Consider the following 143,074-nt stretch of genomic DNA (forward strand, 5'->3'; position numbering starts at 1 on the left):
TTTGAATATGTATATACAAATTTTTTTTGCAAATATAGATTTTTAGATAATTATTAAGTTATTGAGGAGCATTTAAGTCAAATTAAGAGTTTAAAAGTCAAATTTAATAGTTAACTAATGATTGGATGAATAGAAATGGAATTTCAAATATAAAATGGAGTTTTATGTAACATATACTCTCTCCATTCAAAAATGTAAGACATTTTTAACTAAATTTCACCCTCTAATAAAGTAGTTACCTACTTTCAAATTAACCATATCTTTTTATATTTATCCCTATTAAATACCCTATAATAAATATAAAATCACTATCAATAGGGGCATTTTTTTTAAAAAAAGCAATAATTATATTTCAAAAGATTTAAAAATATCTTATATTTTTAAACATCTAACCCCTCAAAAAATACTTTGCATTTTTTGATAGAGGGAGTATTTAATTTTAAAAGATGTTTACATGAGTTTTCAAAATAGAGAGGAGGTTTGTGTGATTAAAATATAATAAAAGGACGGTCCTTGTATTTTACTAAAAAATTATGATTTTTAATCTGTTTTCTATTATATCTGTTTACACAGTATGCTTTTAGTTTTTATTATTTCTTTTGCTCTAATATGCATATTTGATGTGAATGACGATAATTACACAACCTTACTATACATAGAATAGTAATATGGAGAAACTATTTACTACAAGTTATTGTTTTATAAAAAGTTTTCCTGCAACATTGACACTTCTTTAAAGACATTGGTGTAGATAACTCGTGCATCACACATGTACTTTATTAGTTTTCTTAATATATTGAGACTTGAGAGGGAGCTTAAATCCTTAACCTTTACCCACGCCTCACCCTGACTATATTAAATTTGTTTAAAAAGATATTTATTTTTAATGAAAAGTTTCAACCTTGTAATGTGTAGTAAATTATTTTTAATGGAAATAGGTAATGGAAATATTGGAGGCTCTTGAAACAAACAATAAGAATTACACGAGCGCGGACTTGGTTTCTACCCTCTACGATGGGCATTGCAAACAAAGAAAAGAGAAAGGAAAGGAAAGGAAAGGGGGAAAAAAATAAGAAAGATAGGAAGGGAAAAAGAAAAGAAAAAGAAAGGGTTCCCGCTGTGAGAATAAAAAAATAATAATAAAATTTTTTTGAATTATATAAATAATAACCAATCATTTAAAATGCTATATTTTTACTTAAGTGCCTGGTGACTTTTATGTTAATAAATTTTAAATTAAAAATAGTATTTTACCCTTATCGACAAGTTATGATTTATTATTCAATTATTATAATTTTTTGAATAAAAATTATTATTATTTAAACAAAATTTATAATTAAAATTTATTATTTTGAAAATTTATTTTTTAATAATAAAAATTACACTTGACAAGTTATGATTGTTTGCTTAGCTCTTACAATTCATAGAACAAAAATTATTATTCCTTAAGTAAAAGTTGTGATTATGGCTTGTTTTTTAATAACAAAAATTACACTTGATAAGTTATAATTTTTTGTTCAACTTTTTCTATTTATAGAATAAAAATTATTATTTTTTAAACAAAAATTATAATTGGGGCTTGTTATTTTTAATAAAAGTAAAATAATTTTTTAAATTTAAAATTTGTTGACATAAAAATTCTTAAGAACTTATGTGAAATTATAACATTTTAAAAGATCAGATTATTATTTATATAATTTAAAAAGATTTTATTTTTTTTTGTAAAAAAAAAACATAAGATACTGTTCTTAGAAACCACGATTTGGAGTTTTGAGCCAAGCTGGACAAGGCGACCCAACTTTGCACAATCCAATGCATTTTTTTTTTTTTTAGTAGCAATGGGAATTCATTAAACAAATATGTATAGGTTTACATCAACAGTGCAAAAAATTAAGCCGCATGACCAATGGCATGGACTAGATCTTGCGCTTTGAGAATAGCATCGACTAAATTACAAACAGATAAAATTAAGCTATTGGGGGGGGGGGGGGGAATCAAAGTCATCAAAGAAAATTCTTCGATTTCTATTGGACCAAAGTCTCCAGCAAAGCGTGCCAAAACCAAGCCTCCAATGTGTTCCTTGAAGCTGCGGGTTGAGATTCCATAGCATCCATTCCTCAAAAGGTTTGGAGAAAAAAGCAGAGTATCTTGTTTCTAGCAAGACCATCATCCAGCAAGTGCGTGCTATGGGACAACGGCGAAGAATGTGATCACTATCCTCAGTCTCCGCATAGTAGTCAGTGCAGAGGCGTCCATCGACATGCCTCTTCCTACTCGTTCAGCATTGGTGAGCGGGCGATTTTTTAAAGCTAGCCAAAGGAAAGTTCTGATACGTTGTAGGCCTGGCCATTTCCAAACCCATTTCCAGTAATACTTTGGATCATTCCAAGCACTCTCTTGCAAGGCTTCGTAGGCAGATGCTTCCGAGAATCCAGTGCTTTTTTTTGTTATACACACCAAGCTCTTCTTCCATTTTCATTCTTCAAAAATAAAATACAAATTTAAATTTTTTTTATTACATGCATGTATCTTCTGATTTGGATTCTATTCTATTAAAAGTAAATCAGCTTCGAGATACTGCCTGAACAACTATTCGAATTTTGATTTCCTATCCATTTGTAAATATATATATATTTTTTTCCTTGTTGATTGTTGGTCTAAAATTTTCTGTCTCCCTGCATTTGGGCTAAAATCTGTGTTCCTTTTATTGGTCTTACTTGTCAGGTTTATTCATATGGGCTTTAAGACATCTTGTAGCCCACTAACGTAGATAATAATGGATCTTAATGTTAAATATCTTATTTCCGTCCATTCTCAAACCCAGAGATTCCAAGAAACGCGCAAGGATTCGATCATTTCACTTTCGATAAAGGAAATCGGCAAAGCCACAGGAGAAATAAAGAAGAAGCTACAGTATTAGATAGGTTGATAGAAGAAGGTTGAATTCGAAGTTAGAACAATGCCGTACTTGCTCCACCCATCTCTGGCAACATGTCCTTCTCGGCTTCGCATCTCTTCACCGCTCATCACAACCTCAATCAGCCCATTTCGGGCCCATAGTCTTGTTAGCTTGGCTCGCTGGGGCGACCAGGTGGACAAGACGATTGTTGGGGTGACGACGACTAAAATAAGGTGCATGGCCAATCCAAGAAGAGTTAAAATGGTGGCCAAGCAGATAAGGAGGGAACTTTCTGACATGCTTCTCACTGATAAGGTGTTGCAGTATGCTGTTCTACCTGAAGCTTCCTTAGGAGCTGATCGATACCTCTCCTCCCTCACCACCATCAGCGAAGTTGAAGTCTCCGCCGATTTGCAGGTATGATGTTTGTGAATTTGTCTGTGACGCTGTTTTGGAGTATGGTGTCGGTAAACCTGTGGGTTTATTTATATACGAGTAATATTTCTAGTTTACTTGGTCTTGGCTGTACCCATCGGATATTATAGCAATTGGATACTTCGATGGAAGAAATCGGTTAGCATAATAGCTTCAAGGATTGTTCTCCATCTAAGAAAACACGGTCAGCACGACATGAAAAGAATTTGAGAGTCCTTGTTTAATTTAAAATGTCTAACATGAGTGTCCAAAATGCATTGCACAGTGCACACGGATTAGTTTACTTTTTTCAACTCTCTGTTGTCTGTACTTAATAGTTTTGCATCATGCTTTGGTTGGATTGTGTCTTGATAAATAATTGCCAGGCCATACTGGCTTCTAAGTTGTGTTGCTGACTCTTAGACTTGGATATGTTTATTCTTTGTAACTCGAATATAGCCTTGCTGGGGTATTTTTACCTTCTGGTGTTTTTTTTTCTTTTTTTTTCTTTTATCAGGAACAGCTCTGGCGTGACTTCTAGCCATTATGCTTGTTTGAAACTCAAGATAAATTAGTTTTTACGTTAGTTATGGAGATAGTTACAGTTTCCAGATTAATTAAAGCAACATAATCAAGTTATATATATTGCATCATATATAATATATTTGTCTTGCTAGGAGTGAGGATATGTATCCACCAACCGTCTTGATGCAATATTTTATGATATGTTTGAAAGCCAAATTTTCACTGGTCATAGTGTGATAGAACCCTCTACTTTAATAAGCTTATAACAAACAAAAACAACCAGAAATAAACTACGAACAATGTGGGACTGTTAATACTATTACTGAATAATAATTTTGGATTACAAGAGAAATAATGATTCAAGCCTATTAGCCTATACCATCTACCTCATACACCCATATATTGAAACTAAAATCAAATAACAGTTCACAAAACACACACCAGCAACACAAAACATAAGCCGTTGAATTTTCAAGAGGCCAGTGCTCTCCCAAATACACTTCACTGACCAAAAGACTGAATTCCCCCGTGTCCGAAAGGGAGGATTAAAACAGAAAAAGTTGCAACACACACTGCCTACATTCTAGCTGCTCCTAAAACCTTCTTATTCACCTCTTCTTTACCCTTACGGCCAGGATCCTCAGTGTAATTCTCTTCACTGCTGGTATTTCCCTTTTTCACATCATTTCCCTTCCTTAATCTTCTGCTATAGGTCCTACGAAATGATTTATAAACTTCTGTGAATCTCTAGCTCTATCATATTGTAAAGTCTTACTTTCCCCACAATTGTCACAGTCTCACGGTGGGTATTGTGGTTGTGATTATACATAAGAGTTATGTCATGCTGACTTATCTCAATATTTGTAGGTGGTTAAGGTGTATGTTTCTGTCTTTGGAGATGAAAGAGGGAAGGAAGTTGCCATTGCTGGATTGAAATCAAAGGCTAAATATGTTAGAAGTGAGCTGGGGAGGCGTATGAAGTTGAGGCTGACTCCTGAGATACGGTTCATTGAGGATGAATCCATGGAGAGAGGAAGCAGGGTAACATGAGTATACCACTTCTTTTTAACATGGTTGTTAGGTTGTGTAGTAAGTTGGGTGATTTGACTGCAAATTTTTTGGGATGAATAGGAGTTAAAAGCAAGATAGAGTGCTTGCATCTTAGTACAGATTACGGAGCCCACAATAGAGTGGATATACTGTTGATTAAGTGAATTACATAGTTTTCCTGTTCTTTTCTCTTTTCGTACTGTTCCTTTCAATGTTTAATTTTCTTCATTTTCATAGGCTTAATTTATGGTTGTAATTGAGATTCTGCTCTCTAGGTTGTTTACTAAGGGATTAATAAATAGGATCATGATCCTGGGCAGAGGTTGAAACACTCTTGATTGTCTTACCTTCATTTAGGATGATTGATGCATTTTCTCACGCTGCTACTCCCGTTCACTTGTTTCCCTTTTCTTTGGTTCCTAGCTCTTCTTTTGGCTTTTTATTAGAAAATTGTGGATTCTACAATGTTTGATTCTCTAGCAGGGAACTGTTTTGTTGAGTATCCTATGAGTATATACCAATCTGTGTCATCCACTACTTTAATGTTTCAGGTGCTTGCAATTTTAGACAAAATTAAGGAGGAGGAGAAGGGTGCAGAGAGAAAAGAGCAATCAGATTCTTCAGCAGTACGTGAAGAAGACAGCGAGTGGGATGATGAAGACCCTGACTACGGCATAATTTATGTTGAATAGCTGCTTCCTAGATGATGAACGTGATGCCTGTTTGTATTTGGATAGAGCTTTGCTTGTTGGCCGGTAAGTTCCAAAGAACTAATGCCAAGAAATACCCTGGACAATCCTATTATGCTGGCTGAATTAATTTTTTGTTCTTCGTTGATGAATTTCACATATTTATATGGTCTATTAGTTGGTCCATTCTTAATTTCTCATTGCTTATAAGGTGCCACTTTTTCCCCCGGAAATTAACCTGCAAAATTAAGTTTTTTTCGCAAGTCCAGATATAAGCACAGCCAATTACGTCACTACAGACTGTGTCAAGGCAGGCAAAGCTTGAAAACTACGACAGATACAGACGTCTAACTAAGTATAGATTAAAATTCAAAACTGCCATCCTCTATTGGGATGACCGATGACAGTCAAGTCACGTAGCCTCTGTCAGTGTTTTATTCCATTTTAAGACCCATGCATAAACTCTGTAATTAGTTTGTTCAGGCTAGTAAAATATAATTTCTCCTTTCTTTCAAGGGAAAATTTCAGTCAGCTTCTCTTGACTCAACATAATTTCAGTCCACCCTTCCAAAACTGAAAAATTTCACTACACATTTGGAAGACTGAAATGAAATTAAAGAGATGACTCAAATTACCTTGTTGTCTCTAGTGAAACTAGATGCACGAACAACTCATGTAGGGAAAATAAATGACTAATGTAGGTGGAATTTGTAACATGAATAGCATAACATCACTATAAATTTGCAACTCTCATTCCACATGTATTAGTTGTTCATTTTTCTTACACATGTTTATGCGCACCAGGGATAATAAGTTCATTTGAGTCATCTCTTTAATTTCATTTCAGTCCACCAAATGTGCAGTGAAATTTTAGAGTTTTGGGGGCCTGACTGAAATTATGTTGGGTCAAGGGGGACTGACTGAAATTTTCCCTTCTTTTAATCATATGTTTTGTTTTTGAATTGCTTGCTCATATACAGGAGAAATACTTCACTAGAAATCATGTGGCATGGGACAATTTAGATACAAAGCCTAACTTCGGCAGATTCATTCGAAGCTGGACCAAATTTTGGCTTTATGCTCTCCTAGTGGTATTGCTCGCGAAGTCTTCTGGTAGTGCTAGCTCAAGAATGTAAGAATGTAAGCATCTAATGGTGTACCGTTGTGCTTCCCATAGCGCCTTGGATGTTTCGATCGGAGAGGGTTTTCCGTGTACTGTGTAAATTTGTTTATCGTTGGTCCCCAATTTATTTTTTTAAAAGCACATAATTTACAAGGAAAATTTCCAATAATTACATACCAGAAACAAGTGAAGTACAGTGCGCGTGGATATTATATATTGCTTTTTGCAGTTGACTAGGGCTTAATGTCTTTAACTTTGATGCTCAACTCATGAGAGCTACTCAGGTGCGAGTATTTCCGGTGGATGTTTGTAATATGCACCAGTGGACCGGTGGTTATTGAATACTCATGCAGGGCAAGGAATCACAAAGGAGGGCACATAATGAAAGTTACAAGTTTGACGATCATTTAAAAAAAAATCTTGGATCCTTGTTACAGTATATTAAGTTGCGCTTAATTTTGTAGGATTTTGATCTTTTATGGCAAACTACGGGCTGCTCCTTATTATTGAGCCATACATGCCTTTGGCAAGGAGACATTTCCTCTTTACTTTGCCCGTATATCTAAGGAAAGTGGAAACAATGTATTTATTTATATTACCCAGAAACTAGACATCTCCATTTTTTTATATGATTATCTAATTAGATCAAGTTTAAATATCATCAGGTTTAACTAAAAATAATTCTCCTCTTTCAAAGGCATTTTCTGTTTTCACTTGAACGCAAGACTTGGTATTTAAACGATCATAACATTTTCTATTAGGGTCAGTGACTCTTTGTATAACTAGATTTCTATATACTGAGATGGATGATCATTGAAAAATTCTAAGAAAATTGTTTTTGTTTTTCAAATATTTAAAATGAAATGTGTAAAAGAATGTAAATAAATAAAAAGAATATATATCAAGAAGTGTGCAAACGATGTTTTGTTGATTGCCAATTTTGTTTAAAGATACATAGGCCACAAAATTAAATTAATCAAGAGAAACAAGCTGGAACCTGGGTTGATGCTCACTACTACATAAATCAATCAGGAAAAAAAATTGCTGCACTTTAGAGGAGCTATCAAAAATCCCAAATTGATGTTCAAAATGCACACCTAATGAGCATTTAACACACTATTTTATCTCCCCAAACACAGTCAAAATAACACTAGTTCCCCCTGATCAGATCTCTAATGTCTTCTATTGTATTGGACATCGGATTATTAAATGAGAATTAACCTGGAATAAGTCAAAAGTAACATCGAATGAGTCAAATGTCAATTCTGGTTTTGCATGTTTTCAACCCTAATTCTTAAGACAAGGCAAAATATCCGTGCAGCATTATGGGTAGAAATGTACTGTTCTAACAAAAACGTTTTCCAGAAATTACAAGTACGGCGGTCATTCGTCAAAGCCAAATGCCAACTTAAGGCAACTGTTAAAAGTGCAATGGATGCAGAACTCTCCGTGTTCATCTTTTCCAAATGCATAGGTTGAAGATGCACTATGGCATCATAGAAGCTTGCAACACAAATCCGCAGCTCCAAAACAGACAGGATAATTATAACAACGAAAAAGCATGATCATTGAATTATTCTATCATAGTTACCTAAATTCAACTGCTATAGCATTATCCAAAGCTTAATCCAGAAAGCTTTAAAAAAAAATGGGGCGAAACATGATACAGTTTCTTCTCAAGAATTATTGTTGTATTGTCCTCAGTCCGCGAACAGAGTCACGTCCGTCTCGACCCTGTCAGTGATGAGCCTTTGCTTCAGCCTTCTGATGAGATTTGGCTTTGAACTGGGAGTTGCAAAAACCAAATAGGCAAGGAAACATCAATGGATGAATGCAAACACAATAAAAGAAGTTATACAGAGCACACGATTATCATAAGATGTGGGAGAAAGTTAAGGAACCATCAGATACCGAGGACATCAGCCAAAGGATAAATGCTTAGCAATCATATGAAGATCATTGAGTCATAGATCACAAATCTTCCTCATAATGAACCAACTAAAGGATCTTGATTTAATTCAAGAGTGCAGATCAGCGTGATAGTGGATTCAGTAATGATCTGCAAGCCCAATTTTTGACTCATACCAAAACATTTAAAAATCTGCCAGTTCAACCTCAAACCTTTGCTCAGTCAGTGCACTAAACAGTTAACATTTTGGACGTCGACCCACATCCAAGATGTTTCATGATGGTAATACACCAAAAACACCTGTATAGTAATAACCCAAGCAAGAAAAGCACTACTCAAAGGAGAGGTGACATGTTTACTGTTAAAATTTCTTAAACATCAACACAGAGAACACTGCTATTTGCGGTTGCAAAACAAATCATCAGCTATCAGGTTGGATTAACAGGGAAGCTAATGAAAGTACAATTGTATGTATGGCTTAACTGATTCATGCCTGAAATGATTCCAGGGATAAACAATGTGAAGTGCAATTCGGAACAAAATTGCTTAACAATTCTTTTCGATAGAAAACTAAAATAGATGAATTAGATGGTCAAAGCAATTTAGAGCGAATAAAGATCGGTTCAATGAAAGGGAAAGGAAGATCAATTACACATGAATACGTGAGCCATTGTACCCAAAGATCAGACGCATTAATATAAAAAATTCGCTGGAATACCTTGAGGTACTTGAGCTTGATGCTGCCATAAACGACGCCAAAAGAGAAAGCAGACGCCCGTGCGACCTGCCAATGTACCAGTTTCTTTCAATTGATTCTAAAATATCTTTTATCAAACACAAAAAGGGAAGACGGAAAACTAATCTAGCGCTCCGCGATAGAGGACGGTTACACAAAGCATGCTTTTTCAAGAGAAACATGGGGATTTACCAAAGCTAAGGTGCTTGTTCCAGAATAAGGTCCTGGTGGAGGCGCCATGGATGATTATTCCTTCACAACTGTTTGAGAGCAGAGAGGAAAGAGACGACTACTGACTAGCTCGAGACTCCCACAAATTTCCAATATCCAACCCTAATGTGTTGGAAGAGGGTGACTTGTACTGTGCACCACGAAAACGCATGACACGACATCGTTTCGTAACTGAAATTCAAAATTAAGTATTAATATTGTTAAATTTTTAAGTTTCTTACCATCTTCTTGTTATTATCTTTTTTTTTAATCCTCAGTCTTAAAATTGTACATAACCCAAACTTCGCTATTGTGTTCTAAATATTTTTGAGGAAAATACTTTAAGGTCTCACATAACATAATTAAATATTATAAGGTTAATTAATAATTTAACAAAGGAAAATGATAATTAAATATATTACTAATTTTCTTTGTGAGATCTTATAATATTTAAATGCATTGTGTGGGACTTGTATACTATTGGGTAGGTCATGGCCCCCTCTAACTTTTTACTTTTTTTCTTGATAAAATATAAAAATTATATATTTTCACTCTTTAATTGACATATTATAGGAACTTTGAGACACTAGATAAATTTTTTTTTAATTTTATATGTAATCTTTTATAAATGTATAGATAGTATCATGCAACTGTTTTAGTTGTGTAACATTCCAAAAATTATTCTTCTCACTAATTAAGTTAATGTAGGTTAATTATGTAAATTAAATATAAATGAGTTTGATAATAGTTAGATATGGCTAATAGGTCTATTGAGTTTGGCTTTAGCCATTGAATTAAGTTTGGAAGTAAAATGGGCCACATGGGTTCAAATTGAAGAGAGAAAATTAAAATCTGGCCCATTGTGCATTATATTGCAACACAATACATTTATGCTACAACATAATGTAAAAAATCAGACTCAACAAAGCTTCTACGTGTGTGAAAACAGGAAGGAAAAAAAAGAAAACAAAAGGGGTCATGATTCTCTCTATTAGAGCACAATTTTTGCTAGTGTTTTGAGGAGATTTAGGTGTCCAATTTGTGATCAGGTCATAGTTTGAAAATGAAACTAATGTCATTAGTTAGAGTTTTGAAAGAAATTTTAGTGAACACCTAAATCACTTCAATCAAATGTCGAATGAAGATTTAGGACACGTTGAAAGTTTCACCAAAATGTTTGTCACAATGGTATATTATCATGGGTTTTGCATTTTAATCCGCAGCATAAAATATTATGCCACAGTGTAATGCCAAATTTGTTGAAGTGTGCTTGCTATGCTTTATGCTGCGGCATAGTATGCTAAAAATATATTTTGACTCTTTTGATCCTAAATTAATTTGTTACAATTCTAGTACAATTTTCGTGCTTTCGTATATGTTTTTACTCTATTTTAAATTATTTTATATTTGATTTTAGAGTTCAAGTTATTAAGCTTGAGGTCCCAACTTTGATAGGTTTATATTTATAAATGAAGTTATTGTTGAATTATGAAGCAAGTATTCTAATGCTTGTTTTTAAAACTTTTAACTATAGTAAACTTTGATTTGTTTTTCATTTCTACTATGGTTAGTTTTTTAATAAATGCTTAAAGTTTACAACTATAGTTTGCTAATCGTATGACTTAATCTATAGTCATAATTGAGATTTTAGTTAAGTGCCAAGATAAAAGAAAAAACATTACAAGTAGCTTAAATATATAATTTACTTATTTTTAACAAGATAATGTTACATATGTTCTTAAAGCTTTAATGTTATTTGATTTTGATTTTATTTTATATTTAATAAAAAAATTATGAGAATTATTATTAATAAATTTTATCAAGCATTGCACTAAAAAATATAAATGATTTAAAAATTTTATGACAATTGAACATAATCACCGTATTTATATTTTATATATTTATTTATCATGATTATCGGTTGAAATAACTAAATAATAAATTTAATATGCAAGTAATAAAATTTCTTTCTTAGATTAAAGAGAACTTTAAGACCCAATTATGTATTTAAATCATTCAATGTTCATAGGGGAGATAAATTTTTTCTAATTTAATGATTGTTTATATAGAGAGAAGAGTTGCTAAAAAGTTTATCATAGATATGATAATTAATAATTTTTATGCAATGAAAAATTGATGAGTAAAACTTAAAAAATTAATGTATGTATTTATTTTTATTATATATTCATAAAATTGAATATAAAAATATATGTTAAAAAATTTATGTTATATCAATAATATATATAGATTTCACTTTTTTCGACTACTATATATGCTTTGTCATCTTAGTCTTCTTAAAAAAGTGTTTTAGCTCCGTTCATGCTCAATATGTAAACTCTAGGATAGATAAGTAAGACTAGGGGTGTTCACGAGACGGGACGGGACCGGGACACCCTCATCCCGTGTCTTGTCCTGAAAAAAAGATCGGGACTGAATTTTGATCCCGCGTCTCGTCGCGTCTCGAAAATCGTCCTGTCCCGTTAAAAGTCGGGATAGGACGGGGACAAGATCGGGACGTCTCTTCGACCCGATAAATAAAACAATATCGAAAAAAGATCTAGATAATAACGTTTGTTAAAATTTTAAATCATATAATTTATTAAGTTTAAAATCAAAAAAACACAAGTACATAAATAACAATAATTTAAAATTAATTATTGAATTATATTAATCACAACTACACAATATAATAACAAATACAAGTGATCTTTATGCTATAAGATTAGCAACAACAGGCAAGTCAAATATAATATCAAATCATTGTTCTTCTACTTTAGTGAAGATATGCTAAGCTAATCACTCTTCTAAAAATGAAGCAAGAAATATGTTATAAATAAAAGTTATTAAATAGATAGATATAAGAATAAATTATATTAATATAATTAATATATTATAAAGAAAGATATCGCCATGTTTATGTCATGCCATTAAAATTATCAATATAAAAAAAATTTAGTTTTAAATAAGAATTATAAGTATTAAATTATAATTGATATAATTAATATAAGTATAAATTATATTAATATATTTAATATATTTAAAATAAAAAATATTTTATATAATATTCGGGACGGGACGAGACGGGACGTCCCGATGGTAATCCCGTATCTCATCCCATCCCAAACTCATTTCCTGTCTCATCCCCTAAAGTCCCGTCTCGAATATTTTCGGGCTAAGACAAGACTTGTCCCGATATGATCGGGACGATACCGCGCCAATCGAGACGGGTCCAGACTGAACACCCCTAAGTAAGACTGCCCTTACTAATCCTCTCTAAACTCTCAACATCAAGATAACAACCAAGTTTGTAAAACTATAAATGAACATCCCAAGTTTTTATAATTTAAGAAAAAAAAAAAGTGCTCATACACTATTGTTGTAGAAATTAGAGTTTAAAACATGTGCGAAAGTATGAGAATTTAAAAAAAATCAAAGTATTTGCATAAAAATTTGAACAATGACGACTATGCACAAAACAACACATGTGTTGCGACTTAACACACATGCATCGCAGTATGTTTGTCTCTATGCCATGTGCCGTAGTACATTGCATGAAATTTGACAACATTTTGCTATCAAATGACAGCATTTAGGACGAACTTCCGACACATTCTAAATTTTCATCCAATATTTGATTGAGGTGATTTAGATGTTTACAAAAAATTTTCTTCTAACCCTAACTAATGACACATATTTTACAATTAAATTATTTTTTTATCAAAAGTAGGGCACTCTTTACAAAACTTCTTCCTTTTTCACAAAATGTGCAACTAGAGTGTCCAAATCACAATGCATGGCCAAAAACCTATACAAATTCTTAGATCACATGCAACACACTACAGTTAATTTAACACGCATATATCACAATTTCAACATTCAACCCATTTAATTTGTGAAAACATGAGGAGGAGTCAATTTTTCCTAAATCCATTCAATATTCATAAAAAACGATCAAATATACCTTGCCCTACTTGAATTAGTATTTTGACTCCATTTAAATTTTTTTATATTTATTATATAGAGGCAATATTTAAAATTCTGAACATTTTTATTTGTTATAATTTTTTTTATATTAATATAAATGAAATTAATAGAAATGATTTATTAAAAAAATTGACGAAATAGGAGCCGAATCCAATTTGCTGCTCTGTGTCAGTTCTGTCCATGGTTCTCGCATTATGAAAGCGACCTCTCAATACCAAACAACAAATGGAAAATTGGGGGAAAAGAACATGAGTGAAAAATTTTGGAGGAATTTCCAAAGCATTGAAGGCATTTGAAGATGCATCGCATGTATGTCGTGGAATTTTAAAAATCACCGATGCATATTATTTTGGCATATGAGAAATCTGCTAGAAATTCCCGAAAACAAAAGAATGTGCGAGTCATACCCATTATCTGCTTTTTATCATCGCCATCCACATTCCCTTTACTCGTGTCCGTCCCTTTTTCAGAATCAAAAAATTCTTAATCACCCCTTCTCGTAATTATCAGAGTCTAACGGGTTTTTCTCCCCCCCGCCCCCTTGGGATGAAAACGTTTTTTTTACATTGTTCATCACTTCATCATCCAAAATGGAAAAAGAAAATAATCATGAAAACCAAGTACTTTTTAATATGTGTTTAATTTTCAGTTCATTAAAAATGAGTTTCATAAAAATTCATTTAGCAAAATTTAATTATTGTAATGAAATTTATATTTAAATATATTTTTAAAAAAATTAATTTGACAAACTGAAAGTTTTTTAGATTAATAAAAATTTATACTTTTTAAAATATATTTTTAAATACACAATGACCAAAAGAAACATTAATTTATGATAAGTGATAATTTTTGTTATATAAATATAATATACAAAATTTAAAAAAATAAAAAATAACATAAAATTTAATATGTTAAATAATAAGAATTAAAAATATATAGTTTAATACTGAAAAAAATTAAAACATAATAAGGGTATTATGATTATTTATAAAAATAGGTACAATTTAACTCTCATATGTAATTTCAAATCTACCAAAAAATAAAGTTGGCAAATTTACATTTTAACCCCATCTTAACTCACATTTATAATAAGTGTGTATTTAATTATTTATATATGAAATTTGTTAAAAAGTTACCTGTAAATTTTTTATATAAAAATTAGAGGTAGCATGATTATATCATAAATTAATAGATCATATTTAAAAAACACATTTCAAAAGTTAAAAGAAATTAAGGTGAATAAATTCATATTCAATAATTTTTTCAAAACATATTTATAAAATTATTTTTATCGTATTTTTTTTATGCCCAAGTAACTTTTAGCTTCCGTCAAAGAAGTTACCAAACGGATTTGCTTTTAGCCGGTACCGGTACCAGACCACAAGCGAAGCGGGACCACCACGGCTGTCAATCTTTGACAAAATAAAAATATAATTAAAATTAAATACATTTTAATCTACTCCTATTTAAAAATATAAAATATTTTTTATAGAGTTAAATATTAAAAAATATAAATATTTTTAATTTTTTAAAATTTAATTATTATTTTTTTTAAAAGTGTTTCTATTGATAATAATTTTATATTTATTATAAGGTATTTAATAGAGGTAAATATAAAAAAAATAAAATTAGTTTAAAAGTAAATAATTATTTTATTAGCGGTGAGATTCAATTAAAAATAACTTATATTTTTTTAATAAAAAAAATATAGGTTTAGCCCCGCCCAAACTCCATACTTTCTAAAGGGTGAAGATATTTTTTTTCCTTGAAATAATTTTTAAAAAGCATCCAACATTCTAATATTTTTATTAAAATAATTGTATCTTTAAAATTATTAAAACATAATATTTTTATCTTTTTTTAAGTTTTTTTAAAAATCAAAATTTCATGTCAATGTTAGAAATTTGATGCAAAGGATAAAACTAATTCATTTTAATAATTTTAAGGGTAAAATTATTTCAACAAGAATATTAAAATGTTAGGCGCTCTTCAAAAAATACTTTAAAAGTAAAAATACATCATATCCTTTCTAAAATTATGAAGATAAAATCACAAAGCTTGAAAAAAAAAAATTGTTCCCTAGCAAAAACGTTTTGCAGCTTTTTAGATAAAATAAAACTACTTATCCTTCCTAAAATAAAATTATGACCTAAAACTTCAATCCAAAATCAACAAATTAAACAACAATAGCACCAGATATAAAGCTAAATGGAGTCCTTCTAAATTTGATTGGGTTAGACTCGATATGGACGGCTCTATCAATACTTATAGTGCTGCTTCATGTGGAGGTATTATCAGAGATGACAAGGGTAAATGAATTAAGGAATTCTCCAAAAACCTTGCTTATTATCCCACCACTACAGCCGAGCTATATGTAATTTTAAAAGGTCTCAAACTTTATTGAAACGAGAAACTTACTAAAATTAATATCCACTCCAATTCCTTGAAAGCATTATCACTCATCAACAACGAATGTTGTGACTCTCACCCCCTCTCCAGGATTGTCAAAAATATTAGAGATTTCTTTATGAGAGATTAAACTGTTACTTTTGACCACGTTTATAAAGAAGCAAACAACTGCACTGATCTTCTGGCTCATAAGATTTCTTATGAAAATTTTGATACTTTTATCTTTATCAACTTACCTTCCAATTGTATAAGCCTCATAGCTTCTAATATGACTAAACTTTAGTCTTTTTGCATGATTTTTGTCGTGGCTTTGCATTAACAAAAAAAACTACTTATCCTTCCTTTTGTTGGCCCAAAAAAAAAAAAACTACTTACCCATCATATTAGTCAAAACCAAAACAATATAAAATCAAATATGCATGCATCATCGTATTTGAATATCTTTTTTTTTTTGTTTTATAAATGCATATCTTCTTCTTGTTGTTATTATTATTTTAACTAAATTATGTAGTATATATCACTATACGATTTTTTTCCTAAAGAGATAAAGGTATAAATTGTCTTTTATCATTTAGCAATGTATAAATATTTAACTAGTTTTAAATATTGAAAATTATATTCTTTATTATCACTTTTCAAAATTTAAATATTTTCATACTCCCTCCATTAAAAAATATAAAATATTTTTGACATAAGCTTATCTCCTAATAAAGTAGTTATCTACTTTCAAACTAACCTTATATTTTCATATTTACCCTTATTAAATACCTTATAGTATATATAAAGTTATTATTAATAGGGACACTTAAAAAAAGATAATAATTATACCTCAAAAAACTAAAAATGTCTTATATTTTTGAATATCCACCTCCTTAAAAAATATCTTATATTTTTAAATGGAGGGAGTATATCTTTTCATTATGCATATTATAAAATAAATATCATTTATGTGACATCTATTTTGAGTGACACGCCCTAATATTAATGTAACACTAAAAATATTATAAAAAATAGAAACAGATTAAAATAGAATTTATCTTTATTTCGAAAATCATCAATACAAATAATATAATAATGTAATTTCAATTTTGTATAAAATAATTTCCCAAAATTCCGAGATAAAACAAAAAGCTCACAAGAAGGGGCTCTTTGCTTTCCTGGTCGCTTTGAAAGTTCGAAACTTTGAACTCCCAAAACCTAGAGAGCGAACTGTTTTATATATGCTGCTGCTTCATCCTTTTACTCAATCGTCCCCTCAAGTCTCACCCTTCCTTGCTCACATCGCAAGCCAGACTTCTCTGCTCTCACTCTCCCATGGCTGCGCTTTCAAATTTCTCTACGTTATCATCCTCCCTTTCAAAACCTTCCTCCTTCCCTGTCACCACATCCGCCGCCAACACCGATACTTGTCTCTGCAACAAAAACCCCCCAAAACCCACTCTTTCACTGGCCGCCGCGGACACCCGCCATAAATCTTCTACAGTTTCATGTAAAAACTCAATTGCCGATCTCGTTCGGGAGAATGAGCCGTGCCCAGAAACTGAATCGGAATCCTTTTACTTTGACGATGATGACGAAAAGCCCCGCGAGGAGTGTGGTGTGGTGGGTATATACGGCGATCCAGAGGCGTCTCGTCTCTGCTATTTAGCCCTTCACGCACTCCAGCATCGTGGTCAAGAAGGTGCCGGAATCGTCGCTGTTCACGACAACGTCCTTCAATCGATAACTGGGGTAGGACTCGTTTCTGATGTGTTTAATGAATCTAAGCTCGGTCAATTACCTGGAAATTTGGCCATTGGGCATGTTCGCTATTCCACCGCAGGCCAGTCGATGCTCAAGAATGTTCAGCCCTTCGTTGCAGGGTATCGATTTGGTTCTGTCGGTATCGCGCATAACGGTAATTTGGTGAATTATCGAACCTTAAGGGCCAAACTCGAAAACGATGGGTCGATTTTTAACACAAGTTCTGATACCGAGGTTGTGCTCCATCTCATTGCAACCTCAAAGCATAGGCCTTTCATATTGAGGATTGTTGATGCCTGCGAGCAGATTCAAGGGGCTTATTCTATTGTGTTTGTTACTGAGGATAAGCTTGTTGCAGTGAGGGATCCCCATGGATTTCGTCCTCTGGTTATGGGGCGGAGAAGCAATGGTGCTATAGTGTTTGCCTCTGAAACTTGTGCTCTTGATTTGATTGAAGCAACGTTTGAAAGAGAGGTGAACCCTGGTGAAGTTATAGTGGTGGACAAAAATGGGGTTCAATCTTTCTGCTTGATGTCTCATCCCCGGCCAAAACAATGCATCTTTGAGCATATATACTTCGCTCTCCCAAACTCTGTGGTTTTTGGAAGATCAGTGTATGAATCTAGAAGAAAATTTGGCGAAATCTTGGCGACTGAAAGCCCAGTTGCTTGTGATGTTGTGATAGCAGTTCCTGATTCTGGTGTTGTGGCTGCACTTGGCTATGCTGAAAAAGCCGGTGTTCCTTTCCAACAAGGATTAATCAGGTCTCACTATGTGGGAAGGACTTTCATTGAGCCATCCCAGAAGATCAGAGACTTTGGAGTGAAGCTGAAGCTTGCACCAGTCCGGGCCGTGCTTGAAGGCAAGAGGGTTGTGGTGGTGGATGATTCAATTGTGAGAGGAACCACATCTTCCAAGATAGTGAGGTTACTGAAGGAAGCAGGAGCTAAAGAAGTTCACATGAGGATTGCTAGTCCACCAATCATAGGGTCATGCTATTATGGAGTGGACACACCGAGTTCTGAGGAGTTGATATCTAACAGGATGAGTACAGAGGAAGTTAGGAAGTTCATTGGATCGGATTCGCTTGCTTTTCTTCCTTTTGATAGCTTGAAGAAGTTGTTAGGCCATGATTCTCCAAATTATTGCTATGCTTGCTTCTCGGGGAACTACCCTGTGGAACCCAAAGAGCTGAAAGTGAAGAGGGTTGGTGACTTTGTGGATGATGGCTTAAATGGGAGTTTGGAATCTATTGAGGGAGGATGGATTCAAGCAAATCCAAGCCCCAAAGAGGTCAAGGTCGTCGGTCTCTGACAATCGCAGTATTTGGTGATTCTGCAACACTTGGGGATTTTTTCGGTCTTACGATACTGAAGTCACATAGAATGTGTTTCAACCCATTCTTTTTACTTCTGGATGACCAATGCTGGAAAGTTGACACTTGTTTTGGTCACAGCTTCAGTTTTGGATATGTCATTTAGAGTTTCAGTTCTTTAGAATCTACGACACTAATGTGAGAACTCAGTTTTGGATCTGATTTTATGTCTTGATATATGTACACATGATTGTCTATACTGGCCCTTATCTCCTACTTGGAGTTTATGTTAATTAATGGTCATAACGTGGCTGTTCTCGAGCCTTGCCCATTTTGATGAACGCGTTGTCTGGTGAACATACAATCCCTTGTACTTTTTTTAAGAAAAGGATGTGGTATTAATCAGAATGCCATTGTGTATAGTTGTCAAAACTCAAAATACAGTAACTTCCCCCCCCCCCCTTCTGTATATCAAAGTCAGAGTTGATGGAGAATAATAATTAAAAGAAAAAAGAAGAGAGCTTGTTAGTAAAGGTTCTTAAATGCATGCATGGGCTTCTTCAACCATTTACGTTTTCGTCTGGTTAATTTTTTGTAGAATTAAGAGCGTAGCAAAAATGTCAGAAGTGGGATTTGAACCCACGCCCTCTCACGAGGACCAGAACTTGAGTCTGGCGCCTTAGACCACTCGGCCATCCTGACCTTTGTGTTAGTGATATATAATAGAAATATGTTGGAAGAAACCTGATAGAAAATCAGGCACAATATTCATTTCTTTATCCTTGAAAAGGTGCTCTTTCATCAATTTCAGTCATTTAATTATCTATTTTCAATCAAAAGTTCAAGAGAGAATGGAAGTAAGACGTGATTTGATTTTAAGAATAAAAATGATGCATTAGCATTAAGTGAATTCTTGGTTATATGTCACAACAACGAGTCTGCTAAGGATTAACTATATTGAGTGACCATAACTGAACACAAGAGCAACTGGGTCTTACAAAGGACTTAGTTCATAAAACTAGAAGACTAATCTTATTAGTCCGATGCTCATTTAATTAATTTTTTTTTCTTTATCAGAGGTAATAATCTATTTCAATCTAATAAATTCAATTAATATAATAAAATCACTTATAATCATAATAAATTTAAAATAATTTCCAACAAGAAGAAAAAAATATTTTAGTTACAGTTCAAATGATTTAAATTTATAATCTCAATAAAAACAACACTCAATAAATTTAAACAACACTACATTACAACAATTTAAAAACAAACTCAACAAATTTTAATACAATTATCTCCTTAATGTCAATTATACTTGAAGCATTTATCAAAAATAAATTAATTATAATTATATTAAATAAATTAATAGGATTAGATTGGATCAAGTGGTCCAAATGTCTAGCCTTCTGTCTAGTTCAATCCAAATAAATAATCTGATCTTTTTCAGTTTTGTTAGTACTAAAGTACCAATATTTATAAGGACCATACATAATAGGATCATCTCAAATTAAAGTGGGTTGGATTAAATTGAAAGACTTTTAAACAGCGATATGCGTGAATAATAAAGTGAACTAAAGTTATTGGTCTGGAACAAAACAAAAACATATTCCACGTGAGAGAGAAAACCTCTCTCTTGACAGAGATTCCCACGAGCAGGTGTATCGCCGTTTAGAAGAAAGTGGCGAATATTTTGCTTAAAAAAAAAAAAAAAGAAGTAAGTGGCGAATAAATCCAAAGGCAAAAAGCTAATTTGTCAGATTGAAATTCTTTTTAAATAATAAATCTAATGATAATGTTGGGATCTAAACACTGGACTCCTATGAATATTGAGTTGAGGTGTTGGACAATGGACATCCTCAGTTCCATTGCACCATGCAGTTGTTGACTGTTCTGTTCCTTTCTAAATAATAATCACCACTTTACAAACAGCAGCAACAACAACAACAATAATAAACACTTTTAAAGATTATGAGAGACTTGGGCCCAACTAGCAACTTCGCCATCGTCACTTCGTCACTTGCCTACTCTCATTAGCCATTCCATTGAGAGGAAGTCTTTACCAAACAGGGTGAAAACCCTGTTTCTCAGTTCAGCGATAAAAGATCAGTATTTTACTACCGAAACTCTCATTCCTAAATCCTAGGACATCTAACAATGCAATTAGTCACTGACACACGAGTTTGAATTCAAAGGATGCCCCCCTTCTCCTTTCATGTTATTATTTCTTATGCAATTTTCAGCACAATACCTCCACCCCACTCATGCGAAGATTACAAATAATTATCTTGTGTAAAATGTACAAATTACATACAAGTACCTGGCCAAAATGAAAACAATTCAAAAAAACTTATTTTCAATAAAAAAATTTAAAAAAGAGTGCAAGCAAGAACCGCCAACGGAACCAACTTGACACTTCTATTCATAATCACTATTCCTCAAAACCCAACAATTATATAGGTATTGAGGTGTCAAAGATGATGATATTAATGATGATATCTTTGTGACCTTCAACCAACGGATTGGTCAGCAACATTTGCAAAGTTGTAGACTTTGCTACCTACTTCAGATTTATGGCAACATTTTCAGTACAAGAGGACCAGGACCTCGACATTTTACACCCAGAATCATTCTATTCACAACCGCATTCGATTGCGGAGCACCGTTTAGGCAGGATATTATAACTTCCCCAACTCTCATAAAGATCTTTGAAAGAGGAAACAGGCAAGAAATCCTAGCATTGACTTCTCTCCAATAATTTAGGGACACCCACGTCTCAGTGCCAATGGCCGAACCAACCAAACTTGAATACTCAAGGCAAGGCTGCTTGCTCGTGCCCTCCCATTAGCAGACCAAGTCCATGCAAGAATTAATTTATTTCAAACAATAAAGCCGAACACTGATCAGCAGCGCCATCAGGGAATGATCATTACTTTATAAAAACAGTTTGTACAGTACTTTAACCCATTATACGTCAATATAAAACAAATTATGTCCAAAGAAATGTTTACAATTCAGCATATCTACTTCAATTAAATATAAGCTTTAACTTAAATATAATGCTGGAATTAGGACTCGTATACAGTAGATATTTATATATGACTTCAAACCATGGCCCGAGCTGGACAGGCAAAGCAGATCGAACTTTATGAACATCATAACTTAATTCTTGTAAAATGCAAAAAACTGTGAATGAATGCAATGAAATGATGTTAAATTTTCAGAGCCACCAGAACCATTCAGCTGCAAAACAGTCTTCACAACCTACTGTTTTGAGTCAGTCTTCGAGGCGGCACCACTGTTCTGCTGATGCTGCATCTGAATGTTTGGTTGGCATGCCGGTGGTTGCTGCCTCTGCGACTGGAACATCTGAGGGTTGATAGAATGCTGCGGGATCATACAGCCCGAAGCATGAGATTCGCCATTCAACTCAGCCGTGGCAAGTTTAAGTCGTTGAACCTCAGCAGTTAGAGCTTCATTGAGTGCTGTAAGATCAGATTACAATTGGAATACCGGTCAGTTTAACTAAAAAGCAATCACTCAATCATGATAATAGAGAAAATAGAAACCACATAATCACTATAAAAATGTGAAGAACGCAGAGAACTTTCAGAAATATGGAAATTATGTGACAAGACAGATCAGCAGACAGGCGTTTCAGGAAAAGAACTAGACTATCTGAGGCGATGATTGATCATTTGCAACATTACATTCTACAAGGAATGCTTTTAAGCACTTTACATTAAGAGCCTGTGTGCAAAGGAAATAAAGTGCCCGATAAAATTCAGCAGGACGGGTGTAAGAGCAGGTTAGGGCAAAAATATCATGACAGCTTGACATTACAAGGGGATTGTGCGTCAATACTCTCTATAAAACTACAACAAGTGTAGTCGTAACCTGCATAAAGAAGCTAGATGACGATCACAAATTTATTACTTATTAGCTATCTCTGTCTTTTCTATAACACAACTTCAAGGCACAAGAAGAAAAGCTTTAGCAGGTAGTCCTTAAGACGTCTTCCAGTTTTAAGTTGGCAAGGCACTGAGTGCAAATGGCCTCTTTTATCGCATATGTTCTAATTTTTAAAATTCAACTGACTGAAATATGAAATTCCGTATTAGTTGAACCTTTTTAAGTGTTAAACACCCATAGGAAATATGACACGATAAGGTGAACCATCATTTCTCCCTCCCGGGAAACAAAGAAGTCTCACAACACATCTTTCACAAGGATTATAATAAAAGGTCATATCACCTCACTATTGTTTTTAACCCATGAAACACTCACCAAACCCTGGCAATCCACTATCACAAATAATAACGGTTAATAAAAAGCAGGTTGAATTAAACAACAGCGATTTGCATTTCTAACTTCTGGGTCTGGTGAGATAGCCACTCCGCAAAAATTATAGATCCCTCTATACAATAGATCTGCCAAAGTTTATTATTTAGCCAAAACAAACAAGTTTAAGAACTTCATACATGCATGCATATACAGAAACAAAACATCACAGTCCTTTCTTACCCATAAGCTATTGAGGTGTGGTGAGGGTTCATTATGTACAAGCAAAAGCCATAAGCTATTGACACCATGACCCAGAAACAAAACATCACAGTCCCTTCTTACCCAAATGATCGCGAAACAAAAATAAATATTAAAAGGAACAATTAAAAGGAGAACAGAAGTAATACCATCTCGGAGTTTTGCCTGTTGTTCCATAGCTTGAAGGCGAAACTTCAACTCATTATTCTGGTTTGTGAGCCCCACGGAATCTCTCTGCGTTTAGATGAAGTGGAGGAAGTCATACAACGTCCACAATTACCAAGTCATATAACGATATGAATAATTGGTGCAAAAATATGTTCTCACCTGTAACAAGGTCAGCTGTGCAGACAGTGTGGTAGCTTCTGTCTGCAGAGTCTGAACCTTGTGTTCTAGTTCAGAAATGTATCGCATCTTCCGTTCTTTAGAACGTGCAGCTGATTGTCTATTTGCCAAAATCCTAAAATGAACCAAGCACAATTCATCAGAGACTGGTTGGCTTCAATGCGATTTGTTAGTGATTCGTAGAAATTACCTTTTTGCCCGCTTAGGATCTGTTAAAGCAATCTCGGCAAGTTTTTCATTGGCCATAATTTTCTTCAATTCAGGCCCACTAAATTCTCCATTTCCAAACTCCAAGCTAAAGGCAGATGAATTACCATCAATTGAATTGGTGGGAGAAATTTGTCCAGGACGAGGACCTGGAGAAGGTGGCAGTTTAGGGCAGTCATCAGTAAAATTTAACTTCCCGATGAAACTATCCATTGAGACACTTCTGTAGTGTCTTGTGGTGGGTGCAATATCACCTCCCGCACTCCTTTTCACCCCTTCCTTCATTTCACTCGAAGATTTAGATCCCTGTCTTTGCATGTTGGCCCCAATTTCGTTAACACTGCTTTCTGCTTCGTTATCACTACTATCGCCACCAGTTATCTTTGTTCCACTAGCTCTACTATCCAAATCATCTCGATTTTCATTACCATTTTTGTCATCATTCCCCGAAGAGTTAATTGCATCAATGTTATCCAAGTTCATGTATGCAGAGAAAAGATCATCCACAACTTCCCCTTCAGGGGATTTCTTCTCACCTGATCCCTCTATATTGTGGTCAATAATTCTGTCCCAAGTTGTTTCCTTTTTAACTAATTGTGCAGGCTTCGCTACACTTACGCCTGAATTTTCTCTCCCAGACAATGACCTATCTAGTCCACCTGAGCCCCTTAGTGGAATGAGAGGAGGTGAAGATTGCATTACAGAAGAAAAGCCAAACGGAATATCACTGTTAGACCGCCTATGTGCTTTACGCGGGGGTAAACTTTCTCCAACCCGTGAAAGATTGCCCCTTGTAAAAGGTGAAGGTGGTAATAAAGAATGCGAACTCACATCCCGATCCTCCATAGAAACATCAGCCGAAGCTGGGTCTGACATGGAAGTTGAATTGGAGTCTCGAAAAGGAGAAGGGCTTAAGGGAGGCAGAGAATCGAGCGAGAAAAATGGCGGCTGTGATAATGATCGCGAATGAGTAGGTCCTGGGCTAACAATTTGCTGAGACGTGGGTCGCGACACCGGGATCTGGGAATATGGGGAAATCGGTGGGATCTGGTGGGGATGTGATGGTGGTATGCCTACTCTTTTATTATTATTACCATCCCCGCCAAAATTCTGCTGAAAATGCCGCGCGCGCATTTGTGAGGGGTTGAATTGGGGCACACTGAGTTGGTCCATGCTTAAAGGTTGTTTCAGAATCGAAGATGATGAAGTTCCGAACGAGGATTGAAGATTATGCATCATGTCAGTATGGGCTTCTTCAGTATCGCCCATTTTGCTTTCAAAACTATAATATCGTGTCACAAGCTGATAACCCCGAACCCTAGTTCAACCAACTTCAGCTTCAACCAAATGGAATACAGAATACAGTAAATCAAAAACCTGAAAACAGCAATTGTGCGCGAAATCAGAAACGTACAACCAGCACAGATACGCATTAATTAGCTTTTGACATTTGAAAGGGTGACATGTACCGATACAATTTTACGAAATTATAGCAAGTACTAGAGCTTAAAAGAAGGTACCTAACAAGCAATCTCCATTTCAAACAAGAAGCAAGTCAGCAATGCTCGACAAGCAATTTGAACAATGAACTTCAGATTAAGATTTAAGGCCAGCCATTAATAGTAGCATCCGTCCACAAATCCAGCTCTAGCTTTTAACTTTATCTGGCGGAAATGCCGAAGAAGCAGGCGCTTATCTCTCCAAAACTCACTCGCACACTATCTCTCTCTGTCTCTCTCTTTCTGTCCCTCTCTGGAAGAAGAAGAGGAAGGCCAAGGAAGAAAATAAAAAAGAGCAATCTTTTCTCTCTCCTTTGGTTTCTCTCTCTACAAAGACGACGATGACTACTACTACACGGATATCATGACCCCTACGCGTGAATTTAATATGAATTTCATTTCGCCGAATTTGCATTTGGTTGGCATTTCAATTTCATTCCGACCTCATTTGGCTGTGCATGGTCTCTCGCGCAGTTTATTTAGACACTATTTAGATTTTAGAGGGTATTTTCTCAAATTACAGCATTATTGTGCCTATAGTGGAATCTTTAATTGACACAGATGACATGGTAACTGTGCGGCTTCCACGCGCCTACTAGTCCCGTGTAAGAAAATCGCCAATCATTTTATTTTTCTGTTTTATTTTACGTCTCACCGTCGTATTTCGTCTATTATTTGAAATTTCCTATGGGCAGGGCAGGCCAAATTTTTCATTAAAAAAACAAAAACTTGGTTTGATAGTAATGGAAATAGATGTTTTTCCCCCTTTATTCCATGCCCCACACTTTGGCGTGTAATTCTGTGACTGGAATTTTTTTTTTTTGGGTATACAAATATATTCGCTATAGCAGAAGATTTTCTAACTACAGATAAGGATTTCTTTTCTAAATGTGATCTTACAAGGTAATAATTTAACGTTAAATAGTAATATTTTTCACTAATATATAATTGGAACAAATTATCTTTTCAAAGACAGTTAAGCTATATGATGGTCTCTCTTTCATCTAAATACAGACAGTTAATATAAATGGGTGGTATGTACTTGTTTTAATTTTATTCTTTAATTTACAAACTTAGTAGTATTTGAGTATTTATTAACTTATGAGTTATTATAATTACATTCCACGTAAATAATTATTAATATGAAATATAAAAATTATATTAAGCCTGTTATCAACCCTTGTTCAAGTTTTGTGTAATGCATATAGTCCACATACATTTAGTCTTAGCGTAACTATGCATGCTCTTATACATGAAAGGAATTTAAGAAATGAATGTTGTTTATGGTTTGTGAGTGATACAGGTTGTTACCATGCATTTTATATTACCTGCTATTAACAATAATAAAAATATATTGATTTGAATACTAACATATATATCTCAAAATTTAAAATGAAAATAAAAGCGAGTGAGACAACGAAGCAATTGATGGGTATGGAACCACATAAAATGCAAATAAGTGTGAAATTTATTCCCCATGAGCCAGGTAAGTAATGGTCTAAAAAACGGAGAATTATGTTAAAGGACAAAAATTTGAATTCAACTTGAACAAAGTATAAAAAATGTTCGGATCAAAGTAAGCCACGTTTGAATTTATAAATATAAATTTTAAATTTTAAAATATTATATTTAAAATCTTACAATTGAAATCCACATATTTACTATATTTTATTTAGATAGTTTAAAAAATTTATTAATAGAAAAAACAATAATTGAGATAAGGACGACGAATAAAAAGAGAGGTAACAATAATAGAGATATTAGTAGAAAAAACAAGAGAATTGGAATAGCTAAATTTATTTTTTTCTTTCTTCTTCAGCCAGAGGAGCAGCTAAAATTTTAAACAACGAAGGTATGAAGGAAATTTAAAATCATAAAAAAATTATTATAAAATATATATTTGGATTCGGATCAGGTAAACATCATATACCTTAATGTATGAGGGATTTTATTTAAATATAACTCTATATAATTTTATGTATCCAAGTGGAGGACAAATCCAAATTCATGTGCGTGAATTAGTCTAGATGTTTATTACTCTCATTTAATTAATTTGCAACCATCAAAATAAAAATTTACAAATAAATTTGCTAACTTGTAAAAAAACAAAGAAAGAAAGAAAAAACTCAACAGCCATAACACACTTTTATTTTTAAAAACATGTACATGTGATATATCTAACAAGTGCCCCTTTGTCATGAAGCAGTCCATTGTATGTGTATGTACATGTAGTGAAATTAGCCCATTATATATTTACATTTATAAGGGAAATAATGTTCGGGGGAGTGAGGTGGTGATCTATTAAGGGGTGGTAAAGATTTGAGAATCATGAATTAGATATGAGATTCAACATATGTTGGAAACATTCCCCGAGGCTAACAAGAAATAAAGAGAAGGGCTTGGCATGCGTTGAGAGGAATTTGGCCTGGACATTGTCAAACTTGAATCTGAAGGCATTGGTGGAGTCTGAGGAATAAAATAAATTAAATTAAAAACGGCCTATTGAATGAGTTTCCCCCCATTGCTTCACACATGCTCTATATGTGTAGCCCCACGCGTTAGTTACAATCTTCATCCTTCCCATAAAATATAACTTTCCCCCTCCGTCTTAAACTATCAACTCTTTTTAAAAAAATTTAACATTTCAAAATATAAAATATTTTAATAAAAATAAAAATTTATCAATAATTCTTTTTTAATATTATTCTTTTTCAGAAAAATTAATCTTTTAGTTCTCCAACCTTTAATTCACTTATAACTCAGTTCCTCAATTATGACTAGCTGTGACTCAATTTCTCAACTATGACTTGCCTATAACCCAATCCCTCAACTTTTGAATCACTTACAAATTAATCTCTGAACTTTTGTTAATTTTTTTTTATGTTAGTTTATATTTCACATCAATGAGCAAAATGAGGGTATTTTAAAATAATATGTGAGCATTTTTTATCTCTCTTATTTGATAAAAAATTTTTTAAAAAATTAAAAAATAAAGATCAAATTATAGGTGAATCAACAGTTTGAGGGACTAAGTCGCTGCGAGTTATAGTTGAGGGATTGAGTCGCATTGAATCATAATTAAAGAACTGAATTACAAGTGAATTAAACGTTGAAGGATTAAAAGATTAATTTTTCCTCCTTTTTATATATTCCCTCTTCAATATTTTTTAATTAATAGAGTATTAAATAAAAAATATTTTTAAAAATTTATATTTCTATTTAAGATTGTAAGGTATCTTTAATAAACTTTATTAATATATAAATTTTTATTTAAAAGTCTTTTATAATTTAAAACGGAGGAGCACATCATGTTCCATTTGGCACGCAAGAATTGAGAGAGGCCGGGGAAAGTGAATTAGAAATAGATTTTCGTATGTTCACACTTGGCATGCAAAAAAACGAAACTTCACTGGGAAAAAAAAATTAAAAATTTCAACCCTTTTCTGCCCCTATTAAAATTAATTTTCAACGCATCAAACTGCCCCATGTGAGTGCTTCTTACCAGAGAAGTGCAAGACATGAAGCCTCGTCATCAGGTCGGTGTTGGGTAAGTCAAAAGTCAAAACACCCAAAAATATGTGTGTAACAAACTAAGACACAATACACGAAAGAAGAGAGGGACTGGATAAATAATTAAATAAGTTGGTTTATTCTTGATATTTAATTTATATTTCTTCACATATCAAATATTTTATCACATGATGTATTTTTTTATTAATCAACTCCTCAAATCAAAAGAAATTGTACTGCATTTTGTGTCGTGTTATCAATTGAGAAAATTAAACAAATATATTATCGTGCAAGCAAATATACTTTATTTTTCCGCATCAGAAACACAAACGGAGCGCTGATTTCTGGATGGATTGACATCGATTGAAATTATGTTGCCTTGATAGATGATTTTTTTTTAAAAAAAATGATTACATCTACACCGTTTAAAAAGTCAGCCATATTTCACAAGGACAGCTTCTATTCATAATTTTATCACATATAGAGGGGTGGGGGGCGTATTAGTAACTAGCAAGAGTTAACAACAAATAAAGTAATGTTTTATTCTAATATTGAGGACTCCTATTATTCAACTTATCTACATTTTTTATTACATAAAAAGTCATGTCTCATGCAAAATAAGAATGGTGAAAATAGGGGTCAATTATTTATTTAAGCCTCAGCAATCTGAGGAGGCCTACAAATTCTGCTCACCATAGTTAACCGGATAAAAAATGATCTTTTTTTTTTTTTTACTTTTTCACTCCTCGCTCTTCAAAAATTATATTTAGATCCATCATGCAAAGGCTTGATAGTTGGAAAAGATATTAATATATCCGTTATCAATGTGGGGATTTTAATTAATGAGCTATTTGTAAGTAATTTTGTAAATATTCTTTAAGTTTACATGTTCTGATTTTTAGTGAATTCCTGAGATTCAACTTCCATCATATTTGCATTTATAGAAACAAAAAACAAACTGGGAATGGAACCGCAACCGCGTATGATTATATAAATGCTATTTAGAATGCTGTCCTGGGAATATAATACCTACCAGAATTAAGCTCTAACAAGTAATAACCGGCTCTGACAATTAAATTATTAATTTAGTCAATTTTAAATCTGAGTTATTTGGTTCCCTCTGCCAAAGCTAGTCATGTCAAATTCGACTCGTCAGAAAGAGAAGCTAGTGCTAGAGAGGCACCACACCATCACCAAATAAAAATAATAAAACTAAAATGAAAAAAAATGGAACTTAATACTGTTATGATTGTATTTTGTTTTTTATTTTTATAATTTTATTTGTTGTTCTCAATTTTTTTTTAATTTAATACGTTGGCAATAGGTAGTTCCTGAAATACACATACCATGAGCCGCTGACAGGATTAATTTTATTTTAATTCTCCTGACTCTTTTACTCACATGAAAATAAATTGACTAAGCATAATTAAAACAAGAAAAAATATATCTTTCAATTCCTACATTTTGTTTGTGTTTTATTATAGGTTCTTACACTTTTTTTTCAATATTCTAGATTCCTACAGTTTCATTTTCTAATATTTTAAGTCCTTAAATGATCAAAATGAACAAAGTATATAAACCTTAAAATGAATGTGAAACTCTAAAAATGAAAATGTAAGGGTCTAAAATATAAAAAAAAATATAAGAACTTATAGCAAAACACAAACAAAGTATAGGGATTGAAATTTATATCTTTTCTTAAAACAATAAGTGAGACAGAACTTTCTTTCACATTTAATTCAAACAAAATGTAAGAGATGAAGGCAAAATTAAATAATAAATATACATAAGCGAGTGAGTTAAAATAGTTAGTCACAATTTAGCAACACTAATTCCATTAACACCCTTTCATGGTATGTGCATTTTAAGGAGTGTAAGGACCAGCGTTTTAAAGAGATCAAACCAGGGATGGAACCAGCCTTGATAGTTAGGGGGCAATTTATATAAAAAAATATTATTAATTTATTTTTTTTTAACATTTCTCATGCTGATTTTTTTAAGAAATAATTTTATAATTTTAAAAACATAAGACAACAAGTTAGGTATAGTTATATATACTTTTTAGAAAAATTTTAAAACATTTAAAATAAGATCATACAATATGCTTTTGCGCTTTCAAGTTTCTTATACTACAAGGTGTGTTTCTAAAATAAAAGCCAGTCTAAATTATAAGATTATGCCTAGTCAAAGTATCAAATGATGCTCCATCTTTATCGTTACAATTTTAATAGCTTTCTGTGACCTAAACAAGGCTTGATGGACAGGTTCTATTTTAATTAATAGAGGCACGATTGAAATATTTAATTAAAAAAAACAATCTAATAGTTTTTCTTAATTTGCATGAAAAAAAGTTTGAAAAGTATATATAAAAAAACTAAAGGAAGTTTAATCCCTCTGAGCCACAATATAAAGCTTTTATAAGTTTTATTTATTTTAAAATATACGACACTTAATAGTTTTTATAAATGTTTTTTTAAATATACCCTAACTTTATTTATTATTTTTTAAAAAATTATGCATTAAATTTTAATTGTCATTATTAAAACACTTATATAAAATATTTAATGAGATTATAATTGAAAAGGTGTACAATTTTTTAAGAGATTAAAATTTCATCTAATTTTTTTAAAATTGTAAAATAATTACCAATATTCTATATTATAGTTTAGACAGAGTATACATATAAAATTCATGTGCGTGTGCATATATAATATGGGGAGATTATTTTGATTAAGCCGAGTGGGGGTGGAGTTATTTTTAGAGGAGGGGATCAACAAACTATGCACAAGGTTAGGGTAGAAAATATTTGAGTAAATGTGCTTCATGTTTCAAGGACTTACAAAAATAGATATTTGATATCTTAAATTTAATTAACTACATGTGGACATTTTTTGAAATTCATCCTTCCCGTAATTATAATCATCATTTTGCTCCTTCACGAATTAATAATTTCATTTCAGTGTATGATAAATAAGTAAGATAGAAAAGCCTCTGTATAGTTCCACCGCCTCTCCTCGCAATGAATCATCAACGTGGATGCCATCATCTTCTATTCAAATAAACATCCGTACCATAAATGATCCTTTGCACCCATAAGATCTACACACATGCAAGTAACTACATTGTAAATAAACACACACACACACACAATTTAATAATATATAAGTTCCCTAATTTAATTAATTTTCTATTTTTTCTTCAACAAATTAAACTTGGATAAAGATGCAATTCGTTTAATCTGTTTACAGCGTTAAAAGTTTTAACCTTTAACATTCATTATGTAGGTTGCCCCTTTTCTTACATTTACCATTTGGGCTGATATCTACAAATTATATATTCCCTCCGTTGAAAAATATAAGGTATTTTCAATCGAATTTCATCTCTCAATAAAGCAATTACTTACTTTCAAACTAATCATATCTTTTTATATTTATTTATATTAAATATCATATAATAAATATAAAGTCATTATCAATATAGGCATTTTTGAAAAAAATTTAATGATTATATCTTGAAAGATTAAAAATGTCTTACATTTTTTAATATCTAATTCTTTAAAAAATACCTTATATTTTTAAATAAAGGGAGTATATATATATATATATAATTCACAGTCTCGTATCCATGCATTGTCATGTTAAAAAAACGAAGTTTAGCATCTCTGCATAAATGGCGTGGATCATAAGAAAGTTACTTTAATATTTGTGTGTCTAACTTGTCATTTTAGTAATAATAATAATAATAAAAAGAGTGTTTCAGTTGAATCCTTGCATGTAAACATTGTCAACAAAAGATTGGTTTTTTTTTTTTAGCAATATTTTCATGGTCAATTAAAAAGAAAATTAAATAAAGCACACAATGCTAACTCATGTAAAAAAGAAAGGAAACGTGAATAGCGGTTAAGTTTTAATATTTTTTTATACAACTATCTGATTATGTCATATTGTTTACTTATTGACAATAGCTCTTTCACAAATGTTTTTTTTTAACATTTACATGGACTTAAATTAGAAACTTCATGCTTAATCGGCCATAATCCCTTTCACTAAAACCAAACGTTGGTTATTATCTCAAGACTTTACAGATGCACTTAAAGAAAAAGAGAATTAAATAATAAGATTAGATTTTGGACAAAAACCTTGTGAATTTTAAAGCATGCGTTCATAATTTTTCTTTTAAAATTGACTAAAACACGCTCTCAAATAATAAATGCACGCAAGATTTTTTTTTTGTTTTGCAGATATTTGTTTCTTTTTGAATTTTATGTGATGAATAAAGAACTTCTGACATGCTTTATTTTATGAATGAAATAACAAATTAGCCAATAGTACGAGAATTATTTATTTAGACTGGAATTTCGAGCATATTTTATTGCCAATTTTTCAAAAAAGGGATAAATTCCAGAATTGAAAAGGGTTATATAGGGATAGGGGGGTTTATTCAAAACGACAGACGACAAATGAAGAAGATTGAAAAAGAAAGCAAGAAACAGAGTAATTGGAGCAATCAATGGAGTTATGAGATGAAAAGCGGTTCGTGGCTGGGTTTAGTTTTGGAGCACGGCGCAAGGAACAAAGAGCAACGGACATGAGGGAGCCTACTACATCAGGGTTAACGTTAACGTTAACGTTAACGTTTTTGTTGAAATGAGAAAATAATGGCGGTGAAGAAAGATGTGGGCTAAAAAGAGCGTAAAGAAAAAGAGGAGAACAAATTTGGGGTCCATGCAGGGTTGAAAATAAGAAGCGACAAGTCACATCTCTGACGAAAAAACAAAAAGGGAAGAAAAATATCAGAGGCCAATCTAAATTTGATCAATCTTCTTCTCCATATCCTTATCTTCCAATTTGGAAATGGTCAACCCCATTGTCGGCGACAATTCCTCATATCACCTCCATCTTTAAGGATTACCTAGTCCCTTCTCTACGGCGTCGTTTTGGGTTGCTCCGAGATCTTGACACGATCATAAAGAAAGGGCGACAGAGTTTGGTTGTCCTCTTTGCCTCCGCCTCTCTGAGATATTTAGAAGTAAATGAGGAAACATTATGTGAAATAGTGAATAAAGCCTATGAGCTCTTCAAATAAAATTACATGATTATAATAATAGCCTTATTATTTTCATTTAAGTATTTAACGTGCCATCACACGCGAACAACTTTCAACGATATACTGTCAACTTTTTCGTTAGCCACGATGGTAATAATCAAATTTAAGACCCGAATTTTTATGCAGCTTTCTGATGATTTTTCCCGGCAAAGAATATGTATTTTTTGTTATATTTAACAGTTGAAATACAAAAAAAAAATACAATTCGTTCCAGATTGTGTGAAAAATTAATGGTTTATAAAGAATTATATTAAACTTCTCCTTTTGCCATTGAATACTTGTACATTTAACATGATGTAATGATAAAAATAAGTATTGCCTATAAATATTTTGACGAGGATCATAGACTTAATTAAAACACACCAACATCAATTAGTTTGATAAATCTTGTCCTACGATTTTGCCTTTTCAATCCATAAAAGGGGGTGACGAGATACCGTTAGAACCTAGGACTTCTTATCATATATATTACATTTCATTGATTTATAAAATGCAATTTTAAAAGTTATACAAAATTTATTAAATATGTTTACAATCTTTATTTTTTATAAATTTGCAAAAATATTTTTTTAATAAAAGATGGAAGAAAATTCATCTAAAGAATAAAATAATAAGACATAATATTAAATAATCATTATTAATGAAATTTTATTTACCTTAAAAATGTCCTATAAAATATAACAGAGAATATTTTCTCTAATTCATAGTAAGTCATTTGGTAGGCTAGTAAATAATTTTTTTTTCAAATATCATCTCTATTTTTTATTAATTGAAAAATATTAATCAAAAATTAAAACGACATTAATTTTTGATTAATTTTACCTACCTTTTTTCGATTAATTTTTCCTATATTTAAAGCCCTTATTTATTTTTTTTTAATATTACATCTAGTACAATTTACTAGGGAGAGACTTGAAACCTAACACGTCATTAAAATTATTTATAGAAAAAGTAAATGAGACGAGGACGCAGAGTTAAACAAAAAAGCACCGAATGGGCCCACCGCGAGATTCCAACTTCCTTCATTCACGGCCGAATGAACATTGGGGATTGCAATTGCATTCCCATCAGCTGCACGACGGATATGGGGGTAATTGACATTAACATGCGTAATATAAATAACGTTAGTAATATTTTTTTGCCACCATTAACATTAGTAAAAAAAAACATAAAAAAATATAAATAATTAGAAAATACTAGATTTACTTTGTTCACGGAAACTATTAAGAGTTCGATAACCATAATAATATCAGTTCAAAAAGATAACCATAATAATATCAGTTCAAAAAGATAACCATAATAATAATTTTTGGCCTTTATAAAAAATCAATTTTTGGCCAAAAGAAAATTCAAATTCATTGTTTATCATAAATTTTGTGTTTGTCGTAAAATGGGTCCCACGTGATGAGTGACGTGGTGGAGTTTGACTTAAGTGGTTGGGGGCCTTTATGAGGACCACGTGTTGAAGGAGCGAGACATTGCTTTACACGCACACGTGGCCTTAGATTAGCGTCAAAGGAAGGGGGAGCAACGGAGCTTATCCACTGTTTCCCCAAGCACTTGTCAAGCTATTAAATAAAAGCAGTACTCTCCTGTTGGGCCCACAACTCATGCCCAGGCCCGTTATTGCGAAAGCGAAAGCCCATTTTGTCATGTCCGTCCGTATTCCGCAAATGCGGCGTCGTCAAGTTAAATTCCAATGCATTTCATCATCATCCCATTTGGATGTTGTCAAATCAATTCTTTAATTGGCTCCCTACTTTACCCAACAGTTATTCGATATCTCCATTGACATTTTTTTAATAATAAAAATAAAATTCCTCCCAATCATATACATAATAATTTAATCTATTAAAATATCATAATTTTAATAAAATTTTTATAGGTCTTTTTGTTAATTTTTTTATTAAAAAATTATTTTATTCTTACTAAAAATAATAAGTTTTAATTAAAATTTTTGTTTAAATAATTAAAAATTTTATTTTATAAATTATAAGATTTGAATAAAAAATAATAATTTATCAAGTGTAATGTTTATTATTAAAAAATAAACCCCAATCATAACTTTTATTTTATGAATCATAATAGTTGAATAGGAAATCACAATTTGTCATATGTAATTTCTCTTACTAAAAAATAAGTTTTTGAAATAATAAACCTTATTCACAATTTTTATTTAAAAAATAATAATTTTTTTAAAGAATCACAATAATACAATAATAAATCACAATTTATCAATTACGGTAAAATAATTTTTGTAATTTAAAATTTGCTGCCAAAGAAATCTTTAAAAACTTGAGTAGAATTATATTATTGTGAAAAAATAAATTATCATTTATATAATTTAAAAAAATTTTATTATATTTTTCTTTTTGCGTAAAGAAGCAATAATATTAACTAAAGTAAAAAGTACTACAAAGAGACAGCTAAAGTCCGATTAATAAAATGACAATAAAAAATAGAAGGTGAGAAATAAACACTGCAATCACCAAGATTTATGCTCCAGCTATGAAATGCATTTATAAGTTAATTGTTTAGTAGGTTAGATATTCCTTTTTGACTTGATTATGATGGTCTAGTAATGTGAGTTAATATTCACTGCAGTCAGTATTATAAAAGTGCTTTCAACTATTTTATTAAAGTAAAAAAAATAACAGTTACTCTCTCTGCCTCTGTTAAAAAATATAAAATATTTTTTAAAAAATTAAATGTTAAAAATTATGAAGTATTTTTAATCTTTTAAGAGATAATCATTACCTTTTTTTTTAAGTGTCTTTGTTGATAATAACTTTATATTTATTATAGGATATTTAATAAAGATAAATATAAAAAGATAGAGTTAGTTTGAAAGTAAGTAATAACTTTATTGGGAGTGTGATTCGATTAAAAATGTCTTACATTTTTTAATGGAGGAAGTGACTTATTAAATGTCTTAAAATAATTTTTTTCCCAACTTATATTAAAAATAAAAAGATAGATATACAATATGCAATAAGTCATAAAATTAAATTTACAATAAAGGTAACATTAAAAAAATAGTGACAAATAACCCTCCATATACCTTATATTAAAAATTATTTTCTTAAAAAAAATGTTAAACGGAGTGTATCTGTTGCACAAAATATTTCCTCTAATTCGTTCGCACTTTCCCTCCCTCCGTGAACGTGCCACTTAGTGATGCCAACTTTTTTCTTCTTGGACGACGAGGAAAAGGGACAATACTAAGCAAAGAAAACTATGAGAGTTAACTTGGAGCAGTATAGTCATTACAAGTCTCAATGCTCCAAATCTTATCATGGCGTCCCTTAAACGATGATTCCCAATGTTTACCTGTTTACGAGATTCCATTTTAACTGTCTAGTTACATATTTGAACTTTCATTGAACATTATCACAGATTATATTTGTCTTCCGATTCCTTTTAAGTTTTCTAACCTAGGCCCACCCCAGAAGTTACAAAGTTTCAATGACAACTAGAGAAAGGACCCTAAAAGGATCAAAGACGAGAAAAGTGATAAAATTTACATGACAACATAGTCTAGTCTTCAGGTGGTTTCATGCCAACAGAAGAAATGCACTGATATAGGTAATAGCATGAAAAGTTTAAAACTAAACCAAATTGTAGTGCCAATTAAAGTCTCAATCGTGTCCAACAACAGTGATGGTTTTTGCACATTTTGAGGACTGCATTACATGCTACGAAGAGTAGTTGACACTCTCATCCATCATGCATAAAGATCTATACCCCAAAACCTCCCAGGTTGATTAGTTCTATATTTCCTGTCCAAACCTTTGATGAGTTCCATGTCTTCTTCAGACAGCTCGAAATCAAAGACGTCAAAATTCTCTTTCAATCTCTCCAGCTTCGATGTTTTCGGAATGACCACAGTATTCCTTTGAATGCCCCAGCGAAGAGCAATCTGGGCAGCAGTTTTCTTGTACTTCTCAGCAAGACCCTGCAATACAGGAAATGAACCAATTAAATTACTTTCATAAATTATTCACACCAAAAAAAGAAGAAAGCCTATAGTTGTTTCACTCACTTTCAGAACTTGATCATCCAAACATGAAACTGAACCAAACCACTCTGTGTTAGCCGCAGCACCTCCCAGTGGAGTGTGGGCTGTGACACAAATTCCATGCTTCTGACAAAATTTGACGAGAGAATCACGTTGAAAGTATGGGTGGGCTTCAATCTGATTAACAGCAGGCTTCATCTTGGCATATGCTAAGCAATCTCGGGTCAGAAAGATATCATAGTTGCTGCAAGGAGCTCCTTGTCAGGCAGTGATTTTAATAAATAGATAAAAATATTTCAAGATTAGCTTTCTCAAGTCAACCCTGGCAAAGTATAGACCTCAGATGAACCAATGATGTACATCAAAGTTTCTTGACAGTATAGATGGTCTATCAGATCCATCCATATTTCATTATTTATACATTTCACCAGAAGTCAAACCAACATGGATAACTTGGTTTGAATCAGGTTACATAAACATGAGGCGAAGTAGGTGAGAAAACTTGAATAATTTCAAATTTGACATATACATCGACAAACATAAAGAAGCTTTGAATATTTATCACATGAGAGTGATGCAGGTCAAGTAAAGACGGCTAATATATAATCGGAAATCACTAGAAGATGTTGCAAGCAATATCTACTAAGTGACGATGGCTATTGGGTAGCTACTAGATAACAGCCAAGTAAAGATCGTATTAAAGTAACAAATCTGAATATTCAAAAATAAAACTTATGGTAATCGACAAAAGACAATGGGCAACCTGTTTCCAGTCATTCCTTAAGAATGTAAATTTGATGTAAGAGTTGAAGAGTGCACTTGAAATCGTGTCAATGATGACAATTGCATGAATAACAAACTTGGTTGTATATTCTTTCTTCATGCACTAAAAAAAGTATTCATTTCTTCTATCACACAATGAGTAGATAAATTTTTTTTATCAGAGCGAATCCTGGACAGGATTTACAGAGCATCTACTGGAACATAGTGATAGTTCATAGAGCCAACTGCACCTGATCCCTATGCTACGAACCAAACCCAATGAAACAAGTTCTTCCATAGCATGCCAGGTAGTTTCCAGGGATATGCTGGTGTCTATGTCCAGGACCCCGTCCTCACCCAAAGCACTGTCAGTTGTACCCACTCCTGCATGCATGGAGATTATAACAAAAGTATCTAGTAATGGGTCTGTAAGGGACATTGGGCCTGGTATGCCAGCCCAAGTTTATAATAGGAAGAAAATTACAAATGAGAAGGGTAAGCTGGACAAGGAGGGAGGGAACATTGAAACGAATTCTGACATATAGTGCTGGTGAGTGTGTGAATGGGGGAGAGTGCTGGCCGCTTGAATGCTAGCATTGGGAGAGGCCTGTGAGGTTTCACTGTGTCCTTTGTTCTGTTTTACTGTGTGAGACTTGGCATAGCTGTGTTACTGCCTAACTGGTTAAACATTCGCAATCTCTCACAGAGGTTGGTTGTTCAATCAGAATCTTGCTTCTGTTTTCAATGTAATCACAGCATCAAATAATACAAGGGCTTCATCATCTAGAAACAAAATAAGTGTAATTGAAATCACTTGTTGATCCTAAACATGACCAATTTAATCCGCTAGACACTAATTTAGAAAAATAGGTAAATTAACTATAAACGAAAAGAAAGAAAGTTGAACCACATGAGATATTAAAAAAGCTCATTTCAGGTAGTTCTGAATATTGAAAAGAGGTTTAGTTCTGATCCTATAATTTTGGTGTCAACGTTTATTGTATATCTGTATGCCATATTAAAACCAATTGCTTGATTTGATCATTACTGTTTTGAAGCTTAAAAAAGATTAACACTTAATAGTTCTGTCTATGTATGCAAAAAAATAAAGTAGACATCAAGTCAAACAGAGCAAAGTGGACACACCAGTATGACGTGTGGCTACAGGAAAGTGAACAAGATATAAATCCAGATAACCTAACTTAAGCTTCTTCAAACTATCTTTACAGGCCTCAAAAACGTGCCCATGGTCAGAATTCCAAAGCTGCAAGTTTACAATGCCAAGGAAAGATACAATTATTCTCCAAACGATGACAACTTAAATGACATCAAACAGATAAGACAGTCCAGGATTTGATAGAAAAAGAACCTTGGTAGTGATGAAAAGATCCTCCCTCTTCACTAGCCCAGTTTTGAAAGCCTCTGCAAGAGCGTCTCCGACTTCTGCTTCATTCTGGTAATCAGCTGTAGCACATTCAAAATCTTGTCAACCACCAAATGCTTTATTGACACATAGGAGGGTTAAAAGGTGAATGCTTCAATGCTATGGACTGTGGAGCACATGCACCACTCATAAGAAAGCGAAAAAAGGCAGTGTGAGCTCAACGCATCATAGGTATTAGTATTACACAGAATGCGTTGTTTTAAATTATATAAGATAACTTTTTAGATTTTTAGTGTCCACATGTCAAAGTCAGTATCCAAACTTCCGAGCCTGATGAAATACAAGAGACCAAACAGCTGAAATGCACCCAAATCTTGTCAACCACTATCTGCTTTTGAACACATACAAGGGTAAACAATTAATGATTTAAAGCTAAATGAAGCATGGACATTTCAAAAATTAACCCAGCGCGTGTTCAACAAATAGGTATTAGTATTATACACAATGCTATATGTTAAATTACACAAAATCACTTTTAGATTTAGTATACAAGCTTCCTAGCCTCATAATATACAAGAGACCAAACAGAAAATCTGAATAAATCAAAGAAATTACGCCAGCAAATCAAAACCCACAAGTTTCCAAAGATGAAACAGTGAATACCCTTAAAGAAAAAACGGGAAGGTGTGTACATCGAATTATAGCATTAGCGTGTCTTAAAATCATTTAGACCAATCGGTTAAGAAGCATGAAAAATCAAGGAAGACAAAGAGGTACGATCTCTGCATCTGGGGAAAAAAATGAGCAAAGCAAGTTAGTTTTCACATAATTAAGCAAACAAATGGATCATTTTAAAACTAAAACAACATATAAAGATCCAAGAAAGAAAGAAATGGAAGAAAATAATACATCAGCGGAGTTGAAGAATCCCAAAATCAAGGGGAGTTTGAAGGATACCAGCACAATCGAAGTGGCGATAACCGAGCTTGATGGAGTTGATGATAAGATCTCTGATTTCTTGACTTTGCATGCGCCACACACCCAGGCCGATTATCGGCATCTTGAAGCCATTGTTGAGTGTTACTGCCATTTTTACTCCCCTCTCGTCTGCTCTGCTCGTCCACTTCCGTAGCCAGTTATGCTTTCAGTTTCAGTCTCAGCATTTATCCCTGGGATTCTCTTAATTCGGAAAGCAAAAAAAATAAAAAATAAAAAAAAAATAAAAAATCTCTTTGCACTTTAACGAGTGGAGCCAAACATCTACTCTCTAAAGAAGCGAAGACACATCATTTTCAGTTTTTAATCATCTTAATATTTCATTTTTAGCACATTAATTCGACAAATTTAAGATTTTATTTCAAATTTCAAACATATTAATTTTTTTGATAGAGTTATTAATTTTTTTTAAGTGAAACTAAAATTTATGAATGAAAAATGAAAATGCAGAAGTCCCTAGAAGCAGGAAAACATAAGGCCCAATTTTTTTGTTTTGAAACAAATTATCGGACCGAAGCTCTATGAAATTTCTGGCTAAAGAAAAGCTCCATGAAATTAGGCCAATATTTTGGATCACTTGACCCGGATTGAATTGGGGACCCGAGCGTCTAATTATAAACTAATGGACACATACTTTCCACGTCCCTCTTTTCCTCACCGGTAAGCATAATCGTTCAGAGAAATAGAGAGCCCGAGAAAGGTCGAAACTTTGAAGATCTCTGAGAAGAAATAAGACTTTCCAGATCTATCTGACGTAGTTGTAGATCCGTAACCGATAATGAGTTCGTTCAGCGGCGATGAGACGGCACCGTTTTTTGGTTTCCTCGGAGCCGCGGCTGCGCTTGTTTTCTCCTGTAATTGGATCTCCTTAATCCCCATCTTATGTGTTTTTCAGTCGTTTAATTTTTTTTTGAAGTAGATCTATATGTTTCTTTTCATGATCTATATAGTTTCCTGTTGATTCGGTGATCGGATTTTATCTTTGGTCCTGTGAAAACAATTGGGATTGTTCTGCTGAGTTTGTTCTTCAGGTTGATTTTGGTTTGTATTTCTCTGAGTAAACTGTTGTGAAAAGAATAGACTTGATTTATGGTTTTGTTTGCATGTCATTAGGAAGTAATAGTGGTCGATTAAGCGGGCTTTGATCCGTTTTGAAACCGTCATCGTAGGATTGGAGAAACTGCCGCGAATCGTAGAATCAGTTTGCACCAAAAAAACCCTGTAAATCCATTTGTACGAAAATCAAAATGATTCCAATCAGTATGAAGATTGGATTGAGAATTTTCAGTTTGACGACCTTTGCTTTGCAAATGGTAGAAATCTAATTGCTATCTTTAATCTAGAAAGCTCAGGCGACCGGATATAGCTACAGAAATATCTTCACTTAATTTTGGAAGTGAATGATAGGGCTGTTATGTTTTATTTATTTTTGGGTTTGGCAGTTAAAAACAAAATATTGGAGTTTCTCTATTCCTTTAAGAGAGTTCGGATCCAGACTTACTTAGGTTGATTGTATTGCAGGTATGGGAGCTGCCTATGGCACAGCAAAGAGTGGCGTAGGAGTGGCTTCCATGGGTGTGATGAGACCTGAGTTGGTGATGAAGTCCATAGTTCCTGTTGTCATGGCTGGAGTTTTGGGTATTTATGGCCTTATTATTGCTGTTATAATTAGTACCGGCATAAATCCTAAGGCCAAATCTTATTACCTCTTTGATGGGTATGCACATCTCTCCTCTGGTCTTGCCTGCGGGCTTGCTGGGCTTTCTGCTGGAATGGCTATTGGTATTGTTGGTGATGCTGGTGTAAGGTATGATCCTTGTCTCCTTTGTATGATATATTAGTCTTTTCTTAATCTGGTTTCTTGACAATCTCGATTTCTACTTTTTCTTGCTTTAATGTTAAGTTTTTTCTCCTCAATTACATATTGATATTCAATCCTTATCAATTGACTTGTGAAAGAAAGAAGTTGTGATTATAGCTGTACATTCTGTGATTTGAGTAGATAAATGAGCACATTTCAGATGTCAAATGTCGTATGGTCCTTGATGGAATGCAAATTGGTCTTTGCTAGCCTATTCTTGTGATGAATATGATGCATGTCTTGCTTGTGATTATGCAAACGTATTCCCATTGAGTGATTCTTGAGTAATTAGCTTTCGTCTACAGAGCTAATGCACAGCAGCCAAAACTTTTTGTTGGAATGATTCTCATCCTGATCTTTGCTGAAGCACTTGCTCTCTATGGTCTCATCGTTGGTATTATCCTGTCTTCTCGTGCTGGCCAGTCCAGAGCTGATTAGGAAAGGTGCTGTGCTGCCAAATTATTCTTTCATTGCCTATATGTTTCTACCTTTTTATTTGGGGAACAGGGGGTGAATTATTAGATATTCTGAAGTTATTGATGCTTGGACAGCACTTACTGGCTTTAATAATTATTCATGTGGAAGTACTTGCTCGAGCAGCCAGTGGGTGTTGTTTCGTTTGTTTAAGGTAGGTTTTTCCTTGCCCAATAAAGCTTCTAAAGCTGACTCCTTTTCCTCGACAATGTATTATGCCATATGATCTTAGAACTGATGTAGTTTTTTTCATGTTGCGGGAACTGGTTATGTAATGATTTTATTATCAATGAATCTTCAATGTGGTCATTGGTCTTTTGGCATATTAGACTCGGGAAAATGATAAATAAGGACCACATAAAAATGACAATTACAATTTATGATCTCGGATTATTGTAATTTCAATAAAGATTATGGTTCTTAATTGTGAGGAAAAAGTTCCCTTTGACCAAAAAGTTCCATTTTTGTGATGATTCCCCTACAATTGCTCAAGCAAAATAAAATGCAACACAACAGTCGATTAACTCAAAAACTCGGAAGACAATTCTCAGGTAATTCCAAGTACTTGTAAACGCAAGCTACGAGAAACAAAACAAGACAGCAATGATGCGGGGAAGAAGAACCATAGAAGGGAAGTCTGGGAAGAAGTAGATGTTGTAATGTGGACCAACCTAGCCCCATATGAGTGGGGGGAAATGGGTTTTTCTTGGCAGGTTGGGACTTAATAATAACTTTTTACGTGTAGCATAATTTTTAGGAATTGCTTGTTTCAAGTTCGTACACTTCTTGGGGACGTTATTCGTTGATTTAAGGAGTTAAGGGTTTTTTTTTTTAAAAAAAATGAAAATGTATAGCTAATGATAAAAACAGTATGGTATGTTATTTCTGCAAGATGATAATGATAATTGATGAACTATAATAATTTTTCCGTGGTCAGGGCGTTCTGTTTCAGCTGAATAAGATGTACGCGTGGCGCATGTGGACTTGTGAAGCTGCAGAAAGCGAAGTTTCGTATTTCCGTGACTCACTGGCAGGACAGTAAGCACCAAAGTAGCCGTGTGAAGCACAGCAGCATGATTTGAATTTGGGTGCGTTGGTCGGAGGTTTTTGAAGGGAAGGTGAAGAGAGTTGATCCCTTTCTTTTATTTAGTTGGTATTTAATAAAGAAAAGGGAGGAGAGTCATTTATTTGATTAAAAAATTAAAGGAGCTCTCCTATCAAATTTGGGGTTTTTGGAGAGAGGGAAGAGAGAAAATTATAATTAAATTATTTATTTATTTTTTAAAAAATTCTAAAATTATGTTTTGACATTAAAATGTTATACATTATTTTTTCATCTCTCTCTTATAATTAATAAATTTTATCACTTTACAAAAATTAATATATAATTTTTATTTTCTAAAATTTTAATATTTCTTTATTAAATACATTGATAAAATATAATATTAATAGATTTATTCTTAAAAAATGTTATTAATGTAAGTTCATGTCTAAAGTTATTAAAATATAATATAGAACGAATTTTAAATAAGGACTAAGATGTGACATAATTGTTAATGGATCTCAAAAAATTTCAAATTTTAGTTCAGCATAGGGAGATAAAAGTAAAAATAATTTTAACTGTGAAAAGATTAAAGTATCTTTTACTTATTATATAGAATTATTAGTTATTAATTTTTTTACTTTACTTGTTAATTTATTAATATGAGTTATAAATTATATGAGTTGATATGTCAATAATTATATAAGACTTAATATTAGTTGTTTAATTATAAGCAATAACATTATTTGTTATTTTGTTAATTTTACTTGTTAATTTATAAATATCAGTTGTCAATTACTAATAGTTATTATAATTTATTAATATCAATTATAAATTACTGACAGGTCTTGCAATTTACAATTGATGTTAGTAAATTAACTGGTAAAGTTAGCAAATTAACAATTAATGTTACTGCTTGTCTAACAAACGAATGTAATTTACAAGTGATATTGATATATTAACAAATGAAGTAAGAAAATTAATAATTAGTGATTCTGCATAACAAGTGAAGGATATTTTGATCTTTTTATAGTTAAAATTAGTTTTACTTTTATCCCTTAGACTGAATTGAAATTTCTTAATTTTTTGGGGCCCATCAGTAGTTATGTTACATCTTTGATCCTTATTTAAAATTCTCCCTATAATATAACTATTTTTACTAATAAATCAAAGCAAAAAAATATAAACCAATTTAAAATTGATAAGAATAAAATTATTATTGGTTCTCCTCCCTTCCTTTTCTAAACCAAATTAAAGTTCATTAAAAGCCCTCCCCTCCCCTCCCCTAAAATTTCTCCCCTCTCTTCTAACCAAATACACTGGAATAATTTACAAGATATAATAAATTACAAAATATGAAAATTTTGTGTATTACCAAATGTTTGGCGTGCGTTAGTCACAAACAAAGCACTCCGATTGCAGTCACAAAATTGATCTGTTCATCAACTGTATTAGGCCGACCAGGAAATCGATGAGGAAGCTTGCGCAGTGCTCATGAGATGAAGCTAGCTGCTATCTTCTTTACAACATGATATATGGAATATGAGTCCTCTAATAGACATGAATTACATTTAAAAAATGTGATCTCTCTCCACAATTAAGATAAATAAATGGACGTTCCATGATCATATTAATTATCTTATACATATACACACTGATAAAGAGATGCAGAGCTTGCCTCGTTCCACGGATGCTGCACATGATATTAATTCTAATATTATTAGAGACAAAACAAAAAAATTATTGTGATGTTAGCTGCTTTCAATTAAATAAAAATGTTTATTAGCATAGATATTTAGTTAAAAATATTTTTTGTATAAAGACAAGATTATCTTGTATATATACATGGATTGAAATTGTTGTTAATCACGAGTTTAAGTCGGGCTCAATTTTCACATCATATGCTCATCTTTGAGATGAGATTTGTACTATTCAAATTTTAAGTATAATTTTATATTATATTTATTAAAAAATTTGGATGGTCCATATTTTAAGTGTAATTTTATATTATATTTATTAAAAAAATATAAAAATTATAAAATAATTTTTATAAATTTTTTATTTTTAATTTGATCTAAATTTAATTTAGAGGGTCCAATTTAGATCTAGATCAGATTAAAAATAAAAAATTTATTAAAATTATTTTATAATTTTTTAAAAATTTTATTTTAATAAATATAATTTAAAATTATATAATAATATTTAAAATTTAGATTATTCAAATTAAAACCTGAATGATCTAGATTTCATCAAGAATGAGCATACTGTGCTCGAGTAGGAAAAATTTGTTTTGTTCCTATTCAAATCCCCACCCTTTAGAATTGCCATCGGACGGCACTGTTGTTCTACAGTGCCATCTGAAGCAATTATTTTTTTAATTAATGTTTTTAACTTAAGGTTATCAATGTTAAATTTTTTTAGATATTTAAATTATATTTTAAATAATACTTTTAAATTTTACATATTACAATAATAATAAATAACTTTATCTTATTAGATAGAATTGGCTAGATTTTTAAAATGTATGATATTATATTAACATACTTTATAGTTTTTTTTATAAAGAAAAAAAACTAAATTTAAAACTTATATAACATTAAAAGATGAAAAATATATTTTAGCTCATTTTGATTTGGGTATCAAGCGAATAAATATTTTTTTGATTATTTTATAGTTATATTGTTTTAAAATCAACTATAATTTTTATCTCGACAAGCTTTATTTTCTATTTAGGTAGGTGTTACCAATTTTAAAATAAAAAATATTCTTTATATTTTTAACATACATGGAGTTACAAATTGACTGCCCTTTTTATAAAAAAAAAAATGAATTCATTAAATTTTTTTGCTCCCTTTCATATCTCTTGAATTGGGTGGATTAATGTTCCGGGCTAAAAATCTAGTTAAAGAAGGTAATTTTGTGTAGATTGGCCTGCGAAGTGAGTTTGCCTTGTGATGGAGACGTCTTCTAATGAGATTGAGATTGTTTCTCGATTGTATTGTGAGTATATGGAGGCTTCAATCCCTCGCTTTGAATAATACTCTGATTGGTCCTAGCCCCGGCTCTTACACAAAATAATAATAATAATAAAAAGAAGAAGAAGAAGAAGAGATGCAGAGCCTCCATTTGAGGACGCGGACGCATTATTTTAGAAATCTCAGGCGACAATCGATGTTGCCACCACCGGAAACTTTGTCACCGTCGAGAATTCACGGTGGTCATCCTCTTTGTCTGCCTTCCTTCGTAGATTCAAAACTAGGGTCCTCCGTACTTTTTGTCAATTCCTCTGGAAATATATCGGTCCACCCACATGGTTCTTCGACCTTGCCTCATCAAGGGATTGATTTACTCAACATCGTGAAGAAAGTCGTTGATCCAAAATCTTTTATAAAAATGGGTGCATATTAAATCTTTTAACAAATTTTATTAATAATTTCACAAGTAGTGATTTTTAAAATGATAAATAATTATTAAACTCCTAATAAGTATTGACATAAAAAGTAAAAATAAAATTTAAAATATATACTATAAAAATTTGTATTGTTCATTAATCAAGTTCATAATAATATGTTAAATGTTTATATGGACTTGTTATTTTCATAAATTTACTAATCAAATTATTAAGAGAAATTTTTAAAGTTAGTAATAGGATTTATTATTTCACAAATAGTTACTTATTAAATTAATAATAAGGATTTGTTAAAAAAATTTAATATGGAGTGATTTTTATAAATTTTTATTTATTTTTATTACTAAAAGCTTACATATTAAAAGTTTATATAAACTTGTTATTTTATTAAAATTTACTTAAAAAAATTTTCAAAGTCAATAACAGAACTTGTTATTTCATAAATAATTATTTGTTGAATTATTAATGGGACTTGTTTGTTAAATTATTAAGAAAAATTTTTAAAGCTAGCAATGAGATTTATCATCAACAAAGATTTATTAAAAAAATTTAATATAAAGTGATTTTTATAAATATGTACTCGTTATTTTATTAAAATTTACTTATCAAATTATTAATAAAAATTTTCAAAGCCAATGAAGGGATTTATGAGTTAATAAATAGTTACTTATTAAATCATTAATGGAGACTTGTTTGTTAAATTATTAAGAAAAATTTTTAAAGTTAGTAATGAAACTTATCATTTTACAAATGATTATGATGACTCACATATTTTGCATTTGTGTTTTTTATTTTTTATTTTATTGCATTTTTTATTTTTCATTTTATTTTATTGATTTAAACGTATAGTTTTATCATTGAATTTTATTATTAATTCATTTGCATTGAGTTTTGATATTAGAAACATTTTGGGTATTTTATATATTTTATTAAAATTAATTTTTTAATCTAAATTTTTAATTTATTAATATATTTTATTACTTGAATAATTTTTGTTCTTATTTTTAAGACTTTAATTGATTCAAGCGCATTAAATTAATTTAGATTCAGTTACTTTGTGTTTTTAAACATTTTAGGCCTTTAGGGGCCAACTGATAATTTTTTGCATTTGATTTTTTAAATCAGCTTTTGACTTTTCAAAGAGGAGGGAAAACGCAGAACGGAAAAAAAAGGAAAAAAGAGAAGCACGCACGGGTTATCGTCTTGGTGAGTTCGGCCATTGACGAGAGGCAGCTGAGACTCGGTTATGGGTTCAGACGAGAGGGTGGATCACACAGTCATCTCACGCCGAACCACCGCACACGGATTTATCACACAGAGTTCGTCGCACATGCTCGTCTCCCTCTCTCGGTTTCAGTTCGAAGGCATGGGGTCGCAGATTTGTCACACCGATCGCTGACTTCTCTCGTGTTTCAGTGTCTCATACATCATCCACTGTTTTCTTCAAGCATTGAACGTCCATGGCAACTCTCACAGACATCTTTCTTCAATCAGTCATGAGGAGATTGAAATGAGTGGCTGAATTTTCTTTGGAGTTTTTCAAGGGAGATGGAATTTTTATTTGAGTTTTCTTAGTCTCATGCTTTATGATTCTGCTGTCATTCATATCTAGTCTCTTTGATTTCCTTTTTGTTATTGACTTGGCAATGTAAATTTGGTTAGATTGAATTCTCTAATTAATTTCATTCTTTTAAGAGACTTAAATGTTATGATTTGATTTTAAAATTGAATGATGTACACTATATGTTTGAATTTATATTTCAATGGTTATTGTTGTGTAAATGCTAATATATTAAATTCTTATGGTGATGTTTGAATCATTTAGGTTTTGTTTAGCTCTTAAATTGAAGTTAATTGTTTAATTTTTTATTAGTTCTGTAGAATTTGAGGAGAGACCAATAAGGTCACTCTTACTAATCCTCCCTGGTCTTCAAATCTCAATGTGCTAAACAAATTTTAACAAATTATAAATAAGATTTCAAATTTTCAATATTTAAAATACTCCCATACATTTTCTATATTTCCAAATCAAAGTTTAAAACATTTGCAGAAGCCTGAAAAATGAAGAAAGAATCAAAACATTTGCATTAAAACTTAAAACAATGAACTGTATAAAAAGCAACACATGCACTGTGACTTGTTGCAAATGCTCCATGTCGTGCATGTGTTTATGCCATGCGTCACAATGCATTACACATTTTTATAGCATTTTGCTATCAAATGACAATACTAAGGGAGAATTTTCGACGCGTCCCATTTTTTCGTTTGATATTCGATTGGGGTGATCTAAGTATGTATAGAGAGCTTTCTTCTAATTCTAACTAATGGCATAAATGTTATAAGCAAATTATTTTTCTATCAAAAGTTGGACACTCCTTTTAAAACTCACTTCTTTTCACAAAAGCTCACAACTATGGTGCCTAAACTCTCACCCATATGTCAAAAGCCTACACTAACATTTAGACAACACTTAATGAACTATTTAGAACTCGAGTAATACACCACAACCATTCTAATATACATATATTATAAATTCAACCCTTAATCTCTCAATTCATAAAAACACAAAGGGGAGGTAACTTGCATAAATTCATTCATATTTAACCATGGGCAACCAAAATACACTTTACTCTATTTGCACTAGTATTTCGACTCTATACAAACTTTACAATCACATACCAATAACTCAAGGCACGAAATACGCACAGTATTTTTCATTTATAATGCAAGTAGCTCAAAATAATGGTATAAATCCTAGGTGGGAAATTAACCATCAAAATACACATAAATAAAACTAAAAGGCCTACAAACAGGATTTACTCAAAATCATATGCGTCTAGTCATTTTCCTCGATCTTGATCTGATGAGAGACGTTGAAAATATTGAAGAATGAGGAGTGAGTATAACCACTTAATAACCAAAGTCAATATAGCCTATACAGTTGCATATCAATTAAAAATGGATGCAAATGGTAATAAATTCGAATATCATACATATATAGCAAATATAGCCTTGGCCATAATAATAACAGTCATGTGACCGAGCATGCAGCACATATCATTTAGTTTCTCACAAATCAATACATCTTGGGATTGCAAAAATAACAATCATGCATCCTTAAAACATTCCAAACTATACTAATAACAACCATGTAACCAAAACTAAATGTTTGATCATTGCCTGCCTTATACCCTTCTTTTACTTTCGATATGAAACTTGTCGCTATCAGTGGCTATGTCGGTAATCTAACCTTCTACTTGTGAGGAGCTAGTAGGCTAGGGTTAACTCACCCACTCATGTACCACGATTTTATCTAATACTAACAATTATGTGGTGTCGTATCCCTAATCTAGCCTTCTTATGAATCGGTAGAAACCGGTTAGGTTTGAGTCCTTTAAAGAACAAGTAGGACAGTCTTGAATTAACCATAGCATAGTAGCTACCTGTTGATTTTAATGATCAATGCCAAGGTAAGCTTCTGATTTTGATTATAAGCTACTAGTATCACATGAATTTACTAATCTACTCCTCTTTTTACGCTAAACTTCCGCCAATGATCTACACACCTATGGACACTTATGTTAACACCATTACTAATATCATATCATATTCATACTATTTACTTTATCAATTATTCTCCTCATGCCAAATGGCACAGGTTCCTAATTCTCCACATATCAAATATCACAATTTTTTCATCAATTACATGAATAGAAATATGCATAATATTTTCTACAAGTTAAAACCATTTTACACATTGCCAAATTTACATCAAAACGTTCACGAGCATTTAGATAATTTTTGAATAATTTAAATCACTAACATATAATTAACATTCAACTATACAAATAAGATTTCCCTCGGTTACCTCAAATTTTTAAGAGTCAAAAGTTTATCCCTCAAAACAATCACTTCTAAAGCTTCTGAATTGGCTTAAACGGTGCCAAAACTAATAGTTTATAACAAAATCACAAGAATATTCATTAGTATCCCATATTTGAGCAATTTCCAACATTCTAACTTCACATTCTCTCTTGATCAAAATTATAAACTCACTCTCAATCATACTCAATGAGTTTACTAGGTCTCAATAATTCACATTGTCATTAATGAATCTTTAAACCACCATTAATGGCTACCAAACACTCTCAACTCCTTAATAAATGCAAATTTTTGGCCATTCTCAACAACTAATAACTCATAAAACCATTAATGTGAGGTTTAAATATTTTAAACAACTCCTATTATATCTATTTTAGCCAATAATTTTAGACCTATAGTTCATATGAACTGAAAATCACTCTTCCAACTCAAACTCTAGCTTTAACTTTCATGAAAATGGAAGAAAAGAGGAAGAGGAAGACATAATATACTTACCTCGTGAGTTAGAAAGCTTTAAAATGTCTCCAATGGTCCCCAAGTCTATGCTCTAGCAGAGTAATGAGTGTACTCTACGCTCCTCCCTTTCTTCTCTTGAACAGACACGAATTAGTTTAAGCAGGATTTTGGCCGTGCACTATGCAGAGAGGCCCACCCTTTGTTGGTTGCCTTTGTGAGCCACGAATGACATTCCTCACCTCATGGCATATGGCAAAGAGGACCTTTCTTCAATTCTTTCTTTTCTGTTGATGCCTGGATGGCGTAACTTCAATTCAGACTTGCATTTAGGGATGAAAATCATAATTGTAACATCCTATTTTTTTAGATAAAAAAATATGGAATTTAAGTTAATAATAGAAATTTATATTATTTGAGATTATTTAGAAATAATAATATGGTTAGAAATTTAATTGTGAATTTAAAACTCAGGTTTAAAAATTATATAAGAAATATTTTATTAAGATATAATTTTAAGATTTAGAATAAAAAAAATATATGTGTGTGTGTGAGTTAAAAAAAAAGTAAAAAAAAAAAGAAAGGGGGGGAACTGTAGAAGTCCCACATCGATTAGATGTGGGAAGAGAGAAACGCTCCTCGTGTATAAAGGAGCAACGCGGAGGCATAGGCAGAAGCAAAAGGAAAAAAGAAACTTTTACAATTTGTGAAAATTGTAACTAATGGCTCAAGATGCAATTTGTAAAAATTACAAGTAATGGCCCAAAGATTTAAATAATTAAATTTAGACTTATAATTTTTTTAATATAATTTTAGGATCCACAATCCCATTTTTATATTATTTTTCTCTCTTCCTTTCACGTTGCTCAGTGTTTTCTCGCAAGGGGAGATTATTTTCTTTTTCTTCAGGTATGTTCTAACTTTCCTGTTTAGATTAGCATTTAAAAATTTATTTAATTATAAAATTAATTTTATAGTTATTTTCTAAATAATATTAGCTTTCTAGTGATATGATTATTTTGTATGATAGAGTAAATATTCTTATTAGGATTTTTCCATAGGATAGTTAATCTGATGATATAATGGATTAAAAATATAGGTTAAAGCTCTTAGGGATATAATAAATATTATAAAATTTTTTTTTGAGGTTGAAACTCACGTTTAAGAATTTTTTGAGTTAAACTCTAGATCTATATGGTTGAATTTATGTTGAATTTGAGATGTAGGGATGAACCTCTGATTATTAAATATTTATTTAAGTATGAATAGGTATTTTTGAGGTTATAGAAAAGTGATTTGAGGCTTTAGGATAATTCTAAAATTTTTAATTTATTTTTGGACGAATTTTTAGAATATAGAAGGATGAAATTGTGATACTAGAAGTGATTTGAGGCTTAAAAATAGTTTATTAGGGTACAAAAATTTTAAAAAAGAATTTAAAAAGTTAAATGAGGCATAAATCTTAAATTAGTGTTAATATGGATTATAAATCTAAGACTTTCTAACTCTTTAAATTAGAGTTATTTATTAATTTTAATGTAAAATTAATATATAGTATTGTAAAATAATTATGTAGATTATATTGACAAAGATAGTGGTGAAAAAGGAATTGTAAAAGGGAACTTGTTATTCAAAACACAAGGTAACCATTATTAATGTGTTGTGATGGGTGTGTTTGTGAATGGTTATGTGTTGTTTTATTGTTTGAAAAAATTATGAATTATTGAAAATAAATATTGTATATATTTGTTTGAAATTATTGCCAAGTGGGTTAAAAAATTTATTTTTGTTTATCATGATAACATATTATTGTTCGGATATATTTCTGTTTGGATATTTGAATGATGCATGACTTGTCAGGGTATTTTAATGTATGGTGTTAATGGGAATTTCTGTTCGGTTAATTATTACCACGTGGTAAGCCCTCATTGGACCCAATGAGTGGCGTGTTGCTTGGTCCAACTCACCTTTGGCTGGGTGATTTGGCGTTCGAGCATGACGAAAGGAGGATATAAGGTGCAGTCATGCAAATTAAATCCTTGTTCGGTTTGTTTGAAAATATTGTTCGGTTAAATGTTTTGTATGCCCACTTAGCAATCGCATGATTAGTTACAACCGCATGCATCATTACATATTAATTTTTGGTTACTGGGACTTTTAAGTCTCATTTTCCCTGGTTAATATTTTTACAGGAGCGAATCCGGCTGAGAAAGCACCAGAGGTATAACTATGGTGTATGAGACACCATCTTTTACGTTGCCGCTTATTTTAAATTATACAATGTATCTTGTGCCAACTTAAGACATATATTCTTTGTGAAGCATGTAAACTCTAATCCTTTTTATTAAAAGTATTTATATGATCAAGAGGATTATGTTTGTCCCTCTTGATTTATGATCTGATTTGAATATCATGCCATGAGGATTATGTCTGTTCCTTATGATTTTAATTGCCTTTTTGGATATTTTAAGACTTGTGTTATATCTTGGATGTATCATGGTAAGAAAATTTTCTACCATGATAATGATTTTAATAATTTGTGAAAAATCGGTTTGTAAATTTGAGGGTGTTACAATAATCATTTACACAATTTAGACCCCTCTGGCTACACACTAAATTAATAAACTTAATTACTTTCATTAATCTTAATTAATTGGGTTTAAATTTTTAGAATTTTATAAGTTGTAAGTGTTAGAACATGGTTAAGAAAGGCAAGGTCTAATTCTAGAGTCAAGTCATAGTTTGACATAATTTTTAAAGGGATTGTGTGTTGATTTAAGTCATAATCACTTAATCCTAATGGTAATTAGGCATTTGTTTAATATCAAATGACTTGTGAGAATCAAATGAATTGAACTTAGAATTCATGGTAAAAGTGGATTCAAGTCTTGAAAAATTCACTTATTTGCTTGGTTAAATCAATTCCACTTCATTCCTTCTTTTCATAAAAAATTTAGAAAAACCAAAAAAAATAATTTTTTTTATTTTTGTCAAACTAATATTGACTTTAAGTTGTAAATTACTTTATGAATTAAGCTTGGTTGCTTAAGCTTTCTCTCTTGGGATTTTAATGACTTAGGATGTACTCAACTATATTCTAATTCCTTTGAAAAGCTTAATAGGACTTTGGGCTTTTTAGGTTACTTATTAAATTATCAATGAAAACTTGTTATTCTTGATTATAAAAATAAGTAAACATTTTGTAAAAACCAGTGCAAATTAAATTTTTTAACATGTTTCGTTGGTAATTTAACAATTAGCCATTTATAAAATGACTATTGATCATTAAGTTCTTGATAATTATTAACATGAAAAGTGAACATAAAGTTAAACATATATAAAAATTTAACCTAGTGACTAACTATTTTTTTGGTAGGCAAAGGAGGTGGGTTCAACTCTCCCTTAGTCACCTCAACAAAAAAAATTAATTTATCTCCCTCATCAATTTGGCCATTGGAGCTGGAGCTCTAGCGGGGTGGTTCGACCATTAGTATCAGAACTTCAATGGTTGCTGATAGTCAAGAGATTTTTTTTTTGAAAAATATGAGATGTAGTTTTATCTTTTCACATTAAAATTTAATTACACTGTGCTTTTTAGATCTTGCTGGGTAAATTCAGAATTATTTAATCCTTTTTGATAAATAAAATTATGGAGAGGTCCTTTACTGTGATTTTTCTTTTTAGAATTGTTTGGTCCTTGATCATGAATAAATTGCTTGGGAGGTTTTTAGATGCGACTTTCCTTTAATTTTTCGGTGGGGCAATTGTAACTTTAAAAGTGGCAAGTGGAATTTCAAGTTGAATTTGCTGAGTTCAATGGAGCAATTGCCCCTTTTTATTGTGAACGCGGTGCGTCCCTGACAGTTGGAGTTGAATTTGCTTAGTTCAGTGAGAGGAATTTGAATTGGGCAAAAAAGTTGGTGGTGATCGGTGTTGCCAGCTGTAAAATTAGTGGGTTAAGAATTTATCCAAAGGTCAAACACATGCTCCCCCTTTTAAAAAATATAAAATATTTTAAATTAAATTTTATTCTAATAAAATAATTATTTATTTTTAAAATAATTTTATTTTTTAATATTTATTTTTATTTAATAAAATATTTCATTTTAAAAAAATGTCAAGTAATTTATTTAATAATAATATTTAAAAAAATATTACATTTTAAAAAAATTTAAAATGTCTTATATTTTTTAAATATTTAATTTATTAAAAAATATTTTATATTTTTTTAATGGAGGAGGGAGTATAAATTTTAGCATAAATAATGAGAATAAAGTATGAGGGACAGAACAGATGACGCTGGAGATATAATTTCAGCTTCAAAGGAGGAAAATTTGAGTCAAAAAGCAGAAGGGAAATAACCATGGGACAATGTGATAAACTCATTGACAAGGTATCAAAATTCAAATAGGTAGATAGGAGATGATCAGGAAACATTGGGTCGGCTTGATTACCTATTTTCAAAATATTTTTTTATTCTAAAAAATCAAAAAAATCTGTTTAAAAATGTGTTTTCTCACTTTTTGTTATCTATTATAAAAAAAATGTTAAAAGTTATTCTGAAAAACTAAAAGACTAGAACATCTCCTAATTAAAAAAAGACCATATCATCTTTTAGATATTTTGTTACATTTTGTTTTGCAAAATTAGAAAAAATTATAAAAAATATCATGCTTTCATTAATGATAATTATATTTATAAAATAAATTATGTTTTACCCTTCATTTCACCAAGTTAGATATGTTTTTTAAAATAATGATTTAAATATTTTTTATTTTTTGTTTCCAAAATTTGCTTTGAAAACTATTCCATAAAATTGTTTTACAGAATATAAAAACAAAAAACAGAATGAAACAAGCCCCTTATATCTTGATCTTTTGTTCTTTTCAATTTTCTGCATAGGAAAGAGTGAAAACTACTAAATAAATTTTTCCTTCAAAATGATTGAAAGAAAAAAAGTTAAATATTTACTATAATTTTCTCTTAACTATAACCATTAATAAATTATAATAATTTTTTATTGTTATTAGTATATATTTATTTAATTTAATTCTTTTTATAATATAAAAATTAAACAAATTAATTTAATTAAAATCAGTTCAACTTTAGTTTGACCACGGTTTAATCAATGAAACGTGTATCGATGTATTTATTAATCCAATAACCTATTTAGTTTTTAAAACACTGGTTGGACATTGTATGACCAAAATCGTGGTTACTAATATTTTTGCTTGTTTGCCCTAGCTGTCATGGTTTATTCATTTTTCTTCACAACTCATTATAAATTTAACAAGTCATTATAAGAAGTAACAGATCACCATTAGCCACTGTAAACAAAAACTAAAACGACCTGGCATAATAAAAAACTATAAATTTATAAATTAAAGACTATTTCTAGACCACGCTAAAAATTTGATTGAATTAGCTTTTAGGTTCAAAATGAAGGCAGGTGTGTAAATAACTTTGCATTGTTTTTATTTTAACCTCAATTTACAAATTTTAATCCAAACGCACTAGCACATACTTTCGGCCAAAAAACAAAATTAAACTAGGATATACTCCCCCTGCTTTCCACGGGAGCCAATACTTTGTGATTAATGCCAATATTTTCCTAACGCTCCTCATCCGCTTCCACATTCCACTTACGACGTCTTCTTTAATTTGAAGCCTGTCGTACTACCACGTCCCCTGCACTCTCACTCTCTCCTCGTTCAAAAATTTTGCATTGAGAGATGCAGACCTTGCCTCGTTCAGTCAATGTTTCAGTAGCTCCACTGGCCTTCCCTAACTCCAATCTTGAAGCTCATACTTTTTGCCAAACCCTGAACTTTATAAGGTTCATAACTGGGGGCCTCCATGCTTCTCTGTCAATTCCTCTGGAACTATATCTGTCCACCCACACGACTCCTCCACCCTGCCTCGTCAAGATATTGGTTTACTCAATATCGTCAACAAAGTCGCTGATCCAAAATCTTCTGGGGGTCTCGCCTTGCAACTTCCTCTCATTCTTCGACTTCCGGATGTACTCAAGCACCGGCTTGAGTCCCTTAATTAACTCTGCCTTCCAACACGCAATCCAATTTCAGGGTTTTCCAGGTTAAGAGCAATCACGACCGGTTCATTGTGGAGGACATTGTGAGATTCGGTTTCTCTTTCCGTTTCGGGTTAGAGGCAGGTCCAAGGCTGAGCTCCTCCTTGCTATGAGCTGTTTGTGGAAGGTAATCCGGAAGCCTTTTTGATTTACAACGGGTATAAAAATTCTGAGCATATATCTCTAGCCTTGATCGCGAGGAAGCTTGCCTTGAATACCATTATCGTTCTCGAGCAAGAGGAGGAAGTTGATATCATTATTGAGCTGCGTAAGAAGCTCTGCGTTCGGCGTGTGATTGGTGTTCGAGCTAAACTGAGGACAAAACATTATGGACATTATGGATCGACTTCAGGCGAGAAAGGCAAGTTTGGGCTGACCACGACTCAGATTTAGCAGGTCGTGAGAAAGCTTGAACAAGTGGGCATGCTTGAATGTCTGCAATTTCTGCATTTTCATGTAGGTTCTCAAATTCCTTCAACGGCATGCGTCACTGATGGCGTGAGAGAAGCCACGCAAATCTATTGTGAATTAGTTCTACTAGGTGCTCGTATGCAAGTCATCGATATCGGAGGTGGTTTGGGTATTGATTACGATGGCTCCAAGTCGACGCATTCTGATGTTTCAGTTGGATACACTCTTGAAGAATATGCTGCAACTGTTGTTCAAGCAATCCAACATGCCTGTGATCAGAACTCCATCAAACACCCTGTAATTTGCAGTGAAAGTGGCAGACCTATCGTGTCTCATCATTCCATTTTGATCTTTGAGGTTATTTCTACAAGCATATAAAAAGCACCGACTTTCTCTGCGTCTGGATTGCAGTAATGGGTTGGCGGACTGTCCCAGGATGCTTGTGCTGATTATCATGAACTTTGTTATGCGGCCATTAGAGGAGAGCACAACACCTGTTAGCTTTACGCGGAACAACTGAAGCAGCGACGTGTTGAACAATTTAGGCAAGGGTCTTTGAGGATTGAACAACTTACCGCTGCGGACGGTTTGTTTGAGTTGGTCCGTAAAGCAAATGGGGAAAATGATCCAGTTCGATCATACCATGTTAATCTCTCCGTGTTTGCTTCCATTCCTGAATTCATTGGAATAAGACAGCTATTTCCTATAGTTCCCATTCATCGTCTGGATTAGCGACCAACAGCAAGAGGGATCTTGTCAGATTTAACATGTGACAGTAATGGGAAGGTGGACAAGTTCATAGGCGACGAACCAAGCTTGCCCCTCCATGAACTCAAAGACGACGATGAAGCTGGAAAATACTACGTGGGAATGTTTCTGGGTGGAGCTTTCGATGAGGCAATAGGTGGAGTTCACAACCTTTTTGGAGGGCCCACCGTTATTCGTGTGATACAGACCGACGACGACCCACATAGGTTTACGGTGAAACATGCAATGTCAGGGTCGTCGTGTGGTGATGTCCTTTATGTTATGCAATACAAGCCCCAGGACACGCTCGAAACATTAAAGCATCGTCTGCGAAAGCTTGTCGTGGAAGAGAATGGCGATGAAAGTATGGTGACTGCTTCAGCATTGTCTAGTCAGCTAGCTTGCCCCTTCAACATGCTGACTTATTTGGTGTCATCGACTTCTTGCTGCGATACTCTCTACGTTGAAGAATAATGCATGTCTTTCGCTATTGCAGTATATAGTGCAATTTATCGCTTCCAGGGAGAGTTGAATTAATACTGTGTCTTATTATTAATACTCTGTCTGTCAGGTTGAATTAATGACGTCCTTTTATTGTCAGAAGAGGGTTTATTGAGAATATAAAAGTGTCTTTTAATAGTTAAGAGTTGTTTTAAAATAAAGTAGTCGCATGTCACCGTTGATTTGTATGTTCGGAATTAAATGCTACCCTAAAATTGAGATTAATAATTTATATAATTCTTTTTATATTTTTCTCATTTTATTATTTTTTATAAAATATAAAATTTTATATCTTTTTCTTAAAAAACATAAATTTTACCAAAGTCATGCTCATGGATTCTCAATTTTAGAAAGTTCATTTCCTGTATTTTTAATTTGTTTAAGGGCAAGTCAATCCATATTGAGATGAAAAATTTCACAAATTTTTAGCAGTTTAACTCCATTACTGTCTGCACGAACGACACATCTAAAGACTAAAATGATCATACGACGTTATTACTTATTCTAACCTCTGCATACATATCAAACAAGTCTTTTTTTATTTTTTAATTTAACATTGAATAAAAATTTCAAATTTATTCAAAAGAAACAAAATTTCCTGTAGATGAATTAATTATAGTACTTAATAATGAATTGTGTGGAGGTGGGGCAAGTGGGCACAAGGATGGGTGGGCTTTCTGGGCTTCAAGCTTTTATTGTTCATATCTCAAAGTAATTTGCTCTGCGGGTTGTTTGAGAGCATCAGTGTGCGCCCGAATATATCCCGCGCGGACGAGAAAACGACGTCGCGTGAACACCACGCGGTATGCTGGTTTGCTTCTCTCGCAAGCTATTTGGTATCTCCTTCCAAGTTCCAACGCTAAAGTTCCAGACGTCTTGGATTTATTCTCAGATCAAGCTACTCACTGTCTCAACCAGATTTTTCTTCTTTGCTGGTATTGTATTCTTTGCTATTCATTATTATTATCATTGCTTCACCCATATTACTGCTCTTCAAACATTTCTTTTATGTTTTGTCAGTAACAAACATAATCCTTTTTGCTAACTAAACGGGTTTACTAGTTTTCTTTATTTACTTGGAGGGGTTGATCATCTGGTGTCACTGACTCACTGTACAAAATTCACAGACAGGGAAGATAGAAATGGTAAGCTTTGCATTTGCAGATTTTATTCACCACAAAATAAAATGAACCCCCCCCCCCGGCGGTTTCAAGCCATGCTGCATTGGTACTTTCATCTGTTCTGACTCCTCCGATGATTATATATGTATATATGTATATATGCAATCTTATGATGAATTACATGGCGTTTAAATAAAAGTAGAATAATTTGGGCCCTATCTGTTGGTCACTCGGTTGTGTTTGTGCGAGCAGTTTTCCGACGAATATGGGAATCGTGGGACGTCATTCGAGCACTCATATCGATGTTACCCTGCTGCTTTTATTGACAAGGTCTGCATTCTTTTGCAGGTTTAGCTTCACACGCGTGTTAATTAGTATTTATTATCACTACGCATGATTTAGAAGTTTTGTTCACCAAGTTAAAGCTGTAATTGTCTGCGGCTTTTGTGACTGTTCATTACTGACAAGATAAATATTGAGCTTTATTCACCACGTATTTGTGTTTGTTGTGATGAGCATATGCATGGAGGCTGGAGCTGGTTTTCATAGTTTTTTTTTTTTTTGCCGAAAAAAATTTATTTATTTTTTTAAGATTGGTTGGGCTTGCAGTCAAGTTAATAAATGGGTAATGTATATTTGACCAATTATATTGCATTCAGTGTAATATAAAAGTCGTACTTTATTAACAAGTACTGGTGCTGCCGCACAAGTGGAATAAAAAGGAGTTCATACTGCACAAAACGTTCTGTAATGTACACGCATGACTTATAGGCCCAGTCTCCAGAAATGCAAAGATATAAATGTCAGCTCTGCTGATGCAGAACTATTACACTTCTTGGAGAAAGATCAATATAATTCTTTTCTTCATCATGCAATTAAGTACTAGAAAGTCTCACAGCAAATAACGTGGAGGTGAACTGGAAAACTGCAAGGTTAAATTAAAAGTGAAAAACCAAAGCTGCACCACCAGCATTAAAGTTCGTTCTTTATTTTTTCCCCTTCAACAAGTATTCTAACCATCGTAATTTTTTATATGCTCATTAATCCTGCAGCCCCAACTTGAAACTGGTGATAAAAGTAAGTTTCCTCATCCAAGCAGGATTAGGTTTTTTCAAGCTTCTCCAAATTAATTGTCTAATACTGATCTGAGTTCTTCTTGTTTCAGTTATAATGCCTCCTTCGGCCATTGACCGTCTAGGTCAGGTTTTTCAATTTCACCCTCTTATGTCTATATTATATATCTTTTCAAGAATATAACGCTTCCTAAATAAGTAGATGAAGCTAGTCATCATAGACATATTAACGTATCATTTTATGATTGATTTGATTCATCTTTCTTGACCTTGTATGCTTAGAAACTTTTCAAGTTTAACAAGGTTAGAAAGCTGATATTAAATATAACCCTCCTGCAGCATCTCTACATATTAATTATCCAATGTTGTTTGAACTCCGGAATGATGCTGCTGATCGGGTTTCTCATTGTGGGGTGCTGGAGTTCATTGCAGAGGAAGGCACAATATATATGCCTTATTGGGTAGGCATTTTCTACGCGCGCGCGCACGCACAAGAAAACACGAAAACATATTACTTTTTGGAAGCTGCCTTTTTTTATTGTTCTTATGCAGATGATGCAGAACATGATTTTACAAGAGGGAGACATTGTAAGAGTGAAAAATACAACACTTCCCAGGGGAACATATGTTAAATTACAACCTCACACCCAGGACTTCTTGGATATTTCTAATCCAAAAGCTATGTGAGTTTGATGACCATCATGTTTATTAATGCAAATAATGAAGTCTGCTTCTTCTAAAATCAATATATGCATAGGGAATGTCCCTTCATATTATGCTTCCAAAACACATGCATGCTGTTTGCTGTCGTGCCTATTCATTTATGTGATTATCATAGACATGATTGTTCTTTAGCACAACTATATGCATCTTTCTACTTCATAGTTATTTGGTTATGGTGTTAAAACCAATGGAGCAAGGATTGAGTTTTTTATGCATGATACACAGGGAAGCATGGATACTGATATAGCCGTAGCAAGACAACAAATCTTGAAATGCTCATGATATAAATGTTTGACACGTTCTATATATGTGTCTAGGGTTTGTTATGATTGTTCAATGATATTTTGTTCTCTCTGTCTTATGTAAAGGAAAAATATGCTTCCTGCATTTGTATGCAGAATTCCTTTCAGACATTTGACTTCTGTTTTTTTTTTTTTTAAATGCAGGTTAGAGACCACTCTGAGAAATTTTACCTGCTTAACCACCGGAGATAGCATCATGGTGGCATACAACAACAAAAAGTATTACATTGATATTATAGAAACCAAGCCTGCTAATGCAATAACCATCGTTGACACTGATTGTGAGGTGGACTTGGCTCCTCCCTTGGACTACATGAAATCTGCACTGAAGAAAGGTGCATTTTCTCCATATTGCGCCTTGTGTTTTATACATCAGAGTAATCTCACACTAAAGAAGATCATTTCTGGGATCTTCATTTCAAGAAGTGTGAAATTAAGGGGAGTATTTAAACATAATGACATTTTAATCCTGATATCTTGGATGTTTAATGTCATCTGAGATAGCATGACAGCATAGGATGATGTCATCATAGTAGCCTTTATAAAAATATTGGCTTTGTGAGTATATATATTATGAAAATTTCAATTTGTTTAATTAAATTCAACCCTTTATTCTTAAATATGATTTTTGACTAACTTCATGCTACTCTTTACAGCCAAGGAGGCTCAAGCTAATAAAGAACATAAGTTCAACCCTTTTTCTGGTAGCGGAAAACGTTTGGATGGAAAGCCGTTGAAGTATCAATCTCCTTCATTATATTCTCCGACTCCAAATGGGAATTCGCTATCTTCTGCAGCACCTGGTTCTCAACGAAGGAGTCCTCAATCTCAAGGAAACGTTGTTTTTGGATCTGATGTATACCGTACTACAGAAATAAGAAAGGTAACTCTGCTGCTGCTTTAAAACATTTAGATCTGTAAAAAATTGACAATGTCATGCTTAAAGAAGAAAGAATACACAATATGTAAAATTAATAGACCTCACAATAGAATGGACATAACACAATATGTCTTATTTCCTACGAAACCAACTGCAAATTTCTGAAAATTTAAGAGGACGTAAATCCCTTACAATTTCGAAACTTATTCTTTATGTATCTCTCACACTTGGCAGGGGAAGGAATTAAATCGACAGCCTCCTCAACAAGAACAACCAAAATTTCGGGCTTTCATGGGCAAGAAGTACTCTCTAAGGGGTTGATTAAATATTAAATCAAGTGCTTTGAACTTTTACTGTACTTTACTAATCTTGTCTTCATATGATGAGAAGATGACACAGTATGATGCAATAAGAAGCCTACGGCTCGTGTAACTGCCTTACAGTAATAAGAGAACACACCCATCTGTTTGTCCAGCTATTTAAAGTCACTAATTTGGCGACAGAAGGAAGGCATTAAGAGACATTCTAGGCATAATTCTTTAGCTCCTGATAATAGGTTGAGTTTCAAACTTCGTATTATGTAGACATCACTTGAGGACTAAATTCGAGCTCTTTAAACATTGGCAATAAGTAATCAGAAGGGTACATAACTGAAGCTGAAGTAGCCCCACAGTTATTTACATCCCGACAATTAACCATATTTTTACTAATTCTATATTTTAGCTCAGCTATAAGGAAAATCTACTTAGTGGTTTTGATTTCACGTCTTGTTGGAATTGGGAAACTTCCTTGGTGATGCCTTTGATATCTGGAAATGCCAATGCCCTGAATCAAAAGAATAAAGAATATAGAAGTTGGTAATGTCAAAACTGTGTGTTTATGAAAGAATTGCTCTGAGGGCATCTTTCACATAACGATATTTGAAAGGGAAACCCAACTCCTTGGCTTTTGTTGGCAGAACCTTTTGCCCTTCCAAAACCTGCAAACAACTTTAAGGATTTAATGCAAAGAGTACAATATGGGCAGTAAAGAGAGATTCATAGATAAATCCAGGGTATATAAGATAGGGAAACAAAACCAATAATAAATAAATCTACAGACCTCACCCAAGTTTTGGATTTATGTGCTTAGCTCCTTTCTAGTTCTTTCTTGTTGTATTTCTCAATATTTTTTGGTGTATATGGTTATTCGTTGAATGAAATCTCCCCTTTCCACTCAAAATAAAAATCTACAGACAAACCGGATATTATTTTTTTAGAGGAACCTAAACCTACCTCGCGTTTTTTTTTTTTTTTTATGAACTACCTTGCTACATGTTCATTCATAATTAGTTCGGTCATCTATTCTATGATATACTTGTCTACCTAAGAATTCTGACACTATAAGGACTGAGCAAATAATAACCGGAGATGATAAGGGAATTTTACCACGGAGGCACCTTCTCCAAGGACAGCTTTGAGGGCAAAATCAGGCACAGGCAGCCACGATGGGCGACCAACGACACTTCCCAGTTGTTCACACAATTCTGCCAATCTGACTGGGTTTGGTGCAGTTCCATTGATAACTCCTAACATATAGCATAAGCTCCAATAAGAAGCAACTCTTGGTCAAGGTTCAAAATAATTCATTAATGAACAGGATCAAGATTCCACATTAATGATAATACTGTTCAATTATTAACAAGAAACGTGTTCAACTGAATAACGTAATAGCATTGGTGAAGAATGGCTATGATGACAGCTATTTCAAAGGTATACATGTACAAACATTTGATACCGTTCATCTTGGGAGCATAGGAGTGTGTTTACCTTTATAACATGGATTTGATAATGCTTCGTATACTAAATTGACAATGTCATCCAAATGAATCCAAGAGAACCTGTACAAACAAGAGAATAGTCAAATTTGCATCTTCCTGAAAATTATACCAAAACCAGGAACCGATGCATCAAAATTCTGCATTGTTACTATAGCACACTGGTAGCTAAAGTAGAAAACTTAGGTGATTGTCGGTCAGGGGGTGAAGCAGGATTTGTTTCCAAATTTCTTCGTGCATTGTGTCGTGATAACAGACAATACCACAAAGTAACCTCTTAAGAGGACAAGGTATAGAGTGCAATACCACTGTCTTCCGGAGCCCAGAGGACCACCAGCAAACATCATAAAAAGTGGGACCATTTTAGCTGCACAGGTTCAAAGATGTATCATTTTCACCAATAAAGTGTCATGAATTCAAGAATCATCTACATCTTTTGAAGTCTGAAATTTTCAAATATGTTTTGGATGTCAGAGTCAGAAGGTTGACTCCTATATTAGCCATCTCCTTCATAATCCAATTCATAAGCACAAGATACCTTTAACCATAGCTAGACATACAGGGAATTATCACTTACAGTGCAGTAATATTGCACATTTCCAAAAGTCATTGCGAGAAGCACATTAGTTAATTTGTACATACCTAGTGCTCCACCATTTTTGCCAAGGACAACACCAATACGAATTAGAGTTAATCTTACATCTCCATTTACTTTAAGAGCCGTTGATTCCCATTCCCTACAAACCTGAAAGAGTTGCACAGCTTCTGTCAAAGCAATGTAGTTGCTCAAGTGTACACTACGACACACTGCGTCTGTTATAATTTAGTGTTATAACTTCAAATTCCACAGTTTTTCAAGCCAAGAAGGAGCCAATACAAGTCCTTGCAATATGACAGAATGCTTAATAACAATCCTCGTGGTGATATAACTTGAATCAAAATCTGAGTGATCGCGTCTTTCCCAAATCTGGAGGAATAAAGGAGTGTTTATCTAAAACAAGATGCGCCATGTGGAAGTTCAAAAACAGCAATCCTCAATTCTAAGTCATCAGCATCAGGACTCGTTCAACTTCTATATCATTGAAGGAGACACTTTTAAGTTTTAACTTTCAAGGCAAACAATTTCATATCATCTCTGCATTTGCAACTCACGAGTTCAGGAACCATCAGTAACCTTTCCATCAGGAAACATCAAATCCTATGGTGATATTATTTTTCTGGGTCAGCCTCTTAAAAGAAAGACAAACATAAGGCTAAGTACATAAAACATCAAGTTCTTTCCACAGTGCATGGAACTCAACCTATGGATGGATATATTTTCTTATCAAACTATTACTTAAGAAAGATCAATATTTATTTGACTATATAAGCAGTACTCTCAAGACTTTCAGTGGGCTAACTTGGCCTTATTATCGCTGTTGTGATGGGAGATTTTCAAAGCATACATTGATATGAACAACACAAATTTTATTTACCTCAGCCAAGTAATCCTTTCCTGAGGGACTTTGTTCATCAAACACTTTGGCCTCACTGGTGCCTGCCACGGCATAAGAAGAATAAAACATCAAAAAGAGATAAAGAATATGCAAGACCTGCAGCCTCAACTAAAAGAGTCAGGTGAGTATAGAACACGCTCTACATTTGCTAACCAAAACATGTAATAACCACTAATATTACGTGTCAAAAAGCATGAAGAGTATTTACTAACATAGAAATAACTTCGGATACAAGCATACCATAATAACCAACAGCTGTTGCACTGACTAAAACTTTCGGCCGAATATCATCTGGTGCACTGTTTATGCATTCTACAACCTTTGCTTTGAGATGAAAATGTTAGACGAAGAAATTCTTTTGACATGCACATTTTTTAAAGTAAAATGTTTGTTTTCATTATTTTCGTAAGAGAATTGAATGCTAACCTTGGATGTAACTCTGATTCTGCTCTCCTTGATCTCTTTTTTAATCTACAGCATTGAGATAAATATACCAGTTTAGTGTTAGGCATGTGCTCATATTATCAGCAGTATAAAGCAGGCGCAGAGAACAGAGGTAAGGACAAAGTGTACCGTTTTGTATTGTCTAATCTTCAAGTCTCACAAGTATTATCTTGCAGACTTACATTTTTTTAACAATTGATCAAGACACCACAGATTGTCAAATATAATTAACATAGGTCAATATAAGTTTTACACTTGCATTTTGACAAGGTAAGGATGTAAAAGTTTCCAGCACAATAAGAAAGGCAAGACATATGCTGATAATTGGGAATTTAAGGGCCTGTTTGGTTTCTGTTCTCATTTTTGTTTTTAAAAGTTGTTTTGTAATACAATTTTTAAAATTATTTTTAAAACAAAAAATAAAAACCTGTTTGGTTATGTCAATTGAAAAACAGTTTTAGAATTAAAAACTTGACTGATAGCGATGGTTACAAACAGTTAATAATGTTGATTAATAATAGAAATTGGTCAAGTTAATTCTAATTTCTAATAATCAAATGCAGTGTATTTTAAAAATAAGAAAAATAAAACTAAAACAACTTAAAATTGTTTCTATTTTTTTTGTTTTTGAAAAACAAAAAAAAATGAAAACAGTTTTAAAAACAACTAAATGAAAAATGCTTATTCAAACAAATTTTTAAATTTTTCTATTTAAAAATAAAAAACAGTTTTTAAAAACAGAAAACAAACAGACTCTGATACTTCGTATACAGAGAGCCAAAGCACAAATATTAAAAGAAAGATATTTATCATCCCTCAGTGACGACCTTAGCGTGAGAGTGGATCGAATAAGAATATGATTATACCTCAGAAGACCATCTCGTACTTATGGGCATGCCAGCCAAATTCACAACACCAGTTGAGCCATGAATGCAGTCTTTCCATTCTGACTCATCTGCTATCTTGACGCCGGGAAAGTCTTTTGCTGGGAAACCCAAGGGCAATGTAAACAGCTAATTAGTCAAAACCAGAGTGCTATATGCATCAAGATGCATCTTGGAGTACAGAAAGAAATTACTGTTTCTACCATTACTAGGAAAATAAAAAAATTTCTCTAGTGAGGAACCCAAAATGATTCATAAATATTAAGTGACAACAACAAATTATGGTACATTAGAATTAGAAATGAATGTAAAATATTTTGCCATTTGTAAGTGAAATGGAAGTGTGATCGTCATCTCGCGTCTTAAACTAGGAGAGTTCGCAGCTGCTAAATAGTTTAACAGGCATATATTTTGCACTCTGTGTGTGCATGTGCACGCAAATTATTACATTTAATTATTACCTTCTTACCCGGAAAAATTTGTTCTGCCTTGGATTTAGAGCGCGTCAATACACGAACTCTATGATTGTCTGGAAAATATCATAAGTTTGGGGAAGAGAATATTAGCTTAGTTATTCAATTATTTACCAGCAAGGGCACAGAATTCAAATAAGATGCATAGACAGGCAAGGGTAACAAAATCCAGGGAATCTATTTGCCTTTGCAGGATAGCAAATCTATGACTGCTACGTGAGCATACAGAGGCAGGCAAGACAGCTGTCTCACAGGCCACAACTAATGATAAAGTTTGGCCAGTGAATGGCTTGAATTTTATATTCCAATATCTGATGAAATATTAACAGAATAGTATCCCCACAATGCTTTCATGGAAAAGGATTTTGAAGCAGGTACAATTAAAAGTTGACATCAAATGCACGTGAGAGCATACTTAACTGAGATAACAGCGGATATTGACTATGTATTAAAAATGATATATACTTTTCAACATATTAAAGCTCAAAAGACTTGGCTAGCGGGAGAGTTGGATAGAGAATAACCTGCATGCAGCCTTTGCACCAATCTTTTACCTATAAAGCCCGTTGCTCCAGTTACTGATATGATCATTTGATTTTCCTGAAATCACTCGGTGGTCAATGATTTGAAAGAAGCAAAAGTAAACCAAAATTATCCCAAACATTATATTATGGACCTTAAAAAGCATTCAGCATAAAAATGGCAACCTTTCCTAACAAGCCTATTACTGATCTTTATAAACCACGAGATATATTAAATGAAAATGAGCAGATCATCCCTCTGCAAATTTTGGAATTTGGCAATCTTATAGATTGATGCATACTTATCAAGCTCGGGGAAGTAATAAACGGAACCGTAGCCCCAGAAATATGTGAATGTACCATTTAAACCCATCAATCCTTTTTTTGGGACAAAAAATTGTTTTTTTTTTCTTTTTTTTTGGGGGGGGGGGGGGCATCAATCCCAACCCTGTGTCAGGTTCGCCAAAACAAGGTCCAGATAACCCTAACTTGAATGGCCAGAAAAGCATGCTCTAATGAAAACAGAAGTTAATCAACTTCACTATCGACCTTTGGATATCATCCTGAAACATTAGATAGCATTTGTGCTCAAAATAATTATCCCTTCAATGTCAAAGAAAAATAAGTACAGAATCTTCGGCTTACATGCTTCAAAACTGGATAAAAGGCCATGTAGACAAAAGGCATAAACTTTTAACATATACCTTCTGGGTTTTATCAGAGCCACACCACACCTTGAATCTCCTAGCTTCGGTGGTCTAATAAAAGGAATAATAAATATATGGAAAGCAATGAGTGCGTGATAAGGAAGCAGAAGCGAGCGGAAATGAAGAATTGAATATAACAGAAATGCATACTGAGAAGCGTGGAGCCGAACGGAGGGAGGAAGAGACGTTGTAAGACCACGTGAGAACTGTGGCTCCAGAAATTCCCATCGGTATGCCTTTGCAGCTAAGTCAGCGTGGGTGTGGCAGTACAGAAGAGTACAGTTTGAAGGGAGGAGACCGTACAGTGCTAGTGTAAATAAAGGGTTCGTGTTTGATTTCGAGCCACACCAAAATCTCCTCCATTATCATATCCATCACTCATTTCTTTCTCTCTTCTTAGAATTGGACGACCCCATTATTTCACACGAGCGGGATTTCATACCTCCACATTTCAATCACAGTTTTTTCTGTTGCCTATTCCCAAACTACTGTGTTTTTAGACCAGCCACAGCGATTGTTTTGATGAATTTAATTAATTGTATATGTTGATAAATTTATGTGTATTGATTTTCTTTTAATAAATTTAAATATAGCCCTTAATAACCAATCAATCATCAATAGTGCTTAAAATAAAACTTGTGTATGAGCTCGAAATGAGTCTAACCATCAAACTATTCACAGTTAATAGTTAATACAGCTAGATCACTTTTGATATGCTAGATATTTAAAATTATTTTTATTTTATTATTTTAAAAATTAATATTTTATAAAACATGTTTTGAAATAAAATGATAAAAATACGCATTTTTTGTATTATCTTTTATTTTTCAAGATAACAATCTTGCCAAAACATTTAAAAAATGTTTTCATTTTTTTACTCTATATAATAAATTTTTTTTCAAAACACTTTATCAAACTTTTTTTTATGATAAGAAAACTATTTTTAAAATAAATTTTCAAACAAGTCTCTAATTTTTTTTTCTTTTTACCTTTTGTCAAACTATTCTCTAAATACATAAAAATATTTGAAAGAGCTCGATTCAATCAAATAATTATATAAAAAAGATTAAAATATATAAAATATTCTTAAATTTTAAAACAATTACATAGAACCTCATTCATTGGCCAAAAAAAAATAAACATAGAACCTCGTCCATTTTTAAAAGTTTAAAATTAACCTCTCATAATTTTTTATTTTTTCCATCACAAACTCCCCTACTAATTTTTGTGTATTACTAATAAAAGTTATCATGTTATATTAAAAAAAGACATGTAAAAACTTATATGGCATTTAATATAAGCTAATAATAGTTTTATAAAAATTTATTCATATTTTTTTATTATTAACTTATATGAATAATAATATTAAAAAATATGGATAAAATTTTATAAAACTATTATTAACTTGCGTTAGATATTACATAAGTCATAAGCTGTTATGTGTTTTGTTTAATATGAAATGACAAATTTTGTTCATAAGATAACCAAAAAAATAATAGCTGAAAAGTCTATAATAAAAAATAAAAGTTTAAGAAAATTAAATTTAAATTTTTAAAGATGAGAGATTATGTGCGATGTCTTAAGATTTAACCCCTTATTTAGTTGGAGGGGAGGGAGGGATTTTGCTCCCCTCTTCTTGTTTGGATATTGAAAATGAAGGGGAGGGGAGGAAAATCTTAACATTTTTCCTCCTCTCCAAACCTTTCCCTCTAAAATGGGGGGCTATAGAGGAAAGAGATATAATTTTATTTCATTCTAACTAATTTGCCCATCTTATATTTTGATAATTCAAAAATGTCCTTTTTAGATAAAGCCCATTTTCCTTTGTTCATTTTGACCATTTTGGAGGCTTGGACCGCATTGTTCGTTCCTCTCACTAGTGCCAATTGCGACTTGCAATCATCGCCGTAACAACTGTAGTTGTTGCCTCCGTCATCGCCGCGCCATCTTAGTCGCTCTTTTCCTTCAGGTTTCATCATCCCCCCTATGTTCTATTTTGTTGCCTCCTTTTATTCTATTTGTGGCTGGATGAAAATTTGCTCTGTGCTTCCTTTATTCTGTCGCCCCCTTCTATCTTGTCCCAATCGTGACCTGTTTGTGAATGGTTGACTGAAATGGTAGAGAAGCCAGACCTAACACCTTTAAATGCTCTGGTTGCTTTCATTATGTGATTCGTTTGATCATGAAGTTTGTGCTCAAATTCAACAAAAAACCATTGTCGAGTACTACTTTGTTCCCTTTTATTTTTTTTCTCAATGCTGGGGAATAAGAGATATTATTTGTATTGACAGTGCCTACTACATTATTCATGGATTAGGCTCACAAATAAGTTTGCCATTGATTTTGTGAGTAAATCTCTAGAAATAACACGGTAGCCACTCCCTAACTAAGAAAAATCTGAAAAAATAATGTGAGTTTAAGATAAATCTAATAAGATATTATACTTATCGGGACATCAAAATTAATAAAGAAATCCTTGGAAAGGCAGAAGAGGTTGTAGAAAAGGGCAGAAAGAAAATAGGCAAGTGATGTAAGCAATAGAAATCCTTGAAAAGAACCAATAATATCAACAACAAAAAAATCAGTTTCAACTATGCCAATTATAGCAGCCAATGTTCCAGTAGTGAGTGCCATTCCTAGAAAAAGATCAAAAAACCCTCGCTTATAGCATATTATTTTAGATTGCAAGGACAATTTTGAATTGAACTCCTCCAGGATCACAAAGTTTAGGCTACAAACCATTTTAAAGGTATATGCTGATTTAAAAAATCATGAAATGTTATCTTATAGGATAATGACAAAATCTTACCGTGTAGAACATATTTTTATGGTATATGATAATGACAAAATCATGAAATGTTATCTTATAGGATAATGACAAACCATTTTAAAAGTATATGTTGATTAAAAAAAATCACGACGTAGATTTTTATGGTCTATTCTGGACATGAGATGGTGTTTAGAAGTAAAATCCATATTTATTTTTGTTATCCAATTTGGTGTTGAAATCTATTTCAATTACAAGTATTTTCCTTTGTTAGATGGAATCTGATGACTTTTTGATTGAATGGCTGGATATGCGCCGAAGGCTTGTAGCTCATTTCATTTGTCTTGTTGCAAGTTATTGTATACTCCTAATGTCTAATAATAGGAGAAAAGTGAGTTATAGTATGAGTTCAAAGAAAGAAAGAGTACGTGAAGAAATAATGAGTCACATAACTAGTAGTGATAATGGGTAACATCTTATTATAATGGGTACTCAAGCCTTCTTAAAACTTTATAGTATGTTAGAAAAAGATTGTGGCTTACAACCAACATGATGGGCAAGTGTAGAAGAACAAGTTGCCAAAACCCTTTTCATAATAACCCATAAAGCAAAAAATCATGTAGTAAACTTCTTTTTTTGTCATTCAGGTGAAACAATTAGCTGTCATCTCCAAAGAGTGTTGAGAGCATACTTAAATTAGAAGATAAGTTAATTGTCCAACCTGATGGTTCTATGATCCCTCCCAAAATACATAGTAAAGTTGGTAAATTCTATCCATATTTTAAAGATTGTATTGGTGCCATAGATGGGACACATATATGTGCCAAGGTATCTCCTAAAGATGCTCCAAGATATCAAGGTAGGAAAAACTTTCCAACACAAAATGTGTTAGCAGCACACACATTTGATTTGAAGTTCACTTATGTGCTTGCTGGATGGAAAGGCGCTGCATTTGACTCAAGAATTTGAAAATTGCATTAAGATGAGAAGATAGGCTTGTAATTCCTGAAGGTTAGTCTCTCACGAACTAGTAGTTCCTTCAAAGTAAATCCGTAACAAAAAATATTTTGAAATTAACATAATGACTATTTTATTTTATTGTAGGTAAATATTATCTTGTGGATGCTGGCTTCATGGTAACGAGCGGCCTTATTACACCTTATTGAGGAGTTCACTATCATTTGAAAGAATATTCAAGCAATCCACCTCGAAATCATAAGGAATTGTTCAATCTTCAACATGCTTCATTGGAGTGTTGAAAAAAAGATTCCCAATTTTATCTAGCTCATCTAAACCTACTTATAGTGTCAAATCCCAAACGTTGATTATTGGTGCATGTTGCATCCTTCATAATTATTTGATGAGTGTAGATCCTGATAAAACTCTTTTACATCAAGTAGATGACAAACTTGTTGCTCAAAATGCACAAGCTAGTAATGACCGTGCTTCAAGGAGGGAGAGTGATGAGGCTGCGAGGGGTAAACTTATAAGAGATACAATTGCTAACCAAATGTGGATAGATTATCAAAATCAACTTAGGAATAGACATTGATGTATTTCTTCGAGTTAAGACTTTGTTGATGTATTTCACTTGTATTCCAAAATGATGTGATTTTGTTGATATTTTGTTGTATGCTCTATGATTGAACACCACCTTTCTTGCTATGATGAATGGATTTTGTTAATTATATAATTATGATTATAATTATATATTTTTGAAGGAGATTATAGTTATATATATATTGTAATTACAATTTAGCTTATATTATACTTTTATTAGTATTTTTTAATATAAGGGTATAAGTGTTCATCATCTAATTATTTTCCCTTCCCTCCTATTCTGAACTAAACAAGGTAATTTTTATATATTTTATGAACGTCTAAATAAAAGAACCATACCTTGGGTCATCCGCTGCTGGCCGAAAGGGGGGTGGGGTGGGGGACTGGGATCTTCCATGGCCATGACTTGGGCCGGTCCATCTTAGCCCATAAAGGATCTTCCTCGTCTTGTTATCTCTGGTGAAGCTTGAACGGAGACGAAAGTATCGATCGGTGGTGGTCGCATGATGCAGTGGTTTGGTGCTGTGGCGAGGCGGGTGATGATGCCGGGAAGACCGGCGGCGGCGTTGTCACATGACGGAGCGGCGCCGATATTGTGTGGGCGTGGGGACAAGAAGACAAAGAGAGGGAAGAGATTCAAGGGATCGTATGGCAACTCAAGGCCCAAGAAAGAAAAAAAAATTGAGCGCATTAAGGATAAGGTCGAAGTTCCTAGGTCTACTCCTTGGCCTCTTCCATTCAAGCTTATCTGATCCTAAGCTGATGCACAAACTGCCTTCCTTCGTAGTCTTTAGTTTAGTAGTTTAAGCTCCCGAACTTGAAGGAGTGAAGGGTTTAACTTTCATACGCTGTAAGTTGTGACTAATTGTATTCTTATTACCCTTTATTTGAATTTGGATTGGCTTTGCGACTCTCTTGCTTCTATATTGATTTCTGTTCTCTGTTTCAATTTCGTTGATGTATACACCAAAAAAAAAGTCCAGCAGCAAACTCTATTCCTGGCTTTTCAGACGTCAACGGATTGTCTTCTGTAACTATATGCTACTCATTAAAAACCGGCCCTTTTTGAGCATTCTTTTGAGACATCCAGAGGTTTGAAAGTTTATTGATTGTCCATAAATATATTGTTTCGATAATTGTAGTAAAGAAAGGTTTAGGATTCATGGGCTGTGATCAAACCCCCAAGAAGTTTCTTTATTATCAAGTTGGATTCTGGCGACTTCATTCGAAACTACAAGTTGACAGTGTATGCTGCCACTGGTTCTGTTCATTTGCTTGTTCTGGTGGATAGAACTCAAAAGAGCGATAATTCTGCTCATTTATAGACTCAATATGCGTATTTACTTGAAAGTTTGACATTGAGCAATATTTCCTCACAGCTTTGGCAATTATTTTGAAGAGTTGAGTGAGTTAATCGGAACAGATAATATGTTATTAGTATAACCAGTATTTAACTTAAGTGAGCATATGATTGTTTACATGACTTATTTGTTACCTGGTAATAGATTTAAATCAGTTGAAATCACAGCTTTTGTGGTGTGCACAATAATTATCTGGCAGAGTCGTCGTCTTATTGTTTTCTAAATGACTGTTGTAGTGGTTTCTGTTCGTTTACACATGCTCTCTGGCATATGGTGACATAGTTTGTCATACCTGCTAGTGTAATTTTAGTCCTCTTGAAAAATACAAGCTTTCTCATCTATCTTTTGATATGAAAATAACATAAGCCAGGCAATTCCAAGTTCTAACGCAACATTCAAAAGCTGAAGAAAGATAGACCACAAGGCTATTTCTGCAAGCATCGAAACCGGATCTACTGCCTCGATGCAACTAAAGACAGCAGAAAGGATCTGATGGAGATAATGCCCTGTTTGCCTACCTGTAGTTTGTACCAAACAGTAAACAATCATACAGAAATATGAGCTTTTGGGTTGTCACTTTGTTGAATGTCAGATTCTTCTGGGTATTGTAGCTCCTCTGACAATCTAAGAAACAGGTCAGCAATCATGGGAAACCCCACAGCCATAAGTAAGAAACCAAAGAGCATGATCAGAGCCCCAATCCGCGAGATCCATTGGCTATATAAAGTTGGTCTTCTTGATGCAGTTGCAGCTTCATATCCATAGCGGATTGTCCATAGCAGCAAGGCCATGGCTACCAAAGAGCTGAAAATTCGCAACAATATTGCCTTGGTAATGGGGTTGGTGTCAAGGATGATCTTCCTAATCTTGGTTCTGCTTAACTGGTAGTGATAGCCCATCATGTTGGTAACAAGCTTATTGAGAGTTTTTGAGATTAAATCATACAGTCTGCATCTGAATTCTCTGCTTGGAGCATGTTTTTTTGATTCCAATGAAACGACATTTTGAAAGCGGTGTGCACTAACCCTTTCAGAGCTAGGGTATTTATGGTGATGGTGATGGAGGGGGGGCAATATTTGGCTGGGTGGGATATTAATTATTAATTAGTATTATTGTTATGAAACAGAGACTGAAGGAGAATCCATTGGTGGGGTTTAAATAAATAAATCATGTTAAAATACCTCTCAAGTACGGAGGGTTAAGAAAACAAGGAGCAGCAAGTTTTATATGTTAGTTGAGTTCTTGCTCATTCTGTTCTTGAGAGATAATTGTTTGGATTGATTGGAGAGGACGGAAATTTCCTACAGGGAATTGCAACATAGAAGGTCATTGGAAAAGACGATGGAGGTGCATCCAATGGAAGTTAACAAGAAGAGCTGTGTGGAGCGGATAGTCCCAAGATGTTGAATGCGCAAATGACATTGTTTGTACATAGGATAACTTCGTTGGTCTTTTGTTAAACGTGGCTGGCATGTACAACCTAACTATATGAATCTATGATCATCATTCTCTAACCCATGGCGTTGCGATTTAGATGAATGCTTAGCAGCAACTCGGTAATTTGAAAATAAGGTCAAATCACACAAAAAACTCTCGTTAAATTTCATAATTAACCATTTGAATATTTAGTATTGGGAAAATAATAATAAAATCTTTTTGAATTACATAAATGATTTTTTGGTCTCTTGAAAAGTCATAGTTCTCTTAAAGTCCTTAAAGGATTTTTTATCATCAAAGAATTAATATAAATAATCAAATTGTTCTTAATTCAAACTTACAAATTGAAGTTGAATTCTTGCAATTAAAAAAAAGTTGTAAATTTTAAAACAAAACTTGTAAATGATGATTGACGTTTGTAATAATTGAAGATATCAGAATTTTAAATACAAAATTGTGAATTATTATTAAATTCTTGTGATTTTCAAAAGCAAAGTTGTGAATTTTAAAACAAAACTCATAAATAGCAATTGATATTTGAATTAAGGATAATTTGATCATTTATATTAATTCTTTAATTACATAAAAATCTCTAAAGACTTTTGGAGAATTATGACATTTTGAGAGACCAAAATACATTTATATAATTTAAAGGAATTTTGTTATCATTCTTTCTCTAGTATTTGACACTAATTTTTATTTATCCATGCTATTATGTTTGCAAAAGTTTTACTTGCATCCAATATTATTAAAACCATATATTTTCTTCAACAAAAATATATCAAACTACACAAATTTGAACCAACGTTTTTCAGGGGGCTTTCTGTGAACAGTTTTGCAATTGAACTTAATTGTCGGTTTCACTAGCGCTTAATTGAACTTTTCCACGAAAAGAAATGGAAAGAAATCAAGTTTGAAATTGCATGGCAACCAAATTCTCTACTGCGTTGCTTTGTCTAGATTTAATATGTACATTCCATGTATGTTTTGCTTAACATAACTGAGAATGGGTTTCTAAAACTAGACAAATATTTGTCCACCGGGAAAAATAAAAAACTACAGAAATATTCAAGATAGCCGTATGAATTATGGTCGAAATCCCTGGCCAGAAGTTCTATTCTCTATTTAACATGAGAATTTTTTATTTTTTTTTTCAAGAGATCTTTGTGATTTTGAAGAGCGATTAAAATCGATTTTTTTTTTTTAAAGACTTTCTCTTACCAATAAAAGGAGTTAAAGAATCTCTGGTTTTGGAATAGATTTTACAGGACAAGAAGAAATTAAGGCTACGAAATATATATATATATATATATATATATTTTAGTATTAGTACACAATGAAATTAGTAAGTCAACAAACCCTAGAAATTTGAAGATACTAGACAATTACATTACACGTGAAGTGGCACAACATAATTAGAGGCCACCATGCCCAAATGAAGATACCAGGCTGAAAAACCAAGAATGACTCCCTCAAATACTAAATTTAGTCCACAGTTTCACTCCCATAAACAACAGAAAACATCTCAAATACTAAATTTAGGCCATAGTTTCATTCCCATTAACAAAAGAATGAGTAAGATACCAATATCAAGGCCTACAAAAGCGAGGCACTGCTATTTTTCCAAGGATATGATCTTCTCCTTGTCTGATAGAGTGTGGAGAAGCTAAGCCCAAACATCTCCTTAAAAGCCTTCCCCTGTTCTGAGAATCTCACCAGCTTTGCAATCACAGAAGCACTTTCTATGATGTGGTTCATATCAGTGTTGCTCCATAAACGGTTGGCCAGCTGCATCCTCCTTCGCTTTGAATCCAATCCAATACCCCACTTCTTGAACAGACTTCTCTTCTCTTCCTCTGAAAGCCTTCTCTGCATAAACTTGATCAGCATCTCTCTCTCCCTGCGAAGAGCCTTCTCACTGTGTTCCCCAACCGAAAATATGTTCATATAAGAAAATGACAAATAATCTACATTCCATAGAGCAATGTTCAATTTCTAACCAGAACCTAATATTTAGTCGCAGAATATCAAGAAAATGTAAACATCACTTGGTTCTCCATTTCTAGTTACCAAACCACACCTACTCCTCAACATCACACGTTTCTATTGAATCATCAATCAATAAAAAATAAGATGTTCTTCTCAACATAATCTTTAAATGGATTAAACTTTGTTCTTAAGATATTTGTCATCAGGTTCAATAAAAACAACAGATGGAGTGAAAGCCCTAATCACGAGGTGCTGAGTTCTAAACAAAATTAACTTTTCATGTTTATATTCAAAAATATAAAAGCAACAAAACCATATATATGAATGCTGAAGTAAATGCACAAATAGAGAGGGAACCTGGAAGAAAGTGTGACTATCTGCCCATCCTTCACGTTCTTATTTTCATGAGAAAATGTTTCTTTGAGAAAAGACAATCTTCTAAGCTCTACCTCAACATAAATGGAATCTGTTGGATCACCCCTGAACAGAAGAAAGAAGTAAGTCCTATGAATCAGCGATACGCTACAAGCTTGCCACAATTCGAGTATCTCCTTTTGCTGTCTCTTGAATTGTAGAGGCCAATCTAAAGGCGTTCCAGGTGCCTCTAACATTGGGTTTATGCCTACATCTTTCACATTCTTCTGAATCTACAGTCAAGAAAGCAGAACTTTGTCAAGAGCATAAATTCTCAGAACTAATGCTGAGCACCCAAATGCAATGACATGAAGAGAAGCAAAAACAAGACACATTGTACAGATGCAATCATGTCAATTCATGAAACGTCTTTCTACAGAATAAGTTCGTGATTCTCCAGGTTCACTAGCTCATGAAGCCATAATTGTGAAGAACAGCTAAATGCAACGTTATGACATAATGCAAAAGCAACCCAAAATTGCACTATTAATCCATAAAAGGATCGGGAAGTAGTATAATAACAGGCAGTTACTTTTTTTTTTTTTTTTTGGGGGGGTGGAATTAACAGATCTTTACCTCCAAATTTAAGACCAACAACGGCAATTAAAATAACTTATTCTCACCTGACCATTAACAAGCTGCTTCCCATACTCAAGTTTGACCATTTCCTTCATCCCAGCAACAAAAGTTTGGACACTAGTAATATCCTCATCAGCAGATATTCTCATGCTGTTTACCCTTAACTCATCCCTGGAGGGTGTTCCAATAGAAGACTGGGAATCATTCCTTGACAACCTTGTGGCATCGCCATAAATTAATGGAGGAAACTTTCCCCGCAAACGTTCTGGCCTTCCAAGGAAGCCCCTTGCAAACCCATTAGCCGGTGTGCTCTCTGTTTCCCCAGACCTCTCAGGAGATCCACTCATGAGATGTTCTGTACAACTCCAGCTCCTTGTTAATGTAACATTCCTAGAATTAGATGAACCAATGGTCATTTGTACATTATTTGACCTCTGCTCCTGAGCACCATCTGCTGAATTGTTTTGGATTTGGCTAGTTTCACTTTCTTCGTGAAGAGGACTCATCATTTCCTGACCAGTATTACCCTCTCCAAACATTGGCAGTGCCAAGATCCCATTATCACTTCTTGAGGAATCAATACATTGAACTTCTTTGCAATATTCATCAGGGTATTCTGTACAAGCAAAAGGTAGCAAATGTATAGTGAATGGATCTGATGCAGTTAGAATCTTGAATACCATCTTTTTTATCATACTTTTTCCTACTGGAAGTTTTTTAAAAAAATACCATCAGAGTGGTGATTGGAACCTTCAGGTTTACTTCCATTGTATCCATCATTAAAGTGAGGATTGTTGAACTCTCTATGGCGTAAATCCTGACGAGGACCATAAATGCTTGATGACTCTGACACTGAGCAATCATCCTCCCAGGCATCATCCGCTTCCTGTGAAATAGGATGATCATTAATGCTAGCCTTAAATTTGAAGGGGAAGAGTAAATACCATAATCACCTATGTCCAAAATTTTTTTTCTGGTAATTCAGAAAAAAAAAATTACTTTTGTAGATTTATGGTCATTTCCAACCATCTGTAGCAAATCCTCAACACGAGACTGTGCGAGATCACGTTGCTTAGTTAGCTCCCTAATCTCTTTTTCCATCTGAAAAATTTAAATACATGTTACCAATATCTAAAGAGAAAGGAGAAGGCACCAAGCTAATGATTGAAAAACGTGTCATCAATATTCAGCAATCCAGCTGTAGCTACAGCATGATATATTATTTGACTGAAATATAAGTGTCCTTCAAGTTCAACATTGATCAGTAGGTGACTTAACTCGTGTAATTTCAATTTCGGCAATCATACCCTTAAATTTTTGGCATGTGAATATAGCTCCTTCTATCAAACAATCATGAAATAAAATAAAAATAACAAGAAGCCTTAACCTACTAAATAAAGTCAGCTGTATGGGTCGCATGCTACCATTAGACTCCATCAACAACTACCTCTTTAACTGTATTATTCACCATGAGATCCTATTTAATAACTTCCTTGAGTGTCCTTGTTGGTTTCCCTTTACGTATTTTTATAGGGCTCAAGATCATAAAGTAAAGTAAATGAAGGAAAAACGATCATTTGAAGGAGGGCTTTGAAGGAATAAATTTACAAGTGTACTACTAGGTGAAGTTTTCTCAATTTGACAACTCTAGACAAATTACATTTTTAGCTAGAGTTCATAAACACTTGAACATTTTGAGTGAAATGAGCTATTTGCCTTGGATTGAAAGTTTCAGCAACTCAATTGGCAAAACTAAAAAGGGAGGGAGCCATTTGCCAAAAGGTGAAACTTAATTAGGTGACTTAAAATTTAGCTTAATTAACTTCACAAATAGGGAAATGAAATTAATCTATATAAAGTTGAGCATGCACAAGTATTGCAAAATAAAATTAAACAAGCAACTCTAATCACAAAATTGGTATTCCACCCTCCCACACGAAAACAAAACAACACTGTCATGCAACTAAAACAACAGAATGCTTTTAAAGATCTACTACAACATGGTGCGAACTTTTTAGGTATTAAGTTATATAAATTCACTAAGCAACAGAACAGCACAAGTTCAAAAAGTAAATTATGACCTTTTCAATCTGGAGGTCTTTCTTTCTCAGCAGTGCTGCATAATCACAGTTGGAGGCAGCATGTGCAGGAGTTCTCAGCTCGCTCTCCAATCTTGCCACCTCCTTTTGTAAATGCTTAACCAAGGCCTTATCAGACATCACTACATTAACCTGTGCTTTAATGGTCACTTCCTTTGCACAACAAGCGAAAAGAAGTGTGTTTCTAGTTTGCTCAACATGGCTACGAGCAGCACTCAAAGTGCAAATGATGGCTGTTCTTGCATTGCCACCCAAGCAAGGCTGCAGTATGCGAGTCAACTTGGAATCTCTGTAGTTGATGTGACCCTGTCTCCCATTACTGCATTAGATCAAATTGTCAATGGAAATTGAATTTTTTTCTTTTTAAACAAGGAAGAATAAGGAAACTGCTAACTTTTACATATAAAAAGCTTTATAATAGGAGTATCTTTTATGATGAAGTTTTCTGATGGCAAATCCCAGTGAGACACTAGGGAAAAAAATAATAACATTAAGCTCAAATTTTCATCTGAGTGACACTCGCATTATACAAACTAGTCTCCATCCTATCATATCTCCAGAAAGGCCTCAATTGCTAGTGGATTTTAACAAAAACTATCCAACTGACAGATGTTATACAATTGTGTAAAACCTATTGTGTGAACAGCTAAAATAGTAAAATACTGCTAATCAGTTTCGCATACCCAAATTCACAGAAAACTCAAGGCAAACTTCTTGCCAGCAAGGTCACAAATGATAAATTAGATAACTAAGAGATTAAACAGCAACGATTGAGAGGCAGGCAGACATCAAAGTTCTGAATATTTATTTTTTCCCAAACATCCATGGTTAAATTGCTAACTACAATAAGAAAAATTAAGAATCAAAGGATGATATCATTATCAAAGGAAGAAGTATAACACCTAAGCTTCCGAATGACAGTTCCAAGAGTAAGTAAACTTCGGTTTATATGACATCCTTCTTTCAATCTTGCTCCAGCTGATAATGCCTGAGATGCACGCTCACTCCCTGCCAAATCAACAAAATTCTGCATGGAAACAGGTTTAGTTGATATAAAATCAGAGCAACATTTTATTTAGGGGGAAGTTATAAATTTATACATACCACACTGGCTGCTAAAGTGGTTGAGTTGCCTTTGCCCAAGAATTCTCGGGCAGAACTTTCAACAGTCTGCAAGGTTGCTAACCATGAGTAGAGTTCTACAAGTAAAAACACTAAAGCATAACGTTTTAAGCAAGGAAGGAGAAGGCACATACCAGTCTGATAATTTGGTGAGATCTAGAACTCTTTTCATTCAGGTATGTCTCTCCAACCTGTCTTTGGGCTGCAAGAATATAGCAGGCAACATGACTATACAAATCACCTTATAACAAAAAGATTACAAAAAATCCTTTACCTTCACAAAAAGACAGGAGCTCTTTCAAATGTGCCCAGTCCCGTAGAGTCTCTTCTGCGAGTTTCTCTACAATGGTTCCTCGCTGATTAAAAAGAGAGATCATGAGAACAAGTTTTCATTAGTACAAGTTATCATTGAATAAACTTTAACTCAATAGATTAAAGGCATTTACCTCAGGATCATCCCGAAGCCTTAGTGCAGTGTTGTCCGTGCTAAGAAGGTCTCTGACAACTTCATTATAAATTTCAATTGCTGAGAACTTCAATACAAATGCTCTTTCTTCATGCTAACAGTACAGAAAAGGATCAATAAAAATTGGAAGTTAAGAGTGCTGGCAAAAAAATGGTATTGAGCGGTTTAGGAAAAAGGTCAAAGAATTAGTAGTTTTACTCTATTTATATAGTCAAAAATATCTGCTACAGAATACTCAGTTATTCCATTCATTGTGTATGTCTTTCCACTGCTTGTCTGTCCATAAGCAAATATGCTAGCTGAAAGAATATAAAGATGCATATAGTCAAAGCATTTGGGGCATAAGTGGAAAGTAAATTGAAACTAGCAAACAGCATATACTTACAGTTAATGCCACTAACAACTGAAAGAGCAATTTCTTTAGCTCCTTCCTCATATACCTGCTTTGTGGAGCAATCACCTTGAAACACTCTGTCTAGCTCCAAATTAATAACCAAAATTAATAAATAAATAAAAGAAAAAACACTCTATATGATGAATGGACCTCCAATACAAATATGTCTCTAGAAAAAATTTCAAACACTATCCTGCGATAGAACTTGATATTATATATTTTTAAGTACGATAAATAGGGTAGAAAGAAAAATGAAGAGAAAACAAACAAGAAAGATAGAATATATTGGCACTTTAGCAACTGATGTACACGGATTCAAATAAGCAAGTCTTAAAGAATTAATAAATGATTTGCATCTCCAAGAATCCATTTTCAACAGCTGAACCAAGGATTATAAGGTAAAGAAAGCATCTCCTCACCAAAGCACGTCAAACAAATGGTCTTGAGAGCAATCAAGGGCCTGTTTGAAAACCTATTTTGAGAATAATTTTCTATTCTCTAGAACAAAAGAACAAAAAAATATGTTTGGTAACATTTTTTCAAAAAGTGTTTTGAAAAATAAAAAAACAAAATATTGTTCTGGAGAACAAAAAAATGGAAACAACTTTTAGGTGTTTTGTGATTATTGTTCTGAAGAACAAGGGAGAATGAAAAAATAACACCTATTTTTATTATTTTTTTTGTTCTTAGAACATGTTCTACAAAACATCAGTTCTCAAAACAATAAAATAAAAACAGTTTCAAACAGCCCCCAATTAACTAAACCTTTTTTCTCTGGGTAAGACAAAGCAATCATTTACTGCTTTTACACACATATCTTAATATGAGTGCGTTTGTATGCAAGTGTCACGAAGTTGCTTAATTCCTGAATCAAATGCTTATTCCCCAGATCCCAGTTATTAGCAAAAGAAAAAACAAACAAATCACGTTAATTTAGATTTAATGACAATACAAATTTGCCAGAATTCAGGCAACTTCATGGACAGATATTTACTTACCAAATGTGTAGGCACTTGGAAATGTGGAACCCTCCCGCAGCGTATTCCGGTACAATATGGTAGTATCATTGATGCATTCCCAATCTGCTACTTCATTCACAGCAATTTCCTTATCACTCAAAGGCCTCAACCTTACTAGCACAAGAATCTTCTCTTCACAACCGCTCACACCATGCATCTTCTCCCATTTGACCATCTGTTCTCCATCAATGGCCCCCATTTCTCTCTTCAAGTCTAGCGTGATGTTCTTCCCAGCCCAATTCACAAGTTATTCAGAACAGGTCCATGGCCTGAAAACCCTAATAGAGGAAAACAGGTGGAGCTTCTCTATTAAACTTATTCTTACTTTTCTAAAGTCTAAGACAAAGGAAATAGTTGGCAGCTCAAAATAATACGCCCCGAATTTGAGCATTATTGGCAAGAAGCTAATCATGGATAATAAACGCCAAACTCAGAAGATAACGACCCATTAATTTCAGTTGATAAATCAATAACAGTGACAACAAGCTAACTTTAGATTGCATCCAACTGCCAGAAGGAAAGACCAAGACAAAATATAATGCTAACTAATTACGTTTCTATCATCAAAAAACTATCAGTCGTTAGCACTATGTAAGAACCCATAACATTTTTTTCTTCCAAAGAACAAAAAGGAAGACAGAGAAGACCTGTCACGGGTTATTCTGCTAATTTTTTGCTGTCAAGTTCACTTGGAGAGAGGGGGAAAAGAGAAAGAAAGAGAGAAAAATGAGAGGAACCCCAAAAAAAGGAAAGGTTTTAGGAGGGGGGAAAAAAACGAGCCAGGACCAAAACATAGAAAGTGAGATTCCGAGTATTATTCATTCCTTCAACAATGACCAATTGTAATGTAAGAATAGAAAACTTCCGATAGGAGCGACCCGCAATGCTTGAGAATGAAGTAAGCGAGTTTTAACGTAAATTTTGCATTTGACAGTGACTTAAAACCGTTCCAAAGCGCTGGTCCCAAACTGACAAGTCCATCCTTTTCACCCTCTCTACCTTTCTGCTTCTCATATAGAGAGAAGCTAACTTATTCTCCTACGATCTACTTTTAAAATCATGATATTAGTTTTTGACTGGTAGCAGAGACTCAAGAAGTTTACCTCAATCTGCCTGTCATTTCCACAATGCTCTAAGCGAAAACAATCACAACCAAGTTCACAGAGCAACGCCGTTTGATTAACTTCTGAAGACTACAATACTATCTGCTTCTACCATGATCTGCAAATCAGAATTGGATAAGAACATGCTCTTCTGTACGGACAAACTATACCACCGTGTAATCTAACCCAGGAAACAACGTCTCCGCCTAGTCAACTCGAAATAATCAACCTCAGCAACTCAATGGTCCAAGAGTAAAATCCACGCATTAATCTCGATGGTCCTCCTCAAAATTCACTACGCGCCCTCCGAAAGTCACTCACTTACCTCTTCAAAACTACCCAAAAAACTGCTTAAAGCTTTGAGTCACTCAACATCCAAGAACCGCCATATTATCTGAATCCTCTCTGTAAGCTTCGACGAATTTTCTCCAGAATCCATCGGCAGCCAGTGTGACGTAGCTTCCAAGTTCAGAACTTCAGATTTAGTTTAACAAAAAAAGAAATGACAAGATAAAGATGCTGAAGCTTTTATCAATGGGAATAAAGTGACAAAGAACAGAGGAGAAAAAGAAAAGGTGAAGTACAAGTACCAGAAGGGATAGAACAGTAGAAATAGTCCAAATTTGCAAGACCCACGATCTGGAAGAAAGAAAACTATCAGAGGCACGACGCTAATGAGAGAGAGTCATCGGTTCCTTCCTCTTTCTCTCTCTCTCTCTCACGCAATGGGAAGGAAAGGAATGGAGACCCTGGGAACTGGGATGTCTGACGGGGCTATCGACGTCGTTGAAGTTTTTATGTATTTTCATTTACTATGTTCTTTTTGTTTTTATATTCTACACGGATTAAATCGAATTTGTTAACTTAAGAAGTATAACCAATACTCAGGCCAAAAAATTTAATTAACATTAGTAAATACTTAAATCTACTTTTCTCTGGCACATAAATCTATTAATATTAATTGGATACTGCCAAAAAAAATTGACCAAAGAATACTGCAAAAGTTTGAAACTAGTATTTTTTTTTGTTATAAAAAATGAAAAAAGAAAAATCCTCAGGCGGGGACAACCTGACCCATAATGTCTCAATGACCAATTTGCCCTTGCTTCAGCCTCTGCCTGCAGACATGTCACGTGATAAGAAGGACAAGTGGGGAAGTACAATTGGTCCACGTGGACATAAGGATGGTTTCAGCTTTAAAAAATGGCCCGTTTTGTTAAACCGGGAACCGTATCGAAGTACGGTTAGGAAGAGAAGAGAAGAGAATCGAGCCGTATGGAATATTTTATTCTGCCAAGCTTCTAAGTTCTAACGGTCATCTCCTGGACGCTCTAATTTTTTTTTTTTAAATGCCACCTCATTATTTTTAGAAGTTTTTTTTATCTAAATAAAAAAAATGTAATCGTTGCAAATTTACCCAAAAAAACTTATAATATACTCCTCTGATCTTCTTTATAAATCATTTCTATCAACCTCATAATATCAATATAAAAAAATAAAAAAATAAAAGTGTATAAAATTTCAAATATGACTTTATAACAAATTTAAATATATTTTTTGTGTCAATTTATAATGAACAAAAAAAAATAGATTCATAGTAAACACAAGAATGCAAGTTAATAATAATAATGGATAAAATGGGAATAAGATTTTTTTATAAATATTAAGTTATTTATATTTTAAATTAAAATTAGTTCGAAAAAAAAAAAAGCTCATATATGGACAGAAGAGAGTGTGTGAAGCAATTTAAATTAAGTCCTAGAGTTTATTTGGCCATGAGTTCAAAATGTGATATGGTATGGAAGGGTGTATTCAGTAGATTTAATAAGATTTCATGTTCACGTGGCAAGGGGGGGGAGGATTTCATGTTTCAAAATATTATTTGAATTACTTCATAATTAATTATGGATTAAAGAGCATTTTTGTTTTTTAACTATTCACTCAAGAATATATGATATTTTAAACTTTCATGTGATGCAATTTTTCTCTTTAAAATTTGAAAATAATATATAAGCACCTTGCCATTAAAAAGTTAATTTTGATCATTAATTAACTTTGAAATTACAAAAAATAACCTCAAAAATTACAATAAAAAATTCATAAAAATACACATAGGTATGCTATAAGAAAATAAATATAAATTAAGTCTCTAATTTACATATAAGTGATAGAATATAGATGTTATTCTTTACCCATATAAAAGACCAAAATACAATTTTGATTGATCATTACTTTAGGGATTTAATCTATATTATTTTTTTATAGGGCACTTATTTACAATTTTATGAGTTTTTCTGTAATTTTTTATTTTTTTATTAACTAATAGTTAAACTTAACTTTTTTTAGATAGAGTGTGTAATGTCCAAGACATTAACTCACAACAAACCATGATGCTTGAGACCAATTATAAAGATTAAAAAAGATACAAAAGAGGATTGATCAACCTTGACTATTTAAAAATTTCAAAAATCAAATCTAAGAGTACCAACTAAATGGGATCCAAGAATAAGAATTAACTTGAAGATAAATAATTAAGGTCATAAACTAAGACAAATCAAAGTAAGAACAATTTAGAAAGCATGGAAAGTGTTTGAGCATTAAAAACAAGTTAAATAAGGTCATGAGAGTCAGTTTTGCAAAGTTGAACCAATTCAACTAGGCTAAAGAGCATGTCTGTCGTAGCTTGTGGCACAAAGGCTACTCACTGTAGCTAAATATACCATCCATCTTGACCAACTTGTGAATAGGCATTTGCCATAGCCAACCATGATAGCAATAGACATAACAACATTCAATTCCTAACTTTCCAAGTGTCCAACTTTCAGCTCAGACCTCTAATTAAGATGATTCAAGCTTCCACATGTAGATAATCACACAACCTCACCACTATTTGATGGTATATAGGGATTTTGGATGCCTAAGACCAAAAGTGTTTCCATTTCCTCACTAAATGCCTAACCTCAACTTAAGCCATTAGCAACCAGCAACTAAACAAACATACTATTCAACTTGCATTCTAAATATGGATAAATCTTCAATACATCAAGATGAGTTAAATATTAAGTATACACACCACACACTTGCATGGTTGAACTCAAAACATAAAAGGCCAATAACCAAAATGCCCAAGTCAACACTAAGGGCAACATGCCAATGACTACAGTTAAACATATACAAATTAATCATGATGTTGGCAAAATTAGTATTCAAATTGCAGAAAAGATAAACCAGAGGCTTTGCAAAATGAAACTCTAATCTATAGTTGTTGCTACCTCCCCCTTGCTTTTACCCTTATCGTCTTCTAAAAATGTATTAATAAATAAGAGTGAGATTATACAGTCTCAGCAATTAATATATTCATTATTTACATACAATTTATTTAGGTATTTTTGGGCCTTTGGAATTAATTAGAATTCACTGATAATCTAAGGATATTTTGGTCATTTTGACAATTTCTAGGCAATTTTGGGACATTAGCTTATTTTGTGTCTTTTATCTTCCTGAAATCGATAAAGCAAGTTTAAAATTCAAACTCATTTTAGGTTGCAAAGAGACATCAAAAGACATGAGACATAATTTTCAAGACAAAGATATTAATACTATGTTATCATATTTTATAACTTAGAAGGTTAGGAATGATATTTTATCTTATAATTAGCTTGGAGTTTTAATTTGAAATTATCCATACTTGCTTTAATCACTCTTATATATATAATTGTAGGTGCAAAAAAGGATTTGGTTGAAGATTGAATGGCAAAGAGATGGGATTACAAGACAAACTATAAAGCAAGAAGATCCCAGAGTGACATGTGCAAGAGTTGCTTCAAAGAGCTCTTAATGACTCCAAGCATTGAGGATTTTGAACAAGAAGCCCTTGATCACCTTTTGATCTTCTTTTTAAAAGGGTTTAGTAAGTTTTAATTTAGTGCGGAGCATCTTACAAGAGCTACATGTGTATCCAAGTTAACATAGCTTAAGTGGTGGCTATATTCATTCTTGAACTTCTTAATTAAGTTTATTAAGTAGTTTCAGATATTTTATGACTTTGATCACCTAAAACCTATCCTATTCTACTCATTTTACACCATCACAAGCTAAATATAGGATTTTGGGTCCTGCATACACTCATTCACTCATTTTACGCATCACAATTCACACATATATTCTCTCTCACTTTTTTGAAATTTCCAGCACCATTTTATCCGAATTTCCTCACATTTTCCTCTACTTTCCCACACTTCTTAGCCTCAATCTTTCATATCAAATAAGTATTGAAGTCATGAAAGTTATCTCAAGGAGGATTCAAACTTAGATTCAAGAAGAATTTACCATGAGAGACTAAATTCTTAAAGCTTTCCAAGTAAGATGAAGCCACATCTTGAGTTTTCCTAAACCTTTTTTCTTGCTTTCAATTGCTTTGAATTCTTCTCTTATCCTTCTTTAATTATGTAATTCATGCTCTTGATAATTGATTCTAGTTCTTAGATTAATCATTATGGCTGAAATTCATGTTCTAAAAAAGAGAGAATATATATTTAATCTTTAAACTAATTGTGCATTCTAAGTGTTTGTGTTTATGCCTCAAGATTTTAATGAATGAATACATGATTTCTTTTCAATCTCTTGCTGTTTAGATTTGTATAAGCTATTGTTTAGGTCTTAAAAAACTTTAGTTAATATCATAATCTTGATTAGTTTAAGGTATTAAACATGATCAAGGCAAAAGCTAAAATTAGTTTCAAGGATTAAATCACATATTGGTGTATTTATTTGCATGGTTTATGCATTGGATTCTAAGTTGTTGCTAGGTTCTAATCACTATCACCTTGTCTTGATAGCCATTAAGACACTTTCGCACACAAATTGAATAGGGTAATTGAATCTAAAACAAGGTGAGGAATAATGAGGATGGAAGTGGTGGATTCTAATCTTAGAAAGCCACTTTGATACTTGGTTGATCCCTACACATTTTCTTCACATTAAAATCAAATATAAACATCTAAATTCTCTTTTTAACTCTTTAATTCAATTCTGAAAATTTAATTTGCCATGGTTATTGGCTTAATTTAGTTGTAATATGCTTTCTTCTTATGGATAAAATGACTTAGGGTGCTCATAATACTGCACCTTAGTTTCTTTGATAAGTTTGACATAACTTAGGGCTTTTTAGTAATGAAGCAGTTTAATCAAAGTATATCAAAGTGTGGAAATCTACAATAAGTAAAGCATACTACATTTGGCATTTCATGTAACAATAATAATGCATTAATAAAAATAACTTGCATGATCAAATGCAACCTTTTTATTCCTCTTCTTATATTTTTTGACCTAATCCATGGGCTAGTAACTCATATAAGAATAACCCATGTAATTAAACTAGCCCTACTCTCCCTTCTTAAATTATGGGATGTCATAATTGCTTGACCCAGCCTTTCCCTCGTAGGAACTGACAATACTAAGCATTATGTCCAGCTGATATCATGCTCATAAGTTAATGACAGTATTAAGGAAATGTAATTGATAATATATACCAACTACTGTGTGCAACTCTCAATGGAGATCATACATGTGGATTTCCAATATTGTTATTTACTCTTTCTTGGGTAAACTCCCATCTACTTATTGTAATGCAAATTCAATATATAACAATGGCATAACTCCAATCATATCTAATTTCAACTTAACAAAATTATGAACTTGCATAAACCAATGATCACATGCTCAAATCCCAACTCATGCTTACAATCCATGCACAATCGCATGTACAACACATATATTACTAAACATATCCTTATTACAACATATTCAAGAATCACATCTCAATGCCAATGATTCATCCACATAAGTGATCATACTCATTACATTGTCACATGTATTGTGCCCAAAATACACCAACTTGTAGATTTTCAATCATGGTTATATACAAAATTATACTCACGTTTACTTTAAATTTTGGATTTATTACCCCTAAGAGTACAATTTAGATTTCTTAAAGGAGCTTCCTACCAATGCAACTCCAAAAACAATTACTTTACAATCAATGATCAACAACCAAAATTAATGACTAATTATTATTAATTAACCTTAATCACAGTTAAGACTTTAATTTCTTATTAAGTGTGATTAAGCAAAACCAATCTTATGCCGTAGTTTCATTAACTTATTTAACCTCTAATAATTTAAATTAATATTGTTAATTATTCTCATTAGTTTAATCTAGCTTACTTAACATTAGGGTTAATTTTAAACCTATCATTAACACCTTTAATTGCTGCCATTAACTTAAACCCAATATTAGAAGTGTAAATGACCATCATCATACTCCATAGAAGTCATATGAATGGCTGGAACTTAGAAATAATTTCGGACATAAGCTCCATGTCCTAAAAAACCAAAGGAAAACACAAAGAAGAAGATAGAGAAGAGAGGAGAAGAGGAAGCTTACCTAAGAGGTTGGCACCTTTAAACAACCCTAAAACACCACAAATGATTAACCCTGATAGAGTTGTAAATGCCTCCTTTGAATTCTCTCTCAAACTCCCTCTCTATTTGCCTGCTCAAAATGTGTCCCTGGAGTGTTAAAAATGACACATCTACCTCAACATATAGCAACATCCGACACGACTGATGACTCAAAATGAGAACCCTTACTCAAACCCATTGAGCCCAATGCGGTCCAATAGCTCTTAAGGCCTTATTCTAAGCCTCATATAGGGTCTAATGGACCTAAAAGGCCCTTCAAACTTCTTAATTAGTTTCCAATCACTTCAATTAACTAAGTAAACTTTTCAATTAGTTTTATTAGCCCTTAGATTAAATTTTTGGAATGTTACAAGGTACCTAATATACCATTTTCAAATGGTTAAGGAAAAAGTTGCACCAAATATAAGTTTAAGATATAAAATGCTCTTAAAATTATTTAGGTCTGAAAAAAGATGTCAACATGTCTTCAAAATTAAAAGATAGCTTCTTCAATCCTTTCCAATAAGAGCTCTTAACATGCTAGTCTGACAAGTGATAAACTTTCAATGGAGAACTAAACTTGTCACATGAACCTAGGCAATAAGCTTATGAAAATATACCTCGTCAATAAAACAAATAATTGAAAACATATCATACATGCTTTAACTAAAATAAAAGTAAGCAATTTTTTTCAAATATATATAATTCAAATCAAAATAATTTATTTACTTACAGTCAATCATGTTTATATATTCAACAACAAAGTGAAAAAAAAGTCTAATCTCAGAGAGTTTAACTATATAGATTACATGATATTATTACTTTTTATTAACAATATTTTTGAATATATAGTTAATCAAAAAGTCATTTTCAATGATTTCATTTAGCATCTTATCTAGTCTTCTTTTATCTCTCCTCAAAAAATAAAAAAAAGCATATACTTTTTTTCATTGGTGTCTTTAATTTCATTTTTTGTACAAACCCAAACTATTTTAAAATAATTTTTTATGATTTTCTTTTCAAAAGATGCTGTGTCAATTTGATTTTATTCATATATGTTCATTGTAAATCTTATATTTTCTTGTATGGTTGCTCATACATTCATCCCAACAACATTATCTATATTATCCCAACCTTGTATATAGCTTGTCCCTTTAAAAGCTCAATATTTCGTACCAAGTGATGTTGATTTTTTTATAACAATTCAGTAAAACTTTCTTTAAACTTATCAAAAACTTTTTTTAATCACAAGTAATTATGTAGTCTTTCTTCTTCTGAACTATCCAGCTTGTATTTTATATACAATTTATGTTCCCATCAATTTTCACTGTCATCTTGCATATTTTATCCAACATATCTAAACCTTGTCACTCGTCTCTCCTTTTCAATCATGTTTATACATTTATACCAAAAATATGCTCAAGTATAAAAACATTAAACATAATCAAATGCCAAATTTTTAATTTAAAAAATAAGTTAAGAGTATTTGTGTCACGCAACTATTTGTTCAAAGTGTCTAGTATCATAAATTTACACGTAGTGTAATGTTTTCCTCCAATATTAAAAATAATACACTAGGCACCTACCTAATAAAAAAATTAACTTTAGCCATTAATTGATTTAAAATTATAAAAAATAATTTTAAAAATTACAGAATATGACCCTAGAGTCATGAACATAAGCGTTACTGTTTTGAGAGGTTCGCAACCTCAAATGGCTTTGCCACAAATGTTAAGTCACTCTACTTATTTCTCATGTTCCAAATGTTTCTCTTTATTTTATATGAATTTAAACAAAATTAACAAAAAAAAAACTATTAGAATTATGATCTTTAATTAAGACGAAGATGAGGATATAGTAAAAAAAATTATTTCAAACCAAAAGAGCTACCACATGGACTTAAAATATAATTGTAATTCTTTTAGCTTCTGAGCATATATTTCTATGAGAATTCCACCATTCTACTGGGACATTTTGCATGAAATCCAATTTAATGAAAATTTATGTAAACATTCTAAAGTTAAAGAAGCTTATTTATTATTGTTCGTGTGTGAATAATAAATAACTGAGCGTGTCAAAAATTGCTCGTGTATGAATAATAAATAACTAGGCGTGTTAGAGATGCTGAGTTTTAATTAATAATAAAAAAAGTCCTAAACTCCCTTACCACAATTCACTCGAATGTAAAAAATATGCAAGACTTGATAAAACAAATATTTTTTATTTTTATTGAAATATGAAAGATTACAAGTTTATATTGAATGTAAAAACTAACTATTAAAGCTAAAAAATTATGAGTACATGATGCTAGTCTTTGTTAAGTGTTGACTATTTTTCTTCTTTGTTTTCGTATCCTATTTATAGTGTTAGAGTGATGGTAGTCTCTCCTTTGAGATTTAGAATGTTTTGCCAAAGAATCAGGGATCCCGTGAAGCTTATGGCATGATATTTACTTAGTGTTTTTCATTTTTAACAACCAGCCCATCTCATTGAGATACTTGGACATGATGTCACTACTTCCGTGGATTTTGGAATCATTTGAGATCGTGTCTTTATGTACCAACAGTCTAATGTTTAGAATCAGTGAGACTTTGGCATAATCATCCTATCGTGACTTTCTATTGAGCTCAGGGCCGGCATTTTTGTTCAAATTGGACCTGACTCTTCAATCATTTAGCCCAAATAATTTTATGATATATCGAGTGATATTTCATATTTTAGTTCAAACAATTATTAATGTTTGAGATTTCTTACCTCAAAAATTTAAGTTGATTGCATTTATAATTGTGAAGAAGAAATAAATAATAACTTGGCTTTTTAACAAAATTAATTGTAGTTTTTAAACGAAAAAGACGTCCATGATCACGATCAATTATCTAAGGAAATTTTATAACAATCCATTAATTTCTAATTTTTATCAAATTGACTAATTGGATAAATTTTTCTGTAAATAAACAGAAAATTGAAGGGCTGGCTAGCTTCTTTTTACCTGATACTCCGTACGTTTCTATATAAAAAAAACTGTATTACATAATTTTAAAAAATAATCATAATAATTATATCTAAAAATAAAAAAATAAACTAAAATTACTATGATAATCAGTATAAACATACAATAATTATTTTTTATTAATATAAATAAAGAAAGGTGATTCAAAAAATATATATGATAAACACTTATTGAAATGAATAATTTTATTTATATAAAAAAGTAAAAAATAAAAGTATTTTTAATAATAAAAAACGGAGGGAGTATACTATTAATTAACTATACCAACAAACTTTACGATGACATTAAATTGAACATTGACAGTACAACAACGTTGCCATCTTTCAGTGCAAAAGTCATTGATAATTTATTACGCCACCGCACAATTAATTCCGTCTGCACTCTCAGGTATCTTTCATTTTAGAACCTGAATTTCAGAATTTGTTTCTTTTTAAAATCGTTTGCCGTTCCAGAAAAACAAGTTAAATTGTTAAAACATGAATTATCCATGTTTTGACTTTTGATTAGGCTTTCAAAGTTACTATATGAGGAGATATATTTCTAATCTTTTACCTTAGATCAAACCACGTACAGCACATATTTATCAATTTAAATCTGATTTATAAATTTTTGTGAAGTTTACTTTTTTAAGTATTTTTTCTAATTTTATTATTTTTTTGTAAAATATGAAATCTTATTTTTTTTCTTAAAAGGGCAAACTTCATGAAAATTTATGGATCTCAATTTTAGAGGATTTAAATCCCTAATTTATATATAGTGATCATGGAGACTAAGAATTTGTAATAAACAGGGTGCGAAAGGAATCTCTCCTGTCTAACTGAGAAATTCTTAAATGCGCGAAAGAACCACATCACTTATAGAAATGTAATATCACGTAAAGTAACTCATAAATTTGCAAACTTTTTTTTTTTATGTTTGTGAGTTGCAAAATTATTTATTGATATTTTGTAATACAATAATTTTAATATTTTACTTTTAGTAAAAAATAGATTTAATTCATTTAATTTATATGGTAATATAGTTTATCTTTGATATAATTCAGACAATTTTAAAAGTAAAAACTTATTTTAATAGCCATTTTGTAAATAAATAAATTTATTTTTTCAATAATTTGTCTTTAATTTCTGTATTATTATATGCTTTACAAAATGAAATCCAATACTACAATTTAAACGAGGCCTATTCATGGGAGGCCTAGGCAATGGCTTTAATGGCTTAAGAGAGATGTGACAAAGTCAAAAAATTCATGAAGTTAAAATTTTCTAAAAGTTTTTGAAATAATTTAGAGAAGATTAAACAGATTCAGAACAATTAAAAAGGCATTGAGGACTTTTGAAATACAGCGATATCCCAAATATTTCTATAATAGTATGGAGAGTATTTGAAATATTTATATTATTTTAAAAATATCCTTCTCTTGTACATTCTAAAATTTTCTTCATAAATATAAAGATATTTCTTGTAGATATTTTTATAAAATATCCTAAAGATAGAATGTATATTGTTGGATTGAATTAATCCCAACTATCAATTAAGGAAGTGGAAACTTTTTAGAAGAAGTGGAGCTTATAAATATCCCTTCACCCCCTCATTTGTAACCACTTAAGCAAAAATAAAGCTTTCAAGTTCATCCACCCAAACTCTCTACTATTTACTTGTGTGCTAAGCTCTCTTTAAGTTTTTTTGCCTACATTATATGGTTTTAGCTGATTTAGTCAAGATCAAAAAATTGATCAAGCTATGGCCAACACAGTTTAAGGATAGGAAAGTTTTAAGATTGTGACACATAGCCCTAGTTATTGAGAACCAACTAGAAAAATGATAGAAAATAAGGTAGTGTTCAGTAGTCTTTTTTTTTTTAATAGACGAAATGCAATGGAATGAAGTATGATCACTAAAAATTGTATATTATTGTTTGGAATATTTTTTTAGAAGAGGTGAAATAGTTTGGGGTGATCTTTCAAACCATCCTTAGCTCTTTCAAACCGATTTTTTCAATTCCCTTATTTTTTCAACTTTTTCATTCCCTCTCATTTTAAAATTAAAAAACATAATTATGTCCAATTCAAATATATTAATTTTATAAATATTCTTAGATAATGATTAAATAAAATCATTTATTCTTTTAATAAAACTCTCAAGCAATGAAATATTTCATTACATTCAACTCCACTACATTCCATTTCATTGATAGTTCCTTCCATTTTATCATATACTCTCAAATACATATTAAAAGTTTAAAATTATGGATATAATGAGAGGAGGAAACATGAAATCTCTGGTGATGATAACAGAGAAGAGAAAAAGAAAGAGAAAGGAAAGTTTTAAAAAACAGAAAAAAAAGAAAAAGCATCAAAATAGAATAATAAAGAAGAAAAAGAAATGTGAACTAGAGAGATCAGAGATCAATATCATGGAACAATTTTATTAAATATAATACTAAAAAATATTTTTCATTAAAGAAGTGCCATGTAGGCTGGCATGTAGGCTTTCATTTATTGAATTGGTATGTTTTTATTGGTTAATCCATAAGTGATGTGGTGTCACGGTGCATTTAAGAATTTCTCATGTCTAACAAGCCCAATCTCACATAATCAGCATCACTGGAAAAATAAAAAATAATTAATTTAATTTTAGACTCAAGTACGAATGCAATAATATGTTAATTAGCCTCTAAAATTTATTTTTTATTTAGAATTAATTATTTTTCATTTTCACAAAAACATATTTGTTTTAGAGGACTTATCGATCTGGTTGACACTGCCCCAACAAAAGGTAAAACATGATTTTGCAGTGACCTAATTTGTGGTTTGGCTCCATCGCTTTTCGGCCGGAGAAAACAGGAAAACAAAAAGGAGGATTATGACTAATTACAGTCTACGGACCGACAAGAAGTCAATGGCAACCATGATTATCATGCCTGAAAATTCTTGCTTGAAAAAAGGCAGTTACAGGTATATGTAATGACAAGTGCATACTGTTAATCAGATGAAAACAATCCATTATTTTCCTGAAGTAGACATACAATTTAATTTTGAAAAAATTTCATATGGAAAGCCTTGATCAAACATATTAAAAAAAAATTTTAAAATTTTTGAAATTCCATGGTAAGGACTTGGGACGAAATTGAAATTAAATTTGTAGTTAAAATGATTAAATTGCTCTTATTTAAATAAATAATATATCGTAGATAAGATGATTTATTCATTCTCATATCATATGTTGTTCATTTACTTATAAAATATTGTTAATTACCTAACATTATTTGTTTATAGCTCTAGCCTCACTTAATTTTATTTTAAGTATTGATTTCATAATAAGATGATTTTTTCATTTTTATATTATATATTATTAATTTAAGTAAGGATAATATTATCATTTCTGTCACACATTTAATTTTAATTCAGTATCTTAAGCCTACGGTAAAATATAAAAAATTCGAGAGTTCTTTTTTTCATTCTACCGAATATCAAAGCGGGCGAGAACATTGATGACAGCACTTTCATCGTTGGTCTTGTGTAATATTAATATATTATGGATGCTTTCTTTGTCAGTTTTGTCAATCACAATCAACTAATCAACCTTCCTTTCTCTCTTTCTCTTCTTTTTGATGGGCAATCATCAACAACTTGATCGATAAGGAAACGGTAAAGAGTTTTTAATTCACAGTTACATATTTATAATTATTGTTGCGGTTGTTCTACCTGCAGCCATCGGAAATGATTGTCACGCTCTTCCAAAGCAATAAATCACAAACACACACATGTATGGATGTGTATGTATGGATGAATTAAAAAAAAAAAAAGGGCAAGTGCATGGGGCATGAAAGACTGACCGGGAGGGGGGAATAAATCACATACACGCTTTCATTGTGTGTGTATTTTATTCTATTTTTTATATTAAAAATATCCAGATTTTATTTTTTTATCAGAGTTAGAGTAAATTTGATGTCAATAAAATATGCATTCCATTTTTTTGAGTGGTTTGTCTCAAGCTATTATCTATTATTCACAAAGTTAAATAATAATAATAACAACAGTAATAGTAATAGTAATAATTCTCTTGGCAACTACTACCTATGAGAATTGAGAAGGGCATTAGCACGGTAAGACAAATGTGCGTGTATTTGTGTGTATGTTTGTGCCTAAGTCAGCCCAAAATCGCAGAGGGAGAAGAAAACCGAAATGACAGGTGTAAATAATGATAAGACTCAGTTTGGTGCTAGAAAGAGTTGTGTTATGCACGTTCTCAACATTACACGAATATTGCAGGCATGTTGAGTGATCATGGATATTTCACAAATGAGTTCCAGATTTTTCAGCTACAATGGTCTTAGCCGAAAGATTATAAAAAGGGCATCGTAATCCTCACAAAAATCACCATAAGAAACAACTATAGCTTACACAAGATTATCTTTCATTTGATATTTATATTTAGATTTATTTTCAATTCATAAGTTATAACCACTGCAACCTAATACCTTATTTTTCATTAATTTAAAATGTCTTTTTAACATCAACCTTTTTGTATCTTCACATTTAGGTGATCTAAGGTAAAGAAGCTCAAGGATTCTATAGCTATCCTTGAGACACTGCATTTCTAACATGTTTTGTTTTTATTGTTTAAATACAATATCTAACTTTTGAAGAACATTATGTACATATAATAATTAAAGCCAATTTCTCTATTTGGCAACTATATATTTATGGTTATACGTATAGAATCGATGGAGCTTGTTTGGTTAGTTGCGGGTGGCCTAATTTCAAGCTATGATAACTCCGCAAATCATGTTGAAACCTGATTTTATTACATTTCCCCTCGAGGACAGTGAGGCAACAACTACATGTGTGTGTGGGTAACGCTGTTTTTTCCTCTTGGCACGAAACAATTATATCACAATTATTTGTAAATTACGACTGCTAACCAGACATTAATTATTATATAGCATCTCAGGTCAAAAGCAAATGCAACTTTTATATGTTTGGTTGTTTCGCCCCATGTGCTTTTGTTTGTAGGTTTGGATTAGGTTAAATGTAAAGCAAAAACGTAATAATATATATGAAATAAAAACCACCCCACCCCACACTTGGTTCTGCCTAGATGATTTTTCATCGGGCTTGTAAATCATAATTTTTTATTAGAATATGAATAAAATTATTTGAGAGTACGATAAACAACTTCCACGCTCACCAAGAAAAAAAACCCGCCATTATGTTTATGTTTATGTGTTATTATGCAAAGGCAGTGTAAATGCTGACAAAAGAAGAAAAATGGGTCCAAGAACAGTTAAGCAAGAATTTCTTAAATATAAGTGATTTATGAAGATGAATTTGCTGTATATAATTAAGAAAAAATTGGAGAGAGATATATATATATATATATATATATAAATGTATATAATATGTTTGGGATTTGAATCCTCTGAAATTGAGATTTGTGAATTTATGTAAAGTTTGCCTCTTAAAGTAAATTAATAAGGAAGATAATATTTTATAAAAATAATGAAATGATAAAAAATACTGAAAAAGAAAATCATACAGAAATTTACATATATCACCTTCAAAGGATTTAAGTCATACATATATATATATATATATATATGCACGCACATACACGGAAAACTTTTTTCAGTAAAAACAATGGAGTTAAATAAATAAATAATAAAATTAGATTAACCTGCACGCATGACATGCACCGTCTTTTTGAATGACTTCGCGTGAAGAATTGGTACGAGTTCTATAATATTTAGGATGTGAAAATAACATATTAAGAGAGATTTAATAAGTGAACATTAATTTAAATTAGGATTACATAAAGGACTGGCTTGATAAAACTTCAGCCTAATCTAAAATCTGATTATTTTCATTAAAAGAATTGAGTTAAGCAATCCGTAGTCTAATTTAATTATAATAAAATCCAAAGCTGAATAGGATCAGACTGGTCCAGTAAGACTAGGAGACTAGTCGTAGTTTTGTTTAATATCTCACTTTATTTTTTGTTCTTTTTCATCTATGAGAGGTAGCAATTTATTTTAACATATATAATATCTTAATTAATATAATAAAATTATTTATAGTCATATAAAATTTATTACAACAACAACAATTATAAGTATACAACAATCTCCAACAATAATAAAAAGTATTTTAGTTACGATACAAATGATTCAAATTAAATAACTTTCACCAACATTAAGTAACCTTTAACATGTTTAAAATCCATTACACCAAGTTAGCAATAAATTTTACTAATAAAAGGATAAGATTGAGGTTAGTCAATGCTAAAATTTTGCTTAACATTTTTGACTTTCACCAGTATAAAACACAAAAAAATTACTAATTATTATTATAAATTAACTTATTGTATTAATAATTAATAAATTAATTATAATTGTATTAAATAAATTTACAGGACCAGATCAAATTAAATAGTCTAAATGCTCGGTCTCTTATCTAGCCTAATTTAAAAAAATTAATTTTTTTGATCTTGAAAAGACTCATTTCTATGTAAATCAAATAAGACTGGATTTATCTAGAATTGAATTGAATTAAAAAAATTTTGCACATCCCTAATTTAAACAATTTGTAGTTAGAGGAACTAAATTATAAAAATATAATTAAGTCACATCATTGGCACATCGGAAGAGACATTATTTATTATTAACGAAGCCTACTCTTTATAATTGCCAAAAAAAAAAAGTAGCATCAACCGAATTAAACCAATAACTTAACTTTTTAGAATAAGTTACGCACTTTTAATAATTTATATGTTGGCGTCAAACCGTCAAAGGCAACAGTTTCACGCGCAGCTATGATTTTGATGGGCCCATATTACCAACTAGGTTTTTTAGCATGAAAGCATGCAAGTGCAAATGAAGCACGAGTGTTATAATAAAAGAAGGATCTTCGTACAATTTATGATTAGATTCAATTAAGTGATTATATAATTGAGCGCTAAGTCGGTTGGCTTGAAAGTGAAAAATCTTCGACACAGTAACATAGGAGCTTGTGGGTTTAAATCAGCGATTTTGGGTTGAAAGTGAAACTATTATGTGTGTGTGTGTGTGTGTTTTAACAAAAAAGAGGCTTTTTATTAATAATAAAAAAAATTGCTTTCACTAATATTCAAAGCAATAAAGGAAAACAATAAATCTAAAGTACAACCTATCATAAAAAGCAATAAACACCTAAGATATAACCTGCCAAAACAAAATACCCCTTCATCCTTATATGGGCGGTATTTTTAATCAAATCTCACATATTAATAAATATTTATTATTTAGTTGAACTTATATAAAAACACAATAATTTTTTAGATTTACTCTTAATAATATCATAATTAATATCATCAAGAAAAACTTGCAATTAATAATGTATTTTATTTTTCAAGACAAAGGTAAAATTATCTAATTACTCAAAAATATTATTACCACCTTCTATATTTAGGGATAAAATAAACTTTTAAAAAATACTTTATATATAGGGATGGAGGGAGTGAACTATTAAGTATGTGTTTAGACTAGAGTTTAGCAACTTAAGTTTCAATCAATTTCATCTTGCCAAACATTGCTTTAGCTAGGAATTAGGTGTAGAAACTTGCATGAAATTCTTGCAAACCAAACATGCTCTAAGGCTTGGTTTGGATGGAAGAAAAAATGAGAAGAAAATAGATAGAAGAAAAAGCTAAGAAAAATTGTCTGAATTTACTATCTTTAAAAGTTCTCTCCTAGTTTCATTCTTCTTTAATTTGTTTTTCTCCCATCCAAATGAAGGGGTAAAAGTGAGATCAAGGCTATAAAAAAATTAATGTGTTTTCTGACTTCATAAAAACTATGATCAACATCTCAAAATTTTAGAGAAGAAATCACTCAACTTTTGATGTAATTAATGAAATGAGAAGACTTCTTATATATCATTAAAAAGTAACAGTTGATCACCTGTTTAGAGAAGTTTTTGATATAGTTATTTAACTAGATTAGATTTAAGTATTGCTATACTCAATTAGAAGTAACTCTCCTTGAGAATTTTTTTACATACACACAAATTTGGACACAAAACTTGGTGTTTAAATCATCATAGTGATCTCTTCTGCTACAGCGAGTGCCTATCAGTTGTGTTGATGCACGTCGAGACATGTATTGACTGGCTTGCTGATCAAGCCCATAATCATGCCACAACCCTCAGCTAAATGTATAGGGTCTATTGTTCTGAGCTCTTGGTTTTAGGAGGGTCTTGCCTTTTTATTGTATTAAAAACAAAACATGCTGTGAGATTGCAAGGACTAGGAGAAAGGACCACAACACGTAATAAACACAATATATAGTAAGAGTGAGTAAATGGATGACAGGTGTTGGAGAAAGAAATCCATAACGAAGAAAGAGTGTTGATGGGAGCACATGCAAGAAAAAGGGAAAGTGCTGGACTCAGCCTTTAATTTCATCAAGTGTCGGAGTTTCCACGTCTCTTTATTTTACTTTTGCTCTCTCACCCTTCTCTTTCCTTGGGCCTGCAGCCTTTTATTTTCTCTCCTCTTCCTCCCCGTTTCAACACTTCAACTTCTGCATACATACTATGCAGATATAACTTTATTCAGTCCAGCTAAACAAACAGAACAGGAAACCAATCGGAATTTTCTGCCATCATTGTTGTCATCTACATATAATGTAGTCGAAAGAAATATTTCAAAAAAAAAAAAAGAGCTAGAGTATCGGTCTAATGAAAGAGAATTTGTAGATTTTGAGATACACTTCTATATTTAGGCTCTATTATCATATTCTCTCCAGAATTTGGTTTCCATAACGCGTCTTTGGTTTCGCCAGAAGATTTCTCATGACACGTCTCTCCTCTCTCCAGCCATGGCTCATTTGACTTCTGTATGTTCATTCACTGTGAGGGAACAAATCAGTTAATTAAATTTCACTTGAAGCATCTGCATATGCTGTGACTTGGTCTTATATCTATCCTTTTACACCTCGGGCTCCTTTTTAATTCTCTAATCCCAAATTAACGCTTTGGAGTAAAACATGAGGAAAGCTTTTAACTTTGGGGATTTCAATAATGATTATTTACTAACAATGATCACAAGGACCTTTACATGCCATTTCAGTCAAATTAATAATTAATTGACACCCATTTCATAGGGTTACCAACCACAAAAGTAACTTGTCATAACCAGAAAAGAAAAACTCTCTTGTATTTTATTCAGTCGCCTTTCACTGTCAGCAAAGGGCTTTAGTTTAACCATATTAGACTCTGTTTGGTTAATTACCGTAAAGATGATTTGAAGAAAAGGAAAGTAAATGCATGAACATGGAACAAAACAAAAATTATCATCCTCACTTTTGTTTGGTATTATATGAGAAAAAATGAGAATGTTTTTATCTTTAATTTATAGATGGAAATAAAAATAGATATTCTAAAGTGAGAAATTTCCCCAACCACCATAAGCCCTTCTCCATCCCATCTCATGAACTTGGTGCGTGTAATTGTTGACTTCTGCAATCAACCCAGCAAGAGGCAACTCAACAAAATCCAAACCGGAGAAAGAACGAAAAAGGAAGACGAGTGGTGAGTGAGGGTGACTTTTTTATTTATTCCATTTGTTGTTAAAATGTGATTTAGAGCAAGACATTGCGATTTTAAAAAAAAAATACAGTAAAATAAAACAAATTTCTAAAAGATTTTTTTGCCTCTTTAAAAGAAAATTAATGAACAGAAATATCATAGATAAATTCAAAATATTTGCAACTAAACTGAACAAAACTATAAATATATAATTTATTTAGTTGTATAAATATTATTTATATGCATAGATTTAATTTTATATGATAATATACATTGTCATTTATTTTTTTAAAATGAATTTTTCGTCTCTACTAGCTCAGGTTCCGAAGTCGGCCACTGTTATATCAGGCCACGAGGTCATGGTGACATGGTGTGGTAGAAAACAAACAAAAATAATAAATAACGACCTCATAAAGATATTAATGTTGAATTAGAATTTTTTAACAATTAAAATTTTCAAATTCAATACCTTTTTTTATATTTCAGTCCTAAAATATTTTAAAAATTTTGATTTGATATTAATGTTTTTAAGAAATTCTTACTTGTCACGCGGCCTAGAAACATTTGTGTAACTTCACATTTGATTCTCAAATGAGAATGAGAGTCATCTGGCCATTTTTGCTGGAAGAAATCTTTTCAAGGCATTGGATATCTTGAAACCAAGGATGGTCAAGCTGGCGCCTGGCCCAGTTTCGCCCAGTTTTTTTCATTTCAAGCCCACTCGTACCGGGTCAATACTTTTTTTTTGGAGGGATCCTAGGTTCTTCCAAACATCGGACAAGTGTCATTTCGGATGGTATATTTATTATATATTTTAAATTTCGTTTATGTTTTATTTTTTTTATTATTCATCGTTCTCATGATTCTCATAGTAAAAATTTTAAATTAGTTTCTTGGTTCATATAAAAAGCGTGACATCTAGTTTTCGTTCATACAATTTCATAGCTTTTATCATATAATTAAGGGAGTCCTTTCTAACAAAACTAAAATAGAAGGAGAGAGAAATAGTCACAATTGAACGCTGAAAAAAAAAATGCAAAATGTTGGGTTGATGGTAGGATTGAAAGAGAGTAATAATGGACTAGTTGGAAGTCCTATAATTAAGACTGTGTAAAAGTTAAATTGTTTTGTCTAACTCAAATAAGTTTAGTTTGGCTCCGTCCAATAAAAAAATTAGCTCAAGAAATTAAAGAAACAAAAAAGATTAAACTAACTTTTTGAATTGAATAGGGTAGGAGACCAAGCTTTTAAAACACTTGATTCAGTCCTATTCTATAAAATATATTTTTAATTTTTTGATATATTTGAATAGTTTGAAGTTTGAATTCAACATTCTCTTCATTCACATTTCACCCTTCTATTTAATATAATATTGATTTAGTTTTTTATTAAATTATTGTTGTAATGTATATTGAACATATTGTTTAAGTTTGTTAAATGTTATTGTTATTATTGTTAAAATTATGAATTTAAATTATTTAGATTACAACTGAAATATTTTTTATTGTTGTTTTTAGAGATTGTTATAAATTTGTTATCATTATAAATATTTTTATTATTTTAATTGAGTTTATCAAGATAAAATAAAATGTACAGTCCGATGACAAAGGGTATGATAATAGATGAAAATCATGACAAATGGAGCTTATTTAGCGGCAGTGTTGATTGGGTTAGAAACAAAGTGAAAGAAGCAAGGCCCAGAAGGTGTTAATATGGGGGATGGGCCTAGTTTTGCAAAAGGAAAGTGAAAATGCCAAGATGGGGCTGAGAATCTGTCGTCCGTAAAACAAGGCTGAAACGTGTGGACAACACTCTCTCACGGGTTGCTTTCCCCTCTCTCCCCTCTCTTGCTTCCATCAATTGCCTCTCCCACTCTTCTCGTCACTTTTTCAGTCTCTCATTTGATAGGCAATCCAATTACCAGACTCTCCGCGGCTTTTCCTTCCCATTCCCCTACTTGCTCGTGCCAGATGTCAATTCTCATATGCTCCCTCCTCCAAAATATATGCTGCTTTGTTCCTAGCTAATCCTTTCTAAAATATTAATTTGTAGAAATTGTTTTTTCATTTTACCCATTATATATTTATCAACCTTTAATCTTGTATTTGTGAATTAATGACTTTTTTCTTGTTTGTTATAAATTAAGATTAAAGATTAAAAGAAAAAATAATACATATAGGATTTTATTGATATAGAGATTATTATTAAAAATTGCTTATATTTCAGACTGGAGGAGGAGTACACGTGCGAGAACTCAAATGAGTTGCTAGTAATATTGATCATTAATCCTCTTTTTATGTTTCCATGATATTTGGATAAAGCCAATGACTTTTGATTGACGGTAAGATTTGATACACTCACTTAAATCAGGGTATATAATTTATATATTTCTATTGGTTGTTTCAACATTTAGTTTATTCATAGTTGTAATTTGTCATGTCAATAATGGATCTCACACTCATAGATGGTTTAATTGATTTGCATCACGCTTATAGGATTACATAATAAATTAAAATTAAAAGATAAGACAGTTATCACACAATACACAAGTTGATGGTCTAAGATAGGCCTGTGCAGGGAAGGAGGGAGCACTACAGTTGAAGTGAAAATATGAAATTAGTTAAGGATCGAATATGTGGGTGAGGTTGAGAGAAGAGTAGCCATCAAAGCACACTCAATACAGCGCCACAAAACCTCCCTCTTTTTACCTCATCATCATCATCATCTTCTTCTTCTTCTTCGCCTTCCTACTTTTCTGCATTCCTCACATGCACTCCTTTTCTCTTCCACACCAGACATTACCACATCACTTTCTTCCTCCAACTTGTTCTTTTACTCATTTCATTTGCTGCTTCACGTTTCTTCAATTATTATATGTGTGTGTGTGTGTCCCACCCCTTCACTCCTGCTCATCATCTCTCTTCAACTATATTTAAATTTATGGTCATGGATATTTCAACAAAAGATCATCAAATATATATGAACAAGTTCTCTATATGCATGACTGAGACAGCCAAGGAAATGTTTTAGCGCCGCTACCGTGATTTGAAGAATCAAACCGTACGTTAATTAATGTTGAGAGATGGGCGTAATGAAATGTGAATTCAGGTGAAAGGACCAGATGGGCATATCAAAATTCAAAATTATATATATATATATAATTATAAACGGGGTGGGAAAAGGCAGCGCCTATATGCATCCTCTCTATATGGGTTTTTTTTTATGTTTTTTTAGGCACACTTTTACCACTCCTATCATGACATGGGGATTTTTGGCGCTTCTTCAATTTAGGACCTGGAACTTCGTCCCTCATTGATTTCTTGTTAAGGTCGGGAATAAGAGTTGAGTTTGACGAATTGCCCGTTTAAGTCCGTTTTAATAAGGATTCAGGTTTAACAATTTAGTATTTTTTGTGGTAATCGGGCTTCGAAGCCCGGCCCTTTTAAGCCCTAAAAAAAGAGCTTGGGCTCGAGTGGCCCGTAAAACCCGTTTTACTTTTTTTTTTGATATTGTAGGTGATGATGATGAAGAAGCCCGTGAAGCCTTAAAATTTGGTATTGTAGGTGATGATGATGATGAAGTTGCAGAGATGTTAATATTGAGCCTCTGCCTCCATCTTTCACGAGTAGACCTACATCCAAGGGTTTCAATATTTTATTTGTGGATGATGATGATGGGAATCTTGATTAAGATTGATGATAATGTTTGCCTTTATCTTATTTGAACTTTTAAATTTTTTGTTTATTTTTTAAATTATGTGAGACTTTGGTTGGATGTATGTTGAATTTTAAAATATTCTAAGTAAATTTTAATGTTAAATTTTATTTTATTCTTATTAGGGCTTATGGACCCGGCCCTAAACCCTTTGAATAAGGGCCGGGCTTCATTTTTAAGATAAAATTAAGGTAATCGGGCTTTAGGGCGTAGATCCATAAGAGCTGAGCCCATATGGGCTAGGCCTGCCTGTTTACCAACTCTAATTCTTGTTGCTTGACATTTGTGCTTGTTTCTTCTTTTTTTTTCCTTATTCATTAATTTGTAATAAATTTGCCTTAACAAGACAAAAGAAAAGAGAAATGTATTAATGGGTTTAACCTTTTTTTTTTTAAAACGAACCTTATTATTATAATCTGTTATTTATTATATAACTTTCAAAACAATAATCCAAATCACAACCCAAGAAAAAGTCAAATTTATTTACTATAACTAACAACTTTAATGATTGCATTTTAATTTTTAATTTTTCTAAAGATTAGTACATTTCAATATAAAATATCAAATCTATATAGAGTTATGCCTTATTTGTTATGAAGAAAGATTTTTTGATGGAATGAAAATCGGAGTTAGAATCAAAATCAGAGTTAGAATTAGAATTGAGATATAATTGGATTATAAACATATGTTCAGTATAAAAATAAAATCTTAATATAATTTTATTTAAAAAACATGTTTATATTAACAAAAGTCTAAAATAGCCTTGATGTTTTAAAAAAATCACCATTGTCTACCTATCATCTCCTTCAAACAAAAATAGAACTAGAGGTAGCTGCAGATATGAAATTGAACTACAAACCATGATCATATCCTAACCTATTCAATCAACTAGACCTAGAAATCACAAATACTTGTTTTACAAATCTAAAAGCAAACCACAAAACTATATCACATTCAATCAGCTACTAAATCAATCAAGCAAATCAAGGAATTGGTGGAGAGCATCTCAATGACAAAGAAATTCAAGATCTATTGAATCTATGATGGTGGTGAGTAGCTTGACAAGTCGTTAGAGATCTTTAGTCCTCCTTGGTTGCTTATAGTAGGGGTTGGTCTAGATTTCAGGTGAATCATCATTGTTGATGGAGACTAAAGGTGGAGATCAAAGAAGCTTGTCATCGTTTTTCCATGGCAACCCGCAATTGTAGTGGTGGAGATCAATGGTCGTGGATTTTGATAGTGCTTCCTTCCTTTATCATTGCTAACGACAAAGCAAGGCAGTAAATTGACAACAATGAACCGACGGTGGTTGTGAAGTTCGATGATAATGGATGAAGAGTTGAAAGGTAGAAGAGAGAAAATGCTGAATTTCAGGATATCTAACCTAATTTTGTGGAGACAAAAATGAAATCTAACTTTGCCAAAAGAAGAATTTCTTGAATCAAGATTTTTGAAAATCTTGATTAATGTGTATCAAATATAAGTGCACATGGATTCTTACCTCAACTCCTTTTCCATGTTAATGATTCCACACGGCCCCTTAATGAATTGATTTTTTGCCAATAGCCTAACTATCTAGGTACCGTGATATCACAACATGATTTTACTCGTTTTTATCTTAAATTAGCATCATTTGGCTAAAATTTAAATTATAAATATTTCCATTAAAAAAATTATAGCTATTTGATTCTAAAATGTTTGAATGATAAAAATTAATGTTGGCAAAAAATAAAAAAAAGAATGATAAGAACTAACACATAAAATAAATAATTTAATTTTGATCTTGGTATGATTTATTGGAAAAAGGCATACAAATTTACGTCTTTGCCGTGATGTTGTGTTGGAGCCCGAAGCGAGTGGTCGATAATACTATACGGAGCAGCGAACAGGCCTGCTGCGACCACCAGCGAGATACTCCTTACTTCCCACAATTTCTTCACAGAGTCGAATCCTTTTCTTCTTCTTCCCGCAACTCGCGCCCTTTCTTCTCTTCTTCTATCCGCAATTCATGATAAAATTTGTTAAATTCTTGATTTCCTTTGCATGTTATCTGTAAAAAAAAAAAAGCACTAAAAGTGGAGAAGAACCGATGAGAACCGACACATTGAAGGACAAATGTCGACAGAAGGCAGTTAAAACTTGAAAGAACTCAAAGTTGATAGCAGCGGATGCGATAATGCGAACACTTTGTGATGTTTGTGAGAGCGCTGCAGCGATCATCTTCTGTGCTGCAGACGAGGCTGCTTTATGCCGTGCGTGCGACGAAAAGGTTCTGCTATCGATTTTAGCTTCTTATCATTCTGGCTTCGAGTCTAATTGATTTTTTTTTTCATCGTTCCGCTAGTTTATTGATTTGACGCTTTGTTATACGTGGTCGAATTTCTATGTTCACAGAGAGAGAGAGAGAGAGAGAGAGAGAGAGAGAGAGAGAGAGAGCGATTCCTTAAATGAAATGAAGTTGCCCTAAAATTGTGTTTCAAGGAGAAACTGCAGCACGAAGTTGTGAAATACTCATTTGCACTTCGAACTTTCTGTTGGATCTCGCTGAAATTTTCATTTAAAAAGCAAGATATATGAGGCTATCTGGATTGATTTCATCATTTATTGTCACGTTGCCTGGATTGAAGCCGCTACTCTTTGATTCTCTCATAAATTTTTAACTATTTACTCATTCTTTTCTCGGATCAACGAGTTCCTGTCGGCTTGCATTGACCTTCTTTTTATATGTTGTGAACTGTTCTTGCAATTACTGGCTTTCAATACGTTGGTGATAATTTCCTTTTACCTTAATCCTAAGATTACCAATATAAAATATCCATCTTTTCCCCCCTTCTTTATCCCCCTTATGCATTGGGGCTGTGCTTCTGAACCATTATGCCAAATGCCCCTTGGCCAGTCCGAAGATTCTAAGTTTGGAGATTGATGACACATTTATAGTGTTTGGAGTTGAGGCTCTCTTGAAATGAGTACGAGACTATGTGCTCAGTGATTTTTAAAGTCTGAACCAGCCGTTTGAGCATACTTTCTTCAATTTTCACTGAACTTTATCATGTTAAGCAACAAATCTTGCATGTGAATTTCATATTCTGGGCAGGATGTTGTCGTAGTTACAAGAGGCCCACTTTCTTGTGCTGATTCTGAAGTTCCCTTTGGCACCATAATTCATATCAAATTTAATGAAAGCACTGCATGGTACAGTTTTTCTCTGATGTCATCTTTTGTGATTCACATTCGAGTTTCAGGTCCATACATGCAACAAGCTTGCTAGTAAACATGTGCGGGTTGGGCTGGCTGACCCCACTGATGTTCCCCGCTGTGACATATGTGAAAATGCACCTGGTATGAAAGGCCCTTTTCATTGAAAATAAAAAAAATCCTTTGCAAGATTATTGGCTCTGATGAAATGTGAGAGAGTTCAAATTTTCACCATTGTGATTGAAATTTGCATGTAGCTTTCTTTTACTGTGAGATAGATGGTAGTTCGTTGTGTCTGCAATGTGACATGATAGTACATGTTGGTGGTAAAAGAACCCATGAAAGATATCTTCTATTGAGGCAAAGAGTTGAGGTCTGTGCCACACTATAAGTAAGCTTATGACTTTCTAGCTCATAAGTAGATTTTCTGAAGTTTGTTTAATGTTCTTTGGGCATTTCTCTTTAGTTTCCAGGTGACAGACCTGGTCGATTGGAAGAACTAGGGTTGCAACCCCTTGATCAAAATGAATTAAAGAAGGACCAAAGTCAGCCCCTTAAGCTAATAACAAGAGATGGCCAGCAGAACCATCGGGTTTCACCTGCTCCAATTCTAGAAAATAATGTTGTTGATCATGGAAAGGTGGATAAAAAACTAATTGATCTTAATACTAGACCACAACGGTTAAATGGACCAACATCAAACAATCAGGTGATTATTTTCAATGCTCATATCAATTTTAGTTCTTTAATTTGGTTCTATTTTGTATTTTCCATCCTCTGTATTACTTGGTTTCCTTAGTTTCTGTAACTAGTTTTGATACTTGGAAGTATAATATATTCTGTTTTTGTTTTAGGAACCAGAACAAGAACCGGCTATGGATATTTCAAGTGGCAACAACAATGAATCTGTGGTACCTGTAGAATCCTTCAAATGTTAGGCTGAGAAGAAATAAAGGTTCATCATATATAACATTCCTTTGTTTCTCTGAATTCTTTTACATAGCTTACTTTTTTATTTATGTCAAAATCATTTTTTTACTTTGAATTTCAACTATTTATGCTCGAAGTTAATGCAGAAATATAAGTTAGAGTCAAGTGCATCTAAAAGATTGCAATTTAGTTTTTATCATGTTATCACAGGTCAACGCATATCCAATTGTAACTTCTAACTAGAAATACTTTCAACATTTCGGTTTTGCTTCTTCTAAACTGATTGCAGTTGGAAAATGTCAAATCTTTACGTAAATTTATCAAGACGCTTTTTATATATGCATACACACACACACACACACACACACACACACACATATATATGATTATACTTTGGTGTGGTTTCTTTGGCCAACATTGATGTTGGCAAAATCTACTCACTTCAGTTTCATGTTAGTCTATTGACATAATTGGAAAGTGATAGAAGGCTACAGAATTGGTTGATGTATTGACATTCTTTTGGGGTATGAAGGTCGTGGTATTGTACTAATAACTTGTGAACGATGCACGTGCCACTGCCACTCCAGGTTAAGAATGTGTGATGAATGAGATTTCTTCAAGGAAAATGTAAATACTGTAAAAAGAAAACTGAGGATGATAGGAGAGTAGAATGATTTAAGAAGTGAAGAGTCTAATGAATATTTAACTGAAGAATCTAATGAATATTTAACTGAAGCGAATTGACATTTTCTTTATATTGTTCCACTCTATGCTTGGACCTCCTTCAATTTATTTATTTATTTATTTTATTTTTATGAAAGTATGGTGTTCTTCCCTCTCAATAAACCAAGCAATTGTCTGCTGCTGATATACACTTTTAAGTAGCTTTTAGCTAATATTTAAAGGCAGTACCGGGTGAAGACTAAAATTTTTCTTTTTTTCTGTCACATGCAAATAATTACCCATCACATATGTTTCATTTATTGTATTCACTACTTTCTTCTCATATACGAAATGCAATTTTTCTTTCACTTTGTTTTGTAGGTATTCTTGGACAGCTGATTTTCACATCCTGCGTATTGTCGAGATTAAGAATTCACAACCTTTCATATCCATTTATCTCTGCCATTTATTTAGTTAAATTAAACCCCATGGGAATTTCGCTTGATGAAGAGAAATTTTAGAGGCGTACCAAAACGATCTCTCAAGACCGTAAATGGGTCTGGGCTGTTAAACTCTGGTGAAGTTATTGCTATCTGTCATCTCGTGCATCCAGCATCCATACATGCTATTTAAAAAAAAAGTGCAACTTTTTTGTCTGAATCATTAACGAGACAATAACTAAGGATTGGGATAGGACTATTTAAGATAATTATTTATAAGCAACGATTAATAACAAGTCTCATTTTAGAAAAAAAAAAATATCTTCATTTTAATAATAATTCATTTGTCTGTGAATATTTTTTTTAAATGATCCCTGAATACAATTTTTCCCTCAGGATTTCCCCCAATAAAGCTTAGTTTCCATTTTTGAAAAGAACCATCAACAAAACAAGAAAGGGATCGTAAAATCATCAATGTCTCATATAAAAATGAAACTGTTTAATGCCGTTGTTTTACTATTTAATCACTGTTTCTTTTTCTTTTTTGAATAGTATTCTATTTATAAAAAAACTTTTTGATGATTTTTGAATAATGGTATAATGCACGTGATACTATTTCAGGGTTAATAGAGATGAGAAATAGGCCACTCTAATTGGGCGAAACCTTCTCAATTTCATGGCTAACTGATGCATCTGTTTTGAGAATTTCTTTTCTGGTTCCTGCCTTTGCGTGAAATAATGAACCAATAAATAATCCTGAAAAAATGGGCAGATTTCTTGACATATTTATTTTTGCGAGCCCTTATTAATAGTTATGTTATCATATCATACATTCTACATATTTAATTTTTTTTTTTGGCTTACGAGAAATTTGAAGGTTTCTTCCACTCTAACTCAGGTGGTTAAATACATTATAATTATAATTATGATTAAAAGAAGTGATAGTTGAACAAACTGGCTTAATTCTCTCAAAGCATTAATATATGAATGCGTGCCAATTATTTCCCCGTTGCCAAAAGTCAGTGGACACCGATGGAATGGAGTTGATCTGTAATAGAGTTTAATGAATGTCTAATATGGTTATTGATTAAACAGATAAAACAAACAAAAACGAAGACACGAGAATGGCCTTTGCAAGGTGTTTATCAAGACTTGCTCATAAAATGAGAAGGATAATATTGGTTTAGGACTAAACGAATATTCCGCTTAACCAACAAAAGGTTGATATATACAATGTCATGAGTTTTCTTGATGTTAAAAGTTTCATACCTATCTCATATATATAATCACTCGAACATGCGTCGTGTTTGAGGAGGAATGGCATGAGCTTGATAGGAAATAAAGACAAACTCATTTTAAATTTAAGAAACAATCTTTTAGGAAAAACATTTAGATCCTTTGCATTTACGTTTTGACTTTGGTTTTTAGAAATGCTTGAAGTTTGTGGGCTATCTCATTATCCCTTTGCTCCGTGTCCAGATTCACCAGACTGGGAGTAATTACCCTCAGAATAGAAATAGAAACTGCACAGCATTTCATACCTTCTAATTTTCTGTTTCAAACCCATGCCTTGAATTTGTTTCAGTAATATATCCCAAGGGGATACCTGAAATTCATTATTTTGAATTGTTAAAACCAGAACAATGCATTTTATGGTTTCTTCATGATGAAATTGTCTAACATGGCTTACAAATACAATCTCCCATTATTGACTGCACAGCCTACAATCTTTTAGGTGACTGCAGAGATTCCACATCCATCTTACTGCTTGTTCTCTTTAATTTGTTTTCTGTAGGAGCTTCCTACCTTACTGGCATGTTTTTCTTTTTGGTGATACCTCCTTGTTGTACCTTAGCTGGTTAAATATTTCAAGCCCATGTTGTACCGTTTCTGTGTTTAGAGAGTATTTTAGATGCTTCCAAGTCTGTCTGTTTGGTCTCCATCAGAGCAGATGAGATCTTGAATCTTGGGGGTATCATCACCTTTATTCCTCTCAAGTACATATAAATGATGACGGTACTGAATACGCAAGATGGAGTTTTAAACAGCAGAAATTAAAGCGAGTTTTAGTATTAAGATGATGCATATTCAAGTACTTGATTCCTAACTCATTAACAACAAAGTTTTAAAGGTACATGTAATGATGAACAAAAATATTCTCCAAGATCATTACACACATTCTAAACAAATTAGCCTTTCATCCTCCATCACCATCTTCATCTTCTATTACTTCTGCTGGATTTGATGCTTCAAAAGTATGACTCACACAAATACAAAAGCAGCTTAGTAGACGTATCCCTTGACGAACATTCCCTTCTTGGCCTCCTCAGATTCACCTTCACCAGTGTACTTGCCAAGCTGAGCAAGGGAGTTGGCCTTGGCACGGATAAGAAGAGCCTCTTGTGCTGCCTTCACATTCTCCGGGCGGCCTCCCCATGTCTTCAAGCATGTGTTTTGCAGGGCTCTTGCATATGAGAATGCCACGTGCCATGGGTTTGGAGATTGGTTCATTGCATTCAAGTTCAAGGTTGCCTCAACCTCAGATTGCCCTCCAGACAAAAACTGCATGGGCATCAAACGGCTTTGATAAGCACATGACCAGGAACCAATTTAGAGTACACCTTTTTTTTTGGATCAACTAGAGTACACCTTTTTAATCCATGAAATATGCAAGCTCCGTCAGAAGATAATTATCAGCATTTAAAACCCATAAATATGAGTTTTCAAAAAAAATTTGGAGCCAAATGATGAATTTACTCAAGGCTATTTGGTAATTACCATGATTCCAGGGACAGCAGGGGGAATTCTCCTGTGGAGGAGCTTGAGGGTGTATGCAGCAACTTGCTCAGGAGTGGCCTTCTCCTTGCACTCAGCTCCAGGGGTAACCATGCTAGGCTTGAGCAGAATACCCTCAAACATGACATTGTTCTCAGCAAGGTAGAAGAAAACCTCAGCCCAAACCTTCTGAGCTACTTCAAAAGTCCTTTCAATGCCATGCTCACCATCAAGCAAGATCTCGGGCTCCACAATTGGGACCAAACCATTGTCCTGAACAATTAAATGAATTCTCATTAGGAATGGGAGAACACAAGTATCTGATAAGTACCTTTCGGTAGCCAAAAATAGCATCATCAAGAAAGAAGAGGGTCATTGAATAGCAAGATAGAAATCCCTCAAATTGAAATTCCAAAAAATAGAGAAGAGCAGTAATCATAATGACTTCAAGCAGACCAATTTCTTTGCAAGTCCAAGATAACTACCCCTTTAAAAGAAGAAAAACCATCAGTAAAAACCAAACATGTATGGAGAATCTATTTCCATATAGAAGAATCCCCTTCAATTGTTGGTTGTTTCTTTATAATTTAAATGGTTTCTCACCTGAGAAATGGCAGCATAGCGAGCCAGACCCCAGGCTGCTTCCTTCACTGCCAGAGAAGAGGGACCGTTGGGGATGCTAACAACAGTACGCCTATAAACATTAATTGAATAGCAGCTGTTATGATTTGAAGTGATGTAAAAATGAGCATAGCATTCAACTTTTTTCTGCTAAACATTAGGATTCAGGCTTAGGCTCTCACCATTTGGCGAAACGGGCACCTTGCTGGTAGTAAGCAGCTGAGCGAGAGGCAAGACCATCCAGACCTTGGCACCATGACTCGTCATTGGAACCAGCCAAGGGAACCAAACCCTATTGTTCTCATTGCACAAACAATTTATTAATATATTTATATTGAACGTCCCAAAGATTTTGCATTGAGAGAAGCTACAGAGGCTGTATATGTTTGTACACAAGATTCCAAACAATCAATTATGCTTGCAAACTTTTTTGCGTCCTTTGAGTTTTTCTTCACTCATCAACTAATAATATGCTCAAGTGAAAAAAGAACATGACAATATGTTATTTTCAATACTTAGCATATAACTTCTGTTTATGTGAGGCATGAAATAGCTTCAGATCATTTGCATAGAATGCTCTTATATTAGAGGTTGCCTAACATAAATCGAACTATAATACAATTAAATTAAAACATCTATATCTAATCTAAACACATATCATATTGGTTAAGGTACTGTACAATGTGAAATAGCATGAAGCTACTTGAAGTAATAGAGGAAACGTATATTCATCTATCTCAAAGGCTTAAAATAGTTGATCAAAGAGTGCAGCTTAACGCCTAAGGGCGTGGGCTGTGAAGAATTACCAGATATTCTCAAGCTGAAACATATGCTGTCATGTACCAAAAAAATGTTTCATTTTTAGAGGAAGGGGTAGTTCATTTTTCCAAACGGCATACCTTGTCGACCTTGATACCAGGGACAATGTTTTGCTCAGTAAGAACATCAATTATCTTCTTGCCATCAACAGTGGATTGGTAGAGAGTTTCCTCAAAAAGAATGGCACCAGAGATGTACTGACCAAGCCCGGGAGCTGACACGAGCAAGGTACGGTATGCTTGGCGGTTAGCCTCAGTGTTCTCAAGCCCAATGGAGGCCAAACGCTTCCCACAGGTAGCATTTGATTCATCCATGGCCAAAATACCACGCCCTGGAGAGGCAATTGTTTTCTGTATCCACACAAGCAAACAAAATACAGAAAAAGGAGGGGGGCTGGAATCAGTGAAACATTACATTGACAATGTGAAGTCCATTACTTAATGGGTAAATGAGGATGATTGGAACTAAACCTCAGCCATAAAATACACTGAAAGGAGACAAATTTCAGTGAAACGTAACATCAACCATGTGAAAACCCAGAAAAGGAGAGGAAAGTTTTTCTGATATTCAATATGGGCAATTTTGGAATTCATTGCTGAGTGGGTGAATTAGGATAACTGGAACTGTGTTCCATCAAATAAGCACAGAGAAAGGACAACACGTTCTGTGAAACCTTCCATCGACCATGTAAAATCCATTGCTTAGGGGGTAAACAAAGATAATTAAGTTTCGTCAGAAAACAAAGAGAAAGAAACCCAAAAAAAAAAAAAATCAACGAAGAATTTTGTCAACCATGGGATATCAATTGCGTAGTGGATGCATATGTATAACAGGAACCGAACCTCATCAAGAAAACACAGAGAAGAGGACACAAACATGTGAAGTAAACTTATTAGTCGATATACAACAATAGTTTGATTGAACTTCATCAAGTGAAAAACAACATCGACATGGGAAAATCCATGCTTAGCGGGCATTTAACGATAGTTAAAAAGAATTCAGTAGAGCATTTCATCAACCATGTGATGTGAAGTCCATTGCTTCTCGAGTATACAAGGATGGTTAGAACAGAATTTCAATAAAAGGCTAAAATTTTGGAGAAATTTTTTGCTTGGTGAGTAAATTTCAACAAAACATAACATCTGCAATGTGAAAGGCATAATTGAACCTGAACTTCATCAATATAGTATGTCTAAAATGAATAAAACTGAATTCCAAGAAGTAAACCAAGTAGGTGTTTTATAAAACAACGTACCGCGGTTTTGACAAGCTCATCTTGATAGGCACCGGCTCTGACAGTGACCGGCATGGAGGTGGTGGGGTTGCATCTTACAAGAGACACGGAAGATTGGCGAAGGGATTGTCCCTTAACCCACTCAGACTTGTCAAGAACAGGGGATGACTTGAGCAGAGAAGCAGAGGCCATTGTTCTTCTCTTTTCTCTTCACTGTAATCTTATCTCTACCCCTCCACTGCTATGCGCTTCCTTGCCACATGCACTCGCCACTCTCTTGTATTTATACTTCACAAGTGATGTCTCATTTGAGGCTGCTGTGAGCTAACCTATCCTCCCTTGACATGTGGATGATAATTTTCCTGCTGACTTGGCATTGTGCACCTTGCATACGTGGTTGAAATGGATGGTTTTATCCTCACCTCGTAAAACAGGCCTGAGAAAATTTTCAAAAATTGAGGGAAAAAATGGGATATTTTGCTTCCTTATTGTGTTACTGGTGCAGACAAATGTTTGACATGCACAAGAAAGAGTCCAAATTAGTGTCTTTTATTCGGAAAGTAAGTATGAGGTCATGAAATGCCTAACCCTGTTCTTGTCCGCTCCTCAGTGATTAATGGTTGTGGTTTAATTGCAGGATTTGGTGGAATTGAGCTCTCTCCTTCTCTACGGTTAATAGCATGCCATCTCACGCCCTACTTGCCTCCCCTGCCATGTACTCCTGAGGGCTCTCAAGTGTTTTAAAAAAATTAATCTAATTCAGTGCCTTGTGCCAGGCTTTTATAGTTGTTCCTTCTATGTTGGAAAAATCAATTATATGTATGAGCTGAGTTATAAGAAGACATGTATATCATATTTTATATATGTAGTCTGTTTAAATTAATCCGATTACGTTGAATGAATTGAATGTAACTAAAGATCTTTGATGAATATTAGTGGCCTACACAAACAAGCTCGCTCAACACAGAAATAGAATGAAAGGTCCCCCTCACATGATAAATACAGGACAAGAAGGTGCCAATTTGGACTTACTAGCCCCGAGTTGCAAGCAGCAAGACTAGTTCATGAGCAAGTTTCTACTGAGTGTAATGAATGAAGGACCAGTGGTTAAGTTTCAAGTGGGTAAGTGAGACACCATATCTACCCTTCCATGCACTAGCCTAACCTAACCGCTCAGAACCCTCTGGCTCCTCTGCCTCTATTCAATGGACACTTGATAGATTATGAATATTCTATTTAACTGATGTGGTGTCATTTTACGACTCGGCTCGGGGAATGCAAGATCTGGAAGCGTTAATCTGATGATTCTATGAGCTAATCTCGTTTGAAAACGGCGTGACAACACAACCACACAAAGTACCATCACTCGAAACTTCTAGTTGAACGAATCAGAAGGATTCGGATTGTGCTTTCAGAGAGGTGAACTGTGTGGTCATATTCTTGATGACCCGCCTCTAGAATGTTTACTTTACTTGCATGATGATGATGATGATGCTGGGGAACACCTAAATGGTAACGTAGGCTAAGAGGCTTGTAGGCAACCCGTGTGCTGAACATTGGATCGCATTGAATATGAGTGTGTGTATTACTATATCATAATTAGAATGTATTGATTTGAGCCTGCATTGGATTTCGTTATGCCAAAGTTTTATCTTTAGTTTGTTATTAAAATATTCTTGATTTGAGCATGCATTGAAATTACAAGGGTATGATAATTGTATAGACTTGGGATGCCATAGTTTTATGAATTGATTTTGGGTGTGTGATTGTCCTACGACTTATTGTCAATTAGTCATTTGGCATCTAAATTTGATCCATAGAATGCAAATTCAAGATCCCTCAAAATCCATACAAGAGAAGGAAATTAGTGCAAGGATGGTTTGGTATTTTTTTTTTTTTTGACTAAATTTGCTTGGTTTGGTAGTTTTCAGTTTTGGGTTTGGACGTGTTGTTAAATTAAAGAAGATTGATTTGTTTGTTTTGTCAGGGTTTGAGTTACTTCTAATAAAAAAAAAAGTCCTCCAGTGGCCCATATATGCACTTCCAAATCATAAAGGGAAGCCCAACTTCAGAGCCCTCCCTGCCTCTCATCCTTCAGGTATTGTTTACCTCCCCCAGAGCAACGAGCCTTCGTGTATTTAAAAAAAAAAACATGGATATGGGCCCTTCGTTCTTTTTAGGCTCCATTGTTTTCTCTGACATACGTGACACAGCGAGACGTGGTCCACTTTGTGCATTACATGAACGAGCACAGCTACACTGGTTATCATTTGAATAACGATTTTTGTTATGTCATCTCTGTACTGTACAATTACTCATAACTCATAAGGTAGTTATAACTTTACCTGCTTGGCATGTGAAATTTCCCAAATGCACTAGTGAAAAAAATTTCATCATGAGTAATATTCATTCTACTTTTATGAAAAAATCAGTATGCTTTATGGCATAACTTTTATTTAATGATAGGAAGTTCACCCATATTTATATACTCAAATCGTGTAACTTGTTATAGAGACATGACGGAGCTCGGCTCCTTTGGAAAACTAGAATTATTCACCAAAATGAAGACATGGGGTCAGCCAGAGTGGAGCAACGAAGGCTCCGTTGAATTGAATGAATGCGAGGGAGAAGTCTCTACTTCCTGCCTGAATCACACTGTCATAAATTTGGGTAGGGTACCCTAAACAGTGTTAGAGGCCACCCAAAAGCTCGTGTGAGCAATTACTCCCAACTCAAGAGACAAACACATGCACTCTCGTGTTCTGTTTCTATCGGTTATTTTTAACAAGGGACGGTAGGTATGCTAAACACATGACAGACAATGTGGTTTAGTTTACTACATTATTTAATGCCAAACAATGTGGTTGTTGCTAAACAGACAGACGCAGCTACTCCTCTCATTGTTCTTCATGTCTCGGTGGTTTCCAGTTCAGCTATGACAATAAATAGTCTTCTATCTCCAACCAATTTATGCCTTTCTTCTCTTTTGCTCTTCAATTTCATATTTGATTATTTTGTCCTTTTTTTTTTTTGGTTTAATTTGTTAGCTAGTGTCATGTGCTTGCACTGATTAAGCACCCAAAGGGGGTTGGGATAATAAAATAAACAAGCCGGACAAATTAATATTCCTTTTGTTAGGTTATGTCAGTTGTTTTGGAGGGTGCGCCTCTGCATGTGGAGGCTTTTTGAGACAAAATCCCCGTGGCTGTACAAATTGAGGAAAAAAAACTTAAAAGAAAGCAAAAATTGTAAAGCCGGTCACGGACTGCGCCGACTTTCTTGTTGCTACTATATTTGGTCCAAGATTCGCGTCCCATTGATGCCATCACATCGTTCCACATTTCCATAGCTATCCTTCATTATGATTACATTACTTATTTAAATGTGTAGTTTCATCAGTTGTTTTGATTTAACTGTTATTTCCATGCCAGGCACAAAAAATTGAGTATAAATCGTGAAAAAGTTCATGACATTTACATATCCATGGTTTATATATAGTTGCCCTTTTTATTTATTTATTTTGACAAAGTAAGAATACTTCAGATTTAAAATTCACATCAATGAAGTTTGGAAGTATTCCTAAATGGTAAGCTCTACAATGGGCTAGTCATGAATATTTAATAGAGTGAATAAACATGGGTCTTTGTAATTTATTTACTATAGTATTAAACTGATACATTCATGAGATGGTATTTGTCTTTTTTTTAAATAAAATAATTCTATGGAACGGAAAGGAATATCTAGGAATTTGAGTTGCTGCTTTTCTTTTCGTTCTTGCATAGGTTTTACCATCGGCAATCAATATAACTGTATAAGGTGACTTCAAAAAAAGAAAAAAAAAAGATTATCCAAATTGTAAGATGCTTAGTCAAAACATCAAGTGATATTTTAATTTCATCTCTGAAATTTTAGTAGCTTTCTTATAATTTGAGTAAGGCATTATGAGGTTGCACCAAGTATATAAAGATGAAGTAATAAAGGATATAATTAAAATGATAATCTAACATTTTATCAAAAAAAATGATAATCTAACAACTTTTTTTAATCCAAATAAAAAAATGTATCAAACAATCTATGTAGAAGATGAGGTTATGGAAAGGTGAATCAAACCCCATGAAGTGGAGTTTTCTTTCGAAACTTTTCTGGTCAAGGTTAAAATTACATAACCAGCTGAAACTTTTACAAGCGATGCTTGTGAGACTTCAAATTCAAATATGCAAACAATACATTAATTCAAGAAATCAAACACAATCAAGCCTCTTCCCTCTTGCATTCTTCTCAAGACGAGAGACATCTAATTTTGCCCGGCTATATATATCGTTTTACTTTACAAGAAAATCTTGACCTGTGCAATTATAATATATTAACCGAGGTCAATATTTTAATTAACTAGGGTTGGCGACAAAGTAAGCTAACACCCCAACAAACGGTGCATTTATGTACGTGGTAGGTTCGGACCTTTTAAAATCAGACCGATCATCCACGTAAATATCATCTTCCCCAGGTCCTCCAACAATGGCTCCCACAAGAACATTAGGGTTAGGGTTGGAAGAATTATAAAAAGCAGAACCTTCATTACAGGCAATGAACTGAGGATGGTCCCTAATGGAAGGTAAAGAAGAGCCCCGATGGTGAATACGTTGAGGGTAAGCGTTGCTATATCCAACCATGTAAGATAATCCCATAGGGTTATTTCCCAGAATGTAATCGACTTGTTTTTTGGCTTCAAGGCGAAGGGTTTGAGGGGAAATATTGAGATTTCCACAGTTAAGGGATTGGGAAGTGCGAGAGAGGTAATTGGAGTAGACAAGTTGGAGGAAAGAGATGGAAGTAGAATGTTGTAGATTGCTGCCACCTGGACGGTATATGAGGCCCCCAGGAGTGTATTCGATGTGGGAGCTTGACGTTTCTGGGATTAGTGTGCACAAGAAACTCTCCGCTGAGGCCTTGTAGGATTCTAAAGAGTACATATTTCCTTCTATCACTTCCTAAAAACAAACATTAGTTCTGTTGGTATCAAAAACAGATAATGAATCTAGCCATCACTTCGCTAGTAAAAAAGAAAAAAAATTAATGAGGATATATTTTTTGTATTCTGATCCAAGTACAAATAATTTCAAAAAGATTCATATGAAGATAATATTCCCTCCATTCCTACATATTCGACCCTTTCCCACCTTTACCCTTTGGTACCGGTACGATACAATATTTATTTGCCATTGTCAAATATAACTTCATTCAATTCACGGAAAAGTGGGCGAGAAAACAGAGTATTCACATTATCCCACATCTTTTAATAAAATTAAATGAGGGTATGATTAAAAAAAGAGTACGGGCCGGTTTTTAAAAGATTAAAGCTGTCAACTACTTTCCACCAGCTTCTTTAGTTCACCAGATTCAATTAAAAGAATCCAGGATCCTATAGTTAGGACGGGAGGTATTTTGAAGCGACTGTAACAAGTGTATTAATTAGTGTTTATATTTCTTAAATCTAAGTATGTGTGAGTTGTATTGGCTCATTAATTGCTCTGATTCAAAATTTGTATGTGAAGAATTGATAGCGTGCAAACAATTTGGTCAGAGAATCAATTTTTTGTGTGATTGAAAGGGTGTGGTTTGATATTATTGGAGCACAGGGTAGAGAAGAAAGAAGATCTTGGGTAAGTACCTTGGAGACAAGAACATTAAGGCCAGCATGCTTGTTGTCCCAACCAAACTCATTGATGTTGTCATCGGCACCGAGTGTTTTCCCATTACTTTGTATGTAATTCAGAAAACTATCCTCCTGTGTGGCCCTCCTTAGCCATGCCGCTCCCCATAACAACTCATCCTTTTCATGTTTTAAATCAATAATCAGTAATCGATAATCAAGTAAAATTTATGTGTATGCCATATGAATTGACCCATCAATTCTAAGTTCATTTTTCCAACTATATATATATATATATATATATAGAAGTTGCCGGATTTAATTGTTTGCAAACACTAGGAACCTGTCTCTTCTTTTTAATCAATTTGAAGGTGATTGATCAATCATATGTCTATTTGGTAGTATCCCAAGATTCTTAGGATCTACATGCTCCATCTAATTTTTATTGTAAGACACTTTCAATTATTTTACATATTTTAATAAAATTTAGTTTTTTTTTCTTGATATTATAAAAAAATGATATAAAGTTTTATTTTTACCTTTAACTTTAAATCATAATACAATTATATTAAATACCTTTATATTAATCAATAAAAGATAAAATTAAAAAAAGTAATTTAATTATTGCAAGATATCCTACATTTTAAACCAAAAATAATTTTCAAAGATGTCCTACGACAGGATCAGAGGGAGCATGTCTCAATCTATTGCTTAAGTCACATATAATAGGACGAATCAATAAACTGATCGGTGCAATGCATGAATTAGAATATAGTAATCCAAATCATGGGTTGAATTTCTAAATATTCCATCTCATCCCCGGGTTTTATCATCGCCCAACATATATATGTATGTGCATGATCACAACCACAAATGTCAACTATTTAAAAAGGCATCTTGCAGGTTCAAATAAAAACCAAATTCCTATTTGTGTGGTTTATTCACATGTAAGTCATATTGGCACTTGTGAATTCAAATAATATTCAATTTTGTTTGCGGTATAAAAATAGTTTCTTTAGCTTTTGTTTGATTTTTTTTTTTTATCATAGTCTTAAGTGTACCTTCTCTTATATGGGTCTAGTATGTTTAATTTTCGATTTTAAATTACTTTTGCAAATAATTAAACAGAGATCAATGAAAGAAATCTCTTTTCAAGCTAAATCATGCATGTGTGGGTGCAATGACATCTTTTTTTTGCTCCCTTGACCTAAAGCGTTAATTATCCTCAAGACTACAATTTTCTGGTGCACGAAAGGGGAAAGCAATTAATAATTGAGAGAGTCAAAGTCAGACTACCTGATAGCCATCGAAGTCACAATAATAAGGGCAGGCACCACCCTTAATATTAGCATTGTCACTGTAGGCACCTCTGTAGTTATCTGCAAATTGGAAGGCAATCGCCGCATTTCTGAGCAAGGTTTCAGAATATCCTGGGTCCGATGACCGGAACGCTATGGAGGAAGCCGCCAGTGCCGCCGCAGTTTCGCCAGCTACATCAGAGGCAGGGTTTGGTGCATCAACGGCAAAAACAGTTCTGGCAGTGTCCATGTCTTCAGGTCTCTCCCAACAACTGTGATCACTGCTTGGATCACCCACCTATTTTTCATCAATAACAAGAACCCATTATTAATCATTGATTCAAGGAGAGTGATCGGACCACCAACCACGGCGCTTAAGTGAGGAATCACTTTCAATTCAATAGTTCGATTATTTATTTATTCTACTAAGACTAGAATAGAAATTTTCAAATCAATGTACTTATCTAACAAGAAATTGATATTGAATCATATCGTTCACAAATTACAAATAGGACGAATTTAAAAAAAATCAAGAAAAGAAGTTGGTAATGATGCTAATAAATTAAATAACCCAACTAATTAAACGAACAAGTTGATTATTGGGATTCTGTTAGGTGCATCTTTTGGCAAGGACGATAGTCACGATATGATACCTAAAAGTGCGAAGTTCACGAACTTCGAGGACAAAGCGGGTATAATGATCATTGATGAATAAATTGGGGACAAAAGCATGAATTTGGCATGGGCCATCTTCTCAAACTAAGAGCTGCTTTTATTCGACTAGTTGATCGGGGAGCAAAAGAGTTTGCGTAGTTGATAAGAAACGAATAATAATTTTTATCAATGTAATAAAAAAAAGTATATTTCGGGAATAATAATCTGGATAATGTGATAGACATGAATTAGTATTTTGTAAAATCATCTAATAATAGAATTCACTTGCATAAAATTTTTAAAAAAATGCTAATGAAAAATCAGTAAGGTTAAATTTATAATAAACCATCGAAACTATCGGATTTGCTTTCAAACTGTTTGTTATGGAGAGAAGCAATGTGCATGACCTGTGGGGGCGCCGTAGTGGATCACATAGTATATTGCAATATCCGAGTAACACGATCAATGAGCGGACTAAAGCGTGCTTCCCGCATAACACGAGATGAAATTTTTTGAAGTTGTGAGAATTTTATAATTTTTTTAAATTTTTAAATTTTATTATGTTTTATAAAATAGAAAATATTTGTTTCAAAAATAAAACTTCACGACGTTCATAAATTTTTAGCTTTAAATAATTCATTCTCACGTAATACAACCACATTTCCCCTGTTTATTTTTTAGGATGAGCTCAGCCAACAACCCAACAAGAATCTAATCTCCACTCTCCAAACACTCCTCACCCACGTTTTAAATTAGTTTTGTAAATTGAAATATTCATTTAATATTACTTCTTATTATAATGAAACAATTTTAGGGGAAAATATACGAAATTTAAAAAAAGGTTAAATTGTTTAAATATTTTTGGACAATAAATCGTTTAAATATTATTTAAAAAATTTGTGCTTATAATAACTCTATATATATACTTCCTTCCTTAAAAAAATATAAAATATTTTAAAAGAATTACTTATTTTTAAACTAACAGAGTGTGTATATTAATATAATTTTAAAAATTTTGAAAATAAAATAAGACTATCAACAAAGTAAATCTTATGAATAACTACATTCTTTTAAGTATTTTACTAAAAACAGATAAATAATTATTATACAAGATATATCAAAGACCTTAAAAAGGATAAGATTTAAATTTAAAAATGGATTATGATCTACGGACTTGAAAATCATTTTCTGTATCTTCTTAACCTTTGGCCAGCCGTTTCTATAATTTAAACGCCCCTGTCCAAGCCACCAGCCTCCCACACTGACCCTCGTCACTGTTAGGTAGAAAACTATAATCCAAGTGTAGTAACAGTGAAAATGAGAGTAAAATAGAAGAGATCAATGCATAAATTAGAGAAAGAAGCTAATCTAAGCACGGAGTGTCAGTATCATCACCGAAGAAATCCAATCTAAATTTTACTAAAACGGATTAACCTACCTCTAAACGAGTGGATTTTAATTACCTGAACAAAAATGCGATTCGGCTGCGAAACAGTCTTGAGCAAATAATCGGTGGCCCAACGAATGGCAGCCAAGGCGTTTCTGAGCTCACTGGGAGGCATGTTATCCCCAAATTCGATCACGCTCCACGCCAGCATCGTGGTGGTGAAGGCCATCGGAAAGCCGAACTTGATGTTGTCTCCGGCGTCGTAGTAGCCGCCTGTGAGGTCAAAATTGTAGGTCCACCCGTCACTGAGACCCGAGTTGCCCCGCCAGCTCATCCTCTGGTCCTGTGGCAGCACCCCCGAACGCTGGCCCTCGAAGAAGAGGATCGCCTTGGATAATGCGTCTTGGTAATCGTGCGCGGCTCTCAAATCGAAGAAACCGGCAATGAACAGGAGAAACAGAGGAAGAAGATGAGGACGCCTACGGGGAATTGAGAGGCTCATTCTGTGTTTGGGGAGTGATCCTGATTATTCTGCAGCGGCTTAAGTGCTATTTTTATAGCGTTAAGTTTGAGGGTGTTCACGGGCTTAGAATTGAAAGCGAAGTAGAGAGGGAGGGAGGGACTGGCATGTGATTTTGGAGGGAACGGACCCAAAAAAGGGCCAAAAAAAAAAAAAAACAGAGGGAAAGGCCGAAGCCGAATAGATCCCTCGGATCATGCTGTGCCCTTTTTTTTACCTCAATGTGATTGTGTGCAGTTAAAACAGAAAGAAAGGAGTAAGCACCGAGTCTCCGGGGTTTCATAATCTTTGTTGGTACTCCGGTTTCAGTGCTCATGCTGCTCATCACCGGATGAGCAATGAAAATCTGAACGTTTAGATTTTTTAATTTTTATTTTATATCTATTAAAAAATAAAACATAAAATTTTAATAAATTTATCTTATCATTAATCTGAATAGTATAAATTTAATATAAATAATTCAATTTAATATTAATTATTTTACAAATTTTTATAAATTAACTATTTAAATGTACTCAAGATCTATTCTGTTTAGAATATATTTAAATAATTAATGTGTAATTTTATTTAAAAAATTAATATTAAATTAGATTATCTAGATCAAATTTACATTGTTCAGATTATTGATAAAGTAGATTTATTAAAATTTAATAATTTTTATAATAAAAATAAAAAAACAAATAATAAATTTAGACTATTCATATTTTTCATCTAAACGATCTAAATGCTCATCAAGTGACGAGTATCAAAACCGGACTCCTAAAAATTAAATCAACCCAACTAATTACCTTATTTTTATTTAAATAATTTAAAATATAATAATATTTTCACATAAAAGGTGATGCATTGGATTTTTTTTTTAAAAAAAAAGGAGTGAATCAACCAGTAGATGAAATTTATTTCTCTCGAATCGCATGTATTTCTTTCATGCTATTCATAAATTATTTTTAATATGTTGTATTAAAATAAAAAAATTAAATTTTGTTAACTTTATATAAAAATTTAACAAGTGTTTAAATTTATTTTTCTTAAATATACATATTTTAAAAATAAATTATTCTAGTATTTGATGACTTTATTGATAGGCAATCTATAAATATTTTTGTAAGTGTTTTTGAGTTTGAAAATATGTTTTAACCCTAGTAAATTCTTGAAATTCAATTTACCTAAACTTTTTTTATATAAAAAAAAAGGTCAAATAGTGAATTTGGCCTAAATCAAAATAAATCCTTAATTTTAAAAAATGAAACATCCAGTAGTTTGCAAATGACATATAGCACTCCATGAGCACTCCACATTAACATGTGTAAAAGTACAAATATAGCTATGAATTATTTTTTAGGGAGCATTGGGTAGTCTCTACCATAAAAAATGAACCTTCCAACACCTTCTCATCAATTTTGATTAAACACTATTTATTTTCATACTTATGAGATTCACAACTTGTCAATCTCTTTAATTTTCTTGCATTTGTTATCAATCTTAGCTTGAGAAGAAGATATTAAAATAGTTCTTATTTGAAAACATTCATGAAGACAATACCAATAAAATAAAAGTTTGATTTTAATACGTGTGGGAGAAGCGTGATTCTAGATTAATTTATCAAGAATTTTTTTTTTACTTTGTTAGTGTCGTCTTTGTGAATGTCTTAAATAAGAATTCTTTGAATCTTTTTTTTTTCTCAAGCTGAGACTGAGAACGAAAGCAAGAAGTTTGGAGAAATTGACGTATAATGAGTCTTACAAATATAAAAATAAATGATATTTAGTCAAAATTGATGGGAAGGTGTCAAATGATCCATTTTTTATAATAAAAGCTACTTAGTGTTCTTTAAAAAATAATTTATAACTAAATTTACATCACCACGTATCATTTATAAGCTCCACATAACATTTATTTTTTAAAGTTGAGGATTTATTTTATTAAATTTGTACCTTTACTCAATAGAAAAGAAATTTTCAAATCATTGAATTGTTATAGATATAAGAATGAAATAAATACTCACTCTATCCTGACTGAATGAGTGCACACATACTTCCTCATATCAAATATAATCGCCAAATTTCTCATGGGATCTAAATTCATTTCTTTTCCCATCAATACACAAGATAACGATTAACAGAAGGGAACAAGATCTAATATGCATGCAAAGAAATGACTCGGAGGGAAAATGTGACCCTTTTAGGTCATTATAATCCATCAATCCACGTGTTGTTGGAGAGAACGATTTGAACTTTTTATAATTATAAAAATAAAAATTTTGTTTAATTGGAATGCATGTGGGAATGAGTAAATGGTCCAATTGAGGAAGAGGGATGGGAGCGAGGAGTAAACACGCCGACAGGTGAAGTTGAAGGGTGTCAGTGAGGCCACATGCTGAACGCAAAGGCATCGCGTGGGAGAGAGGTGGGGGAACGATGGGATGGGCTTCGATGCTCACCGCTGTGCTCATTACTGTATTATATTTTATAAAAATTAAATTTATAAAAATTATGAAATAATTTTAATAAATTATTTAATTTTTATGTGATTTATGTTTAATTTGAATGGTTCAATTTAATATTAAAAGTTTTATAATTGATGTATATTAATTATTCAATGTACTCTATGTTGTATGTGTGTCAAAAGTGTGTGTGTGTCAAAGTCCCACATTGACTAAAGGAAGAAATCTCCTAGTGTATATATACTAAGGAATGAAGTAGGCTAATAAAATGGGCTTGGAGGAGAAGTGGCCTCGCGCACATGAGACAGGCCAACTTAGGACAATCGCAATTGAAATCAGTACCGGGTTATTTTTACAAAAAATGGTTAAATAAATAATTATTTTTGCTTATCCGAAAAACCTCTGATTTAGCTGTTTTCAAGTTGAACTTGAGTGCGTTGGCAGTTTTCTGGAAATTGAATTCTGTGCGTTAATATTTTGCCTGCCAAACGTCTCCAGATTGAATGCTGAACGTTTTTGGATTAATGGACGTGCACGTTTTTGCTGTTTAAGGCGTGTAACTGAAGCATTAATCCATGAACGTTTGTTGTTTAATATGTGTATAACCGAAGCATTAACCGGTAATTATAACCCAACGTTTGTGTCTCATTCCTCAGCCTATAAATAGACATTAGTGCGGACAGAACAGAGAGCAAGCGTTCTCGTCCTCTCCTCTGATCTTCTGTTCGTCTGTTTTCGTTTGTAGTCTCCACTGTTCTGTTTCCTTGCTCCGCCGCAGGAAGTGCTCATTTAATCCTGGGGGACTGCCGGTCTTAAGGACAGTGTTCATCTGGACACGACTCGAGCAATTAGTGGCTCGCTGTTCGCCTCTGCATTTGGTGTTTACAACACTCTATACAGTCTAAATTAATAATAGATTACATCTGGACTATAAGGAGTACATCTAGATAGTCAATATATATAAATTATAAAAATATTAATATTAAATTGGGCCCTTCAAATTAAATCTAGATCAGATTAAAAATAAAAAATTATTTTATAATTTTTATTTTAATAAATTTAAAATAAAAATATATAATAGTACTTGAATTTGGATTATACAAATTAAAATCTGAATGATCTAAATTTTATTATAATGATAAATATCATGGTGCTGATTATTGTTATACGCACTGAAACCAATTTCAGGAAGGAAGGGAGCGCTATCAGGTGGGACCCTCTCAAACATCTTTATAACATTAATTAATCAATTATTATCAGTGTGTGACTCAGTATTAGTACTATGTACTTTAGTTGTTAGAAAATGGATGGGAATAAAATGATGGACATGAATGCTAATTATCATGAACCTTTCTTATACATGGTTAATCAGATATATAGGAGGAACATAGGATTGAGATGAAGTACTCAAGGAGGAAGTACTGAATTGATGAAGGTCACAGGTAATCTAGTTCAAATGAGAATTATTTAAATTTGATGAGTTCACAATTCCAGAAAATATGGTAATGAGCTTTTCTACAAAAATGATGACACCAAAATCAATGTACACCCAAATATTACACGGCATTGTAGAATGGAGACATGGTTCTCATTTTTAGACTAGGATTCTAGCAACCAATCGAGTCTTGTGTTTGTTTTTAATCTTTTTGGGCCACATCATTTGTGTTAGTATTTGTATATACTCGAAGCGGGAATATTGTGTTTCGTATTAAATCCATTACAGTTATGGCACCGTTTGTGTTCATTCATCAATAAACGACATGGAATCTCTCACATAATACAAACCTTAACCTGAAACAATCATGGTTAGGTTACAGTACAATCACGTTCACTCTTTTTTCTATTTATTTTCTAGGCGCGCATTTGCTTCATTTCTAAACTCCTACACGAGAAGGATAAGCATCTGGGACGCGTGATCAAATTAAATTATTGGTAAGAGAACATCAAAAAATGTTTTTGACCAACATTAAAAAATAAATTTAATTGTTAATGTGTATACATAAATATATAACATTTTTTACGGTTTATATCCAAACTTCATAATGTATTTTCTTATATAACACCATAATTTTTTAATAGTCAGAAGTGTCCAAGTAGGTTTCAGATGAAAATTAAAAAACACTCTAAAAATATAAGTTAATTAAAGGGGCAGTTGCCTTTTGAGCTGAACATTCGCTTAATGATAAGATGGCCCCATGTCGTTTCACTGACTAACATTCAAGCGGGCGCAGAGCTTTTAAATTATAATATAAATCATTTTTAAAAAACTTCACTTAATTTAAAATACAAATATTAAATAATATTTATATTTTTTTTAACTATACCTCTACTTCATTTATTATTTTTTTAAAAAATAATACATTAAAATTTTAATTATTATAATTAAAATTTTTATATAAATTATTTAATGATGATATAAATCAAAAGATATAGGTATTTTTAAAAATTTAAAATTTTAATTAATATTAATATTTTATAAATTATAAAATAATTAATTATAACTTATATCATAATATGAAGGGAGTATATTCTTCAACCAACGTGTATATTTCTTCAATTTTGGAGCTCTTTGTTGCTTTGCCAATCATTTTCACCAGCACGAAGCTTTTAAAGACCTAGAGATTATACTCTTTTTTTATTTTTTTAATAATAAAAATTTTAATCTTCCACATATCAGTTATCAATTTAATTCTTTAAATTTAATTTTTAGAAATTTATTTTTTTTAATTTACTGTGGTTATTAATTTGGTCTTTGTTATTTAAAAAAATGTTACCCTAATAAAACTTACTGACATGAAAAACAAAATACATTAATGACAACCATTTAAATTGATTAAAAAAAGTATAATTATTTATGTGAGAAGGAATAGACTCTAATTAAAAAAAAACGAGAGAACAAAATATATTGTAAACAATCATTTTGATAAAAATTAAATTAATTTGAATGTTGATTTGTTTTTATTTAATTACATATACATGCCAAGTCATTAATATATGTGTATATTTTACACATTAAAATATTTTAAGAGTCAATTTGTATTTTAAAATTTAAAGGACTCACAAAATAATTTAATAAAATATAAAAAACTAAATCGATAAAAATTAAATTTCAAAAACCAATTTGTTAGGTTGTCCAAGTGTGAGTGAACTTAAGACGATGTGAAAAGTTTCACATTAGATAAAATTGGACTTAATAACTAATATATAATAAAGAGGAATAATTCATAAACTTAAGACGATGTGTAAAGTCCTATATCAGATAAAATTGGGCTTAATAACTAATATTCTTTCCGTCCTAAATTATAGGACATTTTTAAAGGAGTTTCTTTATCTTAAAATATAAGACACTTTAAATAAATTAATATTTTATCAAATGCACAAACTCCAATATTACCCTTTCTCTCTTTATAATTAATTTTCGTACATTCTCTTTTTAATGTATTAAATGATGGGTATTTTTAAAAGTTTATATTTTTGTTTTGAAAAGATAAGGTTGTTAAGTGTATTTAATGAGGTTTATTGGTATACTAAATTTTGTCTAAAAATATTTTATAATTTAAGACAGAAGAAGTATATAATAAAGCGGAAAGACATCACATCTTAACTTAAAATCTCAAAACTCAAGTTTATAAGTTCCTTCTCTTTATTATATATTAGTTATTAAGAGCAATTTTATCCAATGTGAGACTTCCCACATTATCTTATGTCCACTTACATTTGGACAGTCTAACAATATATCTTTATCCGATGTGGGGTTTCCCACATCGTCTTAAATTCACTCATACTTGAACCACCTAATAATCTCTCCCTCAAGTATGAATCCACAAGCTCCCTATATTAAAGACACCACAAACACCAAATCCCTGTCTTTTTTAAGGCTAACTCAATTTTCGGGTTTCAAATGGCATAGCACACACAAGTCTCAATTGAAGCAAGGCCAGTTCTATTTTTGTTGCACTTGAAATGTGTGAATAATAATAGGCTTATAGGTCTTGAGCGAAGTTTAACTCTGATACTTATGAACACTGTATTTTATTCGAGTATTTTTTAATAAAAATAATAATAAACTCAATCAAACAAATCATAAAATTTTAATTTTTAATTAATAGGTTTAATCTTTTGTTAGTTAGAATTTTATTTCTTTTAACTCATTAAAACAATCAAAAAATATAAAAATATAAAAACAAAAATTTAGTCCTTTTTAAAATTATATTTTTTTAAAAATAATAACAACAACAACAAAAAGATAAATAAATTTAATTGGTTTTTAGAATTAATTTTAAAAATAATAAAAAATAAAAATCTTGCTTAAATTTTGATAAATATCTCCCAAATTATCCTAACTATTAGTATTTAAAGATATCGTTAATTATTAGGATTCAATTATTTTTAAATTTCTCTCATTAAAATTTGTTGTTTCTTGTTAAAAAAATAAAATATATATTTATTTAATTCAAAATCATTTTTTTCTCTCTCTTAATCTAATTTTTCAAATTAATTAACATAAAAAAACAATAAAATAAGGGGCTGGGCAAAACACTGAGGGTGTGTTTGGATTTCAATTAGAAAAAATTAATTATTAGAATGTGATGATGTTTGGATAATATTTTAAAAATTAATTTTAATAAATTGAATATGTTTGGATGATTTTTTGAGACTCAATTTTAAATATGTAAATAAATAATATAAAGAAAAGAAGTTAAATAAAATTTTGTAAATGAAAAAAATTTTATCTTTTTTAAAATAAAATTTTTCAAACTAAATAAAATTTTATAAAATGAGAGTGTTTAAATAAATTTTTACAAAATCATAATTTTAATCTCAGAATTGATTCTGGTATCCAAACTTTCACCATAGCCTTCAAGGGCGTTCCTTCAGTGCAGAAAAGCTAGAGACGAAATCAGAGAAAAGAATAGCAAAAGCGCGAGAGAAAGCAGACGGTGCGCATGAAAAACACAGAAGGAGAGCAGAGGCGAGCAGACAACAATGTAAAGGAAAGGGAAAAGCGGAGGAGAGCAGATGAAAAACGCATAGGAAAGAAAGAAAGAAGAAATGAGGAAGCAGATGGAAACACGGAGGAAGGAAAGAAAAAGCGAGAAACGCAGAAGAAAACACGGAGGAAAGAGTAGAATGGAGAGGCGCACGCAAGGGAGGGGATCGTATGGAAAGCAACATAAAATCGGCATTGCAACAAAAGCAAGAGACAGAGGTGCATGGATTGAAGCAACAAAGGGCGGTGAGTTATGATCTCTTCTTGAAATCTACTCCCTCTGCATCCTATATAAGGACGATGAAGCAGTAAGGAAAGGAGGAAGAGTTTAAGGTCAAGAGATCTGGGTTTTGGGGATCCAAAGGGGAAGAGAAAAAATCGAGAGCTGGGTTAGAGAAGGAGAGACCGAGAGTCTAAGAGGGACCGAGTGTGGAATTATGATTTGTTTTTTGGAGAGGAGACCGAGAGGGAGATTTCTACAGATTTTGTTTAAAATAGACAGAGGAGGGTGAGTGATTTGTTTTTTGGAGAGGAAACCGAGAGAACTAGAGAGAGAATTGAGAGAAATTTCTGAAAAAAGGGAACTGAGAGCTGGAAAGAGAGATTGAGAGAGATTTTCTAGAACGGGAATAAAGAACAAATATTATAGAGGGGACGAAGAAAAAAGGAAGAACAAAGAACATGGAGAGCCAGTGAAGAACAATCGAAGCACTCATAGAAGAGGAATGAAATCAAGGTAAGAAAGAAGGTATAAAGATTAGTCTAACAAGTTTCCAAATCTTCCTACGTTGATTCGAACTATTTGTGCCTGATTCATGTTCGATTTTAATTTTGGGGCTGAGGAGATTGATGTTTGTCTTGGAAAGGATTTATCCAATATTATTTTTTTCTGATAGACTTTGTTAAATTCTTGACAAATCATCTATGTGTATATACATTGTTAGAATGGAAAGATGGAGACTTTTGCGCTGGATGCTCTTTGTTTCGAGTTTTGGTATATACGCCTATTCTGTGGAGATGCTTGTTCTGTTTTGGTTATTCATATATGTTCAAAGGCATTAAACTATGTTTAAATTTTTCACATATCTTGTTTCTCGAGCCTTCTTGTTGATATTAAGATTAGAGGACCACGCATAACTTCAAGCTCACAGAGTGATGATAAGAATTATAGTTAAATCAATTTATTAGTTGTCATATGTTCGTTTCTTCATATAACTTAAATGGAGTTGCTGAAATTAATCACTAATCCCATCAAGCTTTTACTTGTTCTGAACATACTTTTGTTTTCCAAAATAGAGAGGAGAAATTTCTAATGCAAATTTTGCTTGCTGAGTTGCTGTCCTAATTAGCTTGGTCTGATTCCCAACGTGTTTCTATTATGGATTTGTCTCAAATAATGAAGAAATGGTTCTACTTGTTAGGCCAAACATTTGAGTTGGACTTGTAAGACATGTTTAGCGTGTAAGAGTATGCTAGTAGGTGGCAGTAGAGTTTTGGTCCTTGTGCCGATCTAAGGAGTCTTTTACTTAGCTGCAACGTTGTGTTCATTCTTATATGTTTCATTGTACCTTCGTTGTTGTGGTTCAATATGCTACTATTTGAGCTTTTCTTATAAGAGAGAGAGAGAGAGACGAATGAGAAAGAATATATTTATTCATTATTTATTTATTTTCTGTGTGAGATTTTAAGTATCTCCGTAAGCATTAAGAATGATCTCATACCATAGAAGTCAATAAGATTTTACAAGTATAAGGATCAAACTTATATATATTAATATGGGTTTCAAAGGCCTATCATTAAAATTAATTTTTTTAATAATAAATCAATAAAATATTTAAGTTTTACGTGAGATTTTAAAAATATTCGTAGAGAATTAAATTAAGTGCATTATTATATGAGATAATAAATTTTTGTAAATATTGTGATTTTCAAGTTATATAAAAATAAATAAATGAATTTTGTAAATAAAATAATAAATATTTTTTAATAAAATTAATTAATTAAATCAATGTATTTGAATAATAATTATTAAATTTTTTTGGTCATGTGAGATTTTTAAATTTCTATAGACTTTTAAAATAATCGTATTATCGTATGAGTCAATAAAACTTTATAGATATAACGACTAAGGTTTTCTAAAGAAATATATAAATTATATACATACATAATAAATTAATTAAACTAAAAATATAGTTAAATGAATCCTTTTATTGTGTGAAATTTTGAATCTCCACAGATATTTAGGATAATTATATTACCATATAAGTCAATAAGGTTTTTATAGATATAGTGATTAAGATTCTTTAAAAATATATATATGCTTAAAAAAATATTATTAATACTTAAAAATATAAGTAAATAAATTAAGTTGTTAAACTCTTTTATTGTGTGAGATTTTGGAATCTCCACAAATGTTTAGAATAATTATATTATCGTATGAACTAATAAGGCTTTGCAGGTATAGCGGTTAAATTTTCAATAATAAAATATAAAAAATAACTTATTTCAACTATAATTATAAAATGTTTGTGGGAAAAAATATACTTGTTTGAGTAAAATATAATATAAATTCTTGCAAAAAAACATAAATTAAATTAAATTAAATATCTAGTTAAAATTTATCCATATTACCAAAATCAACCATCCATATATCGCCAAAATAGATCTATTTTGGTGATATTGACAACCGTATGGGCAAGCTAATAGCCTAATACCAAAAAAAAAAAAAAAAGACCATTCCTAAATTTTGATCAATCTTGCTAAATCTTGAATGAGAGAATAAATTACCCTTAGGTCCTAACCACTTTTGAATACATGAAAATTTGACTGTGGCAGAAAAAAAATGTTTTTTTTTTATATATGTAACTGAGGCTGAAAAATAATTAGTTGTCTCTATTTAAGAGATAATTATATATATATATATATATATATATTGGATTTTCAGGATATCTCACATTTGGTAACCATAAAATTAATCTCTCAAAAAATCTAAGTCAGGTTATTCTTTCTCAAATGATGCTTTCCATACATACAGGGAATTCTTCTTCTTAATTTTTACTTAAAAAACAATTTTACGTATAATTGTTCTAAGATCTTATACAATATCCTATTTTTTTTAAGTCCACCGACAATTTGAGTATAATAAATTCACAATATAATTATCAATTTGCTATACTCAAACCAACAGACTTTATAGTATTTTATTTACAGTATCGTGCAGGATAAAAGAAAAAAGCAATTTTCCCAATTTTTTAATCATGGTTAATAGGGAGGATAAAGAGGAAGACTACTCATTCCAATTCTTTTTATAAATAATTTCTAATTAAGTTAACTAGAATCAAGTGAGTTAGTTAGAATAATAAAATTGTCTTAAAAATAATTTACATTTTAATTTTTGCCCTAAATTTTAAAAAATATTTGATACGGGAGAAGAGTTTATTAAGAATTAAAATGTTGTATTTTTTTAAAAAATTTGTTGGAGAGTATTTTCGAAATTGTACAATAAAAGATTACAGAATTTATATAAAAGAATAATTTTTTTTAAAAAAATATGACTAAGAATTTTTAAACTCTTTTTTTCTTATTTCAAAATTTCAAAAATTTTAAAAATAATTGAAATTAAATTATTTTTTGTAATTTAAAACATACATATCAAAATTAAGAAATTATAGTATAATTATCATAAATATCAAAAATTTTTACTCAAATAACATTTTATAAAATACTATAATTATCTTTAAACTCTTTTTTTCTTATTTCAAAATTTCAAAATTTTTAAAAATAATTGAAATTAAATTATTTTTTGCAATTTAAAACATACATATCAAAATTTTAAAAAATTATTTTATTTACAAAATAGTGAATTACTTCTAATTAATTTCTCTTCAAAAAATATTTTCACCAACGAATTTTTAATCTCAAATTACGTAGATTTTAATCTCCATCATAAGGTACTTAGGCCTCAGAGTCTAATTTTAAATCAAGTCCTCCCTTATAAATTAATAAATATTCTTCATTTTATTATTATTTTTTAAACACATGAATAAGAACGAAAAAATTAAAATAATTTTAAACCCATATTAATTTAGCACAATTAACTTTAGGTAACCATTCTTACAAATGAGTGTTGTGGGGTGCCTGATATCTTTCCTATAATCAATCAAATCCCGAACCTATTTTTAATTTTGTAGACCATCTTTTTTAAGTTTTGCTAAAAAAAAATTGATTTTTTAAGATTTTTTTCAAAATTTTGGTGGCGACTTTCATTCAGCTAGTTTTCACTCTGAAGGCTAGAATCCCCCCTCTTGCGCACTGTGTCACATTTTTGAGTGTGATAATACCACTTGTTAGGAATGGGGAGTGACTATCCGAAAAAGGAAAGAGAGAAGAGATAGGCAAGAATAACGGAAAGACTTGAGGATAATACAGAAATAGGTTGGAGAGATGCTTTCCAACTAATAAGTCTTTTGTTACTTTTGCTTATCTCTTCTCTTCTCTCATTCTCGGGCAGTCACTTCCCATTCTTAACAAGTGGTATCAAAGTCAGGTTTAGCCCAGGACCTAAGTCCATAAGCTCCCCATATTAAAGATGCCCCAAATTTGACACCACTTGTTAGGAATGGTGAGCGACTACCCGGGAATAGGGGAAGAGGAGAGAAGGGCAAGAGTAATGGAAGGACACTTCTCACATGTTTTAAGGTGTATTTGATATGAGGAGCTTGTGGTTTCACACTTAAGGGAAAAATTGTTAGGCTGTTCAAGTATGAGTAGACATAAAATAATATGGGAAGTCTCACATTGAATAAAGTTGAACTTAATAACTAATATATAATAAAAAAAAAGGACTCATAAAATTGAGTGTTGAGGTTTTGAGTTAAGATGTGGCGTCCTTCTGCTTTGTTATATATTAGTTATTAAGCCCGTGTCAGTGGACATAAGATGATGTGGGAAGTCTCACATTGGATAAAATTAAACTTAATAACTAATATATAATAAAAAGAAAGGACTCATAATCTTGAGTTTTAAAGTTTTAAGTTAAGATGTGGCTTCCTTTCACTTTATTATATATTAGTTATTAAGCCCAATTTTATCTGATATGAAACTTCCCACATTATTTTAAGTTTATTCATACTTAAACAACCTAACACAATTTAATAATTAAGGTAAACTTAAAGGGCTAAAAGTTTCATTATTCCATATTTTTTAGTTTAATGTGAGTCATTTACTTTATCTTATTTTATTGTATTTCTCATCTTATTGTTCATTCCTTAGTTTGACTTGAATTTAACCAAGTTCCACACTTATCTGGCAAATGCAAGAAACTATTTCTAATCTCATCGAAAACATTGATACTTTAGTGTTAGATGAAAACTAAGCTTTTTGTTAGATTAAATCAATCACCAAATAAATCTAGAGCAAGTTTCATGTATTGATAATTTTATATGAAACATAAAATAAGTTGCACCGTTCACCACTCAAACAGTATTCCCCCCCCCCCCAAATTTTACAAATATATTGGTATATAATGATGATTAATTACGCTCCCATATTAAAGTAGCTTTCATTGGTGGAAAGTTTAGTTAATTCATTGTAAAGGACGCAAGCCCGAAGCTTGAGGCTGAAATTCACAACAATTTGTGTGCGTGTCCATAAGGCATAGAGTAATTTTTTTAAATCCTATTTATAGAATACCTCAATAATCATTATATTT

General features: G+C 32.4%; 12 protein-coding genes, 1 long non-coding RNA gene, 1 other non-coding gene and 1 pseudogene across 30 annotated transcripts; 8 read left to right on the forward strand and 7 right to left on the reverse strand.

Moving 5' to 3' along the window:
• Positions 1-2,824: 2,824 nt before the first annotated feature.
• LOC129286403 (probable ribosome-binding factor A, chloroplastic) lies at positions 2,825-6,933 on the forward strand. Its single transcript, XM_054922363.1, has 4 exons — positions 2,825-3,316; positions 4,706-4,879; positions 5,440-5,643; positions 6,558-6,933. Exons 1-3 carry the CDS (start codon positions 2,960-2,962, stop codon positions 5,578-5,580), a joined length of 672 nt encoding a protein of 223 aa, XP_054778338.1. The 5' UTR covers positions 2,825-2,959; the 3' UTR covers positions 5,581-5,643; positions 6,558-6,933.
• Positions 6,934-17,114: 10,181 nt separating this feature from the next.
• On the forward strand, positions 17,115-19,347 carry LOC129285087 (amidophosphoribosyltransferase, chloroplastic-like). Its single transcript, XM_054920634.1, has one exon. It carries the CDS (start codon positions 17,263-17,265, stop codon positions 19,003-19,005), a length of 1,743 nt encoding a protein of 580 aa, XP_054776609.1. The 5' UTR covers positions 17,115-17,262; the 3' UTR covers positions 19,006-19,347.
• Positions 19,348-19,624: 277 nt separating this feature from the next.
• On the reverse strand, positions 19,625-19,708 carry TRNAL-CAA (transfer RNA leucine (anticodon CAA)). Its single transcript has one exon. It is a non-coding gene; the product is annotated as a tRNA-Leu (tRNA).
• Positions 19,709-21,895: 2,187 nt separating this feature from the next.
• On the reverse strand, positions 21,896-25,948 carry LOC129285942 (bZIP transcription factor 29-like). The gene is made up of 5 exons (XM_054921937.1): positions 25,621-25,948; positions 24,084-25,477; positions 23,876-24,008; positions 23,698-23,782; positions 21,896-22,491 (listed from the first exon to the last, which is right to left on the reverse strand). Exons 2-5 carry the CDS (start codon positions 25,367-25,369, stop codon positions 22,271-22,273), a joined length of 1,725 nt encoding a protein of 574 aa, XP_054777912.1. The 5' UTR covers positions 25,370-25,477; positions 25,621-25,948; the 3' UTR covers positions 21,896-22,270.
• Positions 25,949-37,688: 11,740 nt separating this feature from the next.
• On the reverse strand, positions 37,689-41,546 carry LOC129287131 (NADP-dependent D-sorbitol-6-phosphate dehydrogenase-like). The gene is made up of 6 exons (XM_054923288.1): positions 41,337-41,546; positions 40,365-40,459; positions 40,142-40,259; positions 39,247-39,379; positions 38,258-38,477; positions 37,689-38,170 (listed from the first exon to the last, which is right to left on the reverse strand). Exons 1-6 carry the CDS (start codon positions 41,467-41,469, stop codon positions 37,940-37,942), a joined length of 930 nt encoding a protein of 309 aa, XP_054779263.1. The 5' UTR covers positions 41,470-41,546; the 3' UTR covers positions 37,689-37,939.
• Positions 41,547-42,018: 472 nt separating this feature from the next.
• On the forward strand, positions 42,019-44,915 carry LOC129286027 (V-type proton ATPase 16 kDa proteolipid subunit). Of its 3 annotated transcripts, XR_008587476.1 has the most exons (5): positions 42,019-42,229; positions 42,897-43,182; positions 43,542-43,679; positions 44,262-44,423; positions 44,648-44,915. XR_008587476.1 is itself a non-coding variant. In XM_054922068.1 (4 exons), exons 1-3 carry the CDS (start codon positions 42,154-42,156, stop codon positions 43,672-43,674), a joined length of 495 nt encoding a protein of 164 aa, XP_054778043.1. In that variant the 5' UTR covers positions 42,019-42,153; the 3' UTR covers positions 43,675-43,679; positions 44,648-44,915. The 3 variants fall into 3 exon arrangements, 2 of the variants coding, with proteins under 2 accessions (XP_054778043.1, XP_054778042.1); XM_054922068.1 differs by lacking the exon at positions 44,262-44,423; XM_054922067.1 differs by lacking the exons at positions 44,262-44,423; positions 44,648-44,915 and having other exon boundaries at positions 43,542-44,019.
• Positions 44,916-58,293: 13,378 nt separating this feature from the next.
• LOC129285132 (arginine decarboxylase-like) lies at positions 58,294-60,240 on the forward strand (annotated as a pseudogene).
• Positions 60,241-61,037: 797 nt separating this feature from the next.
• On the forward strand, positions 61,038-64,823 carry LOC129285673 (uncharacterized). Of its 6 annotated transcripts, none has more exons than XM_054921440.1 (10): positions 61,038-61,181; positions 61,309-61,391; positions 61,620-61,715; positions 62,420-62,444; positions 62,533-62,565; positions 62,780-62,901; positions 62,993-63,123; positions 63,610-63,800; positions 64,122-64,348; positions 64,580-64,823. In XM_054921440.1, exons 2-10 carry the CDS (start codon positions 61,389-61,391, stop codon positions 64,664-64,666), a joined length of 915 nt encoding a protein of 304 aa, XP_054777415.1. In that variant the 5' UTR covers positions 61,038-61,181; positions 61,309-61,388; the 3' UTR covers positions 64,667-64,823. The 6 variants fall into 6 exon arrangements, with proteins under 6 accessions (XP_054777415.1, XP_054777417.1, XP_054777416.1 ...); XM_054921442.1 differs by having other exon boundaries at positions 61,039-61,181; positions 61,329-61,391; XM_054921441.1 differs by having other exon boundaries at positions 61,039-61,181; positions 61,374-61,391.
• Positions 64,322-71,095, reverse strand: LOC129285671 (epimerase family protein SDR39U1 homolog, chloroplastic). 2 transcript variants are annotated; one of them, XR_008587254.1, is made up of 14 exons: positions 70,837-71,088; positions 70,684-70,737; positions 69,983-70,058; positions 69,455-69,514; positions 68,968-69,086; positions 68,084-68,128; positions 67,898-67,976; positions 67,637-67,698; positions 66,804-66,906; positions 66,468-66,528; positions 66,154-66,224; positions 65,773-65,912; positions 65,091-65,324; positions 64,322-64,380 (listed from the first exon to the last, which is right to left on the reverse strand). XR_008587254.1 is itself a non-coding variant. In XM_054921439.1 (14 exons), the coding sequence occupies exons 1-14, from the start codon at positions 70,912-70,914 to the stop codon at positions 65,074-65,076; spliced, it is 1,086 nt and encodes a 361-aa protein (XP_054777414.1). In that variant the 5' UTR covers positions 70,915-71,095; the 3' UTR covers positions 64,937-65,073. The 2 variants fall into 2 exon arrangements, 1 of the variants encoding a protein (XP_054777414.1); XM_054921439.1 differs by lacking the exon at positions 64,322-64,380 and having other exon boundaries at positions 64,937-65,170; positions 65,284-65,324; positions 70,837-71,095.
• A 4,271-nt stretch (positions 71,096-75,366) lies between these two features.
• Positions 75,367-77,888, forward strand: LOC129284980 (30S ribosomal protein S31, mitochondrial). 4 transcript variants are annotated; one of them, XM_054920506.1, is made up of 3 exons: positions 75,367-75,863; positions 75,992-77,387; positions 77,501-77,888. In XM_054920506.1, exon 1 carries the CDS (start codon positions 75,517-75,519, stop codon positions 75,763-75,765), a length of 249 nt encoding a protein of 82 aa, XP_054776481.1. In that variant the 5' UTR covers positions 75,367-75,516; the 3' UTR covers positions 75,766-75,863; positions 75,992-77,387; positions 77,501-77,888. The 4 variants fall into 4 exon arrangements, with proteins under 4 accessions (XP_054776481.1, XP_054776479.1, XP_054776482.1 ...); XM_054920504.1 differs by having other exon boundaries at positions 75,992-77,888; XM_054920507.1 differs by having other exon boundaries at positions 75,997-77,888.
• Positions 77,889-79,087: 1,199 nt separating this feature from the next.
• LOC129285786 (kinesin-like protein KIN-7E) lies at positions 79,088-87,766 on the reverse strand. 5 transcript variants are annotated; one of them, XM_054921667.1, is made up of 17 exons: positions 87,587-87,765; positions 87,322-87,455; positions 86,997-87,114; positions 85,873-86,171; positions 84,866-84,955; positions 84,679-84,779; positions 84,461-84,574; positions 84,289-84,370; positions 84,149-84,216; positions 83,997-84,062; positions 83,795-83,919; positions 82,875-83,211; positions 81,793-81,894; positions 81,523-81,679; positions 80,838-81,409; positions 80,158-80,447; positions 79,088-79,729 (listed from the first exon to the last, which is right to left on the reverse strand). In XM_054921667.1, the coding sequence occupies exons 4-17, from the start codon at positions 86,090-86,092 to the stop codon at positions 79,408-79,410; spliced, it is 2,646 nt and encodes an 881-aa protein (XP_054777642.1). In that variant the 5' UTR covers positions 86,093-86,171; positions 86,997-87,114; positions 87,322-87,455; positions 87,587-87,765; the 3' UTR covers positions 79,088-79,407. The 5 variants fall into 5 exon arrangements, with proteins under 5 accessions (XP_054777642.1, XP_054777644.1, XP_054777641.1 ...); XM_054921669.1 differs by having other exon boundaries at positions 81,544-81,679; positions 86,997-87,455; positions 87,587-87,766; XM_054921666.1 differs by having other exon boundaries at positions 86,997-87,470.
• Positions 87,767-111,578: 23,812 nt separating this feature from the next.
• LOC129285168 (B-box zinc finger protein 18) lies at positions 111,579-115,132 on the forward strand. The gene is made up of 6 exons (XM_054920745.1): positions 111,579-112,014; positions 112,988-113,084; positions 113,198-113,313; positions 113,407-113,649; positions 113,795-113,895; positions 114,915-115,132. Exons 1-5 carry the CDS (start codon positions 111,922-111,924, stop codon positions 113,876-113,878), a joined length of 633 nt encoding a protein of 210 aa, XP_054776720.1. The 5' UTR covers positions 111,579-111,921; the 3' UTR covers positions 113,879-113,895; positions 114,915-115,132.
• A 1,879-nt stretch (positions 115,133-117,011) lies between these two features.
• LOC129285323 (fructose-bisphosphate aldolase 1, chloroplastic) lies at positions 117,012-120,685 on the reverse strand. The gene is made up of 6 exons (XM_054920960.1): positions 120,444-120,685; positions 119,269-119,538; positions 118,552-118,661; positions 118,352-118,442; positions 117,752-118,021; positions 117,012-117,535 (listed from the first exon to the last, which is right to left on the reverse strand). Exons 1-6 carry the CDS (start codon positions 120,612-120,614, stop codon positions 117,257-117,259), a joined length of 1,191 nt encoding a protein of 396 aa, XP_054776935.1. The 5' UTR covers positions 120,615-120,685; the 3' UTR covers positions 117,012-117,256.
• A 928-nt stretch (positions 120,686-121,613) lies between these two features.
• Positions 121,614-123,385, forward strand: LOC129285325 (uncharacterized). Its single transcript, XR_008587162.1, has 3 exons — positions 121,614-121,841; positions 122,410-122,520; positions 122,935-123,385. It is a non-coding gene; the product is annotated as an uncharacterized LOC129285325 (long non-coding RNA).
• A 1,126-nt stretch (positions 123,386-124,511) lies between these two features.
• LOC129285322 (endoglucanase 24-like) lies at positions 124,512-130,036 on the reverse strand. Of its 2 annotated transcripts, XM_054920959.1 has the most exons (5): positions 129,488-130,036; positions 127,369-127,668; positions 126,091-126,252; positions 124,881-125,410; positions 124,512-124,767 (listed from the first exon to the last, which is right to left on the reverse strand). In XM_054920959.1, the coding sequence occupies exons 1-5, from the start codon at positions 129,911-129,913 to the stop codon at positions 124,731-124,733; spliced, it is 1,455 nt and encodes a 484-aa protein (XP_054776934.1). In that variant the 5' UTR covers positions 129,914-130,036; the 3' UTR covers positions 124,512-124,730. The 2 variants fall into 2 exon arrangements, with proteins under 2 accessions (XP_054776934.1, XP_054776933.1); XM_054920958.1 differs by having other exon boundaries at positions 124,512-125,410; positions 129,488-130,026.
• Positions 130,037-143,074: the final 13,038 nt, after the last annotated feature.

Source organism: Prosopis cineraria, unplaced genomic scaffold, assembly GCF_029017545.1.
Source record: "Prosopis cineraria cultivar Desert tree isolate PC_DT_omini unplaced genomic scaffold, ASM2901754v1 PC11, whole genome shotgun sequence".
Classification (NCBI taxonomy): Eukaryota; Viridiplantae; Streptophyta; class Magnoliopsida; order Fabales; family Fabaceae; genus Prosopis; species Prosopis cineraria.

Bases quoted from the DNA above. Each gene is read 5' to 3' on its own strand.
- LOC129286403 (XM_054922363.1), top strand. From the start codon at position 2,960: ATGCCGTACTTGCTCCACCCATCTCTGGCAACATGTCCTTCTCGGCTT. The intron at 3,317-4,705 runs GTATGATGTTTG...CAATATTTGTAG, and splicing joins AAGTCTCCGCCGATTTGCAG to GTGGTTAAGGTGTATGTTTC. The intron at 4,880-5,439 runs GTAACATGAGTA...TTAATGTTTCAG, and splicing joins CCATGGAGAGAGGAAGCAGG to GTGCTTGCAATTTTAGACAA.
- LOC129285087 (XM_054920634.1), top strand. From the start codon at position 17,263: ATGGCTGCGCTTTCAAATTTCTCTACGTTATCATCCTCCCTTTCAAAA.
- LOC129285942 (XM_054921937.1), bottom strand. From the start codon at position 25,369: ATGGGCGATACTGAAGAAGCCCATACTGACATGATGCATAATCTTCAA. The intron at 24,009-24,083 runs GTAATTTCTACG...GGTTCATTTTAG, and splicing joins GATCCTAAGCGGGCAAAAAG to GATTTTGGCAAATAGACAAT. The intron at 22,492-23,697 runs GTATTACTTCTG...CTGATCTTACAG, and splicing joins ACAGGCAAAACTCCGAGATG to CACTCAATGAAGCTCTAACT.
- LOC129287131 (XM_054923288.1), bottom strand. From the start codon at position 41,469: ATGGCAGTAACACTCAACAATGGCTTCAAGATGCCGATAATCGGCCTG. The intron at 40,260-40,364 runs GTTCTTTTTCTA...GTAAACTTGCAG, and splicing joins ATCTTTTCATCACTACCAAG to CTTTGGAATTCTGACCATGG. The intron at 38,171-38,257 runs GTGAGTGAAACA...CCTGTATTGCAG, and splicing joins TGGATGATCAAGTTCTGAAA to GGTCTTGCTGAGAAGTACAA.
- LOC129286027 (XM_054922068.1), top strand. From the start codon at position 42,154: ATGAGTTCGTTCAGCGGCGATGAGACGGCACCGTTTTTTGGTTTCCTC. The intron at 42,230-42,896 runs GTAATTGGATCT...ATTGTATTGCAG, and splicing joins GGCTGCGCTTGTTTTCTCCT to GTATGGGAGCTGCCTATGGC. The intron at 43,183-43,541 runs GTATGATCCTTG...TTTCGTCTACAG, and splicing joins GTTGGTGATGCTGGTGTAAG to AGCTAATGCACAGCAGCCAA.
- LOC129285673 (XM_054921440.1), top strand. The intron at 62,902-62,992 runs GTAGGCATTTTC...GTTCTTATGCAG, and splicing joins CAATATATATGCCTTATTGG to ATGATGCAGAACATGATTTT. The intron at 64,349-64,579 runs GTAACTCTGCTG...CACACTTGGCAG, and splicing joins GTACTACAGAAATAAGAAAG to GGGAAGGAATTAAATCGACA.
- LOC129285671 (XM_054921439.1), bottom strand. From the start codon at position 70,914: ATGGGAATTTCTGGAGCCACAGTTCTCACGTGGTCTTACAACGTCTCT. The intron at 70,059-70,683 runs GTATATGTTAAA...GAGTGATTTCAG, and splicing joins GCTCTGATAAAACCCAGAAG to GAAAATCAAATGATCATATC. The intron at 65,325-65,772 runs GTAAAATTCCCT...AGTTGTTTGCAG, and splicing joins TTGGAGAAGGTGCCTCCGTG to GTTTTGGAAGGGCAAAAGGT.
- LOC129284980 (XM_054920504.1), top strand. From the start codon at position 75,517: ATGATGCAGTGGTTTGGTGCTGTGGCGAGGCGGGTGATGATGCCGGGA.
- LOC129285786 (XM_054921667.1), bottom strand. From the start codon at position 86,092: ATGGGGGCCATTGATGGAGAACAGATGGTCAAATGGGAGAAGATGCAT. The intron at 84,956-85,872 runs GTAAGTAAATAT...ATTTGGAGCTAG, and splicing joins TCCAAGTGCCTACACATTTG to ACAGAGTGTTTCAAGGTGAT. The intron at 84,371-84,460 runs GTAAATGCCTTT...CTTTTTAATCAG, and splicing joins GGCTTCGGGATGATCCTGAG to CGAGGAACCATTGTAGAGAA.
- LOC129285168 (XM_054920745.1), top strand. From the start codon at position 111,922: ATGCGAACACTTTGTGATGTTTGTGAGAGCGCTGCAGCGATCATCTTC. The intron at 112,015-112,987 runs GTTCTGCTATCG...TTCGAGTTTCAG, and splicing joins GCCGTGCGTGCGACGAAAAG to GTCCATACATGCAACAAGCT. The intron at 113,314-113,406 runs GTCTGTGCCACA...ATTTCTCTTTAG, and splicing joins TATTGAGGCAAAGAGTTGAG to TTTCCAGGTGACAGACCTGG.
- LOC129285323 (XM_054920960.1), bottom strand. From the start codon at position 120,614: ATGGCCTCTGCTTCTCTGCTCAAGTCATCCCCTGTTCTTGACAAGTCT. The intron at 118,443-118,551 runs GTGAGAGCCTAA...TAATGTTTATAG, and splicing joins GGTGCCCGTTTCGCCAAATG to GCGTACTGTTGTTAGCATCC. The intron at 117,536-117,751 runs GTAATTACCAAA...ATGCCCATGCAG, and splicing joins CTGCTGTCCCTGGAATCATG to TTTTTGTCTGGAGGGCAATC.
- LOC129285322 (XM_054920958.1), bottom strand. From the start codon at position 129,913: ATGAGCCTCTCAATTCCCCGTAGGCGTCCTCATCTTCTTCCTCTGTTT. The intron at 127,669-129,487 runs GTAATTAAAATC...GATGAAAAATAG, and splicing joins CGAATCGCATTTTTGTTCAG to GTGGGTGATCCAAGCAGTGA. The intron at 126,253-127,368 runs GTAGTCTGACTT...AAACATGAAAAG, and splicing joins GTGACTTCGATGGCTATCAG to GATGAGTTGTTATGGGGAGC.